Source organism: Staurois parvus, unplaced genomic scaffold (assembly GCF_062004578.1).
Source record: "Staurois parvus isolate SC_StPar_1 unplaced genomic scaffold, SC_StPar_1.0 ptg000356l, whole genome shotgun sequence".
NCBI lineage: Eukaryota > Metazoa > Chordata > Amphibia > Anura > Ranidae > Staurois > Staurois parvus.
In genome coordinates, this window is record NW_028318152.1 from 3,623,675 (window position 1) to 3,737,419 (window position 113,745).

Here is a 113,745-nt window from a genome sequence, read left to right on the forward strand (position 1 = left end):
GTATTTGATCCCCTTTCATTCAGCAGGATTTCTGGCTACCAGGTATCTTTCATACAGGTAACAAGCTGAGATTAGAAGCAGTCTCTTAAAGGGAGTGCTGCTAATCTCATTTTGTTACCTTTATAAAAAGAAACCTGTCCACAGGAGCAATCAAACAACCAGATTCCAAACTCTCCACCATGGCAAAGACCAAAGAGCTGTCCAAAGATGTCAGGTACAAGATTGTAGACCTACACAAGCCTGGACTGGGCTGCAAAACTATTGCAGCTTGGTAAGTAGGTGACAACAGTTGGTGCAATCATTAGCAAATGGAAGAAACACAAAACAACTGTCAGTCTCCCTAGGTCTGGTGCACCATGCAAGATCTCACCTCGTGGAGTGTCAATGATCATGAGAACAGTGAGGAATCATCCCAGAACTACACGTGAGAATCTTATCAATGATCTCCAGGCAGCTGGGACCACAGTCACCAAGAAAACAATTGGTAACATACTATGCTGACAAGGATTGAAATCCTGCAGTGCCCGCAAGGTCCCTCGGCTCAAGGAATCACATGTCCAGGCCGTCTGAAGTTTGCCACTGAACATCTGAATGATGCAGAGGAGGAATGGTTGAAAATGTTGTGGTCAGATGAGACCAAAAACAAGCTCTTTGGCATCAACTCAACACACCGTGTTTGGAGGAGGAGGAATGCTGCCTATGACCCCAAGAACACCATCCCAACTGTCAAACATGGTGGTGGAAACATTCTGTTTTGGGGGTGTTTTTTTGCTAAGGGGGACAGGACAACTGCCCCGCATCAAAAGGATGATGGACGGGGCAATGTACCGTCAAATCTTGGGTAAGAACCTTCTTCTCTCAGCCAGGGCATTGAAAATGAGTCATGGATGGGTGTTCCAGCATGACAATGACCCAAAACACACAGCCAAGGCAACAAAGGAGTGGCTCAAGAAGAAGCACATTAAGGTCCTGGAGTGGCCTAGCCAGTCTCCAGACCTTAATCCGATTGCAAATCTGTGGAGGAAGCTGCCAAATGTCAGCCACCAAACCTTAATGACTTGGAAAGCATCTGCCAAGAGAAGTGGGCCAAAATCCCTCCTGAGATGTGTGCAAACCTGGTGTCCAACTAAAGGAAATATCTGAAATCTGTGTTTGCCAACAAGGGATTTGCCACCAAGTACTAAGTCATGTTTTGTGATGGGGATCAAATACTTATTTCCCTCATGAACATTCAAATCAGTGCATCATTTGTTAGACATGCATTTCTTTTGCATTTTTTGTTGCTATTCTGTCTCTCAGTGTTACAACACACCTACCATTCAATTTTTAGATTGATCATTGCTTTGTGAGTGGGCAAACATTCAAAATCAGCAGGAGATCAAATACTTATTTCCTTCACTGTAGACGCTATATAGCCATGTAGCAGAATACATTTTGGCCTAAATTTATGACAAAATTTGATATTTTACACTTTTTTACTGGACATGTTTAATAGCAAAAAAGTCAAAAATATTGTTTATTTCTCAAAATTGTTGAACTTTTTTTTTCATACTGTAAAAAATAAAAAACTCAGAGGCGGTCAAATACCACCAAAAGAAAGCTCTGTTTGCGAGAAAAAAAGGACATAAATTTCTCTTGTGTGCAGCGTTGCAATTGTCAATTAAAGTAACGCTGCGCCGTATCTCAAAAAATGGCCTGGTCGGGAAGGGGGGTAAATCCTCTGGAGGGCCAGTGGGTTAAAGTAGCTATTAAGGCAAAAAAAATATTTCTTATTTTATTTTTGATATAGTAAGCAAGTAGCTCAGGGACAGGACTCAGGAGGGCAAGAAATTAGAATGGGCAGGTAAATACACATGAAATTGACTCTCACAGTGACACTGACAGCAGTGTGTAGCAGCACAGATGATGATGACACCTCACGGACATGACACGTCCCCTCTTGAGTCACAGTGACAGTCTCTCTCCACACCAGGTTTTCCTTTCAGTCCACTCTACTCCAAACAGCACTGACAATCCCACTCCCAGCTTGCCTTGCTCCTGTCCTGCACACCCACGCATGAGTCTCCGGCTGCTCTGCTTGGCTCCCTTGCATCATAACATCACATGACACGCTCAGGCACTGCCTCCACTAGACCTGTCCCCTCTCGCACTGTAGCAGGCACTTGGATGGTCTCGGCCAGCTCCGGACCAGAACTACTGACGGTTGGCAAAACTGTTTTGTACTATCCTTTTCTTCGCCAAAGCAACTGACAGATCAGTGAGCCAATAGTCCAGCATCTTCTGCAGATGAAGCACAATCAGACTTATTCTATACACGATACAAATGGTGGAAGGGAATAACAGTTTACTGTGTCCACACATCATCATTGCTATGATCTAATTTATGGCTTCTTTGCTGTTTATAATACATTTGCTAATGTATTGCAATTCCTCATCTCATGCTGATTTCAGCTTAATTAATTTTTGGCATTCCTGCAGTTTCAAATAGTAAACTTATCTATTTAGGGATTGGGGTCGAGAATTGTGTTTAAAATAATTTTAAAATCTAGACTGCATTCATCTTTTGTAGCTTGTCATTCAGAAGACTCTTTCCAGATGTTCTGCTTTTTGAAAGTCTATTTCCAGAAATTCTTTATTATAGCCTTTCTCTGTGAATTTCTAAGTTAGCAATCCTAACCTCTCTCTGAAGTCCCCTCTATAGTTACAGTTTATTAAAATCATAGAAACATTAAAGTGTATGTAAAGGCTAACCTTTTTCATTTTGGACAGAGTAGAGGAGGGTTAGGGTTAGTTTTTATTGCTGTCTACATCCCTGCTAAGAATTTTCATCCCTCTGTGTGTTTGCTGGCCATTGTTACTGAGACAGAAAGTTTGAAACATTTTAATTTAAAGATGTCACCAAATCAAGAGGTGAAGGGAAAATTGGCAAATGTTTAATTGACAACATGGAAACACAGAAAAGTGATGGCACAATTAGTGTAAGTAGTCCATTGAATCTAGCCCTTTTCATTTTTTTGAGTAGTTTCTATTTTATTTCATCTTTCCACTTTTGTGTCAGAGTATAGATTAGATTTGTGTTTCTTCCAAACATAGTTAAAGCTGAACTCCGGGTATGATCTTAATTGCATAGTTATATTGGTCCAAGCTACAACTTTAAGATGAATGGGTTAACACTACCTTGCCTCAACCCACTGGGAGAGCTGACAAGCAGAATGAGCTCAAGAGACTTGAAGGTTGACCATATTGAACTATGGAAGATGTAGTTTGGGAAATAAACTCTGCTAGGACAGTCAATGGGCTATTGGCCTACAATTCCCATGAAAAGCTGGGTATAAAGGGGAGAGAGAGCTGTATTTTCATGAGCTGAATACCGAGTGACGTCCTCTTAGGTCAAGAGACCTGGGTGTGCACATTGCTGCTCCTGAGTGCATACTAACTGGCTACAAGGCTGCAGAATGAGACAGAAACCGGAGTGGTGTTAACGTGTGGGCTGATGAGCGGAGTTGCTCAAAGCAGATCAAGAATTGAGCTGACATCTTAACTGCAGGACCAGAGTTGCTGTATCACTGGCGCTAGTTAGAGGTCATTGCTGCCATTGATCCATCATTGCTAGGATAGATTGAGTACATATAGACTGGCCATCTAACTAGCAGCCTTATTTACTGCATGCAGACTTTATTGACACTGTATGTTTGTGCACCACCGTAAGGACTGGTCCCCAAGACCAGCTGGCTGAATAACTAGCTAAGGACTGCTCATCAAATAGCTGCTTCACAACAACTCTACCTTTTACCCATAATAAGAGCTATATCTCTAGAGGAAGCTTTATGGTATATTTCATTGCAGCCATTCATATGGAGTGCACTTTAAAGTGGTTAGAGCCTACTGGTTACAGGGGAGTTTTTGTAATATTGATTACCATTGTTGTTACTGTTTATTAATGCTACTGTATATTGCTGATTATGTTAGTTACATAGTTAGTCTGGCTGAAAAAAGACAAAAGTTCATCCAGTTCAACCATTAAAAAAAAAAAAAAGTTATAATCCTATACCCACAGTTGATCCAGAGGAAGGCAAAGAAAAACAGCAAAGCATGATCCAGTTTGTTCCTGCAGGGGAAAAAAATGCCTTCCTGATCCCCCGTGAGGCAATCGGATATTCCCTGGATCAACGTTACCTATAAATGTTAGTAACCAGTTAAATTCTGTGTATCTCAAGAAAGAATCCAGGCCTTTTTTAACGCAATCCACTGAGTTGGCCAGAACCAACTCTTGAGGGAGTCTATTCCACATTTTCACAGCTCTCACTGTGAAGAAACCTTTCCATGTTTGGAGATTACATTTCTTTTCCTCCAGATGTAAAGAGTGCCCCCTTGTCCTCTGTGATGACCTCAGGGTTAATAGCTCTACACCGAGGTTTCTATATGAAACACTGATGTATTTATACATGTTGATCATATCCCCCTTAATCTCCTCTTCTCAAGAGAGAATAAATTCAGTTCCTCTAATCTTTCCTCATAGCTGAGCTCCTCCATGCATCGTATCAGTTTGGTTTCCCCTCTCTGTACTTTCTCCAGTTCCTCAATTTTCTTTTTGTGAATTGGTACCCAAAACTGAACTGCATATTACTGCATTTAATGTGAGAGGATTTTGTGTGCTTTAGAAACCACAGCTTGGCATTGCATGCCATTATTAAGCTTGTGATCTACCAGAACCCCCAGATCCTTCTCCATCATTTATTCCCCCAATTGTACACCCCCTAGTATGTATGATGCATGCATATTCTTAGCCCCCAAGTGCATCACCTTACATTTATCAACATTAAACTTCATTTGCCACATAGTTGCCCAATTAAACAGTGCATTGAGGTTGGCTTCTAAATTGGAGACATCCTGTAAGGACGTTATTCCACTGCACAGCTTGGTGTCATCTGCAAAGACTGAAATGGGATTTTTAATCCCAGACCCTATATCATTTATAACTATATTAAAAAGTAAGGGTCCCAACACTGAACCTTGGGGTACACCACTGACAACCCTAAACCATTCAGAGTATGAATCATTAACCACTACTCTTTGAAGACAATCTTTTAGCCAGTTTTCTATCCATTTACATATGGATTTTTCCAAGCCCGTAGACTTTACCTTACACTTTAGCCGTGTGTGGGGAACTGTGTCAAACGCTTTTGCAAAATCCAAGTATACCACATCCACCGCCACCCCTCTGTCCAAGGTTTTGCTCACCTCATAAAAAGAAATCAGATTTGTTTGACAACTTTCATGAATCCATGCTGTCTGTTGCTTAAAATATTTTTTTCCAGCAAGAAATCATCTATGTGGTCTTTTATTAAACTCTACAGTATCTTCCCAACTATAGAAGTTAAACTAACAGGTCTATAATTACTTGGTAAAAATTTTGACCCCTTTTTAAATATTGGCACCACATTGGCCTTACGTCTTATTTGCTGGGTTTACTTTAATCTAGTCGTACAGAACTCTACCCTAAGCTGCTATAACATACTGATCACATTGTCTAGTGAGCTGTGATTGAACCAATTCTCTATTTGCTCATTTATGCACACACTGCCATTTACTTCAACCTCTGATCCCTACTGAGTTCCTATACCACTAACCAGAAAGCTGTAAAACTTGATGGAGGGTGTAACATCTACTTATGTGCAATCCCTATGAATTCAGATAATATCCCTCATGTGCATATCCTCCTAAACACAGTAATGACATGAGGAGTGCAGCAAACCACTCGTGTAGTTCACAAAAAGTATAAAGTGCTTAAGTGCCAAAAAATGAACTGAAACAAAAGACCCAGTAACAGCATCTACTGCAACCAAATTCACAAAAGATTGAGAATTATCCTTCTTCTGGTGTTTTGTAGGAGTATAAGACAGGAAGGTGCTTCTAAGTGCAGCATATACAGATTGACTTTAATAACAACAGTTAGAAACACTTACAAAGTGGCAGTAAAAACAAGCTCTGTATGATCCGTCAGGATGCAGGGACTCTGTCCACCGTGCAAGAACCCGCTGTGCCGACCAGCAATTGCAGGGGGATTTGAGGATGGGATGACAAAGATGACCACCGCTAGTTCCGTGGTCACTGGATCGCACGCTGTCCAGGGTACCGCAAACTGGAAGTGACGTGGGCGTGGAACGGTGACGTGTTTTGGAGCATGCGCAGAGCTCCTACTTCAAGACTGATGCAAAAAGCCGGGAAGAGCCGAATAAATAGGAAGGAGGGGCGGGGAAGGGGTGGCCTGAGGGGACGAGAGCAGACACCCCCCCGAAGACCAAAAATGACTGTGGACGGAGTCAGAATGTTGTGAAATAAAAAAGGGGGAATATAAAAAAAGAAATCAGCAAGTGCTTGGAAAACAGCTGCTATTGCACTAACAAGGTAACCAAATAACTTCCAAAACACATAAAAATAGTTCCATGCAGCGCTCATAAAACTAATGATAATGAATAAGCAAAAAGATTGTGCTCACATATATACCTTACACATATATGCGTATTTAAAATACGCATCTGGTGAGTGCGTATTTTTACTATATCCCTGGCACATCACCGACTATTTCATTGGCACATGGAATATGACTTATGATCACTTGTATGTGGATCTTCAACCAATGTCAAAGTTTTATGGACATTAATCAGTTTCACTCACTTTCACAAGGACTATTTATTATTCAATATTTTAAAGCACTTTATATTTAATAATTTGAAGCACTTTATATATTTTTACAATTTCTCACTCAATTAATTTGTCTATGTTTGTATTTTACCTTAGTACACATATATATGTGAGCACAATATTTTTGCTTATTCATAATCATTAGTTTTATGAGCACTGCATGGAAATATTTTTACAAAAGGGGGAAGACTATTAAAAAATGGAGATGTAAAATTCAATCTAGTGACCCCGGAACTAGAGGTGGCCATCTTTGTCATCCCATCCTTAGCTCCCCCTGCAGCTGCTGGTCGGCACAGCGGGTTCTCGTACGGTGAACACAGCCCTCACATCCTGATGGATCATACAGAGCCTGTTTTTACTGCCACTTTGTAAGTGTTTCTAACTGTTGTTATTAAAGTCAATCTGAATATACTGCACTTAGAAGCGACTACCTGTCTTATCCTCCTCCACACACAGAGTCTGCTTCAACTCCTAGAAGTGCTGCCCACTGCCTGTGTCCAGATCCTCATCCATCATTGGCTGGCACTCCTCTGTCCACAGCATCCTACACACACCTTCTACTTCGTTCCTGGTGTTTTGTTACCGTTTTGGGGTTGTATTCGATATGTGCAAAGAGAGATCACACAAATACTTGTAAGTAAAACATTTATTACAAGTAATGACAGCTACAGATAAAGAAAATATAACAAGAATACTTAACTAAAGATGCTGTATCCGCCACGGGTCCCTCCATTATATGGTGTGGCCGATGCTCAGAATAGACGCATGCTTAACACATGCTCTAGGTTGAGACAAATATTTCCATTCTAGCTGTGTTTTATATACTGGACTTGTGTGTAGGGAATGTCTAAAGTGACCGTCCTTGTCTCCTTTTTAGATATTGTGAGCCAACAATAATAAGGAAATATAAAATATACAATTTCCTCATCACTCCACCCCCTGGCTCACAATTATCATACAATGATGCCTCCCACTGTACATAAAGGCAACATGTCAACAGCGGAGAGAAAGCACCTAATTATTGTAAACAATGGAATACTTGTGTTCTTCCATCTCCCAGTTAAATTTACCTGAAATGAAATGGGGGATCTAAAGTGTATCTGTCTAGAGTGTAGACGTCTACTTTCCCTGTATGATTTTACGTACACAAAAAAACTAATTCGGCTATCTTACGGCTGAAAAATCCAAAATTCAAAGAACATTAAAAAAAAACTACATGTTGGTCTAACAAAAGAACACCAAACTTTTCCTTTCAAGAATTCAAAAGCACAGGAGCCGACACAAACATCAGACTTTCTTTTTCAAGAGTTTAGAAGCATAGAAGCTTGTCACAGTCCTCCATATCTGGACAGCAGAGTTTTAGTCACCCGATGATCAGATTGCAGCGGCAGCACAATTGCAATGCTGTAGAACTCAAAGAACTGTGGAATACATAGTCCATTTTATTCTCCGGACTATTACAGTTCACAAGTCATGGACGTGCAGACACTTGACCACCATGGTAGATGAAACGTTTTAGTTGACCATCATGACAGATAGAACAGGTAAATCCATGATCCCTAGTGACCTGACCTAACACTAAAGAAAAACTCAACTTTTTTGTTAAGGGTGAAATATTGTTACAGGAACACCGCCCATCTACCACCTGAACTCTATACTACTCTGTATCTGCATAAACTATAGGCCCATCTTCAAATGTATGTGTTTCCTCTGTGTACTCTGGTCTCCTCCCACATTCTAAAGATATTCTAGCAGGCTAACTGGCTCTTGTCTGCACTGAACCCAAGTATGTGTGTAAAAATTACCCATACATATGTGTCACCATACTCTACATGCCAGTCCCATGCTCAAACAACCGGGGAGGAAAATCAAACCTGGGAACCCATTTCACAATGATGATTCACCAAGAAAATTTTATGAACACTCAATCAGGTGTATCAAAAGTAGTGGCCAAAGAATCTCTGAGTGTCAGATAACAATGTATATATCAGTATTTAGAGCACCTTATTTTAAAGGACTTACTTTAAAATTTGCATCCATTGCAATAAACCAAAATGATATGATTAGCATAAATTCAAGCTGTCATTCATGTAAACAAGTTAAACCTTTACTGTAGTATCACTTTTTTTCTCCCTGTACTGTGCACATTCTGTGGATTCTTTTTTTCACTACGCCAGTGGTCATGCCTTATAGTTTCACTACAATGATTGTGGCAGAATATACCAGGAGGTTGTAATATTCTTCTTTAGTTCTTTCCAATCAACCATATACTAATGCCATTTAGTCTTATCTAGGAACTAAACAAAATAAAAGGTCTTGGTGAGGTATCAATACATTTTCTTCCTAGAAATAAACAAATGGTTAGCACAGAAAACATATTACACAAGACACACAACATATGGCCATTATTATTGAATCCTGAGTGTATTCTATTACCCATAATAAAATAGCTTGTATCAATTAATACATTAATTGATTATTACTACATGGAATTTTATTAAAGGACATCCATCAAAAGTTATCAATAATATACCATGGTTTTCGATGACATTCACAGATTCATCACATTTGTGCACAAACATTATACGTCACAGCCCGTTTTGATTTTTCTGTTTCAGCCACTTGTTGAATCCCATACAGATCTTGGAAACTCCTTAACCTCTAGGAACAGATCTGGTTCTTTCTATATTAACGGAAAAACTTAAAAATAATTTGTGTTATAATCTTGAATATCACATTTTATTATAATCAACAATAAGGACAATACAAAGATATACACAGGTGCGGACTGACCATTTGGAAACTCGGGCACTGCCCGAGGGCCCGGGGTCAGTTGGGGGCCCCATGAGATGCCCCTGGTACCTTTTTCATACGCTTTTTTGCGTTTGGGCAAGGACACAGGGGCCCCGTGATCCCCTATTGCTCGGGGGCCCCGTGAGTTGCCAGTCCGCCCCTGGATAAACATGTACATATCTAGTGATCATTCACCATTGTCCTAACTTAAGTTGTTACTCTTAGCTTAGTCATGCATTTAACATGTTAAATCGAACTTTACTAGCTGAGCTTCTCGTGCAAATAACTTCCATTAAAGAAACAGACACAATTTTATTTGTGGTACTTACATTGTATTCCATCCCTTCTTCTTCATTTTCAATACCCAGTAGGCAGGAATAGAGAGCTAAAAATTTAAATAATTATAATAATCATGGCTATTGTTAGTAATTTAAAGGGTGTTGGCCACAATCAGACATTTTCTTTTCTTTGTTGCAAATTACCTAATGAGTTACATAGTAAAACCTAACAATTGTTTTTGCAAAAGTTTTTAAACATTTCCTATTGCTTTACCCACATATTAACATCACGTTATACTAGTCATTTCACAGGTGGTCAAAAATGTCCTGCTTCACAGACAGACTTTCTATTTAGGGTGGTTGAGGAGAGAGCTGGAAACAGCTCTTCTCTCTCTCACACAAGCAGGTTTTCTCAGACATCCCCTCAGGGAGGGGTCACATACACACAGACATCCCAATCTCTGCTTCAAATGATTTCAAAAGCTCTCACTTTTCTCATATACAACTTTACAGAACTTTTACCTTAATTTCCTTACTCAGCCATTCTAATGTTAAACTTACATAAACCCTCAAACAGAAGTATTTTACACATCAGCAGTCTAGCAAAGAGACATTCCCATATATTCAGCAAAGAGACAGCCCCGTATATATTCAGCAAAAAAAATATATTCAGCCAGGAGACATCCAAATCCAGCAAAGAGACAGCCCAATCCAGCAAAGAGACATCCTGTCAGGAATCTAGGAATGACCAGAAAGGTGTGGACTGACACAGGGAAACGCAGGTTTCAGGTATAGTATAATAATACAGTTTATTATTAGCCACCCAGATATATATATATATATATATATAAACGCACAGTGAACAAACCAACCTTCCACTAATCTTAGTAGGTGCAGGAACACAGGCATAGTCAGGGCTGGAGAGGTGGAATGGTCAGGCCGGCTGTAGGGTTCTGTAATGACCGTTTGGTGGTACCTCTAGTGGTCCCCAGGACAGGATTCCCCAGGGCGCGGAGTCTAAGTCCCAGTCTGCTTATTCACCAGGGCCCCTGATGGTGGGGATGGACTTGGAGCAGACAGGAACCAGGTCGCGGCCCCTGAGTACACCTGCTAGTGGTAGAGGGATCCGCCAGAGGTATGTGCAGGTACGGCTGGATCCGTGCAGGATGGATGGATGGCAGAGTAGTTAGCGTAGTCAGATGGGCCAAGTCAGCAACGTGCGGGCAGCAAGGTACCAAAAGGAGCAGGCAGAGAATGGTCAAGGTCACAAGCCGGGTTCAGTAACTCGCAGACAGCGCGGTACAGGGGATCAGGCAGAAGGATGGTCAGGCAAGCCAGGGGTTCAACAGGAGACGGTCAGCAGAGGTCAGGATCAAGCCGGGTCAGCAACGAAGCAGGAACACAGGATACCAGGTACAGAGGCTCATGGGAAAACATACACCAAGGCCCAGCGCACAGGCCTGGTCATGCCTTAAGTACACCTTTCTGCAATCAGCCCCAGGTTTGGCTGATCGCACGTGTGAGCTTCTGGCTGCTGAGAGCACCCGCTGGTCAGCTCTGGTACTGCAGCCCACACGGCAGGTGAGTCCCACCACCAGTGCTGAGTCCATTCCTGACACATCCCCATATATTCAGCAAGAGACATCCCAATCCAGCTAAGAAACATTTGCATATATAAAGCAAAGAGACATACGCATATATTCAGCAAAGAGACATACCCCATACATTCAGCAAAGAGCCATCCCAATGTATTCAGATAAGAAACATCCCAATATATTCAGCAAATAGACATCCCAATCCAGCAAAGAAACCTCCTAATCTAGCAAAGAGAGATGTCCCAGTCCAGCAAAGAGATGGTGCAATCCAGCAGATACATTCCCATATATTCAGCAACGAGAAATCTACATATATTCAGCAAAGAGACATCCCAATCCAGCAAAGAGACCTCCTAATCCAGCAAAGAGAGACTGCCCAATCCAGCAAAGAAAGATGGCCCAATCCAACTCAGCTCGCTCATGACTGATAATCAGGGTTACAGGTGGCGGAGATCATATTTTTCCACCCTCCTGGGAGGTTCGGCAGGGGGTGGAGAAGTCTGGGCTGTCACTAGTACCTAGGCAACCATCGCTTAGAAACTGCAACCGCCTCAGCTCTCCCAGCTCCGCCCCAAATGGTCAGTCTGCCCCTGGTGCTGATATAAGAAGACTCTGATCTATTGTGGGTCTATAAAGGGGGTGCTACTAACTGCTGATCTAATGGTTGATCACCAGCCATAACATTAGCAGTCAGCACTCCCCAGTAGAGACCTCTATTAGCTCACAGTCCCATTTTATCTGTGCCCCCCTTCCTTAGAAATCTCCAGACATCAGAGAGAACCCCCCTCCCCTTATATCAGCGCCCCCTGCCCTCTTTAAAAACTCTATTTAGGCTACCTTACCTTTAAGACTCAGGAGCCACTGCAAGCAAAAGTGTGAGAGTCGGAGTTGAGGAGGTGGAGCGGCTCTACAGCTATTTTCCCCACATTATGCAGTGTGTGTTTCCCCACATTATGCAGCTGATGAAGTGAACATTGAGGCGACGAGGAGAGAGGCACCAGGCAGAGGAACCACAGAACTAAAGGAAGAGGGAAGGGCACATGCAGGATCAGCTGACAGGAATGCTTGCTGGGTTGGGGATATAGCACAGTGCCGGAAATTAGTCTGGCTTCATCCCCAGGAGCCTTTCATGGGGCCCCCTACTGGTTGAGTGACCAATTGGTCAGTCCGCCGCATTTGCTACTAAACAGCAGCAACAAGCCGTGGGGCCCAGGCTCCTCAGGATGTCCGAACCCCTCGGGATGCCTGGGCCCCCTACAGCTGTATGAGCTGCCCCCCCCCCCATGGCGGCCATGACTGCACAAGTAGTTTGCTACACCTCTCATGTAATTTCTGTGTTAAAGCACATATATATCCATAGGGACTATTACCTGAATTCATAGAGATTGCACATAAATCAGTGTTTTAAGCACCTGTCTGTGCAGAAATACAGTATGCCTACAATTAATATTGGAAACCTCAAGCTGCCCATGTGCATGAGATCTTAGAGTGTATGTCTAGCAGGGGTGGACTGACAACTCATGGGGCCCCCGGGCAATAGGGGATTATGGTATGGGGCCCCTGTGTCCTTGCCTCCACTCAAACCACACCCAAAAAAGTCTATGGGTGGCATCTCATGGGGCCCCTACTGACCCCGGGCCCTCGGGCAGTGCTCGAGTTCCCAAATGGTCAGTCCACCCCTGATGTTTAGGTAAAATTAAGAAAAAAGTAACATATTCAGGACATCTCTGCAATACACGCATTTCCCAATGCATTTACTGCAATTTCAGAAAAAGACCTGTTGATATTGCTTTAAATCTAGTAGGCTCAGAACTTCCCATGACTCTGCTGCAATAAAATCAGCCCTGCCCAGTTCTCTCTATAAACTACATAATACCCTTTCTCATATACACTGCTTAACAAAATGAAAGGAACACTTTTTAATAAGAGTATAGCATCAAGTCAATTAAACTCCTGGGATATTGATCTGGTCAGTTAAGTAGCAGAGGGGGCAGTTTTTAGCTGCTTTGGTTTTAATGAAATTAACAACAGGTGCACTAGATGGGCAACAATGAGACGACCCCCAAAACAGGAATGGTTTTACAGGTGGAGGCCACTGACATTTTTTACCTACTGATTTTTTCTGACTGTTTTTCACTAGTTTTGCATTTGGCTAGGGTCAGTGTCACTACTGGTAGCATGAGGCAATACCTGGACCCTACAGAGGTTGCACAGGCAGTCCAACTCCTCCAGGATGGCATATTAATATGTGCGACTTCCAGAAAGTTTGCTGTGTCTCCCAGAACATTCTTGAGAGCATGAAGGAGATTCCAGGAGACAGGCAGTTGCTCTAGGAGAGCTGGACAGGACCGTAGAAGGTCCTTAAGCCATCCGCAGGTTTCTTTGTGCAAGGAGGAACAGGATGAGCACTGCCAGAGCCCTACAAAATGACCTCCAGCAGGCCACTGGTGTGAATGTCTCTGACCAAACAATCAGAAACAGACTTCATGAGGGTGGCCTGAGGGCCCGACGTCCTCTAGTGGACCCTGTGCTCATTACCAGCACCATAGAGCTCAATTGGGATTTGCCATTGAACACCAGAATTTGCAGGTCCACTGCTGGCGCCCTGTGCTTTTCACAGATGAGAGCAGTTTCACCCTGAGCACATGTAACAGATGTTAAAGGCTCTGGAGAAGCCATGGAAAACGTTATGCTGCCTGTAACATCGTTCAGCATGACTGTTTTGGGGTGGGTCAGTGATGGTCTGGGGAGGCATATCCATGGAGGGACACACAGACCTCTACAGGCTAGACAATGGCACCCTGACTGCCATTAGGTATCGGAATGAGATCCTTGGACCCATTGTCAGCCCCTACGCTGGTGCAGTGGGTTCTGCGTTCCTCCTGGTACATGACAATGCCCAGCCTCATGTGGCGAGAGTATGCAGGCAGTTTCTGGAGGATGAAGGAATTGATACCATTGAATGGCCCTCTCGCTCGCATGACCTAAATCTAATAAAACACCTCTGGAATACCATGTTTCGGTCCATCCGACGCCGCCAGATTGCACTTCAGACTATCCAGGAGCTCAGTGATGCCCTGGTCCAGACCTGGGAGGAAATATCCCAGGACACCATCCGTCGTCTCATTAGGAGCATGTCCCGACGTAGTCAGGCATGCATACAAACATGTGGGGGCCATACAAACTACTGAGTACCATTTTGAGTTGCTGCAATGAAATTTCATCAAAATGGACTAGCCTGCTGCATCATTTTTTCACTTTGATTTTTGGGGTGTCTTTGAATTCAGTCCTCTGTAGGTTGATAATTTTTATTTCCATCAAACGATGGGGCATCCTTACATTCCTAACAATTTACCCAGTCCATATCAGTATAGATATCCAGCATGATATTTTTCCTCATTGAGATATGATGTGTTTTCAAAGTGTTCTTACCCACACCGCTATTCATGGCCTCGGCTGTCAATCACCGGGTCCAGGCCGGTGATTATTCACCGACACCCAGTGATCGAGGAACATTACCGATGGAGGGAGAGAACTGTAAGTAAACAATACAGTTCTCTCCCCTGTCTGCTCCTGCGCACTGCTTTGCATGGCTGCAACCATACAAAGCAGTGTGCTTACAGTGAAGTACACACACATAGCACACAGTAAAACATACACAGCACACAGTTAACCCTTTGATCACCTCACGTTAGCCCCTTCCTGCCCAGTGCCATTAGTACAGTGTCAGTGCTTTTTATTAGCACTGATCACTGTATTGGTGTCACTGGGGATGTCAGTGACACCAAGTCAGTTCTCCCATGTCAGAATGCCCACTGCCTCATGCTTTAAGTCTCTGATTGCCGCCATTACTAGTAAAAAAAAATAAATAAATGTTTTTTTAAATCCCAATATATATGCCATTTGTAAACGCTATAGCCTTCACGTAAACCAATTAATTTACACATATTGGGATTATTTTTTAGCAAAGACATGTAGCAGAATACATTGTGGCCTAAATTTATGACAAAATTAGATTTTTTAAATTTTTTTACTGGACATGTTTAATAGCAAAACGTCCAAAATATAGTTTTTTTCTCAAAATTGACAGACTTTTTTTTTTTATAGCGCAAAAATTAAAAAACACAGGCGATCAAATACCACCAAAAGAAAGCTCAATTCATGGGAAAAATAGAACATAAATTAATTTGAGTACAGTGTTGCATGATCGCGCAATTGTCAGTTATAGTAATGCAGCGCCATAATGCAAAAAATGGGCTGGTCAGGAAGGGGGTAAATCCTCTGGAGGGCAAGTGGCTAGTGAGAATTGCTTCATTCTTCATAAACAATACATGTGTGATCAAGCCCTCAACCACAGCTGGAAACACTGCTTGGGATTTCAGAGCAGCTCAAACAGGAAGTTAAAAGCACGCAAGATTTCTAGCAGATCAGCAGGTATTTTTTTGTATGTGCACTGTTTTTAAGGGGACAGATTATGTGGAAATGTGCATGTACTGCAGATATGTGCTACATGTGTTTTTTTTATTTTGCCGTGACATACATTTTGAATTCTGGCACTAACTTATGGAAAACCAAATTTACAGCTAACATGCACAGTGTTTATAGATGGCATTAAAGCAAGGGTGTCAAACTGCAGCCCTACAGATGTTGCAGTACTGCGAATCACATGAGGCATGGCAAGGCTGTGACAGTTACAATCTTGACTCCTAAAGGATGGGACATGCTGGGACTTTTAGTTCCTCAACAGTTGGAGGGCCGCAGTTTGACACCTGTGCATTAAAGAGTGTGTTTCACACTTTTTTCTTTTTTTTGTAAATATTGGTCTTTATTGAAAGAATTTTTTAAGGCATAGTACAGGAAAAAGCAAACATTACACATCAATGTCAATTGATTGCCAACAAAATGGATCCAACAATTGAGACATTAATACCTTTTAACTTAGAAAAAAAGAAAGAAAGAAGAAAAAAGGTAGACAGAAGTTTGGGGAGGAGATAAGTAACGGGGTGAGATAGAGGTAAGGGTAAGGCTTGTAGCATATATAGGAGAAAAAAAAAGAAAAAAGAAACATTACCTACTACTTTTATCTAAAACTTTGCTTTAGAACAGTGTTTTCCAAACTGTGGCCCAGGGGCTGGATGTGGCCCTTTGCTTGCTTTCCTCCGGCCCTTGAGGCACTATTTCATCCACTAACACCAACAAAGGGAAACAATTCCTATCAATGATGGGGCATAGTTCATCTCAATGATACCAACAATGGGATCCAATGACACCAATGTTGGGGCACAATTCCTCCCAATAACACCATCATGATCCAGCGATGTGAATGACAGCCTTGGCTGTCCCGGGTCTCTGCCTCCTCATTGGCTGAGACAGCAATGGGGCATTGTTTACTCCACTGATGCCAGGACATCTTCTACTCCTGATGGCCATGGCCTGGCCCCGCTAAAGACTGAAGGACAGTAAATTGGCCAATGGTTTATAAAGTTTGGGGACCCCTGCTTTAGAACATTAACAGAATATTCAACCATGTTATCTACATGTATAAAAGGGGCAGCGTTATAAAAAAAACAGTGTTTCTACTATCTCTAAGCCAACAATTCCAATTCTGAAGGAATATATGGAGTCTGCCCTGAGTTTGGGCAAACAGGCACTCCGAGGAAGCATGATCATTCAAATGTTCAATAACCGAAAGAAGAGGTGGAGCTTGTAATTTCTTCTATGCTTTTGCCAGGCCACACTTTTTTTTTCTTTTGTCGTAAGGGTATCCTGTGAAAATAGGCAAATGCTTTGGGGCTGATTATGGAGTAATTTACAGTATCATTGTTACATTTTTATGAACTTGACTGGGTGTATGAAGTGAGCATGTAAGCAGGGGTTAGTATCTCTTTAAGAGCAGCCATGCCCCCAGGTGTGTAATGTGGGTTGGGCTGTCTCTTTCCCTTATGAATGTTGGGGCCAGGTGAGGTTATGTCAGAAGGTTGATGGGAATTGGTAACCTGTCAGGAGCTACTATGTGAGTTGTAGACCATCGCTGAAATATGCCCCTCTAGGATAGGCCTGAAACAGGAAAGGGAGGAGAGCCCATTGTAGAGAGAGAAAAGACAGGAGAGCCTAAACTGAACCCAGAATGTACAGTGATGCAGTTAATGGATGAAAAGGAGGAGGCTGTGTACAACCACCCTATTCCTGTTCACAAGAAAACATTCAAAAAGGCTGCTCATTTATTTGGAGAAGGGGGCCTCAGGCTGGGAGTGCATGAGTAAAAAAGATGGTGAAGTTTCTCCATACCACAGGTGTTTAGTATCCCATCTTGATCCAAGAGGGTGGTGGGAGGTGCCCTTGGCCAGCATGACCATTGCTGGTGGCTAATCAGGAACCTGATTACAGTCAGGGAAAATACACACGTAATGAAAATTCTGGTATTTTCTATCCTACAATTACTGTTGTTACATCAAACAAGAGAAATATGAACTTGAAAATAATAGCTGTCTTCAGACTTAAATTTAACAGGGAATTTTAAATAGCAAATTGCCAAAACCAATAGAGTTAAATAAATATAGAAGATAAATCCCTGTAAGAATTTTATTGCTAAGGCCTTAATGGATAGATTGATGGTTAGATTTTCCCTTATATCCTATCCTGATGACAATGTAGCCACCAGAAAGGGAGAGAGGGAAATTTTTAATGAGGGTTCTATCCTTCCCTTTGAAAGAAAAAGTATTTTTTAGTTATTGCTGCCTATGTCCCTTTTGGAGATTCCTTCTCAGTTCCTATTCTGGTGACAATGTGTGGGATGCCTTAGTACTTTGGTGTCACAAAAAGCTGAATGTCTAATAGAGCTACCTCCAGTAAACCCCCATCATCTGATGAGCCAATAGAGAAGGGCCATATAATGCCAAGGACCACAAATGGAATTGTATTTTTCAGAAGTACACATTGCTTCATGATTGATACATAAATTCTAAAAGAGGCGGTGTATTAACCCCCCTCCAGTATGGTGTGTCATGTTTTTTCTCCCAAATCTTTGTTTTTGGGACATTGCAAGACCATTCACAAAGTGTTGTGTGATCTCATGTATGCGCAGTGGGAATCTGGCTCCCATATCCAAGATGGCGGTGCTGGGGACCCACAGCAGTAAGAAGAACTGGCTGTGGGAAGACAACACTGGACCCCAGGCCTTTTTTTTACTGTTAGTCACAATAAAATATAATGCTTTCAGTGACATACCAACTCAAAACAGAATATTCAAATGCTTTCTTATCAGTAATACCTTTGATTTCATGCTGAACTCTCCAGGCAGATGTAAAAGGCACACAATAATGCATCTCTTTATTTGTTAATACATTTTAAAGTACGTCACTCTCTCATTCAACATTAACTATTTTTAAACAAACCTTATACAGTGTAGCACTAATACAAAAAAAACAGTATCTTCAAAAAAACAATATAACATTTGTTATCAGGCATACCATCCAAAACTGTGCTGTATATTATCATACAAATATAAAGTGCAATTATATTATTATATTTGTATGATAATATACAGCACAGTTTTGGATGGCATGCCTGATAACAAATGTTATATTGTTTTTTTTGAAGATATTTATTGGTATTATTTATAAGGGTTGAGAGATGTAAACATTTTTTGTTGTTGTGCTACACTTTATAAGGTTTGTTTGTATCTCTGATGTGGGAGCACCTTACAATGAACAGTGGCAACTAATTATTTATATCTCTTTTTATATACAGTTTTGTATTTTTCAGTATCAGATATAGGTTATATATATTTAGATTTTTTGTGGTTTCCTTTTTATTTCAATAACTATTTTTAATCCTTATGCTGCTAGCATTAGTAAATAAATTGGAAAGTATATCATATTTAATTCTTTTAAAGGGTTTTTTAAATTTATTTCTTTGGTCACTTCCTGGTTTCCAGGCCTAGGTAAACGATGTCATACATCGTAGGAGTCTTCAGGAGGAGAGCAGGGATTTTCTCAGCTAAGCACTCCCTCTTGCCTGCATGCCTGAGCTAAGGGCGGATGGATTAAAAAAAAAGTTAATTATACATGAATCATCTGCCCCTACTCAAGAAATGCTAGTGGGTATTTTTTAAAGAGACATCTTATCGTTGTCTTATCTGCTGGCATCCACTCATGCGTCTTATTTTTGTATACGTTTGTACTCTAAAAAAGCTGTTTAAATAAAGAATGTTAAAAAAAAAGTGACATCTTAGCAAAATAAAGCGTGGAGACATTGATGAATGAGTGAGTTTACTTTGAAAATTAAAAATTGATTAAACAGCGTTTTTGGTTTGTGTTGCTCAAATGCAGTGTAGTTCCGTTTTTAATGTATTTACTGCAAGCAGTATAAGTACCTGAATTTTCCTTGTTAGGCTCTTGTATTCTACTGGACAGTAGAGCTCAGAGACAAGGAGGGAGAGGCAGCCAATAAGGTGTGCTGCAATGTAAAGAGCATACTGATAGAAGAGAGTGGAGTTTAGCTCAATAGTGTGCTGCTTCTCCTTTCACTGTCCATTCACAGGGTAGCAGGGGAGAGACCTGTAAATGATTGTGAAATTGCAGCAGACAAATCATGCTCCTGTCCTTCCAGGCAGTGCTGTGTAAATCTGAGAATGGAATAGGCAGAAAAACAAATCCTTTAGCAGGTTAAACAACTCCAGTATATATGCATTTTATCTTTGTAATGAGCCCTTTGCTTGAAGTTCAGCTTTAATCTGAAAAAACAAGGGTATTGGAAGTATCATGAAAGTTCTGTTTGGAGTTGAACAGTTGTCAGATAAGAATGTTATCTACTGTTAAGTGTACTGTCACATACATAAATGGTCATGCTATTCCATGTTAGACCAGGAGACCAAGGATACTGCATGGCACAAGAAAACAAGCTAACATTGTTTTGCTGTTCCAGAGCTGAAACTAATGATAACTTCATGTACTACCCGCCTGGAAAAGGCTGCATACTAGACAAGCCCAGACTGGCTGAATGTCACAGGCTCCATTCAGCAGGTGATGATTCGATCACGTTTATGGTTCCAGGTAAAAATCATGTAACTATACCACACAAGACATTCTCATCACATTCCTCTATCAGCATTCAGGATATACACAGAAAAACAAAAATTTCGGCAGTTAACCATTTCAAGACAACCATCTCAATAGCCTCCATGCATATTGGGCATTTGAACCACTTGCCCTCCAGAGGATTCACCCTCCTTCCTGATCAGGCGATTTTTTAAAGTATGGCGCTGCATTACTTTGAGAATTGTGAGGTCATGCAACGCTGTACATAAATGAAATTTATGTCCTTTTTTCCCCACAAATCGAGCTTTCTTTCAGTGGTATTTGATCACCTCTGCATTTTTTATTTTTTGAGCTATAAACAAAAAAAGACTGACAATTCTGCAAAAAAAAAACCCCAATATTTTTTACTTTTTGCTATAAAACATATCCAGTAAAAATATGTAAAAAAATCTAATTTCATTATAAATTTAGGCCAAAACGTATTCTGCTCCATGTCTTTGCTAAAAAGAAAATCCCAATACATTTAAATTAATTGCTTTACGTGAAAGTTATAGCGTCTACAAATGGCGGTATATATATTGGATTTTTTATTTATTTATACTAGTAATGGCAGCGATCAGTGACTTATAGCGGGACTGCAGGACTGGGCGGGCATTCTGACTAACTACCATTAACATCCCCAGTGACACTAATACAGTAATCAGTGCTAATAAAAAGCACTGACACCGTACTAATGACACTGGGCAGGAAGGGGTTAACATCTGGGGCGATCAAAGGGTTAACTGTGTGCTGTTTAATATTATGTGCTGTGTGTGTTTTACTAGGGAAACATGCTGCTGTGTATTTCTCTGCTGTGTAGAGAAATACACAGCAGCATGTTACTGTTGACAGGAGAGAGACCTGTGTTGTTTACACACAGATCTCTCCCCTGTCAGTGTTACTTGGCGATCGTCGGGTGCTGGTGGGGAATCTCTGTCCGGGACCTGGTGATTGACATCTGTAGCCGCCAACACGCTGCCCTGCCCGGAAATGCAAATCACTTGTGTGTGTGTATGTATGTATATATATATATATATACATACATATATATATATATATATATACACACACGTGATTTTGCTCAGCCCTGCTGCCCTGTAGCAGTATTTCTGCTATAGGGTAGTGGGGAAGCAGTTAAGCAGACTTATATTAGCCTATGTGCTGCTGTTTATCAACCACATAGTTTCAGGACGAAATGCACTAAAACTAATTTAATTGCACACAAACACAATACCCAACTTTATGGTAAAGTTTAAAAGAGGCGGTTGTGTTGAATAAATAGATACCAAATATATCAAGACTCAAAATTGCTGTGAAACAGCAAAACACTATGGTACCTAAAATTTTTCATAGGTGACACTTTAAATATCTTTTCAGGTTATCATCTTAGCATTAACCATGAATTACAGTCCTAGGATTATTGCTGTTACTCCACTGTTCCCAGCAGTACTTTGCATGTGTGGTGCAACCGCTGTTTGCATAGACATATGGGACATGTGTTTGCATTTGCGTGCATGCACAGGGAAGATGGGGGTGGTTTTCATTTTTTTATTATTTATTTTATTAAAATGTATTTTTTCTCATTTAACTTTATTGCTATCAGAAGGGGGTTAACAAGGAGTGATTCGTATAGGCTGGACCTTCTCACTACTGTAAAAGTGATCAGGCAGCCATGTGAGCCATGGTCTTGTGTTAACCTCTTCAATTGTTAAAGTAGATGAAAACCAACAAAAATGTCATACACTTTTAACCTGCTAGTGTATATTCAAAATTAATTTTCAGTTGAGAAGTTGCAAACAAACATCAAAAGACAATGCTGTCAAAGGTAACAGGTGCCAATAACGCAACAAGAGACTAGGAGAAATAAGTAATGGGCCGAAAGGCCTACAACTACAAAGACAGTACAAAGGCAGGTGGGTGTTACAACAATAACTTCCATTGTAACTATTGCATCTAGGACATGAGTGCATAATAGTGCAAAAAAGTGTTTAAGTACGAGGGATCAGCACGTCATGCATGATCAAAGCCACCTAAGACCCGAGGTGAGAGAGTGCTTCAGGTTTTATGTACAAGCCAGCAAAGGAGGGGGGCTCATGATGGACCAAAAAACAAACAATGACTGATAAAAAAGATGAATATAAAGAGAAAAAGAAGGGGGAAGAGTGGGGAAAAAGGGGGGAGGGGTAGAGGAATCCCGTGGGATACAACTGTAGGTCCACGGTAGAGAGTCACATCAACGTCATCACATAGAGAGCAAGGAGCGGTCCAGGTTCAAGTTGTTATGATGGGTCACACATGGTTTCAAACATGCAGAAATTGGGCATGCGTGTCATTCAGAATAGAGGTGAGCTTCTTGTGGATCATGGTCCCCATGAGTCAATGTTTAACCTCAGTTGGATGAAGAAATTGCTGGCACCAGCCCTTGGCTAGTATCTGGTGGGCCTCATGGGGACCATAATCCACGAGAAGCTCACTTCTATTCTGAATGACACACATGCCCAATTTCTGCAGGTTTAAAAACCATGGGTGGCCCATAAGGAAGACAAAGCCCACCCACTTCTGCTGGTGTTTAGTCAGAGTCATAATAGGCTTATGTAGCAAAGCTTGCCACAGATAATGCGCCAGAGATACATCCAGTATGGTTCTAATCAATGCGTATGTTTGGGTCCAAAAACGGATCGCTTTGGGGCAAGTCCATCTGATGTGAAGCAATATGCCCTGTTCTCTCCAACCCCGAAAGCACACTAAAGATGTGTTAAGGGCAAACCGAGCCAATCAATCAGGGAACATATACAATTTAAATGCATTCTCTTGAGCAAATATGTTTTGAGAGCACTTAGAGGAAGTCAGACAGATATTGTTCCAGGCTCAGAGTCTTACCCAGATCAGCCACCCACAAAAGTAATTTTCAATATTTATAAAATTGAAGCTTTCATTAAAATAATACCTGTTGAATCTGTCAAGATGGTCCTTGTAAAGGCGTTTCCTGTTGTATTGTAATAACAACCTGTCCCTCATTGGGCTCCTGTGTTGTTACCAGGGGCGGACTGACAACTCATGGGGCCCCTGGGCAATAGGGGACCATGGGGCCCCTGTATCCTTGCCCAAACTCAAAAAAGCCTACGAAAAAGGTACCAGGGGCATCTCATGGGGCCCCCTACTGACCCCAGGCCCTCGGGCAGTGCCCGAGTTTCCAAATGGTCAGTCCGCCCCTGGTTGTTACCCTATCATATTGACTTTCAATGGAGACTACATAAGACATTTGCAATAAAGGGACGAGCCACTGTGTCATCAACAACGGTCCATGCCTCAGAAAGTGTTAAAAGTCTGCAGTGCTGAGGATTAAAAGAAAACTTTCAGACCTTCATCTATCAACTCTGGGAGATTATCAACCTAATTGCAATCCTTGAAATCTTGTTTAATGTGGAAAAAATTTAAAATTATTAAAATAAAACTAGTTATATCCACGTATATTCTGTAAACCACCAACACAGCGTAAACCGAATATCATGAAAATATTTTTGTTTAGCTAAACATTTGTATGATTATAGCATAACACGTTTTGTAGGATGGTTTTGAAACAAGTACAGTTTTCTGAAGGTATGAATCCAAACAAAAGATTGTAACAGACACATAACAGATCTGGAATCTTAATGAGAAACAGCTGGAGGGATAAATGGTTTTAATGTTATTACAATATGTGATTCTGATGCTTGGTTCTTTGGTTTTGATGTTTTGCAACTTATTACATAATATATTTTGATTCTCTGACTATATTTATGTTACTTTCTTCAGAAAAGGAAGAGTTAAGGGATACCTAAACCCAGAACAAAAAATGTAATATATTGCCACTTACCAGTACTTAGATGTGGTAATTTTGTTTGTTCTGGCATTTTTTTTCTTTGTTGTGCAAAACGCACTGCAGTTGAGATCAGCAGCAAGTGTCAATGTGTATGTTAAGGACACAGACCACATGCAGTGCATTTGCATGCACCAGATCGCATGTTATAAACCTACCATGCGATCTGGTGGCAGTACTTTTCCAAAAGTAGCGCATGCACTAATTTTGGTGTGATTCAGTGTGTTTTAGGCCTATTCAAAATGAATGGGCTCAAATTGCACTGTACTGAATCATATCAGGAACATGCAGCCTGTTCACAATGTGAACCAAACCTAAGGATCAAAGAAGTCTTAAACCTTCAAGTGATACTAAAGGCTTAACTTTTTGTTTTCTAAAAATAACAAACAATTCTAAAAATAACAAATATGTCTACACTTACCTGCTCCCTGCAGTGATTTTGCACAGAGCAGCCAGGATCCTCCTATTCTTGGGTCCCCCGCAGGCTCTTCTGGCCCCTACCTCCTGTCGGGTGCCCCCACAGCAAGCAGATTGCTATGGGGGCACCCGCTGCTCTGTGTGTCCTTTCACACAGGGAGCCATGCCTCGGCCCTGCGCCCTCTCTCTTCTCATTGGCTGTGATTGACAGCAGCGGGAGCCAATGAAGAGAGGGAGTCTTGGGATAACTGAGACTCCAGTGCACATCGCTGGATCGATGGGGGGCTTAGGTGAGTATTAGGGGGGCTGCACAGAGAAGGTTTTTTTACCTGCAGGCATAGAATGGCTTCAGAGTTTACAACTACTTTCAGGTTATACTGGGGCCTACAGGAGATATGGACATTGGCAACAAAAAACTGTTAGCCAGCATAGGATAACCTCACCCATAATAAGCATGTCACAGTATTACCAAGAGCAATGACATAAACACAGAGGGGTGGGACCTGTGTCCCTCAACGGACTCCAAAAAAGGATTTCACAGTGAGTACAAAAATCCAGTATTCTTTCTCATCCATTGGATTACACAGGAAGTCTTAAACCTTCAGGACTTCCAAAAAAGTTCAACTGAGGGGTGGGCAAAACAATAAATAATCACTAACAGGCCCAAGAAATAAACTAGAAACCGCCTGCAGATCAAGAGCTGCCTGAAGGATCTTTCACCTGAAGCAGGAACATCTGCCTGGTAGATCGTAGAAAAACAAAAGCCCAGGTAATAGCCTTGCAAAATCTGAGAACGCTTCTAGATCTTGAAAGGCGAAGAAGAAAGCACATATTTTTAGAGTGCACCTTTATATAAAAAGATGGAACCAAATCCTAGAGACCAAAGGAACGATTTACTAAAATTGGAGAGTGCAGATCTGCAAAGAAACCAATCAGCTTCCAGGTTTTATTGTCAAAGCTTAATTGAACAAGCTGAAGTTAGAAGCTGATTGGCTACCATGCAGAGCCGCACCAGATTCTGAGTGTTCCAATTTTAGTAATTCTCCCCCATATGTTTTAATGGTGGTTTGTCTGAGCCACATAGAGATAGTGGTAGAGGAAAAAAAGCCACAACAACCTTGCTGGACAATGAAATCAGTAGAATCATTAACAGGAAAATCTTAATCAAGACCTAGGAATCCAACAGTATTTGAAACAAGACAGAGAGGGCAGAAACGTGGATCTTGATTGATTTATGAGTAGACATGTGCAGAATTAAACAATTTGTTTTGTTTTGTTTCAGATCGATTCGTTAGGTTACTAATTTTTGTTTCGTTGCATTCATACCAAAATTTGTATCATTTTTGTTTCTTTTCCTTTATTTGTTTTCGACCGGATTCAAATTTATTCCAATGGATTAGAAGTAATCAAATAAAATTTAAATTGAAAATAACAAATTGATCCAAATTCATTGTGAAGAATAGGTGGTTCTATACTATTCGAAATCTAAATTTCAGAAGATGGCTGCATTCATTCTATTCTGATCTATTCTTTTTTTTTTATTCTATTATATTCTTTTATTTTCTGTTCTATTCTGGTCTATTCTATTATGTTTTATTTTATTCTAATTTATTATATTTCTTTCTATTTTATTTTATTCTATTCTTTTTAAAATTTTAATTTCGGAAGATGGCTATATTCTTTCGGTTTTATTCTATTCTAATCTGTTCTATTGTTTTATTTTCTATTCTATTTTGTTTTACTCTATTATTTTCTATTCTATTCTATTTTTTCTATTATATTCTATTTTCTGCTATTTTTTGAAATTCGAATTTCGGAAGATGTCTATATTCTATTTTATTCTATTCATTTCAAAATTCGAATTTCAAAATTCGAGTGACAGCTTTATTTCTATTTTATTCCATTCTATTTGAAATTCTAATTTTTGAACATCAAATTTTGGAAGATGGCTATATTCTTCCTATTCTATTCTATTCTATTCTATTCCATTCTATTCAATTCTTTTATATTCCTAATACACACAGTCTTTGAAGGAAATCAGCAATAGTCAGTAATATGTTTACAATTCAAATTTGTTTTTGAATTCGATTTTGAATTTGATTCAAATTTTGGGAGCAATTTTGTTTTATTTCTGATTTGTTTAAAATCATTACTATTGTAATTTGGAAATTCGGATACATTTGAATAACTGCACATGTCTAGTTGGATGCCAAACACTGAGCCAGACACAGCTATAAGAAGGAAAGGAGTCCATCTACGAAGAAACTCCTAGGGTGGAAGCACTGAGCTTCACACCGAGTGAAGAATGTTTTCCCTGTGCTATGACAGAACTTTAGCATTTAACATTGTAGAAATAACCAATTTAGAGATGCTCCTGTCCCAGAACATAGGCTTTAACCCCCGAAGCGTGATGGTAAATCGATCCTTGCGACAAAGATTCAGATGATCTGGAAAAGCCCACAGAGCGTCAGCTTGGAAACTTACCATGTCGGAATACCATCCATGTGGGCCAATCAGGAGCAATGAGGATCACCAGAATATCCTCCATCTCAATCCTGTGAAGCAGATAGGGAGAGAAGTTTCAGGCAAGGAAAGGCATAGACCAGGGTGTACTGATCCCATGGTGCCAACAGAGAATCCACTGCTTACACTGTAGAATTCCTGTACCTGTTGACAAACTTATCCAGTTTGTTGCTGCCCCTGGAGGACATTAAGTCAGTATCAGTCAATATCAGGGCATGAAAGTACATCCATACCCGTGTGGTCCATTTTCTGGCTGTGATAGGAGCACAGCCTGCCTATCCTCCAATTGTCAGACTTGTACTGACGCCCCCCCTGCACAGCTCATTATTGGGAAGGTCAGTGTATTGCTGTTTCTCTGCCTACTTCTGAAATGACCCTTTGCAGTCTCCACCCCCACTCGTTAAGCCCCTTATGCAGCTGAGAACAGAGGTTATGTGATAACTTACATAATAACAAAAAGTATATACAGTTGTGTTCAAAATAATAGCAGTGTGTTGAAAAAATTGAATAAAGCTCAAAATCCTTCTAATAGCTTTTATTTCCACACACACAAATGCATTGGGAACACTACACATTCTATTCCAAATCAAAACATGAAAAAAAATATATCAAATTTGTGTTGTTCCTCTAAAAAAATTGAAGAAAAGTTAAAAAAAATAGCAGTGTTTGTATTCTTCTTTACAAACTCAAACATTCACTATATAAACTGAAAAATGTTTGAAGATTTTGCTTTCCTTTGAATCACTTAATGAATATTTTGTTGTATAAGCACTGTTTCTGAGAACTGCTGTACATCTGTGTTGCATGGAGTCAACCAACTTCTGGCACCTGTGAACAGGTATTCAAGCCCAGGATGATTGGACTACATTCCACAGTTCTTCTCTATTTCTTGGTTTTGCCTCAGAAACTGCATTTTTGATGTCACCCCACAAGTTTTCTATTGGATTAAGATCCGGGGATTGGGCTGGCCACTCCATAATGTCAATCTTGTTGGTCTGGAACCAAGATGTTGCACGTTTACTGGTGTGTTTGGGGTCGTTGTCTTGTTGGAACATCCATTTCAAGGGCATTTCCTCTTCAGCATAAGGCAGCATGACCTCTTCAAGTATTCTGATGTATTCAAACTGATCCATGATCCCTGGTATGCGATAAATAGGCCCAACACCGTAGTATGAGAAACATCCCCATATCATGATGCTTGCGCAACCATGCTTCACTGTCTTCACAGTGTACTGTGGCTTGAATTCAGTGTTTGGGGGTCGTCTGACAAATTGTCTCCGGCCACTAGACCCAAAAAGAACAATCTTACTTTCATCAGTCCACAAAATGTTGCACCATTTCTCTTTAGGCCAGTCAATGTGCTTTTTGGCAAATTGTAACTTCTTCAGCACATGTCTTTTTTTCAACAGTGGGACTTTGCGGGGGCTTCTTGCAGATAGCTTGGCTTCACATAGGCGTCTTCTAATTGTAACAGTACTCACAGGTAACTTTAGACCTTTCTTGATCTTCCTGGAGCTGATTGTTGGCTGAGTCCTTGCCATTTTGGCTATTCTTCTATCCATTCGAATGGTAGTTTTTCGCTTTCTTCCACGTCTTTCAGGTTTTGGTTGCCATTTTAAAGCATTTGCGATCATTTTAGCTGAGCAGCCTATTATTTTCGGAACTTCTTTATATGTTTTCCCCTCTCCAATCAACTTTTTAATCAAGGTACGCTGTTCTTCTGAACAATGTCTGGAACGACCCATTTTCCTCAGAATTTCAGAGAGAAATGCACTGTAACCAGCATGTACAACATTTGCTGCCTTCCTTCCTTAAATAAGGGCAATAATTGCCACCTGTTTTTCAAAGAATGAATGACCTCAACTAATAGAACTCCACACTGCTATTATTTTGAACATGCCCCTTGCAATTAGTGATTCAATTACACAGAATCACTAGCATGCATGTCATGACTGTTGGGTCTGTTGGATTTCTATTACTCTACTACACCTGCTAGTAAATTATTTGCCATGTAGAAATATAATTTCTACCAAAAACAGTGATTGATCAGGTTAGTGATGTCTGACTGCTATTATTTTGAACACAACTGTATATACTATATATATATATATACACACACAAATGTTTTTTTTTCTTTTTTTTTTTTACTGAGTGGGTTGTTTTACATGGTAATACATTTACTTTTATATCCCAAAACTGATCTCCTAACTGCCCATGTGTACTACAATACCAAAGGCAATGAAGGGGCCTGTAACAAGGCACTGGCTAGTACTGTGTTCATTTTGTAATGTACAGCGCTGAGCGAACTATTGGCGCTTTATAAATACTGTTTATTAATAATAATAATAATAATAATAATAATAATTAAAAATACTTTGTGGCTACAGAGAAATGCTGCTGGAAGGAATTCACTGTTCACGTTGAAGTGACAAGGTGGAACACTGTGTTGATAATGGCAGAGTTACACCTCATGCACACAGGATATTTTGCAAACTCTCCTAGAAGTCTTTCCTCCTGGCAGCAGCATATTGGCTAAAAAAAAGCCTGATGTTTGTAAAAGTATTTAAAGCATTTTTGCGCTTTTAGGTGTGTTTAGAGCTTGGACATTAATTTATTTCATTGGCCAGAATAATCATTTATTCTAGCTATTAAAATGAATAAACTCTCAAGTGCTAAATGTGCTCAGCGCTTAGGCACATTTAGACGCGTTTAAACACGTTTAGCAGCGTCAAACGTTTTTTCTGCCAAAACTCTGCTGCTCCTGGATGCACCAGCAGTTGTTTTTTTTTTTTACTGTCTCTAAAAGCTCCTGCCAGTAAACGCTGCTAAAAGCCTTTGTGTGCATGGACACATAGGATAACATGCAGGGTAGTTTAGAAGCAGGGAAAAAAATGCCTGAGCAGCTGCAAAAAACACCAGTGTGCATGAGGCCTTAAGATCTGCATCCGGGTAGGTGGTACTGCTTGGAAACAACTGCATACAAGAGTCAACAGCAGCTGTAAATAAGTTGGAAGAAAACTAAACTGCATAAGTACAATTTGACTGTGGTCTGTTAAGTTTGCATTAGCACAAGCCTCTTCTCCATGTGCAGCTTCTCCATCAGGAATGCTTACTTCATCACTGTTAATCTGTGATAGGAGAGCACACTTGAGCATGCTCTCTTCTGAGTTAGAGCTGTGTCATCAAGTGCCAGGGGAGAGGTAGCACGAAACATAAAACTGTAACAATTCCTTTTGTGGCCAACTTGCAAAGTTCAAAACATATAAAGCATAAGTTCACTTTTGGAGCATGTTACACCTTACCCCTGTATTTAGCGTGTAACATCACATGCCCCAAGCATGCTCTCCTCACCTCTTGAGCGTTCCCTGTGACAGCTGGTGAGGGTTCCTGTCTCCGCACCCGCTGTCACATTTCAAAATTAGCACAGCTGTGCAGGGCTTCACCCACAAAGCCGCACTATTAATTCATAATGATCTCTGAGTAAGAAAATCACAAGTCCCATCTGCCACCACAGGACTGCAAGGGTGCTGATATGCACGTTCCTAGTTCATTCACATGCCCTGCAGCTTTCAAACTGACAGCCTGTACAGTCAGAAAGCTTTAGGACTTGTCTGCAGGAGCCTGACATTGAACCCACAATCCACTGATTGTGAGTGTAATGCTTTGCAGGCTCCTTTTCTCTGCAAAAATATTTGAATTTCTTATGTTTACCCTATGGTGAACTTAGCCTTTAACCCCCTACAAAAATGGTCAGTCAGCTATAGTTGCTTCTGTAGCAATTTCCACATTACTCATCAGAAACCTGCTAGGTACTCACAACTGTGAATTGTAAAGACGGATATGAAAACTGCCTCAGCTCTGGACTAATAATGCCATAAAGAATCCCCAGACATACTGACCTGATCTTAATACCAAAGTTCTCTGTGAACTGGAACACAGACACGTGGTCACTTTTATTTTCAGGACTGTTGCTGAGAAAACACCAGTATAGATAATGAACTGGGAACCTGTGCTGCTTGGATAGCTGGAGAGCTTTCTCCAGTAAATTCCATATCTGGCCTGAATCTACATGTAGCTGTAGATGTCTGGAGAACTTCCTAATTCAGGTCTATTGCACAAAGAACACCAGTGTAAACTGGAAAAACCTGTGCTTGTTGGCTGACTGGAGAGACTTACAGCATTTAACATATCTGGCATGAATCTACCAGCAGCTGTTGATAGCAAACCAAAATCCAAAGGAACAGAGAACAGCAAAGCAGAAGAAAACACATCCACTCTCCTGGAGAGAATAAACTGAGGAATGCTGGTAGTGGACAGGGTCATCCTATGGCTTTTTCTGTTGCCACTGTCCATTTCACTGTAGGTGAAAGTATAAAACAAAGGTTTAAGGCTTCCTGTGCCACTAAATGGACACAAGAGAAAATGTTAATTGCTATGGTGTGTCTCAGAACACACGCCAACCAGTGAGAGTGGTGCAGCGGTACGACATCAGACAAACTGTATACACCGGTGCTGGTTTGCTAGGCACCTTTACATCTGGGTGTAAATTTTAATGTCTTACAATTGTTAGTTCATAATAAATACTATACTATGATGGTTTTATATGATGTCTCCTGCTGGGTTGCTTTATGAGCGATTTGCCATATGACTGGAGGAAGACTTGGGGAGCATGCATTTTTTTCTGTCTCAGTACAAGTGGTGAAGAAAAAAAAGAAGTATTATATGGAAGACCCACAAAGGACTATTTAATTGGTGTTGGAAATTCACTTTGGACTCTTGTATCACAACAATTCGTGTTATGTTTCATTTCTAGTATGATCATTGGTCACATGGCCAAGAGACATACACTATATTGCCAAAAGTGTTGGGACACCTGCCTGTATACATTTATGCGTCAGCTATTTTGAGTAAAACTGAAGCTTTTAAGATTTTGTAATCTAAGTTTTATATTATTAACCTTACTTTCATGTAATGAGCTAAAAAAAATGTTGTCAAAATTTTGGAAATTGTTCTTGAGTTCATTGAGATATTGATTAAAATCTTACTTTTCAAAAGGGGTGTACTCATTTATGCTGAGCACTGTGTGTGTGTGTGTACACAATATTGCCAAAAGTATTGGGATGCCTCCCTTTACATGCACATGACCTTTAATGGCATCCCAGCCTTAGTCTGTCTTTAATATTGAGTAGGCCCACCCTTAGCAGCTATAACAGCTTCAACTCTTCTGGGAAGGCTGTCCACAAGGTTTAGAAGTGTGTCTATGGGAATGTTTGACCATTTTTCTAGAAGCGCATTTGTGAGGTCAGGCACTGATGTCAGACGAGAAGGCCTGGCTCACAGTCTCTGCTTTAATTCATTCCAGAGGTGTTCTATCAGGTTGAGGTCAGGACTCTGTGCAGGCCAGTCAAATTCCTCCACTCCAAACTCACTCATCCTTGTCTTCATGGACCTTGCTTTGTGCACTGGTGCGCAGTCATGTTGGAACAGGAAGGGGCCATCCCCAAACTGTTCCCACAAAGTTGGGAGCATGAAATTGTTCAAAATGCCTTGGTAAGCTGACATCTTAAGAGTGCCCTTTACTGGAGCTAAGGAGCCAATCCCAACCCCTGAAACACAACCCCACACCATAATCCTCCCTCCACCAAACTTTACACTTGGCACAATGCAGTCAGGCAAGTATCGTTCTCCTGGCAACCGCCAAACTCAGACACATCCATCGGATTGCCAGACAGAGAAACATGATTCATCACTCCAGAGAACACGTCTCTACTGCTCTAGAGTCCAGTGGCGGCATGCTTTACACCATTGCATCCGACACTTTGCATTGCACTTGGTGATGTAAGGCTTGGATGCAGCTGCTCTGCCATGGAAACCCATTCCATGAAGCTCTCTATGCACTGTTTTTGTGCTAATCTGAAGGCCACATGAAGTTTGGAGGTCTTTAGCTATTGACTCTGCAGATAGTTGGCGACTTCTGCACACTGTGCACTTCAGCATGCGCTGACCAAGCTCTGTCATTTTACGTGGTCTACCACTTCGTGGCTGAGTTGCTGTTGTTCACAGTTGCTTCCACTTTGTTATAATACCACTAACAGTGGACCGTGGAATATTTAGTAGCAAAGAAATTTCACGGATGGACTTGCACAGGTGGCAACCTATCATGGTACCACGCTTGAATACACTGAGCTCATGAGAGCGACCCATTCTTTCACAAATGTTTGTAGAAAAAGTCTGACATATGCATGCCTAGGTGCTTGATTTTATACACCTGTGGCCATGGGGGTGATTGGAACACCTGAATCCAATGATTTGGAAGGGTGTACCAATACTTTTGGCAATATAGTGTATATGTTCAGTAGTTTTGAATAAGGCAAACACCAAATATCTTTATCTATTTCACTGTTTGCACAGGTGATATACTGTCACTTAAAGGGGCAGCTGCATTTACACTCACCAGACACTTTATTAGGTACACCTGTTCAATTGCTTAGTTACAGAAATTGCTAATCAGCAAATCACATGGCAACAACTCAATGTATTTAGGCATCTAGACGTAGTGGAGACGACTTGCTGAAGTTCAAACCGAGCATCAGAATGGGGAGAAAAAGGGGATTTAAGGGGCTTTGAACATGACATGGTTGTTGGTGCCAGACAGGCTGGTCTGAGTATTTCAAAAACTGCTGATCTACTGGGATTTTCATGCACAACCATCTCCACAGTTCAAAAAAGAAAAAATATCCAGTGAGGGGCAGTTGTGTGGACAGAAATGCCTTGTTGATGTTCCGAGGTCAGAGGAGAATGGACAGACTGGTTCAAGATGATAGAAAGGCAACAGTAACTCAAATAACCACTCGTTACAACAAAGGTATGCAGAATACCATCTCTGAACGCACATGTCGAACTTTGAAGCAGATGGGCGACAGCAGCAGAAGATCACACCGGATGCCACTCCTGTTGGCTAAGAACAGAAAACGGAGGCTACAATTCACACAGACTCACCAAAATTGGACAATAGAAGATTGGAAAAACGTTGCGTGGTCTGATGAGTCTCGATTTCCCTAGAGATGGTTGTGCGTGAAATCCAAGTAGATAAACAGTTTTTGAAATACTCAGACCAGCCCATCTGGCACCAACAACCATGCCACGTTCAAATTCACTTAAATTCCCTTTCTTAACCATTCTGATCACAATTATGACAAATCACGGCTAGAACTATCTTGCTTTGCATGTAATGAGTCTATCTCATATATTAGTTTCACCTTTTAAGTTGCATTACTGAAATAAATTAACTTTTGCACGATATTCTAATTTTTCGAGTTTCACCTGTATACACTGCTCAAAAAAATTAAAGGATCACTTTTTAATCAGAGTATAGCTTCAAGTCCGTTAAACTCCTGGGATATTGATCTGATCAGTTAAGTAGCAGAGGGGGTTGTTAAGCAGTTTCAGCTGCTTTGGTGTTAATGAAATTAACAGGTGCACTAGATGGGCAACAGTGAGACAACCCCGGAAACAGGAATGATTTTACAGGTGGAGGCCACTGACATTTTTTTCATACTCATCTTTTCTGTTTTTCACTAGTTTTTACATTTGGCTAGGGTCAGTGTCTCTAATGATAGCATGAGGCGATACCTGGACCTACAGAGGTAGCACAGGCAGTCCAACTCAACAGTCTCAAGAGCAAGGAGTAGATTCCAGGAGACAGGCCGTTACTCTAGGAGAGCTGGACAGGGCCGTAGAAGGTCCTTAACCCATCAGCAGGACCGGTATCTGCTCGTTTGTGCAAGGAGGAACAGGATGAGCACTGACAGAGCCCTACAAAATGGCCTCCATCAGAATGTCTCTGATCAAACAATCAGAAACAGACTTCATGAGGGTGGCCTGAGGGCCCGATGTCCTTTAGTGGGCCCTGTGCTCACTGCCCGGCACCATAGAGCTCGATTGGCATTTGCCACTGAACACCACAATTGGCAGGTCCACCACTGGCGCCCTGTGCCTTTTACAGATGAGAGCAGGTTCACCCTGAGCACATGTGACAGACGTTAAAGGGTCTGGAGAAGCCGTGGAGAATGTTATGCCGCCTGTAACATTGTTCAGCATGACCGTTTTGGTGGTGGGTCAGTGATGGTCTGGGAAGGTATATCCATGGAGAGACGCATAGATCTCTACAGGCTACACAATGGCACCTTGACTGCCATTAGGTATCAGCATGAAATCCTTGGACCCATTGTCAGACCCTACGGTGGTGCAGTGGGTCCTGGGTTCCTCCTAGTGAACGACAATGCCCGACCTCATGTGGTGAGAGTATGCAGGCAGTTCCTGGAGGATGAAGGAATTGATACCATTGAATGGCCCCCATGCTTGCCTTACCTAAATCCAATAGAACACCTCTGGGATATCATGTTTGGGTCTAATTGCCACCACCAGTTTGCACTCCGTCGTCTCATTAGGAGCATGCCCGGACATTGTCAGGCATGCATACAAGCACATGGGTACCATTTTGACTTGCTGTAATGAAATTATAGAAAAATGAACTAGACTACTACATCATTTTTTCACTTTGATTTTCGAAGTGTCTTTGAATTCAGACCTCTGTAGGTTGAAAATGTTCATTTCCATCAAATGATGGGGTATCCTTACATTCCTAACACATTACCCAGTCCATATCAGTATAGATGTCCAGCATGATATTTTTCCCCATTGAGATCTGATGTGTTTTCAAAGTGTCCCTTTAATTTTTTTGAGCAGTATATATAATGCTGAAAAGGTTTTAGTTATTTTTTGGAGGCGCTTTTGTTTGGAATTTATTCATTTTTCAAAGTACGTGTAAACCCTCTATAACTAAGCCCAATCAGGGCGAAAGGCATTAGAGGGCAGTGGCTAAAATGTGGGGACTGTAGCTGAAGTATTTGTTAGCTTACTAGCAAATATGGTCAATCTATATTGTGTGCTTCCCCTAATTTTGCTATTGTGATTGTTCCATGGAGTGAGAGGTGCTTCTAGAGTCCAGTGAAGACTGAGACTGAGCTCTGCAGTCACTTTTGCAGCAATTTTCTTATTCTGGGTCACAGTTTTACGCAATGTGCTTTTGCCTTATTCAGTCAGTTGACCATGTTGACCACGCTTATGCCCATCAAATTATTCCTGGAAACTGTATACACTGTCAAAACCTTTGATACTGTACCTCACGACACAGCTAATAAATTGGCAACTTCAGTCACAGAGGCACCAGCTAAGGGGCACCAGCCATTTGCCCTCTTTGAAGCTCAGTAAGCTCTGACACGACTCCGTAGTACGAGCAGTGCAAGCAGTGAATGATGAAAGTGAGGCTTCCCACCTGTTAGCTAGGTGTCTCATCACACAGCAGAAGCAAAATGTTACATCACTTCTGCTTTCAACACAAAACATGTCAATTTCACACCTGCAAGTTATGTAGTGTTTTTTTTGTCTAACCCCTATAGAGTCATCTCAAGGACACACCATAAACAAAAGGAAGGCTAGTGGTCTTTGGAAAAGGATTGGAAGTGCTGAGATTTATCCAATGAAAATATTCATGTTCAAAAATTGAACCAGACTTGACTGCAAAAAGTCAGGTCTGGATCGTGCAGTATTCCCTAGGGTGATAACCTAATTCCTTGCACCAAGTGCAGAATACCATCTATGCACAATGTTAGCGAAATTGACTACCTGCTTAAAAATTAAAGGTCTGGATCATGCAGTATTCCATGGGGTGAAAACTTAATTCTTCGCACCAGGTGCAGAATGCCATCTATGCACAATTTTAGCAAAGTTGAATACCTAACTGTTTAACAGTGTAGGAATTACAGATTCAGGTCTCCCAAGACCTGAGCTTCAAAAGCCATGCTGTTAAAGCCAGAATCTGTACAGTAAATCAGGATGGTAAAATGGTACATAGGAATTAAAATCCAGACAGTCTGTGGTAGCCCATGGAACATCCACCAGAAGTATGATCAGATCACAGTACCATATCCACCTGGTCAAGTCTTGAACCACAAGTATTGTGCATACCTCGATCCCAGGAAGCAGACAAGGAAGGAGTTGCAGGGGAGGAGCAAACAAATCCATGCCCTGATGGCAAAGGAAATCTGTGTGCCAATTTTCTACCCTTGGGAAGTAGGGAAAGCAAGGCTGGAACATGAAGTTTGGCCTAAAACAGAATTGATTATACTGCTCTTGCATTGGCAAAACTACTGGTTCCTCCCTGATAACTGATGTATGCTACTACTGTGGCATAGTCCAACTCCAAATGCAGCAGATCCAGTGTTGTAGGGACAACCACAGCACTTGAAGCTCCTCCAGTGACCAAGTCCCTTGCACTGACAAAGAGTCCAGGACCCCTCTCCATCCTGGAAGGCTGACATACATTGTGAGAATCTTCCAAAAGATCAGGATTAACACTATAACTCCAATATGTTAAATAAATATCCCTAAATACGTAAACTAATACATATATAGTGAACCCAAAAAATCATATAATAAATAATCACAAAAATATCCAATACATATAAAATAAAATGATAATAAAATATAAGTCACTCGTGTCCAAAAAAAATATAAATAAAGTCACTCCAAACTTTGTATCCAAAAATATGCAACTTTTCAGATCCTTTGGTATTGAGCCCCTCCAATGGCTCCCAAAAGGAAAGTATGTACCTAAAAAGAAAGAAAACTCATATAGTGCATTAACTTATTAAATACAATATCATACCCATATACCATATGCACTGTGCAACTTCAAAAACTGAAAAATTAAAGTGAAAATGTGAACACTGTAAAACCGTGATAGTGCGTCACTCTGTAAATACAGTAATCCAAGTGGCCATACAGTGTACAATATTTTATATGTATTTAGGGATATTTATTTAACATATTGGACTTATAGTGTTGATTTGCACTTTCAAGGGTGAAAGTTAGATCTTATATGTTAGAGTGTACTAAGAACTGAACCTAGCTGTCCCACGATAACCAAATGCTGACTGTAGCAAACTGGAGTGGAACTGAGCAAATGGAATGACCTTATAGGAGGTTACCACGAGGTCCAGGACTCTCAAGCAAGCCACAGAGTTTAGCAGCTCCTGAACTATAGAAACTAAGTCTCGGAGCAAAGAGTTCAAAGTTAATCTTTGGAAAGAAACTCAGTTTGAGCTATGTCTAGGACAAGCCCCAGATACTCCAAGAGATGAGTCAGCTCTGATTTCCAGAGGTTCAGGATCCAACTGAACCTTTTGAAAATGTGAACTGTCTGCATAATGTTGATGGTCAGAACCTGCACCAACTGTACTCTCAATAGGAAGGCATCCAACGATGGTAAAGCCCTGAATGAGTAGCAAGGCTATAACAGAGGCCAGTACCTTGGTGAACATTCAAGGCATGGAAGACAGACCAAATTGTAGGGCCACAAACTGATATTGCTGTTGTCAGGACCATGATCTGAACCTGAAAACTCTTTTGTCTGGCAATGTCTCTTCTTGCTGAGACACCTAGAATGCTGGACAGCTCCCTGGACAATTCCTTGAATGATCTTGCCTTGAACCTTGTTTGTCTTGAACCCTTTGCTCTTCCCATGAACTTCCTATTAAAGCTATGTGTTTGCACTGTTTGCTAGATTATTGTGCTCTCCAGCCAGTACCTCATTCTTGCCACTACTGCTGCCGCCCGTGTCCTTGCTACCACTCTGTCAGTAATTCAGATATGGCCAGAGATGTGTGGACTGACACAGGGAAAATCAGGCTTCAGGAGTGATGTAATAATATAATTTATTTGTCAGCTACACCAGTATACAAGATGCAAAGTGCAAACAAAAAACCAAACCTTCACCCAATAAATATATATATAAATAAAAGTGTAGTCAGGGTCGGAGAGGTAGAATATTCAGGCAGGCCGGGTCAGGATCAGGTACAGAGGAGTAGGCAAACGGATAGTAGAAAAGAGAGCTGGGTCGGTGCAGGCAGAGTTCAATCGTAATCAGAATCAAGTAGGTAGATGACAGGATACAGATACAGGACAACAAAGGCTCATGGGAAAACAAACACCAAGGCACTGATTGCAGGCCTGGTTACTGTTTAAGTGCACCCCCTGCAATCAGCCTCAGGTAATGGCTTGATTGCAGGAGGTAAGATCCTGGCTGCTGAAAGGCACCTGCTGGTAAGTCCCAGTACTGCAGCCCATAGAGCAGGTGAGCCACAGCACCACCAGCAGTGAGCCCTTTCCTGACACACTCATTACCAACCTTTGTCTCTTGACTAAGCTTCTGCTTGCTCTCTACAAACAACCACTTGTTACTGACCTTTGATTTGTTTACTGACTACACTTCTGCTTGTTCCTTACTTGCTATATCTACTACTGGACCCCGGCTTGTTTATCTCCTGGTGGAGAGATCATGAGGACCACAACCTGGTACTAACATGCAGCAAAACCTATCTCCACCATCAGGAGCTCTGATGGACACTGATTACTATGTAGACCTCCCACCTCGTGAGAGCCCTCATTATTCACCAGGGTGACCTGCTTGTATATCTGTCCTGCTGGTCAGTGTAAGCCTCTCTACTGCTACTGAACTCTGAGCCTGACTCCAGACAGTGACAGCCGGGGGTTAACAGTCAAATGGAAGTAATGTTGACAAACTGGAAAGATAGGGGCCTGCAATTATGCATCTTTGGTATCCATAGAAGCTAAAAGGTCTCCCTGATGAAGGGAAGCCAGGATAGACCTGCTGAATTCCATGCAGAATTTTTGAGCTTGAAAGAAGACATTTAGGCACAATCCAAGATAAACGTGAATATCTCCTTTTGGTTTAGAAACAGTAAAAGGGCAAATGTAAAAGCCCAAAACCATCCCGTCATTGAAACATGAGCAACAATCCAAGACGCACAGGAGCAGCATGGAGATCTGCTAGTCTCTGTGAAGACACTGGCAGAATGGAAGACAAAGTAGGGAGAGGGCATAGTGGAACTTTAGCTATTAGCGCCTAAAACCACATCCTGTATGCAGGCATCCATGATGCTTACTGACCAGCATTCTGCAATGGCTAACTGACAACCTCCCAATTTATGGAAGTGGGAGCATCCTGGCATGCAGAATAGGACTTATCTGCAGGCTTGGGAGATTTACATGCCCTAAGTGTGTGTTGAAATGGACCCTTGACTTAGGTTAGGTCTTAGAGGGTAAATTCTAGGAGTAATGAAACAAACTCAACATAGTCTTAGTGGAGCAAAAGTCTTCTCTGCTTGAACCCCAGGCTTCCTTTATTGGGTTAGATATGAACTCATATCCTCAGTAAGAGACAAAGAGATGTTCCTTCTACGGAATGCACAGAAAAAACTTTTTTACATGTCATCTCTGCAGCCGACAGTGTATTCAAAGAGTACCCTACATTCCACAATAAAAAAACTTCTATTGGAAATAATATATACACTAATCCATCTACACAATAGTTCAGGGCTCTTGGCATGATCTCCAAAAACCAATGTGGAGGGAGGCTTGATCCTCTCTATCATGAGTCTACTCTATGTTTGACAGACTAGCATTGCAGCCACGGCAGGTTGTGAGTGATGAAGGAGTATGGATGTAGTGCCAGAGAATGCTGCTGACCACCACTAAGCAAAGGCACATATCAACCCAAAAATATGTACTCACCACATCCTAACATGATGAAAAAGAGGGTACTTCCATGACAGGTAGCCTCCCACTGGTCCATGGGTGTTGCCAGTCTAAGGGGACACTGTGACAGAGCAACTAGGTCACTCAGTCATATGCACCCTATGGGAGAGATTGCTCCAATCCAGGGTAGGTCTGGTGCAGCCAAACTCACACGTAGCAGGGGCTTGTTGGTTAAGTTAGGGGGGCAACATTTTCCAGCCTGTCACCCAGCTCAGCTGTTAATTGAAGATAAAATAAAAATATTTAAAAGATTAACCACTTGCCCTCCTGAGGATTTACCCCCCTTCCTGACCAGGCCATTTTTTGCATTATGGCACAGCGTTACTTTAACTGACAATTGCGTCGTCATGCAACGCTGCACCCAAATGAAATTTACATCCTTTTTTTTCCCCATGAATTGAGCTTTCTTTTGGTGGCATTTGATCGCCTGTGCATTTTTTACACTATAAAAAAAAGACCGACAATATGGACATTTTGCTATTAAACATGTCAAGTAAAAAAAACAAATTTCATCATAAATTTAGGCCAAAATTTATTCTGCTACATGTTCTTGCTAAAGAAAAAAAATTTCCAATATGTGTAAATTAATTGGTTTATGTGAAAATTATAGCGTTTACAAATGGCGGTATATATACTGGGATTTTTTGTTTTTTACTAGTAACGGTGGCAATCAGAGACTTATAGCGGGACTGCGGCGGGTATTCTAACACTGGGGGGAACCGACTTGGTGTCACTGACATCCCCATTGACACCAATGCAGTGATCAGTGCTTTTAAAAAAAAAAAAAAAGCACTGACACTGTACTAATGTCATTGGGCAGGAAGGAATTAACATGAGCGGCGATCAAAGGATTAACTGTGTGCTGTTTTTCTTTACAAACAGTTCTCCTCCCTGTCAGAGATGCTTGGCAACCACTGGGCGCAGGAGAGTAATCACCAGCCGGGACCCTCGGTGAATGACAGCCACGGCTGCGAATGGCGGAGCAGGTAGGGCGGGCCCCCTACCCAGAAATGCAAAATCACATATATACACATACATACATACATATACAGTCAGGTCCATAAATATTGGGACATCGACACAATTCTAACATTTTTGGCTCTATACACCACCACAATGCATTTGAAATGAAACAATCAAGATGTGCTTTAACAGCAGACTGTCCGCTTTCATTTGAGGGTATTTACATCCAAATCAGGTGAACGGTGTAGGAATTACAACAGTTTGCATATGTGCCTCCCACTTGTTAAGGGACCAAAAGTAATGGGACAATTGGCTTCTCAGCTGTTCCATGGCCAGGTGTGTGTTTATTCCCTCATTATCCCAATTACAATGAACAGATAAAAGGTCCAGAGTTCATTTCAAGTGTGCTATTTTCATTTGGAATCTGTTGCTGTCAACTCTCAAGATGAGATCCAAAGAGCTGTCACTATCAGTGAAGCAAGCCATCATTAGGCTGAAAAAACAAAACAGGTTCCGGCTCGGTTGGCCCGGGCTAACCCTGCCTGTAGTGATCGATGTTTTCGGGGTTGTGGTCATCGTGGTGATGTATTGCATATCTGGTGGTCATGCCCGAGACTGTTTCGTTTTTGGTCTCGTGTATTTGGCCTCCTTTTCACTTTGTTCCATCTCTCCATACGCCGGGATGTTCGGTATGCTTTGCATCATTGCCCCATACCGGGCCTCTTGGCTCACCAGCAGAAGTTGGCTTCCTATCTGTTTTTATCCGCCACTAGAACAATTGCTCAGGCCTGGAGGAGTCCGTTTGTCCCTCTTCAGGGGGTGCGGGATCGTATGACCACTATGATGCTCAACGAACAGATGTCGAGTATCCGCAATGACTCCCAACGTAAATTTTTGAAAATATGGGAGCCGTGGTTGCAATATGCCCTTCCCTCACTCTCCCCGGCTAGTCTGGGGATGTAATGGCGTTCGGTGTTGGCGCTCTTGAATCCCTGCTCTTTGCCCCCCCCCTTTTTTTTTTTTTCTTTCTTTTCCTTTTTCTCTCTCTCTCTGTTTTTGGTGTGACTAGGACAGCTGCATTTAGTTGTTATAATCAGTTACATGAATGTTTTGTAACTTATGTGCCTTTGATAGCCCCTGCGTGGGCGTACCTTTTGCCCTGTTGGCATTAGAGCATTGTTTTTCTCCTTTTTTTTTATTTGGCATTTTGTTTATCTGTGCAATTGATAGCCCCTGCGTGGGCGTGTTTTACTGCCTCTGTTTATACTGTTTAAAAATTTAATAAAAACCATTGAAATAGAAAAAACAAAACAAACCCATCAGAGAGATAGCAAAAACATTAGGCGAGGCCAAAACAACTGTTTGGAACATTCTTAAAAAGAAGGAACGAACCAGTGAGCTCAGCAACACCAAAAGACCCAGAAGACCACGGAAAACAACTGTGGTGGATGACCGAAGAATTCTTTCCCTGGTGAAGAAAACACCCTTCACAACAGTTGGCCAGATCAAGAACACCCTCCAGGAGGTAGGTGTATGTGTGTCAAAGTCAACAATCAAGAGAAGACTTCACCAGAGTGAATACAGAGGGTTCACCACAAGATGTAAACCATTAGTGAGCCTCAAAAACAGGAAGGCCAGATTAGAGTTTGCCTAACGACATCTAAAAAAGCCTTCACAGTTCTGGAACAACATCCTATGGACAGATGAGACCAAGATCAACTTGTACCAGAGTGATGGGAAGAGAAGAGAATGGAGAAGGAAAGGAACTGCTCATGATCCTAAGCATACCACCTCATCAGTGAAGCATGGTGGTGGTAGTGTCATGGCGTGGGCATGTATGGCTGCCAATGGAACTGGTTCTCTTGTATTTATTGATGATGTGACTGCTGACAAAAGCAGCAGGATGAATTCTGAAGTGTTTCGGGAATATTATCTGCTCATATTCAGCCAAATGCTTCACAACTCATTGGATTCCGCTTCACAGTGCAGATGGACAATGACCCAAAGCATACTGCAAAAGCAACCAAAGAGTTTTTTAAGGGAAAGAAGTGGAATGTTCTGCAATGGCCAAGTCAATCACCTGACCTGAATCCGATTGAGCATGCATTTCACTTGCTGAAGACAAAACTGAAGGGAAAATGCCCCAAGAACAAGCAGGAACTGAAGACAGTTGCAGTAGAGGCCTGGCAGAGCATCACCAGGGATGAAACCCAGCGTCTGGTGATGTCTATGCGCTCCAGACTTCAGGCTGTAATTGACTGCAAAGGATTTGCAACCAAGTATTAAAAAGTAAAAGTTTGATTTATGATTATTATTCTGTCCCATTACTTTTGGTCCCTTAACAAGTGGGAGGCACATATGCAAACTGTTGTAATCCCTACACCGTTCACCTGATTTGGATGTAAATACCCTCAAATTAAAGCTGACAGTCTGCAGTTAAAGCACATCTTGTTCATTTCATTTCAAATCCATTATGTGGTGGTGTATAGAGCCAAGAATGTTAGAATTGTGTCGATGTCCCAATATTTATGGACCTGACTGTATACAGTTGTGGCCAAAATTATTCAACCCCCACTGAAATTGAGTGTTTTGGCCAGTTTGACATTGCTTTTGATCATTCAGTCATCTTGCTTACATTTACATTAAAGAGGCACTTGTAGGTCAGACAAATATAACATAACAGTTATAATGAAATAACCACAAATGTCTTTTCTGTGCTCACAGCATTATCAGTTTTATTCAACCCCCAAGTGACATTCAATCTTAGTACTTAGTACAGCATCCTTTTACAGTTATAACAGCTTTTAAACGTGAAGCATAGCTTGACACAAGTGTCTTGCAGCGATCTACGGGTATCTTCGCCCATTCTTCATGGGCAAAGGCCTCCAGTTCAGTCACATTCTTAGGCTTGCGCACTGCAACTGCTTTCTTTAAGTCCCACCAGAGGTTCTCAATCGGATTTAAGTCTGGTGACTGCGATGGCCACTCCAAAATGTTCCAGCCTTTCCTCTGCAACCATGCTCTAGTGGACTTGGAGGTATGCTTGGGATCATTGTCCTGTTGAAAGGTCCAACGTCTCCCAAGCCTCAGGTGTGTGACGGACTGCATCACGTTTCCATCCAATATCTCCTGGTACTGAAGAGAATTCATGGTACCTTGCACACGCTGAAGCTTCCCTGTACCTGCAGAAGCAAAACAGCCCCAAAGCATGATTGACCCTCCACCATGCTTCACAGTAGGCAAGGTGTTCTTTTCATCATAGGCCTTGTTCTTCCTCCTCCAAACATAGCGTTGATCCATGGGCCCAAACAGTTCTAATTTTGTTTCATCAGTCCACAGAACACTATCCCACAACTTTTGTGGTTTGTCCACATGGCTTTTGGCATACTGCAGTCGACTCTTCTTATTCTTTGGAGACAGCAAGGGGGTACGCCTGGGAGTTCTGGCACGGAGGCCTTCATTACGCAGTGTGCGTCTTATTGTCTGGGCTGAAACTTCTGTACCCACATCTGACAAATCTTTTCTCAGTTCCTCAGCAGTCACACGGGGACTTCTCTCCACTCTACGCTTCAGGTAGCGCACAGCAGTCGAAGTCAGCATCTTCTTTCTGCCACGACCAGGTAGCGTTTCAACAGTGCCCTTTGCCTTGAATTTGCGAATGATGCTTCCTAAGGTGTCTCTTGGTATGTTTAACATCTTTGCAATCTTCTTATAGCCATTGCCCTTCCTGTGAAGAGAAATCACCTCTTCTCTTGTCTTCCTGGACCATTCTCTTGCCTTCACCATGTTTGTAACCACACCAGTAAATGTCTAGAAGGAGCTGAGTATCACAGTCATTTTAAAGCTGCCTAATTGGTGCTTATTATGCTTGATTGCTGCTCGGTGACATCCACAGGTGTTTTCAATACCTGATGGAAAGCACCTGTATGAACCTCTGTTCTTCAGAGTGGTAGTCTTTAAGGGGTTGAATAATTGTGGCAATGAAGAAACCACATAAGAACCATTTACTACTGTATTACATAAACAATTGATGTCATTTTAGTTGCATTTGGGTAGTTACAACGTCCTTGTAGGATTTGATTCTGAATACAATTCCAAATGTACACTATAGTCCCTAAACCCCTTTACAGCATTGGGGGTTGAATAATTTTGGCCACAACTGTATATGTATATATATATATATATATATATACACATACACATACATACACACACACGTGATTTTGGGCACCCTTGCCGCCCTGTAGCAGTATTTCTGCTATAGGGCTGTCGGGAAGCTGTTAAAGATAAAAACAAATAAAGTAAGAATCCCAGCAGGGATCCTTACTCCCGGACTCTAGGGAAAAAAAACTGTTGTGCTTTATTTTGTGCTGACAATCCATTGACCAAGATCTAAGATCTTCACTGTGTCCTTAAATGAACAGAAGAGAAAAAACAGTTTTCAATCATTTTTTCATCCTTGTTGCAGGTCAGTACTGCTGGTCTCTCACATCTAATTTGCAGCCGCATCTAAATGCACTCCAGCAATAGCTGCATGGCATTTCTCAGGGAGGGTTTCCTGGTGGTGACAACCATGCCGGCATAATGTATGTTGAAACAGCCACTTGTAGTGCACGTTAGAAGGTGGCACCATAGTGCACACTTAGGAAGCAGTGCAGACCACAGTCACTAACAGGAAGTGCTGAACTATTACTGCATTATTTACATTGCACATGTCAGTGTCATATGTTCAGTGGTTTGTGCAGATGCACTACCTCTTCAGATCATGCAAAGCTTTTCCAGCACTTGGTGACATCAGGAGTAGGGGGTAAGAGAATCTGCAGAACACAGACAGCCTGACACTTACAGAAAATGTAACAACTTTATCTATAATAAGGAAGGGGGAAGGGAAAAATTAATAACAGAAAGCCTGCTTCAGACAGGGTCACTAACATGTTCAAGTGGTTGTAAAGGCTCAAGGTTTTTTTTTACCTTCATGCATTCTATGTGTACTTACTTCTGTGACAATTTTAGAAATGTCTGTTGTATCACCTCCAATATGGTGTATTTTATTTTTATAACTTGACCAGGATCTGAAATGGAAGAATTGAAATCCAGTTCTTCATCTGCATAACATTAATTCATTTTCCCCCTAAATGATAACTAAAGCAAACTTTATTTGGTTTTAGACAGAATGGGCAATTGTCAGCTTTACATTGCCATCCGAGTCTCCTTGCAGACATTCATTTTCTCTGTTTATCCTGGTAGCCTTTGCTCTCTAGTGTTCCAGTAACATCTACATTTTTGGATTTCCTATCACTTTATCCTCTGGTGGCAAATCATGAAATGGCTATACCTGTTCTGTCTAAGAGGGGATTTCCTCTCACTGTCAAGAGATTTTCTCTCACTTTTAGGTTCATTGGGACAGAGAGTGAATCATGCCCCCAATTTGTTCCCTTTTATCTGCTTAAAAACGTGGCTTCACATTTTAAATGGTAATAGACATTGCTGTAGCAGAGCCGATATAAAGAACTTTAAGGGTCCATCTATGCTAGGTTTAAACTCTGCTTCTACAAATGTTTTGCATTTTGCCTGTAGAATCAGCTCATTTGTTACTCTAGGTGTCCATGCACATTAGGACGTTTACAGGCATATTTTAAGCTCAGTGTTTAAAGGCAGAAAAAATCCCCCTTCTGGTTTGCAGTTTTGAGTTTTATGGCAGAAAAAAAATGCTAGATGCTCCTAAATGCCTGTAGAAATATGCTCTGTTTTGTTTTTTTTTTAACCTCCCTGGAGGTATTCCCGAGTGTAGCTCGGGGTAAAGTTTCAGCACCACAAGCGGTAACCCTGAGCTACACTCGGGAATACCCTGCAGTGTTGCTCCGGGATCCCTTCTTCACTTACTTTGTCCTGCACTCCCACGATGTCCCCGGCGATGTCCTCTAGCAGATGCTGGCATCCGTCTTCTGGGTTCCGTTCCCTGCGACGTCAGGACGTACGGGGACGGAACGGCGCGAAATTTAAAAATGTCAAAAAGTGACATTCACTAAATACACTAAAATCACATAATAAAACATTACTGTATCAAAGCATTTCACATACATTTTGTCTCTAGTGCTTTGTCCTGTGCCCTGCCTGCATTTTTACTGTTCATTCTGCCTGGAAACTTAGAAATATCCATGGCGTCCAAAAAGCGTCCCTTTAGGTCAAAAGTGGTTTTAGACCAGCTAGAGAACAGCGATAGTAAATTAGAACTACTTGCAGAATTGAGTGATGATTCGTAGGGAAATTCGTCAACAGACACTGAAAACGATTTTGCGACTTTGCTCAGTGATGTGCAAACTTGGCGCTATATTTCAAATTTCAGTGTTTTTGGTTTGATTATATTGTTGAATTCAATTTATTTTATTACTATTTTCTATGATTATTTATTAAATTATAATTTATGATTTCGGGTTTCAAATTTTAACATACCCAGGATGTTTACTAGACTCAGACAGATTTCAGTGAGTTATTCCTAAAAATTACAGGCCTACATTAAAAAAAAAAACCAAAAAAAAAAACCATTTCCATACAAAAAATGTACCGCTTTGAGCACAGAAATACTGACATAATCAGACCGCTAGGGAGGTTAAGCCAGAGTGCATGGACCCTTATAACTGGATAAATTGTTTTTGAGACAGATCAGAAGAGGGAACCAGGGTTAGTCTGCAGATACAGCATTGTTAAGGCTCTAATGCAACTGGAACTCAGGTGTAAAGCTGACCATACACTAGTAGATTTTTGAACGATCATTCACACAAACATTCCCCAAACAATTGATAATTTGACGAATGTCATATCGATAGAAACTTGTTCTTTCAAGAAAAACCTTTCCATCCTGCTCTTTTGAATTTTCTCATCAATGCGGTTTTAAATGAACATCAAATTTGACCCAATGATTAAAAATTTAAAATCGGAGTTCCTGAAACAAACGTTTTCAACATGGATCACAATCAACCCTTAAGGCGGTATTAAACCCAAAACCAAAAATGTAATTCATTGCAGCTTCGCAATCATTAGATGTGGTGGCTGCATTCATTTTCTTTTTAAGGCTTTTTCCCTCTGTTTTCACCAGGTGATCTGGCCAGTAACATACCTTCTGTATTAGAGTACCTTCATTCTGGATTAAGGAGCTCAGGGGCAGATTTGGACAAGAACATCATCAGTCTAAGGGGGGGGGGGGGGGTGGAGGGGAATGTTAGATGTTCTAGCAGATTTAAATACACTAACATATTGAAATCAAACTTTTTTTTCCTTTTGGAATAAAGGTTTCCCATTAATAAATAAAAGCTGATCATTGTAACCACTCCTGTCAGTGTTAAATGGTTTGTCTCATCTCTTTTATCACAAAAGAGTTTGTGAGTCTTATTAGCAAGATCACCAGATGAAAGTAGACAAAAGAAATCAAAGAAAATTAATGCAACCACATGTAAGAATTTGTAAGCTGCAATATTATAAAATGTTTACTTTTGAGATTAATACGGCTAACTTCCACAAAAACATGAATAAAAAGTAACAATTTCAAAAACAGTAATTTTTTTTAATGATTGTCATCTTTGTTTGTGTCATTTCCATTTATTTGGGATTCAAAAAATGAATATTCTGAAAATGAGAGGAACAAAACATCTAAAATGGTTATTTTTTTAAGCATTTCACACAAGTCCCCTAAAATGCATTTCACAGCTTAGCACAAATAAATGACATCCAACATTAAATATTGTTCTGTATTTGGTCCAATAAACAATTTACAGCTTTTGATCATTAAAAACAATAAAAAGAAAAAAAAAAATAAAGTGACATTTCATGGCAAGAAGGCACTAAAGAATGACCCTGCTTATTACAAAATATCTGTAGCTGCTCTGACTAGTTAAGAATAAGGTGTACCACTCTATAGGTATAATGTAAATATTCCTTATGAAATGCTGTTTACTTCCAGTAAAGGTCCCAAAACTATACAGCATGTAGATGCTCAGCATCAGTATATACAGCATCAACTCAAAACACTGTATAATTACTTATTAGGCAGCATTGGCTTGTTTGTGTCCACATAGGAAACTAAGACATTCTGTAGTGTGTAAAACAAATACTTATAAAAAATAGTTTTTGAATTTTAGATGTAGCTCAAGGTGGCCATTAGTCTACTCTTTTTTCATTATTTGCAGCACATCATCCAAGATGGAAGGCCCCAAATCCACGTGTAGGGAAAGAAGAGAGCCAGCATGAGCAAGAAACCTTTCTTCCCTTTCCTCTGCTGTAATTCCTCCACAAGGAGCCATCTCTGTGACTGGGCTCCTAGTTTTCTCTTCAAGATGAAGTCTTGGTGGCTTTGGTGGGGCAGCCTGCAGAAGGGAAAGTGCTTGTGGCTCACCTATAGCAGGAAGTGAGATGGCGTTCTTTAGGATAGGCGATGGTACCTCTGAATGGGAGAGAGGTGGGGTTGCATCAGGTGAAGATGATGTGGAGGATCCAGGATGTGATCGAGGAAGGAGATGAAATTTACCTTGCAGGAAGGAAACATCCCCAAAAACATCTCCTTCCCCACTGCCAATATGAATAGTGTGTCTAAAGTCTCCAAGTGGGGGACTGATCATATCTGGAGATAGCACATCTCTTAGTTTTCCTTTACGGCTTCCTCTTTTCAGGTAGATGGGAGCTTTTGTAGACATCTTCGCAGTCTCACGTTGTATCTTTGGTAAAAAACGTGATTTGCTTCGTTTACATGGCATCAGTCAGTTCTGCGACACTGGGAACAAAAGTTTAACAATTTTTAGAATGCACAGAATGAATAGACACATATAAAACAAACCTATGTATATTAAAGCAGTATTAAACCCAAATATCTAATATATTGCAGCTTACCAATCCTTAGATGTGGTGGCTGTATTAGTTTTATTTTTCTTGTTTAGGCTTTTTTCCCCTTCTCTGTTTTCAACCGGTGATCTGCCCACACACCTCCTGTATTAGAGTGCCCACACACTGGATAAACGGAGCACAGGGGGCACCTTTGGACAGCAGCATTGTCAGTCTGGGAGGAGGGGAGTGTTCATGTATCTAAATCTGCTAGTACATCCAACAAATTGAAGCAAAACTCCAGCTCACACTTTAGAATCAGTTACAGCAAACAGTTTTTCTTTTATTTTGGGATAAAGGCTTTACAGAAATAAATAAAAGCTGTTCATTGTAAGTACCCCTGTCAGTTGTAAAATAGTTGTCTCAACATTATCTGCAGTCTTACTGGCAGGATCACAAAGTGAGAGTAAAGAAAGCATAAAGAAAACAAAAAACAAAACTAATGCAGCCATCACCTCTAAGAATTGGTAAGATACAATATAACAAATGTTTGATATTGAGTTTAATACCGCTTTAAGGAAATGTTAGTCACACACTACTCAATATTTTGCAGTGATATATTAAGTGTAAATGCTAGTGAAAAAGGTACTAAGCATAAGTGTCAAGTGTTCAGTGACCCTAACTGCTTCCAGTCTGCCCATAATCTATAGATGGCAGATGGGAACCAACATACCTGTATATCATCCCACACTGGTGGCTTCTGCATGGCTCACAGAGCATACACCCAGGAGACCAGTGATTAGTATGACGCCCGGACACAGCAGATGACATTACCACTGTATATGGGCGATCACAGGCTGTTTTATTATGGGATTGCTGTGTCCAATCACAGTAATCACAAAGTAAAGATCGGTTCTCTCTGCTCTCAGTGTGAACTGATGCAGCAGCTTGTCAGGCTGCTTGTGCACTCACAGATTGCAGTGCTAGCCCCAGAGTCTCTGATCCACACCAATTGTAGTCCTATTAAATATTGCAGCCAGCCCCTGTCACCTGTCCCAACACTCACAAGAACACCACCATACACCATACCAAAGTCCTGATCATCATCATCATACCAGCATCCCAATTACCGCAATACCTCATGCCAAAGTCCTGATCACCGTCATACCCCATACCAGCATCCTGATCATGCCAAACATCATACCAGCGTCCAGCATTTTAGTGTCTCAACTGACCAATTTTCAGATACATAACCCATAGTTTGTAGACTCTATAGCTTTCACACAGACCAATATACACGGTTTTGGGATATTTTACCAAGAAAATGTGGAAGAAAACATTTTGGCCTAAATTTACAACAAAACTAAGCAGAACTTTTTTTTTTTTAATTTCATATGGGTACAGTGTTGCATGACTGATTAGCTGTCACTCAAAAGTGTGATCGTGCTGAAAGCTGGACTGGAAGGGGGTGAAGGTGTCCGGACTTGAACTAGTTTAACAATATCTGCATAAGTCAATTCACAAGGACTAATACACCAGGATACGTAGCCAAAAAAAACCACACAAGACACATTTTTCTCAATTCAGTCCTATGAAAATTTAAAAATGACGACAGTCGCATGACTGAAAAGTGAGTGCCTTAGGCTGGTGTTAAAGCTTTATCAATTCAACCAAATATAATAAATGAAGCCTCATCATAATTTGGAAGTAAAAAAAAAAAAATTGCTAGCATGCAGACTCTTTATAGAAGAAGAGACAAGCTACAGTATGTCTCTACTGCGACTAAAAAAAAAAAAACAAAAAAACTGCCTGTTATCAATCTTCTTACAAATGTACAATGAGGTGCATGTGTGGGAGTTCAGCCATTCCTTCAGGTCAATCAAGGTGGCTGAAGACTCAGCATCTGAAAGAAGCCAGGTAAAAGGTGTGGTACCAAAGGGAGCTTGTGGATGTTGTATCGCTGGATTGCAGGCTTTAGTTCCACTTAATTATAATTTAAACATGACTAAAAATGAACAATTAACCAACATGACACAGCATGGAAAAAAAAAAAAAAGTGGTCTTGCCAGTTTTGCTGGATAGCCTGGTCTGTTGTTACAGAAAGTGAAACAATAACAGATCTATTGGCAAAATCCACACTTCTATTATACCACACAGCTGAGGTTACCTCCTCCACGGGGTTTACTTTTTTCTCTGCCCCCAATGGAAAAATTTCCGCTTTCCAGTACACATTCTATTACTTGGGGACTTCCCAGTGGGAACATGTCACAACAACCTGACACAGCTTAGAATTCTTCTTGTACTTTATTCAAAAGTAGAAAAAAAAAAAAAGCGTTTTGCTGGGGTTTCGTGATAAAGACAATTGTTTGGTTTTGCATGGGACACAAAGTTTACTCTTTTTGCACAGCAAACTCAAAGTTTATGCTGTTCCATTCACACATTATACACCATATTCAAAGTTCCACAGAAAAATAAATAAAATACATTTCTGCATTACAACTGCAGCTTCTGATTACCAAACCAAAATGTTTAGACAATAAGAGTAAAAAATAACAAATTCACAAAATGAGAATATTTGCTTATTATCTATACACTTTTCTATGGACAAACTTTTCCTTCGACAAATCCTTAAAACCGGATATTGGATCTGAGGACAGATACAAACTATGAACACACGCTGTAAACACTCACCACCGCTGACACTAATCAGAGCTGCAAAGATGAACATGCAAACCACACTGACATTTTGATAGTAAATGCTGTAAAATGCTGAATAGTATCCATGCCTTTCGGTTTTCATCTCAAACACAATCTGCTGATTCAGTGAGAGGCTTGGTTAGGATTGCTGACATATAGCCAACAACAAAGGATCCCGGGAACAGCTTCATTTAGAGCTGCTGGAAACACATGATGGATTTGAGGGAGCAAAACACATCATACATTTCCAATATTTAAAAAAAACAAAAAAACACACATACAACAACACCTGTCCCCAGTAAAGACTTCATTTTAAATTGTTAAAGTAAGAAATGTCAATAAACATGGAAGACAATGGCGTCATGACCAAGCTCCTCTCCAAAATATGGAAAGTGGATATTAAAAACTGGAATGACCAGCACTTTAGAAGGGAAATTGCAGTTATTTCACCTTTTTATTTCTTTTTCACATGAGAAAAGTATGTTGGGTCCTTGTAGACTTATGGGACCACCACCTGGACATTCTTGGGAGACTGTCCTACAGACAGACAAGAGATCCCTGTGCTCAAATCCCAACAGGTAGTGCATGCATTTATCCATCAGGTGCTAAAAGGGGTGTAACCACATATTAACACTAGAAATTCTGAAGGGCCCTCTGCACACTGGTATATACCCTTTCAAGCAGACTATGCAATCAATAGGGATATTTAGTTCACACATATTGCAATACATGCTTAAGCTGGCCAACTGCTTCACAGTAATCCCTCTATGGCCAGTCCTACTCTGCCTACTCCCCCATTGTGTCTTTTCCCCTATGTTAGCATTGTGTCCACAGTAGCATTTGCATAGGCACAGCAGAGTAGGACTGGCCATAGAGGGATTACTTTGACGCAGTTGGCCAGCTTAAGCAATTTATTGCAATATGTGTGAACTAAATATCCCTATTGACTGCATAGTCTGCTTGAAAGGGTATATACCAGTGTGCAGAGGGTCCTTCAGAATTTCTAGTGTCCTACAGACAGGACTTGGCACACAGCAGTAGAACAAGTGTGGTAGGCTGTGACAGTGAGATTCAGGCAGGTTTGCAGCCGGGAAGCTTGCCTTCTAAGATGTAATCGTGCTCATGCTAGGTCTGATATACAGTGAGGCTGGTCATATATTATGCATTTTCTGGTTCAACCAGCGTGTTGAATGAAAAATAAATGTGCCAATTCCCCCATCAACACACTCCATGCTGATGGGGGAATCCTTCCAGCAGCGCTATTATGTACTGCCAGCGAGAGCCTTCCCATCCAGCAATATTCAATAATCAGTTTGCGTCACTAATCATTGGGGGGGCAACAGGACAGGCTGCTTGTACACAAGTCAATGACTGGATCAACTTGTGTACAACCAGCTGATCCATACATGGACTGAAATTCAGTTGATCCCTGCTGAATCAATCGAATTTGAATCCATGCATGGCGGGCTTAAGGCAACATGCTGGCCATGCATAACTCGATGATGCCATAAAACAACACCATGCCATTATTGTTGGAAAGTCACACAAACCATTCCAGTGTTGAGTACAGTGAAAGGGAAGTTCAGAAGAACATTTTCAGCATTCCTGCAATACAATCTATATAGTACTTGAGTTGGCCCTCCACATCCCAAGCAGTTATTGTTAATGATATTTAAATAGGTCACAGCGCTAATAAAAATATTGTCTATAAAGGCACACGCTGACTTTACAATTCGCTGCATTTAAACTATGTCCAAACGTACATGCGTGTGTGTGTGTGTGCTTTCTTTCATGTTTTTACTTCTCTCTCTGTCCCTGTTTCAACTTGCATTCTTGTCCCCATGACAAAGCTGAGCTTCCCATTTCCCCTCTTTGAAATGTATTTGTCATATATCTCTTTGAAGAGTTCTCTTGATTTTGGCAACTAGCCCTTGTTAGTTAATAAATTCTCTATAGGATATATATGGGAAATACAAATCAGAGAATGAATACAAGACAGCTCATCCTAATGAGTGTGGTTAAGAAAAATAAAATAGTTGTTTATTTTTTACAAATATTACACAACACAATCACTGTAAACAAATGCTTGTATCTTATTAAAAACGAGTCAGACGAGTTCTTTTATTCAAACACCAGCAACGTGTGTTCACTCCTTGAATGGGTTACTCAGTAAAGAGGTGGTAAAGGACAAGACCATTTAATAAAAGGACTCTAACCCTCCTTCCCAAGCTAAACTATAAAAAGCCCAACTTAGTATGTACCCCAAGAAGACAGCCAAGACCTACTCAGACTGGAGGTAATGGGAACATGGTCCTCTTATACAAGTCCATGAGGGCTCACTGTGCAGGTACAACCAGCACGGAGAACTGAAAAGAAATCTTCAGCACTTTTCCTGAGGTATGTAGGCTGCTAGGGTGGAGGGAAGTCTTGTACAGGATAAACCACTAGGGTGAGTTTAGGTGCCTTTACACTTGTACGTTAATGCGTATAGCAAACTGGAGAAATAACAAAATCTTTTTCTATAGAAAAAAGAATATAAAAATAAACCATGCCTGGGATTCTTCTTTAACAGTAACATAGGTCCACCTTGTTTGTACAATACCTGGCCGATGTCCCTGGAAATCATTTTAAAAGTAGACACCACTACTCCAGTGATCCCCACTTGCTTCTGGGTACCTTGCTGAATGGCTGGCCTGATGCTTTGTCAACACAGGAGGTCGGCTGCTCCGGACAGGCGCCATTCAAAGAATGCTTTCCTGTTTTGTGGATTAATGCGTAGCATTCTCTGATTGGACAAGGTGGAGAGGCAGGGAGATGATGTCATCAGGGATTCCAGGAGCATCAGAGCTCGGTATGGTATATATAAAGTTACATTGGTCCAAGCTTCTGTGGCTGAACAGGCATATGTGTGGCAGGTTAGAGGGAGTGAGAACAGCAATAACAGCACTGAAAATGGGTATGGCAGCAAAGGTTTTAATGGGAGCAAAGAGAATGGAGAGTAGAGGCTTAACAGCAACAGGAGAAGAGGAGGATAGGATCGAAGGCCAAAGATCATGGAAGCTGAGTCTAGCAGTTGGAAAAGTGAAAAAATCCAGAGGATGGGAAAGCAAATAAGCAGAGGAAGAGTTAACAAGGGCAAAAAATATGATAGGACTTTAGGAGGAACAGTTCACACAGACAGGAAGCTTGTGCTGGGTACAGTGTGTGCTCATGTCCCTATCACTTCCTGGAAGTGCCCTTCCTCTACTCAGTGGACTCCAGTAGAAATGTTTCAAATCATGCTGCAAGAGGGCTTAGGCAGCCCACACATTGATCTTTTTTTTTTATTATTGTTCAATCAGCAGGTTGAATGGAGAAAAAAAAAAGAAAAAGAAAAAAGGGGGATCAGATTCTCCCATCCACACACTCAAAGTGGATGGGGGAAATCACTCCTACTGAACTATTGTATTCTGACAGCGAGGAGCCTTCCCGGTTGTCAGAATTCAATACCAGTGTTGCTGGCTATAGCCACCGGCACTGATCATTTGGGGAAAAACCTGACAGGTTGTTTGTACACAACTCACTCATTTAATAGATTGACTTGTGTACAACCTCTCTGCCCATAGATGGATCAAAATTTGGCCAGTCCCTGCTGAACCGGCCAAATTTCGATCCATGTATGGCCAGCTTTAGATGCATCACAAACCACATCATTCATGAGATCAGAGACCTAGTAGGCCACAAAATCTTACACACACATAGAACATATCACTAGACTAGGAGCGCCACAAGGATGAAGGGGAGAATACACTGTAAACATTGAAATACTAATTCTGTATTACAAAGCTGAAGATATTCTCCGATAGCTGGTTTTTAAAATCAGAATTTTTGTATATTCACAATTGTATCAAACAAATGTATGTATAATGTATGACCTAGCTTAGAATCACATTATATAAGGATTCAGTCAAATAATACACAATGGCCTGATTTTTTTTTTTTTTACAGAAATCTGACAACCCATTCAGTGTTTTACCCAACACAAGTACTAAAAGTGCAAACATTACACATAAACATAGAAGCTGTTAAACATAAATGAAAATTCTTCAAGGATTCCAGGTAGCCCAAATTATGTGTGCAGCTGTAGGGTATTCACTGAAACCTCAACACATGATAGAGAAATAGCAAACCCACTTTAAAAAAAAAAAAAAAAATGAAAAAAAAAAAAAAAAAAAAAGGAAAGTGAGCCTTAAGAGCCTTCAGGTAAGCTCAAGACTTAGAGCACCAAAAAAAAAAAAAAGGGAAGGGTCAACTGACAATAGTCACTCTTTATGAACGGAGGTTAATTATAGACCTGTATATCTTTGTCTTTAATGAGATTTCAGGATGGCTTCAGCGCATGTTACTCCGGTCACATGGTTTCTGCCAATGCCAAGGAATTTGGAGTCAGGAGATTAAACAACTTTGCCTGACCTCCGTTCCTTTCCTATTGGACATTCAGTTACTTTGACGTAAACCTGTCAGCTTGGATGAAATGTCAAATCTAAAATAAAATTCCTCACTCACTAAGGGACAAGCATCAATACTGAGCACGTTAAAACCTATCTCTAGAAAAATGTGTGTATATATATATATATATATTTGGGCTATCATATCTCTGGACCGCTGGAGTGGCTGCAGGGGAGCTGACTGCTCGGGAACCCAGACTTAAATACAGCAGGTACTATAGGGGTGGGGAGGGTGTCCAGTGTTAGGGAAGTCTTAAAAGATTCATTTTTTTCCCCCCTTCAACCAGAGGGTTGAAAAAATAATAATTTAGCAGTTTCCCCCATCCACACATTTGATGTGGATTGGGGAATTCTGCTGTGCTATTGTATTCTGCTGATGGTTACCTGCTGAACCGTCCAAATGTTGATCCATGTATGGCTGGCTTAAATTCACCTTTACATTTTTCCAGGGCTGTGGAGTCGGAGGAAATTTTGGGTACCTGGAGTCGGAGTCGGCAAACAATGCTCCGACTCCGATTAAATTTAGATTGGAATTAAAAAAAAAAAGCAAGTTTAAATGTCCCAATTCACAAAAAGTTATAATTAATGACTTCTCTACTTCTCTCTATCGTTAGTGATGTGGCCAGAATAGTTACTGCAATGCCACCCACCCAAGTCAGTGTCGAAAGATTATTTTCAGCCCTAAAAATAATAAAGTCTGACTTAAGAGCCTCTATGAAAGAGGATCTGGCAGAGGCAATTCTTTTCCTTAGAACTCTACATTGAATTGATTTGCATTTGCTAAGCCTATAACTACATTTCAAGATTAATATAAACCATTTCTAGGTTTTACAGATTTTGTTTTTGGTTCATATACATAAGCTTTGTTTTTGTTCTAAAACAACCAAATAATGTGGTTTGTATTTTTGGACTGGTAAAGTTCCTGTTCCTGATGTTTATGCCTGCTGCTACTATCCAGCCACTTGATTAATTAATAAAAAAAATTAATAAAACTTTGTTGTTTTCATTGTGTTTGTCTTTTGCTTAAACTGTTCAATACAGTAGACTGTTGGCTTCCCAGCCAGTAGTCCTGTGGTAATGACATGTATGTTGCCTTTCTTTCCTTCAAGGAATGTATAAAATACATTCGCATATTAATACAGAGGAGTCGGAGGTACACAAAACTGAGGAGTCGGAACATTTATCTACAGACTCCACAGCCCTGCATTTTTCTGTAAACGTCAACAATTCCTTTAAATAATCTGTATTTGTGAAAATAAATTTTTTTTTCACCTCAAGAAATGTGCATGTTGGTTATAACAACCGGGATGCCTGAATGAGGATGCGTGTATATTCTTTGGTGGAGACATCTCTCTGAAAGCCAGCCTTCAATACACAGCTGTTAATGATTTTAACACATTTCACAAACACTGGCTGATAAAGGTCTTAGCTATGCAAAAAGTCTTCGCATGTGTTTATCACTGGTGACATCAAAGCCAGACACTTATTGTTTGATAAGCATTCAGACAGGCATCTACCCTGGTAAGATGGAACAGAACTAAAACTGGTCTACTGTTCTGTGCAGTGACTCATATGGTGATTTCAGCAGTATTGGAAAACAGACTTGGACATTTTATTGGACACAGGAGACTTGGTCCTTGACCTTTTTCTTCTTTTAAGCAGGCCACATCAGTTATGCTATAAACTCCAGCTACTATGTAGTATGAGAAGTAGCAATACATTCTATTCAACTTAGATCCAATCATGTCAATTAGGCATTTGTAACCTTTTTACAGCAAATTTACCGTTATACAAGCTGTACGCTCAATACTTTACATTGTAGCAAAGTGTCATTTCTTCAGTGTTGTCACATGAAAAGATATAATAAAATATTTACAAAAATGTGAGGGGTGTACTCACTTCTGTGAGATACTGTATGCCCCCATACCTAGTGTGCCGGACTGTCAAAATCCTCATCACCATCTGTCCTAATGGGAACCAGTATGATATTTAACAGATGTTAATGGGTTAGTTTTACTTTACATATAGACAACTAGGATCAGAATAGCTAAAATAAAATAAATAAATGTATACTTACTATATAAAAAAGGGCAAATCACTAATATACAAGATAGCTACAGCTAGGGAGACTTTATAGTTTGCAAATGAAACCTGGAACAGAGGCGTAGCTAGGATATTTTGCGCCCGCAGACGAACTATAAAATTGGCGCCCCAGCCCCCGTCCCCATTTAATCACAGCAGTGACACCTAATGATGGGGCACTATTCCTCCCACTGACACTTACCTTGCTGACCCCTGCTCCAGCCTAGGCTCCTTCCCCCTCCCATCCACAGCCAGCATACCTGGTTGCAGCAGCACCATCTGCACGGCACACTTACCGGTCAGCTATATTCTTCACTTGCTCCCTCACTCGATCTTCGTGCTGCCGCTCGGCTCCTCCACGCTCCTCCTCTCCAAGCTCAGCCTCCTCGCAGGTGATTGGCCGCCTGTGTGCCTTTCCTGAGCTACAGTTCTGGCTCCCAATCACCGGTGAGGAGGCGGAGCATGCAGAGGGCGGTACAAGCTGCCATAGGCTGTGAAGTGATCTCGAGGGTGTGGCCAGATGACGGGTGGAACGTCAGAAGACACCGGACCTGCGGACCTCTTTACTCCTCCTCCAGCAGTGACCCCTGGACTGGATCGTCGTGGAACTGGGACATGGAGCCCGGTAAGACACAGCAGCCCGCTGCCCGCCCCTGTATTAAGTTTCCCTTCCGTTGGAAGGGGGGGTTGGGGGGTGGCGGGCTGGCATGTCAATCGACACTGAAAATCAATCTCTCCAGTTTGATTTCAGGTTCAACAACGCAAAGAATCTGGTTTCCGTTTGTTAATTAAGCAATCCAGCTTAACCTCATGGTATGGTTCCCATAACCCCAGCAAAGAACCCCTAATATACTCCTTGCACTGAATAGGTGTTGGCAAGGAATTGTACAGATTGTAACGTGGACAGCTTTAGATAATATTAGAGACCTCCTTAGTAGAAAATACATTGATTGGGTAGGAAAGATTTTGCACAGCACCTATTGTTCCCTCTATAATGACCACCACAACAAGCCTTGTAGAATACAAAAGTAAATGAGTAGATTTGACTCTTGTGGTAGTTTTGGTTTCATTTCTTGAAGTCCATCTACTCCAATGCTTCCAGGCACCTCCACAAGCCAATATTCCTGTTTTATGCACAAAGGCAAAACACATTCATTGCATTTCCAGCATGCCGATTCATCTGCCATCTTATAGATCGCCACTAGAGCACAGCTCTAAATATATTCTTACTAAAAGAAACCTGTCAGGATCAGAGATGCTGACCTGCTGGTAAAGGTGTAGGCTTCATGGATGGCATTGTGGCTTTTAATACATAGTGAGTCACTACTTCAAAACAAGGATATGTCCTGATGTGCACATAATTGTACCCAGTGAGTGGCTCACCAAAAGGTAAAGTAAGGATCAGGATATGATAGTCCCTAAACTAGTGGCATCAAGTAATTACGGCCAATTCCATATGTCTATCATCACAGGTTCCTGTCCAAGGAGAAAGCAACCAGTTTCCTCAGGTCAATATACCATATTTGCCGGCGTATAAGACGACCCCCCTACTTTTCCTGCTAAAATGTAGTGTTTGGGCTATACTCGCCGTATAAGACTACCCCTCTTCCAATGCACACCAGTGGGAGGAATAGTGCCCCATCATTGATGTCAGTGGGAGGAATAGTGCCCCATCATTGGCATTAGTGGCAGGAATAGTGCCCCATCATTGGCATTAGTGGCAGGAATAGTGCTCCATCATTGTTATCAGTGGGAGGAATATTGCCCCATCATTGGTGTCAGTGGGAGGAATAGTGCCCCATCATTGGTAACAGTGGGAGGAATAGTGCCCCATCATTGGTATCAGTGGGGGGAATAGGTGCCCCATCATTGGTATCAGTGGCAGCAATGGTGCCCCATCATTGGTATCAGTGGCAGGAATAGTGCCCCATCATTGGTGTCAGTGGGAGGAATGGTGCCCCATCATTGATGTCAGTGGGAGGAACGGTGCCCCATCATTGGTGTCAGTGGGGGGGAGGAATAGTGCCCCATCGTTGGTGTCAGTGGGGGGGAGGAATAGTGCCCCATCGTTGGTGTCAGTGGGGGGGAGGAATAGTGCCCCATCGTTGGTGTCAGTGGGGGGGAGGAATAGTGCCCCATCGTTGGTGTCAGTGGGGGGGAGGAATAGTGCCCCATCGTTGGTGTCAGTGGGGGGGAGGAATAGTGCCCCATCGTTGGTGTCAGTGGGGGGGAGGAATAGTGCCCCATCGTTGGTGTCAGTGGGGGGAGGAATAGTGCCCCATCATTGGTATCAGTGACACCAATGATGGGGCACTATTCCTCCCACTGAGACTTGCTGACCCTGTTCTCGTATGGTGCTGCTGCAGCCAGCATATGTGGTTGCAGCAGCACCTCTACACAGAACACTTACCTGCTGCTCCGGCACTCAATTTTCGCGGGGCCGCTCGGCTCCACCCCCTCGCCGGTGATTGGCCGCCTGTGTGCCTTTCCTGAGCTACAGTTCTGGCGGCCAATCACCGGTGAGGAGGCGGAGCCGAGCAGCCGCACAAACATCCAGTGGCCAAACTGAAGGAGACGCCGCGCTTCCTGGACCGGATCGTCGTGGGACTGGATCCAGGTAAGAGACATCAGCCCCTGCAAACCCCTGTACTTAATGCCGCAGCCCCCCTAAACATGTGTACCGGCGTATAAGACGACCCCCGACTTTTGAGAAGATTTTCAAGGGTCAAAAAGTCGTCTTATACGCCGGCAAATACGGTAGTCAATTTTCCTTCCCTTCTCTTTTGTCAGATATAAGGGAGGACAACCTACACGACTGTGATCTCTCCCTGCCCCCATGCAACAGTACTGGGACAATCATCCGATGCCAGGCTCCCCCATACTCACAAATAGCAGGTATATTCCTACACTCCTAATAGGAGGATTGGAACAAAGGAAAGAAAGATGGGTGATCTGCTGGGTTGGAGGGGCAATAAAGCAAATTTGTGAATTTGCTCTGCATTGCTTTTAAGTACAGGTTTAATTAAACTAATGGTAAAGCACTGCTTTAACTGCACTAACACCCCCAACCTACTTACAAGCGTTTACCTCAACTGCAAAGAAACTGTCAAACACCAATCATGTCTGTGCATAGAGTCCCTATAAATTAGAATGGCAGTGCAACTGGAGATTCTCAGTTTATGGCCCTAGTCAAGCCTGTAGAGCAGAAAAGCCTAGATCATCCTTCAATGTGTTGCAATTACACCTCTAGGCCTGGCAGAGTGCGAACTCTTCAAAGGATCGAATGGCGAGTGTACTATGCATGCGGCACAGAAGTCTGACAAGCAGCATTATAAGTAATATATCTCACTGGATGGAGGACAGGTGAGCACAATACTTGTGGGGGAGGAAATGGAAGAAGACCAAGGAAAAATATAGGTGCAGCTGCACACTAAAGTCTGTAAGCATAAGGACATTTACAATCCAGATTCACATATTTGTGTTACCACATGCACATTAACATGCCTTGTGGTAAGGCAGCACATTAATTCTGAGTAGGCTGCCAACAGACCAGCCTATTTTCCACCATACCACAATGTTCAGATGATTCATTCACATTTTTATTGTTTTAGAGATCCAAGTAAAACGATGAGCTACATGAAATCAAAGCCAATTTATGTTAAAAACCCATGATTCTATGTATGTGTGCACTGAGAAACCATATCTAGTCATTCACACAAGAACACTCCCATTTCCTGTTGCACTTTTTATTTAACTGAGGTCTAAAAGAAGACTTTCCGTAGTTCTTAATGGTGTTGAAAATCCACAATACATACCACCCAAAACTCACCCAGTAGCCAGATCATGGGAATATTGCCTAGGCTCTAGGCCAGGGGTGGCAAACTGGCAGCCCTCCAGCTGTTGCGAAACTACAAGTCCCATCATGCCTCTGCCTTTGGGAGTCATGCTTGTAACTGTCAATCTTGCAATGCCTCATGGGACTTGTAGTTTGGCAACAGCAGGAGGGCTGCCAGTTTGACACCCATGCTCTAGGCTGTAAATGACACTATGGGAGTGGGAATAAACTTGGCAAGTAGAAGTACTTTTTGCCACTCAAAATGTCTATAATGTGCTGTAAGTCCAAAAAAAATGGCTGAGCAGCTTCTGTTGGGATTGGTTGCCAAGTTTAGGGTGTGAAATGTTGGAAAAAAAAATTGCCAACATGCTGCAATGCAAGAAAAAAATTCCTTTAACAATGAACTGCAGAAAAAAAAACCCCAGAAAAGGGCTAAATATTTTGTCTATCTATAATTACCCTATTCCTTGCTCCTGTAAACTTCAGGACTGTTTCCCCCCCCAAAAGCCTGTTGGTCATCATATACAACACAGGACTGGCTGTTCTGATATGTAAGGCCCCATTCATAGCTGGCATTTTGGGATTTGTCCAGAATTTCTGCTATACTGCCTGCGATCCCAAATTACACTGCAATAGTGGTAAAACATATAATTGGGTGCCATCCAATTTTAATGGCACCTAAACACTGTCAGGTTTTGCAGCAATAAATCACAAAGCAAAAGGGGCAAAACCACCCCGTGGTTAGGTGTTACTAAAAATGAATGGCATCAGAACATGTGTGATCGCAGGCAGAATCATAATGATTCTGTCTGAGATCCCAAACCTCCAGATATGAATGGGGCCTTACAATGCGGAATTGCCAGTCCTGCATTGCATGCGAGGACTTCAAAGTGCCTGCAACTGACAACGTGGCTTCTGGGGTACCCGTCCTGCAGCTTACAAGGGCAAGTAATAAAGCAGGTATAGATGGACAAAATTAACGTTTAACCCTTGCAGTGATGGGAAGCTCCTCTGCAAGTTTTTTTTTTTGGCTCTGCAGTTTAATGTTAAAGAAAAATGTTTATTTTTGTATTTTTCACCCTAAACTTGGCAATCATTCCCCACAAAAGCTGAATAGGGACTAAGTGGGGATGCAAGGGCCTGCCCACAGCCTAGAGCTTATGATACCCACTTTGTCCCAGGGGTTCAAGTTTAACATACTTGTTAACCTATATGCTCATCACTAGTAAATACCTTATACATAAAGATATACACATTGAGAGACTATTTAAAGCGGAGTTCCACTCAAAAGCGGAAGCCTCGCTTATTTGCCTCCCTCCCTCACAATATTTGGCACCTTTTGGAGGGGAGTGGGTACCCGGTTTTGACAGGTACCCACTCCCATTTGTGGTTCAGTCTGCCGCAGCGAAGTGAGCCGGAAGTTCGGCCTTCCTCTTTGCTCCCAGTCTCCTGGGAACGTTCACAGATCCTAGGAGACTGCCGGACCAATCAGGAAGCACGGCGCGACTCGCGCATGCGCAGTGGGCACCAGGCTGTGAAGCTACAAGATGTCACAGCCTGATGCCCACAGTAGAGATGCCGGTGCTGTGGAGGACAGGAGAGAAGAGAAAGCGTGAGTGAATACATCACTGGACCCTGGGACAGGTGTATTAAAATTCGGCAGCTACAGTTTTTGTAGCTGCCGACTTTTAATAAACACAAACGGCTGGAACTCCGCTTTAAGATCACTATGCATCCGTTACAGTCTGATAGCACAACCTCCTTTAGATCCAACAACAATGAAGTGCAAAGGCATGCCTGATTGGACCAAAAGTCTTTGGAAAGATTAGGTACAGTAGGTCCTCATACTACATAGTTTTCATAAACACAACACACTTTGCTTCCACAAGGAAGCCAACTATACATACTAAATGATATATATATAGATATATATATATATATATATATACACACACACACACACACACACCACAATTTCAATAAAATTAGATCACTTAATTTTCTTCTTTGTCTTGCTTGACAATATATGGGGCTCATTCACATAGCCGCTCCAGGCTGTACACCACCCAGATCAGCATTCCTCTTCAATGTGTACCAGATGTTTGCAATCAGCTGTCAGCAGGAAGCCTGTACAAATCAATGACATGCTGAGAGGGTCTGCATGGATTCACACTTTGAGTGATTACCTGTGGTTAGGGACTGATGAGCAGCTCTGGAATGCAGTTTATGTACAAGGCCGCTCATCTCTCCTTATACATGTGAACAGCCGTAGAAGGTCTCTCAGCCTGTCGTTGATTTGTACATGCTTCTCGTCTGCAGCAGATCATAAACCCTTGGCCGTACCCACTATAGGAATCTGCTGATCTGAGCTTGTGTATGGCCAGGAACAGCTGTGTAAATGAGCCTCTAGTGTGAAGATGTACAGACATTCAGATAAACAGTCAACAAAAAAAAGAAAAAAAAAAAAAAAAAAGATGCATGTAGCACAAAGTGCTTAATCATTGATATGCGACAAGGTTTGTTCTTTGATGTCTGTTTATCTGTGCATGTCTGTCATCTTCTCAATAAATATACTGATTAAGCAAAACACACAGGAAAGTGTTTAATGGAATCCTTTAAATAATTCAAGGTGGGTGAATAAGGTTCTAGAGGGCACTATTTTCGATACGAAGGCAAGGTCAAGAACACGGGGACATGACCTCAAACTAACTGAAGGAAAGTTTAAAACTAACCCTTAGAAATTTGTTCACTGAAAGAGTAGGTGATGTTGGACTAGCATTCCAGCAGAGGTAGTGAGTCAGTTAACAATACGTGGAGTCAAACATAGATCAGTATGCAGATAAAAAAAAAAAAAAAAAAAAAGGATAGATCGATTGATTAGACTTGATGGACCACTTGGTTTTTATTGTGTGGCATTACAACCTTGGGCACCCTGCAGGACAGGAGGAGCCTGCCCAGCATCCTTGTTGTGCCCTTCCCTTGTCAGCACCGGGCTCATTAGCAGAGAGAAGAGAAATGCTGGAATGCTAGTTGGTACCAACATGCAAAGGTGTATTTGCTTTGTAAGAATAAGAGCCTAGTTGCACCACATATCATGGCAAAATGCTTCGTCTCCAGTGTGCCCAGATCCCAGCACTGCATTGTGGTGGTGTGCAGGCAGTGAGTGCTGAGCAAACATATTGCGTGCAGGGTTTTTTCAGTGCAGTGCAAGGTGGTGGATTGTAGCTAGCAATAAAATGTTTGTGGCATTTCAATAAAGTTCATAAAACGAAAAAAAAAGTGCTGCTGCAATCCTGCCAGACCACACACTAAACCCCCTCCAATGTTGGGTGTCCTGTGTGGGTGTTCCTAAATGAGAATCTCCAGATTGTGCATCATTTTAAAAGGGGGCCACGACTGGAAGAAAAAAGAAAAAAAAAAAAAGGCGGAGGAGCGGAAAGGGCTAAAAAAACAAGGCGGAGGGGAAAGGACTAAAAAACAAGGCGGAGGAGCGGAAAGGGCTATAAAACAAGGAGGAGGAGCAGAAAGGGCTAAAAAACAAGGCGGAGGGGAAAGGGCTAAAAAACAAGGCGGAGGGGAAAGGGCTAAAAACGACTGGAGGAGAGGAAAGGGCTAAAAACGTCTGGAGGAGAGGAAAGGGCTAAAAACGTCTGGAGGAGAGGAAAGGGCTAAAAACGTCTGGAGGAGAGGAAAGGGCTAAAAACGTCTGGAGGAGAGGAAAGGGCTAAAAACGTCTGGAGGAGAGGAAAGGGCTAAAAACGTCTGGAGGAGAGGAAAGGGCTAAAAACGTCTGGAGGAGAGGAAAGGACTGAAAACTTCTGGAGGAGAGGAAAGGACTGAAAACTTCTGGAAGAGAGGAAAGGACTGAAAACTTCTGGAAGAGAGGAAAGGACTAAACACTTCTGGAAGAGAGGAAAGGACTAAACACTTCTGGAGGAGAGGAAAGGACTGAACACTTCTGGAGGAGAGGAAAGGACTGAAAACTTCTGGAGAGGAAAGGACTAAAAACTTCTGGAGGAGAGGAAAGGACTGAAAACTTCTGGAGGAGAGGAAAGGACTGAAAACTTCTGGAAGAGAGGAAAGGACTAAAAACTTCTGGAAGAGAGGAAAGGACTAAAAACTTCTGGAAGAGAGGAAAGGACTAAAAACTTCTGGAGAAGAGGAAAGGACTAAAAACTTCTGGAGAAGAGGAAAGGACTGAAAACTTCTGGAAGAGAGGAAAGGACTAAAAACTTCTGGAAGAGAGGAAAGGACTAAAAACTTCTGGAGAAGAGGAAAGGACTGAAAACTTCTGGAAGAGAGGAAAGGACTAAAAACTTCTGGAGAAGAGGAAAGGACTGAACACTTCTGGAGGAGAGGAAAGGACTGAACACTTCTGGAAGAGAGGAAAGGACTGAAAAATTCTGGAAGAGAGGAAAGGACTGAAAATTTCTGGAAGAGAGGAAAGGACTAAACAAAAAAAAAACACGCTGGAGGAGAGGAAAAGAGCGAAGAGTGGAGGAAAGGAGCGAAGAGTGGAGGAAAGTCTGCCATGCTGCCACACCTCTGAGCATGTCCTAATAACAGACCATGCCATTCCAATGTATGAGGAGACTTGTGCTGGAACATGTCATTCCCAGGCAGCCTGTAGGCACTGATTTGGTGATAGAGAACAAGACAAGTACTGGCCACAGGAAGCGCACAGGTATCGCCTCTATATACCGTCACGTCTACACTCGGAGAACTTCTAGTAAACAAGAACAGAACACGCGAGGCCCGCCAGCTGACACTTACCCGCTGAATGTTCTCATGCACAGCGGACTGTCCGTCCAGATTCGGCCCCAGGCAGATGAGGACGTGGTTGGGAGTGGCCACTACTTCCGGTTCTCGCTCACCAGCAGCACCAGGCACACAGAGGGGAGACACAATCCTTCCACGGCCAGAGCTCAGCCGAGACTGACTGCTCCGCCACACACACCCACTACGTAACACACGGCTCAGCCAATCACAGCGCAAAGGGGCGGGATACGAACTTGACGGCGGGCTCTTTGCTCAGACAGGAGGCGGCTGTATATGTATATGCTTTATTTATACAGTACAAAACACTGATAATATACATCAGATCGTACAGGACAGTCCGTTCAATCACAATGCACGCTCCGTGCCCTGCCGCCTTCAGCTCCCAGTACAGATCTCTATACACCCGGTTCCCCAGTACAGATCCCTCTTCGGTTCCCCAGTACAGATCCCGCTTCGGTTCTCCAGTACAGATCCCTATACAGTCGGATCTTCCACTCCATTCTGGGATGTTCGTTAAATTTTCACTACTTGAGCGGATATACAGGGAGACTTCCTGATCTCTGTGTTCTCTCTCTTCACTAAGAAGCGGGCATATGTTCCTCCTACCAGTCCTTTCGTCAGGCGCCCAGGATTGATACAGATGCTGCCTGAGATGTCCTATAGAAAAGCAGTAACATATTTAATAAATTACAGCTATAGACCCATCAGGGGAAAAAAAACAGTTCTACAATCGCCTAGGCCTATGCCAGCCATAAACGGATTACAATTGGTCTGATTCAGTAGGGACTGACCAAATATCTATCCATGTATAGCCTAACTGACTGTACACAAGTCAATCTATTAATCAACTTGTGGACAACCAGCCCGGGATTTTCCTGACCAATCTGTACCTCCAGCACTGATCATTGTATTCTGTGGAATACAACACCACAGTGGGAGTGATACCTCAACCACACTGAATGTGTGAATGGGGGATTTTTTTTCCTCGTTTTTTTTATTCAACTCACTGGTTGGAAAATAAGAGCAAAGATGAGGCTGGCCATACATGATTCTTTATTAACACCATATTTACCTCAAAGCAAACATTTAATATATTGCAGCTTCCCACTTTAATGTGATGGCTGCATTAGTTTCCTTTTTTTTTCAGGGCTCATGCACTCTGGCATCTGGGGAAAAAAAACACCCTCTGACCACCAGAACTGCTGGCAGGAAAATGCAGCATAAAAAAAACAAAACAAAAAAAAAAAACCCGCAAAAATCCATGTATTGCAAACACATTTAAGTGTGTTTATGCATGTATAGCATTTGAGAATAAATGCATATTCAGCTATTCTGGCCATTCGAATGTATTTACATGCATAGCATTTTGGTGCGTTTTTTCTGCTGAAACACTCTCCTCAAGAATGCACCTTTGGTTTTTCTTAGCCTGTGTGTATGAGCCCTTCTTTTCACCTGGTGATCCAGCCAGTAGGTCTGTTTTTCAACAGAACAATCTATCTTGCAGCTGTACCAGTTAAAGTGTTGAGACAAACCATTTACCACAGACAGGGATGCTTATAATGATCAGTTTCTATTTATGTAAAACCTTTATCTCAAAAGGGAAAAACTGTTTGCTGTAATTACTTATAAGTTTTAGCTGGAGTTTTGCTTCAATTTGTTGGTATATTTAAATCTGCTAGTCCATCTGACACTTCACTCCCTGTTCAGACTAACAATGCTGCTGTCCAAAGGAGTCTCTATTGCTCATTCATCCAGAATGAGGGCAATCTAAATCAGGAGGATGTGTTACTAGCCAGATCATCTAGTGAAAAGGGAAAAATCCTAAAAAAAAAAAAGCTAATGCAGGCACCCCATCTATTGATTGTTAAGCTGCAATATATTATGTTTTTGAGTCTAATGCCACTTTAAAGCCTTATGTACACAGCCATATGAGGTAATACAATGTAAACTGCGGACATACAGTGTGAAAATAATTTTGTAAGTTTGCCCACTTACAAAGAAATGAAGGTTCTATAATTTTTTTTATCATAGGTGTATTTTAAATGAGACAGAATATCAACCACAAATCCAGAAAGAACACGATACAAATGTTATAAATTGAGTTGCAGTTCAGTGAGTAATATAAGTACTTGATCCCCTACCATCAATAATTCTGGCTCCCACAAACTGGCTATGTGCTCATGTGGTACACAGATTAGTCCCGTCAATTTAAGAAGGTGCTCCTAATGACAACTTGTTATGTCTACAAGACACCTGTTCCCAGAATCTCTTTCTTGGTCCGCATCATGAGCAAGACCAAAGAGCTGTCAATGGACGTCAGGGACAAGATTGTAGACCTGCACAAGGCTGGAATGGGTTACAAGACCATCAGCAAGAATCTTGGTGAGAAGTAGAAAACTGTTGGAGCGATTATTTGTAAAATAGAAGAAATACAAAATAACCATCAATAGCCCTCACCTCATGAGGCGAAATCTTGCATGGAGCTCCAGACTAAGGATGATAATAAAAAAAGTGAGAATCAGCCCAGAACTACACAAGGAACTTGTGAATGATCTCAAGGCAGTTGGGCCCACAGTCGCCAAACAAACCATTGGTAACACAGTATGCCGCCATGGATTTAAATCCTGCAGCGCCTGCAAGGTCCCCCTCCTCAAGAGCGCACATGTACAGGCCCATCTGAAGTTTGCCAATTACCATCTAAATGATTGGAAAGGATTGGGAGAAAGTGCTGTGGTCAGATGAGACCAAAATTGAGCTCTTTGGCATTAACACGACTCGCCATGCTTAGAGGAAGAATAATGCTGATTATGACCCCAAGAACACCATCCCTACAGTCAAGCACAGAGATGAAAACAATATGCTTTGGGACTGTTTCTCTGCTTAAAAAGGTACAGGCCGACTTTTGCACATTGAGGAGTCAATGGCCGGGGTCATATATTGTAAAATCGTGGATGAGAGCCTTCTTCCCTCAGCCTGAAACACTGAAGATAAGTTGTGAATGGGTCTTCCACCATGACAATGACCCAAAATATACTGCCAAGGCAACAAAAGCAGTGGCTCAAGAAGAAGCCCATTAAGGTCATGGAGTGGCCTAGCCAGTCTTCAGACCTTAACCCTATAGAAAATCAATAGAGGGAGCTGAAACTTCGAGTTGCCAAGAAACTAAGTATTTTAGAGAAGATCTGTAAAGAAGAGTGGACCAAAATCCCTTCTGAGATGTGTGCAAACCTGGTAACCAACTACAAGAAACATCTTACCTCTGTGCTTGCTGACAAGTGTTTCTCCACCAAGTACAAAGTCATGATTTGCTTGGGGATCAAATACTTATTTTACTCCCTGAACTACAACTCAATTTATACCATTTGTAAAATGTGTTTTTTCTGGATTTTTGGTTGATATTCTGTCTTCATCATTTAAAATACACCTATGATAAAAATGATAGATTTTTCATTTCTTTGTAAGTGGGCAAACTGAAAATACAGTGGGGAAAATATAGATTTGATCCCCTGCAGATTTTGTATATCCCAGGAGACAGCTGTAGCATTCAGCCACCCATAGTAACGAATGAATGGATGCATGTTTACATCATGCTTATATTAATATATGCACAGGCATAAGTCCCTGGGCACACACAAGCTGAGTTCAAAAATGTAAACCCATGTGCTCGTTTACGCAAGCTTGACGTATACCTGTCCCCAGCCATTATTACAGTGCCTTGAAAAAGTATTTATACCCCTTGAAATTTTCCACATTTGTCATGTTACAACCAAAAACGTAAATGTATTTTATTGAGATTTTATCTGATAGAACAACACAAAGTGGCACATAATTGTGAATTGGAAAGAAAATGATAAATGGTTTTCAATGTTTATACAAATAAATATGTGAAAAAAGTGTGGTGTGCATTTGTATTCAGCCCCCCGAGTCAATACTTTTTAGAACCACCTTGCAATTACCTTACAAACATACTGCAGCCATATGTAAATTAAAAGTCATGTGTGTTGTTATATATATATATATATATACACACACACACATACACACATACATACACATATATACACACACACACACACTATTTTTTTTTTAATTCCTGGTTTTCCACAGCGTTAGTGATGGGGTCATGGCCTCTGGTGATTACAAAGATATCAATCCATCAGAGGACCACGGCACTAATCTCTACTCTGCATGAGCCAGCAGCAACATTCATGAAAGCTTATTTAATTGTGCGATGTCCCTTAAGTGGAACTATGACTTCCACAATGCATCGTGGTAACTATTACAGTGTAGTATTAGGCACAACGCGGACTGCATGCCTAATGCAATAGATGCAGAGCAGCAGTCCCAATGTAGATGTGGGTGAAGTCAGACCTGAACTAAAGGGAGAAACAATGGCACTGGGAAAGGCAGCTACTTCATATGTGGTTTCTGAACGAAACAGCAATGAGGATGGGGGCTTCAGGGGAGAATATTCAGAAAGGCTGCAAGAGGGTAGCCACCCTACTACAGGAACTTGCTGTCAATGTCTCCGATCATAGCTCACAGAATCAACAGGTACTTTTATTAAAAGAACATACAGTGGATATAAAAAGTTATACACCCCTGTTAAAATGTCAGGTTTCTTTGATGTAAAAAAAAAAATTAGACAGATAAATAATTTCAGAACTTTTTCCACCTTTATTGTGACCTATAAACGGTACAACTCAATTGAAGAACAAACCAGGGGCGGACTGACCATTCGAAAACTCGGGCACTGCCCGAGGGACCGGGGTCAGTAGGGGGCCCCATGAAATGCCCCTGGTACCTTTTTATAGGCTTTTTTTTAGTGTGGGCAAGGTCACAGGGGCCCCATTATCCCCTATTGCTCAGGGGCCCCATGAGTTGTCAGTCCGCCCCTGGAACAAACTGAAATCTTTTTTGGGGGGGAGCAAACATAAAAAACTAAAATAATGTGGTTGCATAAGTGTGCACACCCTCTTATAACTGGGGATGTAGCTGTGTTCAGAATTAAGCAATCACATTCAAAATCAAGTTAAATAGGTGTCAGTACACACCTGCCATCATTTAAAGTGCCTCTGATTAACCCAAAAAAAGTTCAGCTGTTCTAGTAGGTCTTTCCTGACATTTTTTTAGTCGCATCCCACAGCAAAAGCCATCGTCCGCAAAGAGCTTCCAAAGCATCAGAGGGATCTCATTGTTAAAAGGTATCAGTCAGGAGAAGGGAACAAAAGAATTTCCAAGGCATTAGATATACCGCAGAACACAGTGAAGACAGTTGTCAAATGGAGAAAATATGGCGCAAACGTGACATTACCAAGAACTGGCTGTCCCTACAAAATCGATGAAAAGACGAGAAGAAAACTGGTCTGAGAAGCAGCCAAGAGGCCTACGGCCACATTAAAAGAGCTGCAGGAATAGCTGGCAAGTACTGGCTGTGTGGTACATGTGACAACAATCTCCCGTATTCTTCATGTCTGGGCTATGGGGTAGAGTGGCAAGACAAAAGCCTTTTCTTATGAAGAAAAACATCCAAGCCCAGCTAAATTTTGCAAAAACAGATCTGAAGTCTCCCAAAAGCATGTGGGAAAATGTGTTATGGTCTGATGAAACCAAGGTTGAACTTTTTGGCCATAATTCTAAAAGATATGTTTGGCGGAAAAACAACACTGCACATCACCATATGAACACCATACCCACAGTGAAGCATAATGGTGGCAGCGTCATGCTTTGGGGCTGTTTTTCTTCAGCTGGAACTGGGGCCTTAGTCAAGGTAGAGGGAATTATGAACAGTTCCAAATACCAGTCAATATTGGCACAAAACCTTCAGGTTTCTGATGGAAAGCTGAACATGAAGAGGAACTTCATCTTTCAGCATGACAACGACCCAAAGCATACATCCAAATCAACAAAGGAATGGCTCCACCAGAAGAAGATTAAAGTTTTGGAATGGCCCAGCCATAGCACAGACCTGAATCCCATTGAAAATCTGTGGGGTGATCTGAAGAGGGCTGTGCACAGGACATGCCCTTGCAATCTGACAGATTTGGAGTGTTTTTACAAGGAAGAGTGGGCAAATATTGCCAAGTCAAGATGTGCCATGCTGATAGACTCATATCCCAAAAGACTGAGTGCTATAATTAATTCAAAAGGTGCTTCAATAAAGTATTAGTTTAAGGGTGTGCACACTTATGCAACCATATTTTAGTTTTTTATTTTTACTTCCCTTCACCTAAAAGATTTCAGTTTGTTTTCAATTGAGTTGTACAGTTTATGGATCACATTAAAAAGGTGGAAAAAGTTCTGAAATAATTTTTCTCTGTCTCATTTTTTTACATCACAGAAACCTGACATTTTACAGGGGTGTGTAGACATTTTATATCCACTGTAAGTACTACGGATGAGTATATGCTTTAGACTAGTGGCTCTCAACCACCGGGTTGCAGTCTCCCTGCCCCCTAAACTCCTATAGTGGTCCACTGTGCCCCTCACCTCTCACAGTGCCCCAGGTCCATAGAGAGCCCTCCGCCCCCTCACGGTTACCCAAGCTCACATAGTACCCCCTAGATGCTGCAGAGCCTGGACGGTTTTGGAAGAATTTACTGGGCCCTGGTCTCAAATAAGGTTGAGAACCACTGCTCTAGACTATTTAGAAAAGTGATTATACTGTACATATTACATATACTTCTTTCACATTTGTGTACGTTTTTCAAAAGAGAACTCCACCATCTATCAAAATTGAAATGGCAGATTTGATTGGATATGAATCAATTACCAAAATGGAAATCACTGCTTTTGGCAGCTTATCTATCCAGAAAAACATACAACATAAATTGGCTAAAACTGAAAAGCTGCAGCAAACCTTGATGAAAAAGCGAAGCTCCGATGGTACAATAAAGACATCTGGAGTGACTGGCATTATAGCAAAACTATACATTGCTTCAAAATCAATATTTATCTCTTCATTTGGTGGGTATAATGGGTAGTAACTAGGAAACAAAACATTTGATTAAATAAACATGGTATACTTTGATCAAAATAACATTACTATAAATTCAGAGTAAACAAACATTAAAGTCAGTGTTCCACAGTACTGGATTTGTTCCTAAACATGCAGTAAAATCTACCTATTGTACCTTATCCAGCATCTATTAATATTTGCATATGTACAATAGGATATCTAATTTCATTACCATTACTTATCTAACTAAACAGACAATTGTAATTGAACTGAACAACTGAATGAATAACAATTACCATCTGTGTCTGAGTAGTTGCATTGTTTTCTTTTGAAGTTAACCTATGGTGTCTACTTCCACAGTCTATATTCTTAATTAGAAGAATTTGTTTTGCCCTCTATTATGTTAATTACTGGAATCCAGTTCTCACCTAACACATGATCCAGTTGCAGTTGGTCTGTGAATGTCCGGCAGCCACAGACTGCAATCATAAAACAGGAGATGGGCGCAAGAGCTAATGGATTGGCAGAAACAGGCCTAAATTGTACATCAGGTGAGCTGAGGACTTATCGCAGCCAAGTATTTAGCTCAAGAGAAAGTTTAGGCCTCCTTAAAGCGGAATTCTGGCTTACACCTAACTAGCCTTAAAACTGTCCTCTACTAACACCTATGGTAACTAATTAATAAAAATGTGCAGTGTACATCCACTTATTTTCAGGCTGCTCTTGCCTGGTCACATGTTCTTCCCTGTGTCAGCCAGGGGCAGCTGCAAGGCAGAGGAGAGAGTGGTCTGACAACAGCTAATAAAAGCGTGGAGCGGTGATGTCACCCATGCGCTTAAATGACCCATCTGTTGTCGGCGCTCCCTCCTCTCCACTGCAGCCGTGCTGGCTTACACAGGGAAGCCAGATCATGTGACCAAACTGGCGTGGCCTGAAAATAGGTGAGTATATGATATTTCTTACACAGGTTAGTTAGCATAGGTGTTAGGGGGAGGGAGGGGACAGTTTTAAGGCTAGTTACTGTAGTTGTAAGCTACAATTTCCCTCTAAAGTAAACCTGTCATGAAAGAAACATGAAGGCTGCTGCTGTTTCTATGTTTAGTTTCCTTCTACAAATTCTAGTTGTTTGGCTGTTGTGCTGAACCTTTTGCTTCAAAGGTTGGGAGTATGCAGATTAGGAGTTCTGTATTTCCTGACCTGACTTGTCCTGACTCATTAATGAAGCCAGTGGACTGACATAACAACCAGGCATCTAGCATTTTCAGAAGGTAGATTGCTATGGCAGCCCCCATATTTCTCCTAAGACAGGTTTATTTTAAGCTCCTGCACGTGATCACAGGTTGCAGGAAAGAGACTCGCTCAATTCCCCCATCAACACAGACAGTGTTGACAGGGGAATCCCTGTCTATGGCTGGCTTAATGGTAGAGAGCTGACCTTGCAAGTATATGGATTGCCCTTTACATGCGATTTGGATCTGCACAGAGCCCTTTTAAGTTGTGTTTACTTCCAAAGAAAACATTCACTTATAATGCACATTGAGGAAACTTTCACTAAAACATACAAGCAGCACTGGCCAAAAATCTTCCCACCCTGCCCCCGATTGTAACACTCAGGCAAGGATCATGACTATGAGGGGTATTTCTAAGAAGTGATAAGGGGCACTTCAGATGCTAGAAGTACTTGCTATTGTACAGACGTGCTGGAAAGTCTCCTGTGATCACGCGGCTGGGAAGAGGGAAGGAAGGATTTAAGTGCAATTGTAAAATTTAAGGCTTTTTTTTTTTTTTAAACAGAACAGTGCTGTGCAAAAGCTAAAATACCGAAGTGTAGTTACATTGAATGATTGAATAATCATATTATTACATGTGTGGTCACTTGTAGGGCTCCTTCACACTTTGAGTTACATTTTTCTGCACACCACCGCACATGTATGATGTGAACAGGGCACATTTAAAAAATAAAAAAAAAAAAAAAAAACTGGTTTTCAGGTTCTCTATCAACTATTTAGGACTCTAATTCTAACTCTATTCTGGCCTCTGTGACCAAGTCCCTGATGGGCGGGGCAAAATGCATCAGAGTGTGTGGCTCGAGCGGCAGCTGAAGCCATCCCATACATCTGACTCCTTAGGTTGGTCTGAGCGGTGTCCGTCCCTACACTATCCTGGAATTAAGAAAAACAAACATAGGGCACACCGGCCTACTGCATTACCTTAAAAAATGTATTTATGAAATGATAAAAGTAGGTATTGTACTCACAAAATGACAATACAGTCAAAGGCACACCATGAAAGAACAGCTCTGTCCAAACAGCACTACGCGTCTGTCCGTAATGGGAACTCTGGACCTCCAACTGTCTGATGTGTTTCGAGGAGTTGGCTGTGAGGAAGAGGCAAGTCCTCGAAACGCGTCAGGAAGTTGGAGGTCCAGAGTTCCCATTACGGACAGACACGTAGTGCGAATTGGACAGAGCTGTTCTTTCATGATGTGCCTTTGACTATATTGTCATTTTGTGAGTACAATACCTACTTTTATCATTTAATAAAGACATTTTTTAAGGTAATGCACTAGGCTGGTGCGCCCTCTGTTTGTTTTTCACTACTGAGTATATTTGGACTTCCCCGGTCTTTTGAGTGCAGCAAGGCGTGCATACCCCAAGAAATCCATGATGTGGTCTTATCTATACAGAGTCCATCCCTAAGTACAGGAGTATCTGGGTTTGCCATTTCTTCACTATACTGGAATTATTCTGGAATGCAGCACCCTCCCTTCCTCATGCCAGCGGGGTAACCTTCTTTCACTTCCACCTTGGAACGGCTCTACAAGAATTTCTTGATGAACTATTTGGGACTCATCTGAATTGAGCAAGAAAAAGGACTCTGAAGTGAATTTTTCCCCTTTCCAATCGCTGTAGACCACCATTATTTGTTAAAGTGCAGATAGTTTTCTTCTTCTAAATATTCCATATGATCCAGTCTCAACTCAAAATTATATTACCCTATGTGCATATACAAGCATTTACCTTCTCTGATTTAGGATATGTCTGAGAATGCGACTGAACCGATCTGGAGCACCAGCTGTACCACTAGAGGTAATTAAAAATATAAACTTATTAGACGTGTATATACGATCATGTAAAAAATGCAATCAACAAGAGACGCATCTCACGTAAGTCAATTCACACTATTCTGCATATAGTATTCTATACAACCAGGACAATTCATAAAGGGCTCCACAAACACCCTTTAGAATTCTGTTGGGCACAGCACTGAAACGGTCAGTGCTTGTGCCTAATTCATATACCTATCACAGGCCACTGTACCACTCACTCCGACAGGCGCGTGGCCAAGAATCTTCCCAACTGGCAGTAGTAACAACTACCTGAATTTGCTGCACATGCCAATAATGTTACCAAACAATGGGGCAAATGCTTGCCTGAATTAGGCACAGGTAGTTCTTAAGGGTACTACCACCAGTAGAGTGCTGTTAGGAAGGATTTGAATTCCCCTGAACGTATTTAACAATGTAAACACATAATCAATATACACCAGACAATACTCATCAGATCTCTTAAATGAGATCTATCATGCAGCAAAACCATCTGAAAAACCTTTGATGAAGGTTTCAATTCCAAAATGCACAAACTCTATAGTGGTCCTATGGGAAGAAACTTCCCTCACAATGAACCCAATGGCTTTAACTTCACTGTTCTGGAAACAATTTACTTCTTTTGAATCGGGGTTCCGAGTCAGGGTTGTTAATCTGTTAGGCCCCTTTAAAGCCGAGTCATATCTTTTGTATTAAATGCAGTATCTATTGGACTGATTGTGCAATATGTGCTGGCAGTGTGTGCACAACTTTGAAATAATTCATTGCTCGTCATATCTAAGGTCACTAAAATATATGCCCACATGTAGTCTTCTCAGTGGAATTATCAACAGTGTCTTCCCACATTTAATGAATCCTGATCAACTATTTAACTAAAAATTGCAAAGGATAAGTTCACCTTTGTAAAAAAGAAATGCACATGTTTTTGCAGGTAAAAAAAAAAAAGTGCATTTATTATTTTTTTTCTTTATTACATTTCAGCCTGAAAGACATTGCACCCATGGTCATCAGAACGCAGGTACAATACCTGGATCCTGCAGACTCTCTCAGTATACGGTCTGCCTGTACATCATGTAGGTAGCCAGTTACTGAATGACAGGAAGGATCAATGAACTACCTAAAGCGCTCACCAGCGCCCTGGTAGTTCATTGAGAATAAGACATTAGCCGCAAAGGCTGATGGTAGTTGTAGTTCTTCCATTCATAGAACTCTGTAAATGAATGAAGCAGCTGGGTGGCTGGAGCCCCGAATGGCAGTTTTTTTTTTTTAAAACTAGTGACAGCTGGTGCAGGGAGAAGATCCCCAGCTTGCTGTCACAAGGAAGCAGAGGACCAGGGAGAGGCTGCAGGAGTAGGAACATGTTACGTGTTCCACCCGAAAAAATAGGTGGAACATGTAACATGTTCCCAAAGGTGAACTTATCCTTTACCTTGCAATACTTCTTATGGCAACATAACTTCAAAATGGCAGCATTCATTATCAGTTCAACAGGATCTACCTGGTAGGCAGAAGCACAACATATATATGGATACTTTCCATTTATAATCACACAGTTTCCAAGTAGTGCAGCCAACCACATCACAGAAAAGGTATCAACATACATATGTTTATTTAACCTAACAATATGAACACCTGGCATGGCATATTATACAAAGAAGAACCTTTCAGTGATATACAGATTATATCTAAATGACTTATGCAAATAAATAAGGCACAATGCTTCACCACTCAAACCTTAAAGCAGAGATAGAAAGTGACATTCTACCCTTGAATGCGGGACACATTCTAGGCATTTTTCCCCTAAGTTATATGCAAAATGGCTTTTATGCACTTATAGATTTAAATATTAATTTTTTTATCCAAATATATACATCAACATTCAACACTGATTTCAAGGAAACCTAAAAATTCCCTGCTCCGAGGAGGGTTAACTGCTTGTTTCTGTCTAGAGGACATGGAAAAGCAGATTTAATTTACTTATGATCCTCTTCTCCTGTAGGCTCCTGGATCCTCCATGCAGCTAGACCAGTCCCCCATGGCCTCTTTTCCCCCATGCTCCAGAAGAGTAAGGTCCTCTGACCAGGACCATAGCCCTGCACTGGACGTGAGAAGGCCAACAGAAAGTCCACTACCAGAACATAGAGGGGTGCTATCCACCCAGGGTGCGGAGGATCAGGTTAAGTAACAGTGCCTTTACTGTTCCCTAGACAAAATGAGCAGTTAACCCCTGCAGTGTAGGCACAACCACACTTCAAGGAAGAATAAGCATGATGTTTTTTGGAGTTGGGATTTAAGGCTCCATACACGCTAACTTATTTTTAAGCTCCTAGCAGCTAGTTATGTGCACTTTTTTTTTTTTTTTTGCCCACAGAGGCAAATAGCATTTTAACTCTCATACGACCTTCTAACCGCCAAAGCAAATAGCCACTATTCAGTGCTCCTACTCCTTGACCTCTCTGCGGCCTTCGACACAGTCGACCACCCCCTCCTCCTCAAAAAACTACACTCCCTCGGCCTCAGAGATTCTGCTCTCTCCTGGCTCTCATCCTACCTGTCACAACGCTCTTTCAGCGTTTCCTATAATGCTACCACCTCCCCCTCACTCCCCCTCTCTGTTGGGGTCCCTCAAGGCTCTGTCCTTGGGCCCCTTCTCTTCTCCATCTACACCTCCTCCCTTGGCCAACTCATACACTCTCACGGCTTCAACTACCACCTCTATGCCGACGACACACAAATGTATCTCTCAACCCCCCACCTCACCCCCTTGGCCTCCGCCCGAATCACACACCTGCTGAGCGACATATCAGACTGGATGTCGCTCCACTTCCTTAAACTGAACCTCTCCAAAACCGAGTTTCTGGTCTTCCCCCCAGCCCGGACCTCACCCCCCATTGACTTCTCCATCACATCCAACAACGCCAACATCAAACCCGCCCCGCAGGCCAGAGTACTTGGTGTCATTCTGGACTCCAACCTATCCTTCCAGCCCCAAGTCCAATCTTTAACAAACTCATGCAGACTCCACCTCCGCAACCACGCCAAAATCCGCACGTTCCTAACCCCAGAAACCACTAAACAGCTCATCCACTCCCTCATCGTATCACGACTCGACTACTGCAACTCCCTCCTCACTGGCCTGCCTCACCGCTGGCTATCCCCGCTTCAGTCGATCCTGAATACGGCTGCCAGACTCATTGACCTTTCCAACCGCTCCGTTTCCGCCACCCCCCTCTGCCAATCCCTCCACTGGCTTCCGATTGCGCAATGGATCAAATTCAAAATCCTAACATTGTCGTACAAAGCCGTCAACCATACTGCCCCGAACTACATCACTGACCTAATATCCAAGTACCGCCCAGCACGCACACTCCGCTCCTCACAAGACCTCCTTCTCTCTAGTTCCCTGGTCTCCTCCTCCCATGCCCGCCTCCAGGACTTCTCCAAGGTGTCACCCATCCTCTGGAACTCCCTGCCCCAACCCATCAGATTATCACCTACTCTCCTCTCCTTTAGGCGCACCCTGAAAACCCATCTCTTCAGGGAAGCCTACCCCACCCCCTGCTAACTTGCCGACCTCCTCCACTCTTCCTACCACTCTACCCCCCACAGCCATCTCCTCCTGTGCCACCATCCCCTCCCTCCTAGATTGTAAGCTCCAAAGAGCAGGGCCCTCAATCCCCTCATGTTTTGCATTGTATTGGTATTGTTCTGTCACATGTTCTGTCCCCCTTTGTAATGTACAGCGCTGAGTGAACTATTGGCGCTTTATAAATACTGTATAATAATAATAATACTATTTGTCCATGCACACTATTGTAGGCTAGATACATTTTTCAACCTTCAGCTTTTAAGAGTAGGGGGGGACTTTTTGGGAGCGGTTTGCCAGCAGAAAAAGAAGTTGAACGCTCAATGGTCTTAAAATGCTACTACATTATAAAAGCGTTAATAAACTGCTTACGCTCTTAAATGCTATTACCAGCCTTTTTTTATCCAAGGCTCCAGCGGTGTGTTGTCACGACATTAGGGCTCCTCCTTAACACGGTTCGGCAATAGCACATTATCAAAAGGGGTATGCCTTTTGACAATGTGCTATTGCACGAAACGTGTTAAGGAGGAGCCCTAACGACAGGACGTCACGCCACCGAAGCCGTACGGAGGTCCAGCGGCCATCTTTGATATTGGCTGATAAAGCCACATTGGTTTACGATCTGACCAGTGCAATGGAACAAATTTTTTTAAGATTTTAGTCCTTCTTCTGAACTTTATAAATTGTTTGGAGTGATTGGATATTGATCCACAATAAAATTACATTTTAAAAGTACTACACTATACAATTTTTTTTCATATATGGCTTGGCTTTGAGCCAATTGCTCTTGGAGACCCCCAGAGGAAGCAAAGCTGCACAAGAGACAGGTGTCCGGAAGTAGGATCCTTACCTTCTTGCTGGCTGATCCACTTAAAGGGGACCTCATGGATTTGGATGGTTTACTTCACATATTCTATGTGCTTCTGGTGAGTGCGCATTTTATAAATAGATGCACGGAGTCACATCACAAGGATTTATACTATCTATGAAGTTGGAATTCACTACCTGAGATTGCTGACCTTCTAGAGTCAAGCCTGCACGTTATTTCACGTTTATTAAGACTGCATATTCATATTAATTTTGGGTGCAAACAGCAACGTGTACTTTATTTTAAAGTATTTTATATGTTTTTTAGTATTGCTCATTTTTTAGCGCAGCACTAGTTCATTTATAGCAGTAAAATCTGACAAAGCCTCACCCTTCCTCACTCTTCCCAAAACTAAAGCTTAATTAGAATTCTAGCAAAAATGTGTTAAGAACAGAACTACTCAAATATACCAGCAAGTTCAGTATGATAATGGAGCTGTACCTGTTTATTTCTTCTGCACCCATATGAAAGAGCAGGTCGGTGGATGTGAATCCAATTGCTACACCATTTACAGATATTGTGCAGGGATCTGCCACAAAATGAACTCTCTAAAAGGAAAAACAGATTTGTCAATGTTCATACAGTGTGTATTCCTTATGTCTTCGACATGAAATTAAACTGAAGAGAAAAAAAACCAAACAAACAACCCCAAAAAACAACAGGAAAATTATCGATACTGATAACGTTCAATGTTCTACACTGTACTACTGTAGTTACCCAACACTACACTCTGCAGAGATGGAGCTTAACCCAGTTCTACAGTTTTGCCAAATGACACAAATGTAACATCCTTTCTTGCAGTTTGTGGTCATGCTTAGTCTAGAAAACTTTTGTTTTAATCTGTGTCAGCCACAATACACCAATGTAAAGGCAGTGAGCTAACATCAGCGACATGTCTACTAATTTCTGAAGTCAATCAAATAGCTTGTTTCACAGCACTTGCAACAGAATGAGAACATCAAATATCAGATAAGCTACTTTGATTTGCAGCACATACGCCATCCCTTCGTATTAACTAAAATTATTGCAATAACTTAAAAAAAGTGTGCATTTATGTGCAATATACATGAGGTTTATATTTCAAAGTCAGGCACACCTCCTCTAAAGCTAAAATACCAGTGAATAAATACACACAAGAACTTACTTGCTTATCTTCTTTAGTTGTTTCATAGCAGCTAAAAGGAGGCTGAGGATAGATGGGATCATGGTGGACATCTCTGATAGATGGGACAAAGACCAAATGAGATCCAGACCTGGTTAAATAGGATAATGACTGTTAACTCTGTTTTGCATAAGTATAGTATAGTTTTGTTTTTTTTGCATGTATGTATATATTATTGTATTTCCATAGTGTGATACTTTTTTTTTTGTCTAATTTGGACTTTTTTTTTTGCAAGGTAACTTACAGACGAGTCCCTTCAATGATCATTTTCAGGCATGATTTGAAGACCTCTTCAAACATCCCTGTCAGCTGCAAGGTCTAAAAAAAGAGCAGATAGTTTGGTTGTAACAAGCAGCTTTCCTCATTCAAACTCCCAAGACTTGTTTGGTATATATAAAATGTACAGACATTCCCTTACAAGTTCTGATACAAGATATCTTTTTCTATATCATTCAGTGGGAAAAATGTTATGATCAAACCTGTCCTCTGCTTTTAACATTGTATGGCAATAGTTAGCTTTACATACGCATAAACACATACTGTAAATACAATATTAATACATTGCTTTAAATTATATAGTTTCCAGAGATGTGCCTATGATGTTATGTCAATGTTTCCTAAATTTTGCCTAATTTTACGCTGTCTTCACAATTTCTGCAGTGTCTAAGTGCCACCTGTACTTAAAAAATCTACAGGAGTCCAACACTTGCACTGCAGACACTCATCCTGCATTCCCAATTATCCACCGCCGCCTCTGACATTCAGTTATGCAATCTTTACCTCAAGGCAGGAATTCTGAGCCCTACAGTGGTGGTGAGTGCCATTAGTATTACACGATTCACACACTGGCAAATCAAGATGGTAGCACGACCCACCTCAAAAACCCAAAATGATGCTCAGGTAATGACAGCGAGTGACTGAGGTATCTGTTCTTGCTCATGGAGATTTCTAGCTTGTCATAGGAGAAACAGTATCTGGTCGCTAAACTAAAAATATTGGGCAGATATCCATCTATCCAATGGCAACCTTAGATTCTGACTAGCTCCTACTTACATCTGTGCTAGTCACTCAATTCCCATTTGCCTTCTATTAACCTCAACTAGTGAATGTTATCCTCTTCCTTTCAGTTGCAATACAGAAAGCCTAAAGAACCCTCAAGTTTTTCTTTTTGGAGGCTCTGTCCCTATACAACCCAAAAACAGGAGTTATACCAACCCTCACACTCACACCAGTTAGTATAGAATGAAGGGGAACATAAAGCCCAGTTTCACATCTGTGCGATTTTTTTTTAGGAATGCAGTGCATGCCATTTATCATGATTTCCTATGGAACACGTTCACATCTATTCATTTTTTGAAAGGGTCAGGGACTTCTTTTCCCGCAGCAGTTTGTGTTTTAGTTCAATAGACTTCAATGGAACCGCATTTAAAATGCAAATGCTGCATTTTTTACGTGTTTTTGATGCGTTTTGAATCTGCCCAATAAGAATTTGGCAAAAAAACCCTAAATAAATAAATATGCAAAATGCATCAAAAACGCATGTGCAAAAAACACAAAACGCACCGCAAAAAGCACTGCAGGAACGCAACAAACTGCATGGGTGTGAAAGTAGCTGACGTGCATATGGTAATGTGCAAAGTGCAGTAACCCACAGCAACTCAAAACATTTTTACTTAAGGTTAGTACATGGGGAATGTTACATGATTCTGCATACTATATTCCAGTGCTACCCAGGTTATTATGAAGGGGACTTAAGCAGAAAAAGTATATTAGTTAATTTACCTCAATCTGCTCGTGCTTTGCATCCAAAAATGGACCAAGCTAAAAAATATATATATATATTAATACAGCATACAATTCCACATAGAAAATCATGTATATCTGGTAGGTGTACTTATTTTTCTAACTGCATGATCTAACCAGTATGCAAACATCAGGTCGGTCTCTGTTAATCACATCAACCAGATCCTTAAGAGCATCGTAAGCAATCGTATCTGAGGTGGTGAAAGGGCCACAGGCTGCGATTATCATCTGAGGTTGACACTCTGCAAGAAAAAAAAAATACATTTAAAGTAGAAAAAAAAACCACTTAGAACATCTCACAGGGAATGCATAGGAGGATAGTTTTTATTTGTTCAGCCAGCTGGCTGATCAAAAAAACTAAAAGCACCAGACGACGAATGGATTCCTCCATCAACTTGCTTTTCCTCCAGCAAAATTGGTAGAGGAATCCTCCCTGTTAAGACATTGTATTCTGACAGCAGGGACTTTCTGCTGTTACAGTACACTGTTCAGCAGCTACAGTCCAAGCAGCAACAGCCAGTCAGACAGGGATTGAAATTTGGCCGGTCCCTAATAAACCGGACGATTATTTTCGATCCATCTACGGCCAGCTTTATTGTCACATTTCGTCCTACTTTAATTTATATATATCTCCAAGCAAAGGATTGTCACTGCAATTCAGCTATTTGGTTTTTCTTTCACATTGGAAACATGATTGTATAGAATCTTTCTGGAATAGCAATCACTGTGTCAAGCAAATATGGAAGTGCAAAACTAGTAAAGCAGACAATCTTACCATTTCCAGCCGGAACACAGAGGAAACCTGAATAAAAGCATATCCACTGGATACAAACCTTTTGAATTATGTGGCATCAGTAAATCATATTTGTTGCAGATAATCATTAAGATGACACCTGTACAAGTAAGATCTTGAAGATCTATTCTCATACCAGGTGTTTGACTTGCAGGGATAAGAGAAAAAGGTCAGTCATCTCTATCTAAAAGGTGGTTGTTGCCCAGGGCTCTTTTGTTCTGCAGTGACCTTTATAACCCTCTACTATACACTGTGTGCACAATTATTAGGCAAATTAGTTTTTTGACCAAATCATCATTTTAATGCATATTGTCCAACTCCAAGCTGTATAAACTTGAATGCTTATTGGATTTAAGCATATCAGGTGATGTGTATTTGTGTAATGAGGGAGGGTGTGGCCTAAGGAGATCAACACCCTATATAAAAAGGTGTGCATAATTATTAGGCAGATTTTTTTTCCTCAGGCAAAATGGGCCAAAACGAGAGATTTGACTGACTCTGGAAAGTCAAAAATTGTACAAAGTCTCAGAGGGTTGCAGCACTCTTGCAATTGCTAATTTATATTGATATTTGGGCGTGATCACAGAACCATCAAACGTTTTGTTGGAAATAGTCAACAAGGTCGCAAGAAACATGTTGAGAGAAAAGTGCTGTCATATTCCAGAACTGCAACCTACCCAGAGTGCCCAGAAGTACAAAGTGAAGTAAAAGTCTGAAGGCAGACTTTTCAAAGGTTTTATGGACTATTAAGACGAGAGTGACTCTTGACTGACCAGATTGATGGGCCTGTGTCTGGATCAGTGACGGGCACAGAGCTCCACTTTGACTCAGACGCCAGCAAGGTGGAAGTGGGGTTCTGGCATGGGCTGGCATTATTACCAGAACCCCACCTCCACCTTGCTGGCGTCTGAGTCAAAGTGGGGCTCTGTGCCCGTTACTGATCCAGACACAGGCCCATTCATCTGGTCAGTCAAGAGTCACTCTCGTCTCATCAGTCCATAAAACCTTTTAAAAGTCTGCCTTCAGACTTTTACTTCACTTTGTACTTCTGGGCACTCAGATATTTCAGATATTTCTTGGCCCAGCCTTGACGTTTTAAATTATGTGTCTTGTTCAGGGGTGGTCGGGTTTTAGCCTGCCTTAACTTGGCCATGTCTTTAAGCATTGAACACCTTGTACTTCTGGGCACTCAAGGTAGGTTGCAGTTCTGGAATAGGACAGCACTGGAGAATAATGGGTACCCGTTAGCTTCAAGTTTGATTCTTCTCAAATCTTTGGCAATTAATGTGCATCTTTTTTTCTCTTAACACATTTCTTGTGACCCTGTTGACTATTTGCAACAAAATGTTTGATGGTTCTGTGATCAAGTCCAAATATTGTAGCAATTTTAAGAGTGCTGCATCCCTCTGAAAGGTTTTTATACCATTTATGACTTTTCAGAGTCAGTTAATTCTCTTTTTTAGCCCATTTTGCCTGAGGAAAATAAGCTGCCTAATAATTATGCACACCTTGATATAGGATGTTGATCTCCTTAGGCCACACCCTCCCTCATTAAACAAATACACTAAGCATTCACGTTTATACAGCTTAGAGTAGGAAAATATGCGCAAAAATAATTTGGTCAAAAAATGCACTTGACTAATAATTGTGCACACAATGTACATTTCTGCTAATGTTATAGCGAAAACATCCATGGCCAGACATTCTGTACCTGAGTGAATGTGCTGGTTATCTAACACCGTGTTTCTCAACCTTTTTTCAGTCAAGGCACCCTTTAAAATTATGGATAATCTTAAGGCACCCTTTAAGATTCTGCACAATCTCAAGACACCCCAATCTAAAATGTAAAAACCTATTCACACATCCAGTACACCCAATGTTAGAGGCGATTTATTCTTCCAAAGCAAATACACCTTTGCATACTGCTACTGACTAATATTCCATTATGTGTCTCTCATTTTCTCTCCCTTACTCTGCTAATGTGACCCCAGTGCTGATGGAGAGGGGCAGGGGAAGGCCAAATAAGGATGATGTGCATGCACCCGACGTCCACCTTATCAAGTGATGTCACTGGTTGTTGTTAGGATGATGGCAGCTAGGAGGTTATAAAAGTGCACAATAAAAACTTGTGGCTCTGTACTAAAAGGCAGGATTGATCCACCTGCTGGCTTGTATACAATTGTTGGGCATTTTGCCAAGGCATCCCTGAAAAAAGCCTGAAGGCACCCTGGTTGAGAAAGGCTAATCTAACAGAATGTTAATATGAAATCAGAAAAGAAGGGAACCTTTACTTTTTCAGCCCACAATAAAAAAATAAATGAATTAAATCACACACTGTACATGCATTTTATAATTATTTTATTTTAATCTATTGCACAATTCTGTATATACAACCTTTTCTAAGCCTAATGTCATGAGAAGAGGGTTTAACCCTCAAATTTTTCTTCAGGCTGGCCTGCATGTACAGCATGAGTTGCAGGGCACATAATGGGACTTTATGATCACAGAATATCCAAAACCCTTCTCCTACATTTAGCGGCACCCTACCTGTACAATAAAGGCTGACAAACCAGAAACATTTTAAAGTGTAGAAGAGATTAGAAAGATAATGCAAAGATTTTTTTTTTTAATTGGGGCAAAATGGACAGAAATGGGGAGGAGTTGAGTATTGCAGTAATTAATTTTTATGCCACCATGATTTAAGTTGATCTCAGAACTAGGGGCGGACTGACAACTCATGGGGCCCCCGGGCAATAGGGGATCATGGGGCCCCTGTGTCCTTGCCCACACTCAAAAAAGCCTATAAAAAAAAAAAGGTACCAGGGGCATCTCATGGGGCCCTCTACTGACCCCGGGCCCTCGGGCAGTGCCCGAGTTTCCAAATGGTCAGTCCGCCCCTGCTCAGAACAGATATTACATTTACCTTTACATTAAAATTACCTTTACAAACAAGTTTGATAAAAATCTGTGTTTGTTAGAATCTTCCCCTCGAACAGTGGATGCCCATACCTTCCAGGGGGAATTGAACACCATGTTTCTAAACAGGAATTTTCACTAACTTTAATTAACAGAGAGGGGAAGGATGTTATCATAGGGGCAATAGCAACAATTGGGACTGGTTTTCTATCCTACCCAGTTTCTCACAAAAGCAGTCAGCTGACATGTCATGTAGAGAAATCATAGATAAGATACTGCTGCAGCCATTTACTGTTTTATCAATTCCATGGCTAGCTTTAGTCACTTCCTGCTTTCATTATTCATTATCTGTATCTTGGTTATGTTATGTCTTAAATAGTTTCATTTTACTCCTGTTTTTCTGTGTAGCTGTATTAGTTGATGATTTTATCAGAACACATTATACCAAGTTTTTATCAACACCATTGTTATTATCAAACAAAGCTTATAAAAGAAACAGTGGAGCTGTCATTTGCAGCTTATTTTTTTTGTTGCAACCCTAATCTAATTATTCTGGCTGATTTACAAGAGTTTGCCTTCTGGCACACATAAATTACGCTTCACATTTGTTTACAGACATATGGCATTTCTAATAGCTGCTGTAATTAGGCACATCCACTGTCATCTAGAGACCACTGAGTGCCTTTCCAGCTTTTTTATATGACAGATTACTATGATTTGGTGAACTCCTGATACACATTAATGGAATCTTTGCCTACAAAAGCTGGTCTGTCTTCATCCCAAAGGATCACCAGGAAGAAAACGTTTCAGCTCTTCGCAGTAGATTGTGCTACTTCAAAGTAGAATTCCACATAATCTATTAAATGCGATTTGTGAACTGCCGCATTTAACAAAAATTTCAGTTTACAGAATATTTAAATACACTGCTCAAAAAAATGAAAGGAACACTTTTTAATCAGAGTATAGCATCAAGTCAATTAAACTTTTGGGATATTCTTTTGGTGGTATTTAATCACCGAGTTTTTTTTATATTTTGCTAAATAAAACAAAAACACCTGAAACTTTTTGGGGAAATAAATAACATTTCTTAATAAATTTACATCAAAATGTATTCTGCTACATTTCTTTTCTGAAAATACCCCAAATTAGTACATATTATGTAGGAAGTCCACAAACCATGGTATATATATCTGACAAATTGGTCAATGTACTGACGGCTAAACTCATTTCTTGAGGCCCGAAAATGCCAGCATAGTACAAATACCCCTCAAATTACCCATTTTTTGAAAACAGAGAGTCCAAGGTATTTAGTAAGGGGCATGGTGAGTTTTTTGGAGGTTGTAATTTGTTACAATTTTTTGTAAAATGTAGAAATTAAAAACCAAAACAAAAAAAAAACCTTTTTTTTTTTTTTTTGAACATATTGTCACCAGTTTAGTGCAGCGTGATTACATAACTGGCGTGGTGGTGATCATGGATACTGACTGGTGACCGTATGTAAAAAAAAAATTTAAATAATAGTTTACTTTTTTTTCACATTTTTCTATTTTATTACATTTTTTTTTCCACACACTGTGATCAAAGCAATACAAGGTTACCAAAGTAACATTGAGCTACTCTTTTTTTTTTTTTTTACACATTATGATTGCTAATACCAATGTTTTTCTTTGATATTTGCAATCATTGTTACTGAATGAAACAGATTCAGTCTTTTGTTGTGATTAGCTGAGATTGGGCAAAGCTCATCACATGCTACAGATAAGCTGTGATTGGCCCTGTCTGTGCCATGTGACTGCTTTCATCACTCAAAGTTAACAACACAATTGTATACAATGAATGGCATGACAGGAAGCCATCCATTGTATACAATCGACATGCGATCTGCTGTGATTGGTCACAGCGGTCACATGACACTGGCAACGGGCCGCCGTAGTGATATGTCATCGGCTGTGACCAGTGGACAAAGCCGGTGACAGATTGCGCCGCTGGCAGCCCCGTGAACGGCTGCTTTTTACAGGACGTCATATGATGCCTAGTCACAGCAGTGAGTGTCCCGCCCAGCCGTCAATCTGCTATAGGTCGGATGGGAAGGTGTTAAAAAAATATATAATGTTTAGGAGGGATAAGTAATTTTCTAGAAAAAAAAAAAAAGTGCTGATTTTTACATATAGGGGAGAATGTCAGAATTGGCCTGGGTTGTAAATCCCCCCTAGAGTAATCAGAATCCTAAATGCCTGCCCAGGGTCCAGCACTGATGCCAATATGTGACGCACTAAACTCCCTTCCTGGCCAGCTCTCCTCCAGTGCTATTTGTGGAGGATAGGCAAGTCACTTGTGTGTGCTGCAGCACCTGTGCAAAAATTTCACTGTCCATTTCTTCGTCACCCAGGATGACACCTGTGACTTGAAATGGAATGGAAGAAAATCTGCCAGAAGTATACAGTATATGGAGAAGATTCAAGTTTGCCTAAGTGGTACTTTTTTGTTTTTTACTCGTAATCATACTTTAAAGTGGAACCATGCTCTTATATTTATGTTTAAAGGTAAATGTTGGTGAAAGGGCTGAGGTGGTAAGAAAATTATTTTGGGCATTTTAAAAAGGAGCAAAGATGTGGAAGATAGCCCTCTCTCACTGAGAGTTAAGCATTAAGACACCTGCCCATGCTAAGGCATGTATAATGTACACCTGTAAATACAGCATCTAATAGGAATATACAGTGCCTTGAAAAAGTACTCATACCCCTTGATAATTTCCATATTGTCACGTAACAACCAAAAATGTAAACGTATTTTATTGGGATTTTATGGGATAGACCAACACAAAGTGGCACATACTTGTGAAGTGGAAGGAAAATGATAAATGTTTTTTTTGGTTTCAATGTTTAGAAATAAATGTGAAAAGTGTGGCGTGCATTTGTATTCAGCCCCCCTGAGTCAATCAACTGACCAAATGTCTGCTCCCTCTTTTATATGCTCACTACTAGTTAAACCAAAGGTCACATGGGCCGTCCTGGACACTCCCCTGTGCAGGTGGAGGAGTCACAGGGGCAATCGACATAGTGTAAGTAAACACGAAAGGTCTATAAAAAATACATACACATATATATATATATATATATATATATATATATACACACACACACACACACACATATATACACGCACAAATAAAACCATTGAAACTAGTGACAATCATAAAATCATATGAACCATAAGAAGTGTGCACAGTGGAAAATAAATAAATGGAAAATTACACATATATAAAAAATAATAAAAATCCTTCCCTGGTGATGCACTGCACTGCTCGCCTTTAAATAAATGGATGGATGGATGAGCAACGCTACGAAGCTGCCTAGTGCTCTGCTTGCCATAGACAACCATGGGACATGGATTTAATATAGAGAGTAGATCTGAAACCCAGCAGAGACACTTATTAATTCATAGAGATGCAGCCTACAGGGTGTGTGCTTATCATTCTAGTATAGTCATATGATGAGACGTAGGCATGTGTGGTAATACGTGATGAACTACTAGTGCTTAGTAGTGATTTAAGTGTCCTCATAACATAATGCAATAGTCCCAATAAACCGTGCAAAACGTGGTTGACTCCGTGCTGAAAAGTGTCTAATATTATGCACTCACCAGAAAGCGCATAATATGCGCATTTGAGTTGTCAGACCACTCCTGGTCCTAGAAAGTTGAACCTATGTGGATCATCTGGCAAGCTGTCACTCTGATGAGAATAAACTTTTCCTTGGCCAGCAGGGGGATTCCCGACATCCAGAGACCCTTAATAGCATTGATCCAGGTTCCTCACCCAGGGCACTCATATGAAGTATCCACCTTAAGAGAGGGGGGGGGGGGGGGGCTTGACCAAAAAGCCCACCCCAAAAAACACTGATAGTGTAGTACGTTTCAAAAAAATCCTTTATTGCAGAGTAAAAAGACAGGTCACTCACAGGGTTTCCCAGAGTCAAAGATGGCCGCCGGCCTCCACGAGGTACGGACCGGCGTGACGTCACCGGCTAGGCTCCACCCTGACGCGTTTCGTGCGGACGAGCACGTTATCAAAGGGAGCGAGCACTAGCCGGACAACCTTATATATACTGTTTCCCGCGCATGCGCGGTGAAACGAAAAAGCCGGTGACGCCATTTTGGCCCGCTCGCGCATGCGCGAAGCATACGATAGCGGCCATTTTCTTGGTTATCGCGGCTCAGGGTAGGCGATCATTATGCATTTATGTGAATCCATCTCACCTGCACTCCTATATCAAAGACAAGTATACAGGAGACGGAAAACCATCCATATTACAATGTATACTGGCCATAAGGAGTGTTATATATATTATTAAACTGTCCCTGACTCCCTTATAATGGAGTTTAATACAGGTGCAGTCAAATTTGCTGAATGAAGGCTAATTACATAGCACTTATTGCACTTCCCTATAAATATATTTAAATATAGCCAGACATCAATGAAATTAAAAAAAATAATTCATAAATACTAGAAACCATGCCTAAAAACAACCCCCTGAGCCAGGATAATTTACACTTCACATAATATAAAAACCTTACATTATCGGCTGTGCCACAATAATAATCCTAAATGCTTGAAATTTGTTGCGATAGACATTGTGAAACCACACTGGAGGGGCACTTATAAAAAGAGATCGGTTTCCAAATTGGAAACAAAGTGGATTTATGAGTTACAGTCTTTTTTCCCTCAAGGCTTGAATGTAGACCTTGACATTAATTGTTTTATTGATACAAGTTGATATGTTAATTATTTTTTAATTTTTATTTACCTAAATACATATACGTATATGTTTATATATTTTACACATATGGCTTATATAAGGTTTTTATATTATGTGAAGTGTAAATTATCCTGGCTCAGGGGGTTGTTTTTAGGCATGGTTTCTAGTATTTATGAATTATTTTTTTTAATTTCATTGATGTCTGGCTATATTTAAATATATTTATAGGGAAGTGCAATAAGTGCTATGTAATTAGCCTTCATTCAGCAAATTTGACTGCACCTGTATTAAACTCCATTATAAGGGAGTCAGGGACAGTTTAATAATATATATAACACTCCTTATGGCCAGTATACATTGTAATATGGATGGTTTTCCGTCTCCTGTATACTTGTCTTTGATATAGGAGTGCAGGTGAGATGGATTCACATAAATGCATAATGATCACCTACCCTGAGCCGCGATAACCAAGAAAATGGCCGCTATCGTATGCTTCGCGCATGCGCGAGCGGGCCAAAATGGCGTCACCGGCTTTTTCGTTTCACCGCGCATGCGCGGGAAACAGTATATATAAGGTTGTCCGGCTAGTGCTCGCTCCCTTTGATAACGTGCTCGTCCGCACGAAACGCGTCAGGATGGAGCCTAGCCGGTGACGTCACGCCGTTCCGTACCTCGTGGAGGCCGGCGGCCATCTTTGACTCTGGGAAACCCTGTGAGTGACCTGTCTTTTTACTCTGCAATAAAGGATTTTTTTGAAACGTACTACACTATCAGTGTTTTTTGGGGTGGGCTTTTTGGTCAAGCCCCCCCCCCCTCTCTTAAGGTGGATACTTCATATGAGTGCCCTGGGTGAGGAACCTGGATCAATGCTATTAAGGGTCTCTGGATGTCGGGAATCCCCCTGCTGGCCAAGGAAAAGTTTATTCTCATCAGAGTGACAGCTTGCCAGATGATCCACATAGGTTCAACTTTCTAGGACCAGGAGTGGTCTGACAACTCAAATGCGCATATTATGCGCTTTCTGGTGAGTGCATAATATTAGACACTTTTCAGCACGGAGTCAACCACGTTTTGCACGGTTTATTGGGACTATTGCATTATGTTATGAGGACACTTAAATCACTACTAAGCACTAGTAGTTCATCACGTATTACCTTATATGTTACTTTATATTAACCAATTGTAGTGCAGGAGCATTTGTGTTTGCTGGTCCCGAGTCAATCGTTTGTAGAATCACCCTCCGCTGCAATTACAGCTGCAAGTCTTTTCGGTATGTCTCTACCAGCCTTGCGCATCTAGAGAGTGACATTTTTGCTTAATTTTTGCAGAATAGCTCAAGCTCTGTCAGATTGGATGGAGAGCATCTATGAACAGCAAGTTTCAGGTTTTGCCACAGATTCTCAATTGGCTTTAGGTCTGGACTGTGACTGGGCCATTCAGCACATGAATGTACTTTGATCTAAACCTTTCCATTGTAGCTCTGGCTGTATGTTTTGGGTTGCTGTCCTGCTGGAAGGTGAACCTCACGGTGGGGATGGTGAGTTCAGGGTGATGTGCAGTGTTAGTTTTCCGCCACACATAGCGGTTTGCTTTTAGGCCAAAAAGATCAATTTTGGTATCATCTGACCAGAGCACTTTCTTCCACATGTTTTGCTTTGTCTCCCACATGGCTGTTCGCACACTGCAAACAGGACTGCTTATGAATTTCTTTTAGCAATGGCTTTCTTCTTGCCATAAAGGCCAAATTTGTGGAGTGCACAATTAATAATTGTCCTGTGGACAGATTCTCCCACCAGAGATGTGGATCTCTGCAGCTCCTGCAGAGTCACCATTGGCCTCTTGACTGCTCTCCTTGCCCAGCCTGTCAGTTTAGGTGGATGGCCATGTCTTGGTACGTTAGCAGTTGTGCCATACTCTTTCCATTTTTGGATGATGGATTGAATAGTGATTTTTATTTATAACCTAACTCTGCTTTAAAAACTCTACAACTTTATTTCTGACCTGTCTGTTGTGTTCCTTGGCCTTCATGGTGCAGTTTGTTCACTAATGTTCTCTAACAAACCTCTACAGGCATTACAGAACAGCTGTATTTATACTGAGATTAAATTACACACAGGATTTACTACTTAGGTGACTTCTGAAGGCAATTGGTTCCATTAGATTTTAGTTAGGGGTATCAGAGTAAAGGGAGCTGAATACAAATGCAAGCCACACTTTTCACATATTTGTAAAAAAAAAATTTAAAAATAATTTATGATTTATCATTTTCCTTCCACTTCACAATTATGTGCCACTTTGTGTTGGTCTATCACATAAATTCCCAATAAAATACATTTATAGTTTTGGTTGTAACATGACAAAATGTGGAACATTTCAAGGGGTATGAATACTTTTTCAATGCACTGTACATAGTTATTTGTTATCTTTAATGTTTTAGTTTCAGGATAATTCTTATGTCTTTTGTGTTTCCGGAGACAATTCTGCCATCTATGAACTTGTAAAGCCCAAATATTTGTCTGCTCTCAGATTACTCATTTCAGGCAAAGGCTAGTCACAGAAATTCAATCAGACCTGGCACCTATTGTTATTCAATGATTCAAATTCTGTTATGTGTTCTCAGGTTGAATTCCCTGAGGATGTCGCACCTGTCTTGATTTGAATTCCTTTTTTGTGTATATCATTGTCCCACACCCTACAATGAATGCTGGCAGATTGAGACTATAGTTTTAGAACTTCACCTGCTCAAAATAACCAACCATTCTAAGAAAGGTTCTAACACACTTTTTATAAATAGATACGATAACAGAAAATACAATTTTCTATGAGGAGTAAGGTCTCGTACACACGATGAGAATATTGGATGAACGATCGTCCGCTTTTTTTTTGTTTTTGCACGCTAGTCTCATATCGAAAGTGAATAATTTGCTAAAGTTACGAAAATTCTTGTACAACAAAGAAAATTCGGAAGAGATGTAATGTATTTGTATTGTATTTTCGGATGAAAACTGTGCTGATTAAACTAAAATCATATGATCTGGTATCGTGCGAGAAAAAAAAATTTGTGCTTGTCCCTTTAAATAATTTTGGACAAAAGCTGGGAACTAAATGATCAGATAATCGTACAACCGCTTCGAAAGTGGTATTTTTCTGATCGTGTGTACTAGGCATTAAGCACATGTGTAACTAGTCTGTGCGCTATACATAATTTATTTTTTATTAATGGCATTCACATACATCTAAGAACTAATAGTCCAATTGTGTTTAGTCTATTGCAAACACACATACACACTCTGCAGAGGCTGCAGGAAATCAGCAGTACCAAGATGAAACAAAGGCAAAAAAAAGTGAATACAGTACTTTTTTTTTTTTTTTTTGTTTAAACAAAGGCAATTGCCTATGACACAGTCATTTAGCAAACTGAACATAATTCAGTTATGGTTTACATCTACTTAAAGCATAACAGTGGCAGCTAACAGTAATTACAAAGTATCTTTTCTACTAGACCGTGCAACCTGACAAAATCGGGATTCATCAAGTCCTAGAATAAATAGTTTGACTGCGATAGGACCTAAGAAACCTGACCATCATAAAAACAACCCTATTGAAGTTTAGCAACACGGATCTTAAGGCCAGCCATACACTGTTCAAATCTCAGCCAGTTCAGCAGGAACCAGCTGAGATTCAAACCATGTATGGGCAGACAATGTACAAAGTTGATTGATGAACTTGGGTACAACCTCCCCTGCCAGATTTTACATGCAATTATCATTAGCAGCTAGTATAGCCCCTAGAAATAATCACGGTCTTCCCTCGACAATGGCTTGGCGGGAATTCCCCTGTCAAAACTGACCATGTTGATAGGGGAATAAAATGAATTTCGCCCTTTTATGGGCTGCTTAAAGCTTAGTACACACAATTAGAAAATTGTACGAAAAATACGACTTTGCGAAGAGGTTGTACAATAATCTGATCGTTCGTACACAGCTTTCATCCAAAATGATTTGAAGGGACAAGCACAAAAAATTTTCTCTTACAATACCAGATCGTCCAATTTATGTTTAAACCAGCAGTTTTTGTCCGAAAATACAATAAAAATACATTACATCACTTCCGAATTTTCTTTCTGTTGTACAAGAATTTTCGTAACTTCAGCAACCTCTTCACTTTCGATATGGGACTAGCATGCAAAAAATAAATAAAGAGACGATCATTCGTCCAATATTCTCATTGTGTGTATGGGGTTTAAGGCTCACTCATTGAAAGAGCTGCTCTGTTTTTTAGGCAGAGATGATACTGAAACGGGTTGCATGACTGGTGAAATTTAGTGGGTGTATGGGGCCCCTATAACTCTGTCATTAAAGCTCAAGAGAACAGATAACAGATGAAGCAGAGCAGATCCTTAGTACAGAGAGAGAAACTACCACAAAAATGTGAATATTATCATGCGGCCATGGCAACCAGGCCACAAGAGGAAACTTGTAACAAGACAAAAAGGTTGGTAGCATATAACGAACGCTATATGATGCAGTGTATGAAAAAATATGTTTTTTTTTCTCAGCTTCACTAAATCATTCTTTAAAAAAATAAAGCCTATGCCATGCAATATAATTATGTGTATAAACATCCTAAATCAGAAAAGAACTTTGGATGTAGAATATTCTTCACATGTTGTATTCATTCTTGCTCTGAAATCATGTTGTACTACTTTGCTCTTGTAACCATCACTCTTGCTACATTTAACCCATCCACATTATGTGCTGTACGGCCAACACAGTTAATGTCAATCTCACAAGTAATGAAGAAGGCTAGCCTCTTTATTGAGCTGCCTTTGATGCCCTTATCAGACTAAATCAGTTATTTGAAAACCCAGGCTACAAAAATGATGGGGGTATGTTTATCAAACAGTTACAGTATGCAACATTGATTTTAAAAAGGGAACCTTCACCCAACCTACTTTTCATCATTCTATGCCTTCTCCAAAACCACAACCTCCCCCCCCCCAACAATTCTACATTTATTTTTCTTTTTAACATTTAACCCACCTTGCATTTCCAGGAATCTCACCCAGGCAAGGAGGTCTTGGGGTACTATACAGCACACGTGCCAGTGTGTGTCATCAGGAAAGCTGGTTGTCTTTTCCTGGATTGTATAGCTAGTTCCCTTAAAGTGGTTGTAAACCCTCTCATATACCTAGTGAAGTGAATAGCCTCAGGTGATACTCAGAGATGAAACAAATCCTCCTACATAAGTTGTACTTGTTTATCTAATCTTTTCTTTTCTACATCCCTTCAAAAGTGCTAGATTTAGATAAAATCCCTCAGAATCGGTCAGTAACACAGAGGAGGGGGTAGGGGAGTTGCAGTGAGAGCTCTTGTACAGTGTGTGAGAGCTGAATAGAAGAAAGACACACACCCCTTCACACAGCACAGGAATGCAGGAACAATGCCAAGCTGTGTTGTGAGTAGATAAGCTGTGTGCTGAGCTCCCCTCCCCTGTCATCATTTTATCTCTAGTGTCAGGACAACTTGTCAACAGTGACACATGCTGATAACAGAGTGACAAAGCAACAGAGGAAAATGACACTCAGAGCTTTGGAGAGACAAGCAAACACTATGTATGTGCAGCTTTGTTCAGATTCCATGACTGAGGTTTACAACCACTTTAATTATGAAAAAACAAAATTGGAAGGTGGGGTGAGAGAGTTCTGTGAAGTTCCTCTATAACAAGCCAAACTTTTGAATTTTTATTAAAGGTATTTTTCACTTTGCAGTTCCCTTTCCTGGAATTTTAGCAGGCACTGAAGTGAAATCTTGATGGCTCAAAACAAAACAACACCCCTGCAGTAACAAGTAGTAAAGGGCAGCCATTTAGGTTGGGTAAAGTTTTATTTTTCGCTCTTTGATTTGAAAATTGTTTTCTCTAAATTTAACTATACTTGAGTCTCTCCCAATGTATTTTCTTTCCACTTTGCTTCAACAGACTTCACCGAAAAATCACTTTGATGGCTAATACTTTCATCTTTGATAAATTACCTTTTTAAAACAACAGGTTCAAAGATGGCTTTTATATTCCAGTATAATAAGCTGAGCACATGATTAATTCCCTTTGAAAGGAAATACCCAATATTATATAGATCTGAGAACTATTATAAAAGACCCCATGTGTTAAAGAATACCAACATGTTTTCCCAAAAAATTAAAAAACTTTGATTGATTGATTTTTCCATTAAATATCTGTTAGAATATGAATACTGCCACAAACATTTAAAATAGCTTGAAATTCGGTCTGTTCACTTATTCCAAACCTTCATAAAGATACAGATATTTAGCATCTTATGGGAATCCAGATATTCAACAGCAAAGAATATAGATTTATGTAGAGGTCCAAAGCCTCACTCAAAAAACTGGGACCTCTGGATCAAAGATCACAGGAGTGTATCACTTGCATAATACTTTTAACCACTTGCCCTCCAGAGGATTTACCCCCCTTCCTGACCAGGCCATTTTTTGCGATATGGCGTTGTGTTATTTTAAGTGACAATGCGCAGTCATGCAACTTTGCACCCAAATGAAATGTATGTCCTTTTTTCCTCACAAGTGAAGCTTTCTTTCGGTGGTATTTGATCGCCAATGCAGTTTTTATTTTTTGGGTTATAAACAAAAAATGACCAGCAATTTCGAAAAAAAAAAAAAAATATATATACTGTATATAAATTTGATTTTTAAAATTTTTTTTACTGGATATGTTTTATAGCAAAAAGTCATATATATATATATATATATATATATATATATATATATATATATATATATATATATTTGACTTTTTGCTATAAAACATATCCAGTAAAAAAAATTTTAAAAATCAAATTTAGTCATAAATTTAGGCCAAAATGTATTCTGCTACATGTCTACTAAAACAAAATTCCAATACATGTAAATAAATTGGTTTATGTGAATGTTATAACGTCTATAAACATTTTGTAAAGCGCTGCACAAACTGTTGGCGCCATATTAATCCTGTATAGTAATAATACAAATAGCAGTATATATACTGAATTTTTTTTTGTTTTAATTCTTGAAAACAACCAAAATTAAAGTATAAAAAAAAAAAAAAAAAAACGCATCTGTTTCTTGTGACCTTAGTTTGTTTGGAGCAAGCTGATCCTGTAATGGCTATTTTGGGCCTAACGTTATTGTGAGATTCTGATAGGGGCCCAAGCCTCAGTTCCTGCAACTAATCTTTCATCACCTCAACACCCCCCCCCCTTTTAATGCTTTCCTGTAGGGGTTTATAACAGTATGGCCACCTGGCTGAATAAGCCCTGAAGTCATCATTTCTAACACCTCCTAGGAAGTATTGTCATAGATCTTACTGTGGGTACTGGCTTCAAAGGAGGTATGCTTCCCTTGACATTGGCCTATCCTAAATTCCATCTGATGAGCTACAGTTGGCCAATATCTTTCACAAATCGCAGAGCCCCCCTTTGAACATCAATGGCAAAATACAGGAACCTATTGAAGGGTGTGACCACCTGGAATGGAGGGGGAGGGGGTATAAAAGTATGCCATTGCTCAGTTTCTGTCCCTTTTCTCTTTGGAAGCCAAGCCATCAGGATGTCTGCGTAATGTATTATTCTATGTTTCTTTTCTGTAACTTTCTTTCCTGTAGTCATCTCTTTGTATTAGTAACATTCTGTATTTGCACTGTAATATTACAAGTTTTAAAATTTTACCGGCTACATTATATTTTGTAAAATTTGATTAATAGCAAGCCTCTTTTCTGTATAAATAAATTAGATCTTTATTTTTTGCACAGTTATCATTTGGTATTAATTTTATTGGTATGAGCCACATCAGGATTGGCTAAATTCATGTATAGACAAAAGGTTTTAATCACTTATTACATTTATAATCTTAGATAGAATCAAGTGAATAAGTGCGGTATCAAAACCGCCAAAACAATCCAAATGTTTAAAATACACTATATTGCCAAATGTATTGGGACACCCCTCAAATCATTGGATTCAGGTGTTTCAATCACCTCCATGGCCACAGGTGTATAAAATCAAGCACCTAGGCATACAGACTGCTTCTACAAACATTTGTGAAAAATGGGTTACCCTCAAGAGCTCAGTGAATTCAAGTGTGGTACCGTGATAGGTTGCCACCTGTGCAAAAAGTCCATCCATGAAATTTCCTTGCTGCTAGATATTCTAGATCCAACTGTTAAGTCACGTAAAATGACTGAGCGGAGTCAGTGCATGCTGCCGCGTCTGGGTTTGGGGGTTGCAAGGGGAACAGTACTTGACTGACTGCATTTTGTCAAGTATAAGTTTGGTGAAGGGGGGATTATGGTGCGGGGTTGTTTTTCAGAAGTAAAATCCTATGGAGGGCAAGTGGTTAAAGAACTGGCGGCTGCTTGAATGGCTGAGCCACCAATGACGTCACTGAGTGTGAACAGGAGTTTCAGCCACAGCACACAGCTCTGAAGGAACGGCACGGGTATGCCGTTTCTTCAGAGTACATGCGACAGTATTCTCACCGGCTGCTGCTCCATAGAATATCTCCTAAACAGTGAACGTTTAGGAGATATTAATTTTTCCTACCGGTAAGCTTTATTATAGGATTACCTGTTGGTAAAAATATACAAAGTGACTTTACTACCACTTTAATGCACAACTATAGGTAAAACACTATGTTAAATACACCAAGTAAAGGCATTTGTGCTGTACAGTTCCAATGCATACCTAGTAAGTTCCACCAATATCCCATTTTGATAAGGGCCTCACCTATAAACCGGTTTAGCTTTAAGTGCTTACCTTCCAAATCCTCTGTTGCCTGATAAAATGGGAGTGGCACTCCCTGAAATGAAAGAAATCATTCTGTGAGGACAAGAACACAATCAATATACAGAATTTATTAAATACAATGATTACTTTGACTCAGGGTAAAATACCTTTAACACTTTTGTTGCCAGGCCCTGTGCTCCACTTTAAAACACAGGTGGCCAAACCATTTTTTAAAAATATATTTCTTTTGTTTCTTTTTTCACTTGCAGCTTTCAGAGATTGTAAATTACCCCCTAAACCATACATTTTCTGCAAGCACCGAATAGGTAGAATAAAAAGAAGGTGATACTAATTTTTTTGTTTTCATATCCCGAAATAGTTGTGCACAGGTTTATCAAAAAGTAATTTTCACAAAAAATACACTAAAATCATTATTAGCAGACATGAACACAACAGACCCTACAAAATTCCTACCAAAAGGGAAGACTGTATTGAATAACAAATTTGTAAATTTTACATTGTGCCATTTTATGAAGCAGTGAAAAGCGAAGGTACGCAAAGCTGTAAATAAGTACATTACTCTAACACCGGTTATAGGCAGAGGTAATTATTTCATTGAGCGTTGCAAATAGCATATATATTTTCTTACTTTTGTGCTTTGTGATTCACAATCAGTGCTAGTAGCCTGCTGAGGAGACATTTAGGTGTGCGGGAACACATTTTTTACTCAAACTCTGAAAGTTAGCATTTTTTTGCAACAGGTAAAACGTTTATTGTATATTGCTCAGGTTAGATACAACTATGACTGTCAAAGGAACACAGACATCTTAGCATGAACAGGCCTCCAGAAGAGGCCACTGAAAGCATCAAGTCATAATACATAAAGGTCAGATGATAGAAAGAACAGAGGAAAGTTATTAATGCATATTACCATAGCAGGGGGGTAGTGTCGCACCTGCAACAACCACAGCAGAGGAGGAGAGTAAGGAGGAAAAAAAAAAGATATGGGGGTGGGGGGGGGGTTGGGTGTAAAAGTTGGTAGTGCCAGGTTAAAAGTATCACAAGAATTGCTACACCAATCCTCCATACTTAGACATCCTCATTTGCATCATAAGCATCAATCCAGGCTGACCATATTTTATCAAATTTTTTGGGACGATTTCTGCACTCATAGGTTAACTTATACAGCAGTGGGACCGCAGCTTTGGATCAAGTTGTAAAGGCCATTCACACTGGGCCTTCAGGGTATCAACCATCGATTCCCAATAAGAACTAATAGATGGGCATTGCCACACCATATGAAAAAAGGTACCAATGGAGAAATGACAGCACACACAGAGGAGACTAAACGAAGGGTAAATGGCCGCCAGCCTCTGCGGGGTATAATAAACCTTATGTAGGAACTTTAGCTGCATCCATAGCAGAAATCATGTTAGCAACATAGGGACCTATACACCCTTTCTAGTCATCATCAGTGAGGTCAGGGATATCAGTTTTCTATTTGTTAAAGGTTTTGGCAGAAGTAGAGGTGTGTGCCACCGATAAACGAAGATAAAAGGGAAGACAAAGGTTTTCCCATCACCTTCAATGTCAATAAGCGCTTTACCAAATCAGATTGGAATATAATTGTGTCTGGGAATTGGGGCCCGCGCCAAGTGTCTCAGCTGTAAATATCAGAAATGAATGGTTGCTCGTTTATTACAGTACTGTGAAGGAGAACTTTCCTGTCAGTGACAATTACCTGGGCAGCCTATACCTGGAGATCTGGAAGTTAAAAAAGATGTCACAACTGAGAATTACCCCAAAGGGGAATGTGAGGGGAGTAGGTGGCCTCCGCCCTATAAATTGCCCTGGCTTGTACCCACACACCAATCGTCGCACGCATGAGTCCTGTGACTAAGGTGTGGGCCCTGGGACCTCGGTAAACCAAATTACTCAAGGCAGCATAAGATCCTAAGAGAGCTGCCTCTAGAGTAACTGCCAGGTTATGCTTAGACTGACTAAACCACCATTGTACAGTTACAAGCACTGCTGCCCAGTAATAAAGTTAAAAATTAGGCAGAGCCAATCTCCCTTAAGAGAGGGCCAGTTGAAGTGTCCTCCACACTAGTCTAGTAGTCTTGCCTGACCATGCAAAAAGGAGACTATTGTTCCATCCAGCTTAACAAAAAACACCAAATCGTTTACAAATAGAGAAATTTTGGGACATAAACCATTTTTAATAGTTTATGTCCCCAACTAGTTCACTCTGCCTACTGGGGACAAGAGCAGTGCATGCCAGACTTGACATTCTTGAGCAAATTGGGAAATTAAAGGAGCAATACTATCCTCTTAATAAGACTCTAACCAACCCCGCACTCTGACTCCCAGGTAAGTGAACTCCTCCACCCACTGTATTGGCATACCTGTGTTTACACCCGAGCCTGAGGGGTGAAGGGAGAATAGGACTGACTTTTCCCAATTGACCCGGATACTAGAAAATTGACCAAACAAGTCTATAATATTCAGAGCAGATTGTAAGGAGAAATCCACATCTTGAAGGTACAGAAAGGTATCGTCTGCATGTAAAGAAATTTTTTCATGTCACGTCCCCACCTTAATGCCCCTCACCCGTCGGTCCTGACACAAAGGAATCACCAGGGGATCAATGGCAAGTACAAACACACCTAGGGAATGCAGACAGCCCTGCCTTGTCCCTCTATGCAAGGGGAAGAGAGCAGACAGCATTCCATTTACCTGCACTGTAGCTACCGGGCTATGATACAAAAGCTTCTGCCACACAATGAAATCGGGTCCAAAGCCAAAAGATCCCCAAATCCTCCACAAATACTCCCATTCAATCTAATCAAATGCTTTCTCAGCGTCGAGAGAAGTGACCACCCCTGAGGCATCCTCAGTAGTGAGAGCTGTGTGTGTAAACAAGCATCTAATAATATCTGTATCTCTACCTGGCATAAACCCTGATTGATACGGGTGTACCAATTCTGTTATTACCAAATTTAAATGGTGGGCCACAATTTTTGTAAGCAGCTTGGCGTCCACATTTGGCAACGAGATGGGATAGGAGGAACGGAAATCCAGATCGTTACCAGGCTTGGGAACCACCACTATCACCGCCTCAAAAAGAGGAAGGAAGGGCCCCAGTCCTCAATGAGTTCACATAGCATATAATCGAGGAGCTAAGTCCTCTGCATATATTTTATAGAACTCTACGGGAAACCCGTCCTGGGGTCTTTCCAGATGGCAGGGAGGATATAGCTATCTGCACTTCTTTCAATGTAATGAGATAATCTACACTGTCACTACATTTTAGTCAGAAAAGGAAAGTCCACCTGCAAGAGATAGGAGCTCAGTTCATCAGGCATATAGGTCACCCTTGATGTGTACAGCCTCTTCATAGTAGGAAGCAAAGCACTCTGTAATAGTCACAGATTCCGGCACACTCATAGCAAGGGTTTATTCTCGGGGCAAGCCAGGCCAAATGCCTACCAGTCCATTCTCCTTGTTTGAAAATCCTCTGCGACTGCTGAAGTAGCCACTTCTTAGTTAAGGAGGTGCTCCAGTACTCAGCCAGTTGTTGCCTAAAGCCATTATCCACCTCAGGGTCAGAAATCCAAAATCTGAACAGTGTCCGCAGACTATCCGGAGAACTCTGGGAGAGGGAAATCTGTAGTAGGACTGGGGCCTGATCCATCTTTATAAAGTTCCATTACCTTGTTACGCAGGACTTATGACAGTTCTTTTCTGATCCCAATGGCTCAGTATCTAGCCTAGTCAGTGCTTCCACGTAAGAGCTAACAAACTCATTGACTATTTATACACTGACATTAATTGTAATTTAAAAAGCCACAGATGTGGGACATTAACCTCTAATTGGCATTTTAACCCGTGTGCGTCACCTTGTTTGTCTGTACCAAGGCCAAACATTCCAGGGTATGTAAACTTTTGTTCATAGCCATTTGTGTGATTTCTGTTATCATTATGATTTAAAAAGGAACCAAACAACTATGTGATAATAAATGGCTTCATATGATCACCATCCTTCAATAAAAGCATTTTTTGGCATGATCAGTTATATTTTCAATATCAATGCCAAAATTTCACAATTTCTGCCAGGGTACGCAAACTTTTGAGTACAACAGTATATGCAGGCCATAGTCCTTCAAAAAGCAAAAACACCAAAGGAGCTTTTTATAGGGGAGTTCAATCCTCTTGTGTTCCACACCACTGTACAATTAGGCATGGTGAAAGATTATGAAGCATTACATGTGCACGGCAGAAAGCTTGAGTACCCCGATTACAACAGTCTGACTTCCAAGAGAGCAATGAGAAACAGGTTGACCAAAATGTGCATTATCAATAAAAACCAATAAAACAAAACATCCAAACCTAGAAAACACCCCCCCCACCCAACCCTCCTTAAACTGAGGGTGGTATGAAACCCAGTTCCAAATGGTGAAATATCACCTCATAGGGGACAGTCTGTGTAAGAGAAGGAAAGCCCGTAGAAAAGGAAAACAAGGTTTCTGAGACTGACCTCGTCTGAACGGTTAAATGACTTGCAGGTCTCCCAGCTATGCTGGGGGTACAAAACTTAGCTATAACTATTCAAAACAGTGCAAAGTAACTTTTAGGGCTGTTTTATCAGCGCTTGCCAAACGCCCCTATAGCGTTTGGCAAGCGTTGGTCCGGCGTTTGCGGAGCGGTTTTTTAATGCTCAGCAAACGCTCCGCAAATGCAGCATGCGCGGTTTAGCGGAGGTTGCTAGGCGTTTGCCGAGCGTTAACGCCCCACAAACACCTATAATGCAGTTTGAGTGGTGTTACCGCTCTGCAAACGCCCCGCAACCGCGTCGCAAACGCCGGCCGTTTGCGGAGCAGCACCATAGACGAGAATAGGAGGCTTCAAAGCCTCCTGACTCGACCAGAGGCGTCCGTTTTGCCGCGATGCGACACAAACGCTCCCGTTAGAACAGCACCATGTGCTGTAATGTGCAGAATTGGCAGAGGCGTTTGGGAAGCAGTAAACACACTTCCCAAACGCCTCTCTGCCGCCTGCACACAACGCTAGTGTGAACGTAGCCTTAAAGGCAACAGACCAGGGCCAGTCACAATCATTGATGAAAGAAAGTTGGTCCCTCACACAGGGTAGTGCAGAAGTATGAGGAAGCCTCCATTGCGAACACATTTTTTGCATTGGGTCTCCATGGAATAGTCCAGAAAGATAAGAAGTTTCATATTCTCATACAGCAGCTCCCATTGGGCCCAGGCCTCTCAAAGAACTACGCGATCACATGATCACAATGTTAGCAAAGCTGTTATGAATCAATCAATCTGCTTCTCTTCCTAGTGAGCTGTGATTGGCTCACAGCGGTCACATGATAAATAGGGCCAATCACAGCACTCTGTACTATGTGACCAGCTCAATGGTAACATTGTTCTATTCTAATAAAAGTATTAAAAAAATTAAATGGAGATTAACAAAAACAAATACCGTATTGAGAATTTAACCACAAGCCTACTGAGAACTTATACCCCTTCATGTCCAGGCCAGCTTTCAGCGCTGTTGCACTTTGAATGACAATTGCACGGTCATGCAACATTGTACCCATATGAAATTTGTATCATTTTTTTTTCACACACAGAGCTTTCCTTTGGTGGTATTTAATTGCCACTTGTTTTTTTTATTTTTTTGCACTATAAACCAAAAAAAAAAAAGCAAAAATTTGTTTCTATTATAACATTTTGAAAACAGGCAATTTTTTCCTTCACTGATGTGCGTTGAGGCTGCACTGATTAGCAGTGCTGATGGGCACTGATGAGGTGGCACGGAAAGGAGGAACTGATGAAGTGACACGGAAAGGCAGCACTGGTGGGAACTGACGAGGAAGCACTGGTGGGAACTGATGAGGAAGAACTGATATGTAGCAATGGTGGTCACTGATAGGCGGCACTGACTGACAGCACTGCCGTGCGGCACTGTCAGGAACTCCGTGATCTGCTGTCATTGGACACAGCTGATGACGTGGTAAAAAGCCACTGTGACTGGCCTTTTACCTCATCAAGGAGATCGCCAGGTGTGTTGTTTTTTTTTTTTTTTAACCATTTGCCGACTGCTTACCCACATTTTACGGGCGAGCAGTGCTCTGGGCAAAGAGATGTAATCTTACCTCGCTATCTATTTCGGGGTGTGAATGCGCCTGCGCCCCCCCCCACCACTGCTCTCCCCCTCCCTCATCGGTCCAGGGAGAGAAGAGAGAACACCGCACCAAGTAAAATCACTACATTTTACACACGGTAGATTAGCACATTTAACCCTTTGATCGCCCCGTCACCCAGCCAGTGCCATTAGTACAGTGGCAGTATATAGAATTTTTCACTGTATTTCCACCACTAGCGACATCAGATAGCGTCAGGGTCAGTAGGTGCCCCTCCCGGCTAGGGTCAGCTAGTGCTAGATTGCCCGCACACTATTGCACTCATGCTATAGGTCGCTGATTACCGCCATTACTAGTATAGTGTTTGTACGGATCAATATAATGAGCATAAACAGAACTATACTAGTGCCTGCTTTGTACAGTGTCCCCAAAAACAGTGTTAGCAGGATTGGCCCCATTCGCTGCTAGCACTAGCATTTAGCGCCTCTGCTGTTTTTCACGAAAGATTTGTACCAATTGATTGTGGGCCAAGGCAATTTATACGCACAACAATACATCGTCATCCATCCAAATTCAGCTCTTGCCAGACAATTTTGCATGGAAACCTATCACGGTTTCCAAATGTAAAACTTTTTTGGGCTTAATCCTCAACATGGGCATTACAAAAAAAGAATGAATTGTAGTCATATTGGTCCACAGACCCAATTCATCATATGCCCATGTTCTCTGCTGTTTCATATATGACCAACATGGACCAGCAACATATTAGTACGTTGCTGGACTTTGAGTGGTTATACCGAGATGATGCCTGCCACCTTCCACAGTTTTCTTTGGCTCTCCTGTCCCACAGGGAAATCCAAGAATGCAGCCAGCAGTTCCATTGGCTGACCATAGAGCTGACAAAAGACTAGAATGGCTCCAATCATCTCTATGGTCTAAGAGATTAGAAGCTAAGAGCATGTCATCATTTCTGTTTCACTGGACTTTAACAGCACCATTTTTAAATTGGGAAAGCAAAAAAAAAAAAAAAAGAAATCACCCCTGCCCCTCCCCCCTTCCTGTGCGCAAAGGCAATGCAAGCGTTGGTCCCTTGTTGGTATGTAAACAGAGATTGCACCATGTGTGTGAGGTATCACTACGAACATCAGATCGAGGGCCGTAATTATAGCACTAGTCCTCCTGCATAAATATGAAATTGGTGACCTGTGAAAGGCTTTTCAAGCGTCGCCTATCGATATTAAAAAAGTATGTATTTTGTCGCCATTGCATGGGCATGCGCAATTTTAAAGAGTGTCATGTTTCGTATCCATTTGCTTGGCGTAACATCTTTTATACTTTATCAAACAATTGGGCAATATATTGTGTTTTTGTGCATTCAAATTCTAAAAAGTATTTTTCCCAAAAGATCTGCGTTTCAAATATCGCTGCAAATAGTGTGACACAAACTTCAACACCCGTTTTATTCTCTAGGGCCTCTGCTAAAAAAAAAAAAATTCTTGCAAGGAAAAAAAAAAAAAAAGTTTTTTCATGTGAACAAAAGGTTTCGGAAAAGTCTTGGTCTTCAAGAGTGGGTGATGTGTGGCATAAGCTTCTAGTGTTGGCCCTGAAATGCCAGGATAGTAGAAGCAACCCCTCCAAATGACCCCTTTTTGGAAAGTAGACACTCCAAGGTATTTGCCAAGAGGCATGGTGAGTATTTTGCAGATCTCATTTGTTGCCACGTTTTTCTAAAACCCTGTGACAAACATTATATCTGTAAAATACTCACCATGCCTCTAAGCAAATTCCATGTGCATTAACATGAGTTGCATGAGGTAAGCCATAAATTGCATTAAAAAAGTGCATTTACATTTCAAAAATGCAGTGAGCCACAACTCTTGGTAATAAATTACCACGTGTCGCGGTGCACTGCAACACGCATGCTAGCAAGGCACATTGGGGGTGCTATTAACAAAGAACACCACCTGTTTTTGAGTGCTTTGCCATGCGCGTTCCCACATCGCACTGATGTAAATAGGGAATTGTTCCTTTTTTATTAATCTTGTTTTATTTTATTAATTTATACAAGTATTAATTTATACTACTGGGGGAAAGGGAGGCTTTAGTGAAATACCAGAGGTCTGAATAGGCCCGTGATGTTTCACTTTCGAAATACAGAATGCGACTTGAGAAGTCCAGTTTCTTCCCTATTGCAGCTGCACTCACACTTCGATCAGGAAGTGCACTGTACAAAGACAGACATAGTAAATACGAATGACCTTTCATGTGTCATGTGTGAGTGAACATCAGGTGATTAACACCGATCACCCTGGACATTCGGGGGGTGGCGGTGGGCAAAGTGGAGACAGAAGGATGCGCAGGGGAGATTGAAGATATTTGCTGGCATCCATTTGCAACTGGATCATCCCACTTGAGCAGACTGCTTCCAACCAGCAAATCCCCTGCTGCAGTTGGGGAGTGAAGGAGGGGACTGAAGGACACGGGGGAATCTGGGATGTGCAGGAGACAGCATTTTATTTTTTACTAGTGCCCAGCAGGGAGAATCACGGTCAGAGGAGCGGCAGGTCTCAGCAGTGGTAGTGTTGGGGTGATGTGTGATTTTTTTTTTTAATGAATTGCTATGATCAGTGGTTTATTTTTTTAAAATGTGGATATTCATATTTGTAATAAGCATTGTTACTATCGAGCGAGGCTGTAATTCTCTATGGGATTACTTTGTAATATCGGAATACCGTTTAATTAGTGAATGTTATCCTGGAATTTGAACTGTCATCTAATCGCTCTTTGTGATGTGATATATTGTAAAGGGATCCCGTAAAGGGATCCGGGTTAAGAAATAGCTGACAGCTGAATCTTCCTGGTTAATATTAGCTGACCAATCCGGAATAGGGGAAGGATCTCAAACTTGGTATAAGGGTTGAGGGCCAGAATATTGGTGCCTGTGAAAACGTCCTGGAGGAGGGGCGAAACGCGTTGACGCACTTCCATCTTTGCTGTCCTACGTACCACGTCACTTCCAGTGAGTGGAGCGCACACCGGTGTGCGGCGCTCTCAAGGGCCATCTTGGTAGAGGGAGAAATCAACCATGTCTATACATGCTGTCATCTATCGCTGACTGTGAGATCTTTACCCTGGCTATGTGGCGGTTTGGCTCCAGATATAATAAATGCTGATTACATTCTTTAAAGATGTGAGTGGTTTGGTATTTGAATTCATCCTGTTTGAGTCTTACACTATATATATATATTTTTTCTCTGCACAAATTATCTTCATATGGAGAGTGATCTTTGGTGGCCCTGGAGGTTGGAGGCCAATTTAAATTCCAGTATGGATTTCTGAGGCATTTGTCTTACCTACAAATGGGGGATTTCTATCTATCTATACCTGGAGATTGGAGGCTGATTCGAGGGGATCTTGGATTACGGAGTCTAAATTAAAGGCCTTTCATTCACCAATATCTGGTGAGTGCGGTGTGTGATAACACAAAACGGGTGTGAATACTGGTCAAGGGTCTTGGAAGAAGGACTTTGTTCTATTCACTACATTCTATCTGTATTACTTGGAGTGGGACTATCTTAACAAAACATTATGATATTTTTTCTTCATTATTTGTTTTTTTTGAGAATGTATATATAATATTTATTTGCGCTGTTTTTATATGTTTTTTCTTATTTTATTAGTGGTTTATTAGCAGCTGATCATAGCTATTCATTTATTCGGCAGAGTCAGCGGAATCACTCTGATATACAGTCAGGTCCATAAATATTGGGACATCGACACAATTCTAACATTTTTGGCTCTATACACCAGCACAATGGATTTGAAATGAAACGAACAAGATGTGCTTTAACTGCAGACTGTCAGTTTTAATTTGAGGGTATTTACATCCAAATCAGGTGAACGGTGTAGGAATTACAACAGTTTGCATATGTGCCTCCCACTTGTTAAGGGACCAAAAGTAATGGGACAATTGGCTTCCCAGCTGTTCCATGGCCAGGTGTGTGTTATTCCCTCATTATCCCAATTACAATGAGCAAATAAAAGGTCCAGAGTTCATTTCAAGAGTGCTATTTGCATTTGGAATCTGTTGCTGTCAACTCTCAAGATGAGATCCAAAGAGCTGTCACTATCAGTGAAGCAAGCCATCATTAGGCTGAAAAAAAAACAAACCCATCAGAGAGATAGCAAAAAAATTAGGCGTGGCCAAAACAACTGTTTGGAACATTCTTAAAAAGAAGGAACGCACCGGTGAGCTCAGCAACAATAA

General features: G+C 41.2%; 2 protein-coding genes across 2 annotated transcripts; both read right to left on the reverse strand.

The window, feature by feature from the left end:
- Window positions 1-49,430: 49,430 nt before the first annotated feature.
- On the reverse strand, window positions 49,431-68,750 carry CDC42EP2 (CDC42 effector protein 2). Its single transcript, XM_089684797.1, has 2 exons — window positions 68,576-68,750; window positions 49,431-50,654 (listed from the first exon to the last, which is right to left on the reverse strand). Exon 2 carries the CDS (start codon window positions 50,635-50,637, stop codon window positions 50,050-50,052), a length of 588 nt encoding a protein of 195 aa, XP_089540923.1. The 5' UTR covers window positions 50,638-50,654; window positions 68,576-68,750; the 3' UTR covers window positions 49,431-50,049.
- Window positions 68,751-68,851: 101 nt separating this feature from the next.
- Window positions 68,852-103,394, reverse strand: POLA2 (DNA polymerase alpha 2, accessory subunit; the record flags this gene model as incomplete). Its single annotated transcript, XM_089684770.1, has 9 exons — window positions 68,852-69,238; window positions 75,441-75,567; window positions 78,560-78,622; window positions 83,541-83,647; window positions 84,244-84,352; window positions 84,506-84,579; window positions 86,044-86,082; window positions 86,182-86,306; window positions 103,352-103,394. Coding segments are annotated over 9 exons (831 nt in total), but the record flags the coding sequence as incomplete, so codon positions are not given.
- Window positions 103,395-113,745: the final 10,351 nt, after the last annotated feature.

Coding starts and splice junctions, on each gene's coding strand:
- CDC42EP2 (XM_089684797.1), bottom strand. CDS start 50,637: ATGCCATGTAAACGAAGCAAATCACGTTTTTTACCAAAGATACAACGT.